This window comes from Schistocerca cancellata, chromosome 2, assembly GCF_023864275.1.
Source record: "Schistocerca cancellata isolate TAMUIC-IGC-003103 chromosome 2, iqSchCanc2.1, whole genome shotgun sequence".
Lineage (NCBI taxonomy): Eukaryota > Metazoa > Arthropoda > Insecta > Orthoptera > Acrididae > Schistocerca > Schistocerca cancellata.
Window position 1 is genome coordinate 361,552,689 of NC_064627.1, and position 144,179 is coordinate 361,696,867.

General features: G+C 42.2%; 1 protein-coding gene across 2 annotated transcripts; it reads right to left on the reverse strand.

Moving 5' to 3' along the window:
• Positions 1 to 1,174: 1,174 nt before the first annotated feature.
• On the reverse strand, positions 1,175 to 99,317 carry LOC126145734 (homeobox protein Mohawk). 2 transcript variants are annotated; one of them, XM_049915578.1, is made up of 6 exons: positions 99,053 to 99,317; positions 54,709 to 54,808; positions 36,867 to 37,032; positions 21,602 to 21,782; positions 8,958 to 9,443; positions 1,175 to 1,726 (listed from the first exon to the last, which is right to left on the reverse strand). In XM_049915578.1, the coding sequence occupies exons 2-6, from the start codon at positions 54,762 to 54,764 to the stop codon at positions 1,626 to 1,628; spliced, it is 990 nt and encodes a 329-aa protein (XP_049771535.1). In that variant the 5' UTR covers positions 54,765 to 54,808; positions 99,053 to 99,317; the 3' UTR covers positions 1,175 to 1,625. The 2 variants fall into 2 exon arrangements, with proteins under 2 accessions (XP_049771535.1, XP_049771534.1); XM_049915577.1 differs by having other exon boundaries at positions 1,176 to 1,726; positions 99,048 to 99,317.
• Positions 99,318 to 144,179: the final 44,862 nt, after the last annotated feature.

Sequence of the window (144,179 nt, forward strand, 5' to 3'; positions counted from 1 at the left end):
GCCAACATATGTACACAGTCTTTTTCTCTTTATGTTTCTCTCCTCTGCCTTTGCCCCACCCTCCCAACAACGCAACCTCTGGATGCTGTACCTAGCAACCCTATCCTGTCCCCACTATATCTGTGTGCACGCTCCCATGGGCAGCAGTAACATTTTCTCCCATCATTACCCTGCCATTCTGCCCCCTCCTCACCCAGTACCTTTTTGTTACCACCACTACCTACCCCATCTAGATAGCTGTTGCTTGTCAGATGCAGTTTGCAGCTGGGCCTTACGGCTTGGAGATGTGTGTGTGTGAGTTGTGCTTGTGTGAATGTTTGTGAGTTTTCAATTTCTGAAGAAGGACTTTGACCAAAATGCAAAATGTTTCTAACACCGTTTTTCATTATGCCTGTTTGTGGCTCATCATTTCCTCTGTGTGGTGAGTAGCAATCTATCCTTTCCATGTTATTGTTATCTGATAAACTTGTAAAGGACATAAACCTATTCTAGCTCTCAGAACCATTAGCTCTTTCGTCAGGGAGGGCAGAGAGATACATTGGAGAAAGTTAAAGAGGGAGGGTTGGTCACACAGAACACAGGGTGAGAGGGGCCCACGAGCTGTGAGGACAATAGTTTGTAGGGCAGGGGTGTGGAATATGTTTAATATTTTGGAAGATGAATGGCAGCTAATAAGTAGCCATAAGAAAGTTTCATTTCCAACTCCATTAAAAACCTCTGTAATATCAATGTTCAAATCATTTTCTTGAAAGAAAAACATCTGACTACACTCTTTTTTTTTTCTTTTCCCTGAGAGCTGGGGGGGTCACTTACCCTTGCCACTGGGCTTGGATGCCCTTGGTGAGGACAGAAGGGAAATAAAGATCTTAATCTATTCCTCTGTCCTTTATATGTGTCTGTTGGCAACACGAAAAATTTCACCTCATTTAGGTAAATGTTCTCTCTTGTATTTTTATAAATAATCTGGTACCATATAGTAGATGTATCCAATGTATGCTAATCACTCAGGCTGCTCTATGTGTATTTCCCAAAAACAAAAAAAAAGATATTAAGTCAGACAGTACACTTTAATGATCATTTGTCAAAAGTATTATTTGTTATTGTATGCCTGGTGTTGTTATCATAATGTCAAGAACAAGGAACTGAGTAAATAATATATAATTCAGTAACTTCAGTCTTTTTTTCTGGTAAGAAAGAAAATACATATTTTACATGAAATGCTGTCAAGTGTTAGTAGACTAATAAACTTATTTGTAAGTGATATTAGAAGTAGATACTGACAACTAATTTGTGTAACAATTATTATTAACAAATTGTGGCAAAAAAAGACTCAACAGAAAAATAAACATCTGTCTACAACAGGAACTGTTTGTGTATTTTGCTTTTTACTATATAGTTTCAAGTAACAAGAAAAAAATCTTGAAATGTGCATACAATTTTTGTTTATGTATGGAACTTATTGGTTATCAATGCAAGCCCAAATGTATGATGAGTGATTCAATCTTTTCTCTCCAGATAAAGATGTTTATGTTAGAGTGTAGCAAATATCACAGTAGGCAATCTGAACATCAGACTACAACTGTTAAGAGATCATATATTAAGCAGCTGAAGCAGGATCAGAGACTTCAATGGTGTGTTTGAGAGAGGCAGGTAAGTGCAAAAGCAGCATCGAGCTCCTCTCGATGGTGTCCAGCTGTTGATAACACAGGCTCTTCTGCTTGTAGTGCTGTTGAGAATGGAACCATTTAAGTATTCAAATACAGCCAACACTTGACAGGCAATAAAACTTAAAGCAACACATTTTATCATATAAGTTCGAATGCATAAGTGTGTGACACTTACACACAGATATGGAAATTCCAGAATGGAAACCACAAATTAATAGAAGAAAAGGCAACTACTCACCTGTGTGCAGTTCATGGGTCATGTATAGAAATGTAACAGATCAGGGGAACTTTTCTATTTCACAATTTATGAATATAACAGGGATTTAAAAAAGGACTTCAGAATGAGTCAAGCCAAAAGTAATTTCATGCTGAGGCACCTGAATGAGATACTGCAGTACCAGTATCAAAGCTTCTAAGTTATTTCAGATTTATTAAAATCAAACAACCCTTCTGTTTTTAACTCTTAGATGGTAAATATCTGAATTGTTTTCTCTTCACAAAATAAATCTTTTGGTTACTCTCCTGATACAACTTTGCAGTTTATCCCTCCACTGGATTCAGTGCACCATTTCTGTGCATAAATATTACAAATGAAAAGCAGTTCCATATCAGAAATATATTCACCTGCAACTCAAGTCTTTGTGACTGATATATTTACCTAGGGGTATAATACCTTATATACAACTCTAAAGAAAATATACAACATGAATTAAACTCTTATTTCTGAGAATGTATAAAGCTAACTAAGTGATTTTGAAATGACAGATTTGTAGAACTGCGTATATAGCATTAATGGTGGCACAAACCTCTTGGTTTGCCTTACTGTCACCATCAGAGATTAATGTTTTGATTCTCTCATACTGGTAGTGCTGATGTGCATCGCTGCCCCACTGATATAAATGCCCACTGTAGTGCCTGTATCTATAATGGTGTCGACATTAGAAGGTGGGTCAATGCGCAGCAGCAGTGGGCAATAGACAGCATGCTCCAACCAACAACATAGTTCTGTTGTTTCTCTCTGTAGGGCACACTTCAGGGTGAGCATAGAATATTTAGTGTTGATTGTTAATTTAGGTATAATAAAAAATAAAAATACTTAGTTACTGTGGTGTTAATTACGGTTTGCATAAAGCATACATATGAAGTATTACATTAACAAGCAATGCCAATAGTTGTCTAGGTGTATGAATTTTTGCAGGGAGAATCAGAATCAGAAGCAGTGGGCCAGCAGGGCACTCACCCCAGCATTATCAGTGATCAGGGTAGGCTAAATATAAAGTGTGTGATCTAATACGGAGACAGAGAGCACATTGCTGATGCTGGAAAGTATTTTTTGTCTCTCTCTGTGTATTGTGCACCACGCAGATGCCTTCTTACACACACATGCACACACACACCACTCTAGTGTCAACTGCTGAGGTATTGAAGTTTACATCAGGAAATGGCTGGAAGCTACAAGAACATCACATATAGACAAATAGTCTAATATGGCTACAATTATTACCAAAAAGTGGTTAGGTTTTGATGTCATCCTGAACTGCATCAAGACCTTCTTCACATTACAGTATCAAATCAGTTAGCATTAGGTGTGTTTCTGTTGTTTTGGATTACAGGTTAAACAGAGGGAATAGCTCTGATACCTGTAAGTTTTTATACTTAGAAATTACTGTTTGAAACACTTATCATTTTCATTGCATTTGACATGTTCTTTGACATCCATCTACATCTACATACAAACTTTGCAAACCACAGTCAAAAGTGTGAAAGAAGGTGTTTCCCATTACACTACACATTTGGATTACTTCCTGTTCCATTTGTATATGCTTATTGGAAAGAATGACTACTTAAATGTCTGTGTGCACCACACTGTAATTAGTCTAATCTTGTTTTTGTAAACCCATTCAGAACTTCACATAAGGGCATTTTGTATATTCCTACATTCCTGATTTAATATGCTCTCTTACTCTCCCCTGTTTCAGACGAAACTATGACCATGTATGCTGCCCTCTTTTGTATATCCTCAACATTCTGCATTAGTCATATGTGGCATGGCTCCCACACACTTGAGCAGTATTCTAATAGAGGTCACATCAGTGTCTTGTAAACAATCTCCTATGCAGATTGAGTGCATTTTCACAGTTTACTACTAATGAACTGTAGTCTACAACCTACCTTATCTATAACTGAGCCCATGTGATTATTTTACTTCACATAACCAATATCCAAAGCTGTATCCATCCTGGTATTAATTAGATAAACACTGAAACAGAAACACAACTGATGGTTGTTAACTGATGCTTGTGTAGCCATTGCTGTTAGCACAAGTAAGTAGACCTGTTCGACAAATCTTTTTACATATTTATAGAGCCGTTCACCATACTTAAATTGCATCATTTGTAATTTGAGGTAATGTTTCAATGCACATTTTGAAGCCTTGTACTGAAAGAGTAATGGGCTTGGCATTAGTATAATTGATTACCATCAATTATAACAACTCCTGTCAAGAGCAATTTCTTTGCACTACTTTACAGATAGTATGTAAGTTTTCCAGTCATATTGTCATCATAGGAGGAGACTTTAACCATTCAACAATCAATTGGGAAAATTACAGTTTTGTCAGTGGTGGGTGTAGCAAGACATTCTGCAAAACATTACTAAATGCATTCTCTGAGAACTACCTAGAACAGATTGTCAGAAAGTCTATTGACACTGGAAATATACTGGATCTAATAGCAGCAAACAGACCTGATGCCTTTGGGGATATCTACATACACTGAGCAGTCAGAACATTGTGACCACTGACCTACTATTGATATAAACCCATCCAGCCAAAAGCAGCATCACCTGGCGAGGAATGACTGCTAGTCAGACAAATGCACAGTGCATTAGTATCAGTGAATGTGCTGTCCATATGTAGAATGGGAAAGGTGTGTGATCTATCTGAATTTGACTGAGGACAAATTTTGATGGCTTAGAGGCCATGCTGGGCAGAGTTCAAGTGTGTCTGAATACACTGTGCACTCCGAACAATGGACCTCTGCAGCCGGTGACCCATGCATTTACCAATGTTAGTTAACACCACATTGTCAGTTATGACTGAAATGAGCACATGACCATTGGCACCAGACATTGGTGCAGTCACAGAGCATTGCATAGTCATAGTCTGATGAATACTGATACCTTCTTCAATATGCCAATGGGAGAGCACAAATTCATCATTTTCCAGGGGAGAGCTCCATGTTGCATGCACTGCAGGATGGAGACAAACTGGTGGCCGCTCCATTATGCTCTGAGGAACATTTTCATGGGCATCCATGGATCCAATGGAGCTTGTGCAAGGCACCATGATGGCCAAGGAGTATTGTATGTTGGTTGCAGACCACATACACCCCTTTATGACGATCGTGTTTCCAAGCGGCAGTGGCATTTTTCAGTGAGATAATGCACCACATCACAAGGCCAGGAGAGTGTTGGAGTGGTTTGAGGAACACAGTGGCAAGTTCCAATTGATGTGCTGGCCCTGTAGCTCACCAGATCTGAGCCCGATTGAACACATGTGAGATGTGATTAAAAATGGTATGGGAATTCATTGCCTCCCTTCCCAGAATTTGTGGTAATTAGGTGACTTGTGTGTGTAGCTGCGGTGCCACCTCCCTCCAATGACCTACCAAGGCCTCATTGTTTCCATGCCACAATGTGTCACCACTGTTATCCTTGTCAAAAGTGGACACACTGGCTATTAGATAAATGGTCGTAATGTTCTGGATGATCAATGTAGAAAGGGTATCAGTGGCTATTAAGCAGTTGTAGCAGCAATGATTACCAAACTACAAGTGGTAACTGAAACAAATGGAAGGGTTCATATGTCCAGCAAACTGGATAAAGAGGCAGTAGTATCATATCTCAATAAGGAATAGGGAACATTGAGCTATGGATACAGAGCACGTAGAACTGTGGCTCAGGTTTATCAAAGTGGACCATACGATTGCTAAATATATACCTAGTAGAACAGTTCATGATAAGAGGGACCCTCCATGGTACACAGTCACTGTAAAGTAACTTCTAAAGAAACAGAGACTACTGCACTACTGTGTAATAGATGTAAAACAAAGCATGGGGCTGTACATAGGGACATACAGAATGAAACACATTTGGTTGTGAAGAGGACAGTACAGGAAGTCTTTAACAATTGCCATAGCAAAATATTATTGAAAGATCTCTCACAAAAGAAATTCTGGGCATATGTAAAGACTATTATGGGTACCAAAGTTATTGTCCAGACAGTCATAGACAAGACAGGTACTGAAATTGAGGGTAGCAAAGCAAAAGTAAAAACAATGAACTCTAATTTCAAATATTCCTCTACAGATAAAAAATTCAGGACTATTGCTCTAATTTAATTTTCATACTACTGTGAAGATGAATGATATAGCTAACAGTGTCAGTGGTGTTGAGAAACAGCTGGAACTGCTAAAATTGAACAAAGCTCCAGGGCCTGATCAAATTCATATTAGGTTCTATACCCAATTTGTGGCTGAGTTAGCCCCTCTTTTAATCATGATCTACCATAGATCCCTTGAAGAAAAAACCATGCAGTAGTTGGAGGAAAGCACAGGTCACACTCATCTACAAAAAGGGTAGCAGAAGTTTTGTAAAAAACTGCTGTCCAATATACATGACATCCATTTGTTGTAGAGTCTTAGAACATATTCTTATTTCAAATGTAATGAAGTATCTCAAACAGAATGACCTCCTCTGTGCCATCCAGCATGGTTGCTGAGAACATTGATCATGTGAAACCCAAATTGCACTTTTCTCACACGGTCTCCTGAAAGTGATGGATTAAAGTAGTCAGGGAGATTAAGCACTTCTCAGTTTCTAAAAAGCCTTTTAATCTGTACCATACCTACACTTACTGTCAAAAGTGCAGTTATATGGTGTATCATGCAAAATTTGTGAGTGGATTGAGGATTTCTTGACAGGGTAGCTGCAGATGTTATCTTGGATGGAGAGTAATTGACAGATGTAGATGTAGCTTCAGGTGTACCCCAGTTAAGTGTGTTGGGTACCACATTAATAACAGTCTCAAGACATTTTGCAGATGTTGCAGTTGTCTATAATGAATTACTGTTTGAAAAAGCTGCACAGATGTCCATTCAGAAGCTTGATAAGATTTAAAAGTGGTGCAAAGATTGGCAACTTGGTTTAAAATTTCATAAATGTAAAATTGTGCACTTCACAAAATGAAAAAACATATTATCTTACGAGAGTGGAATTAACAAATCACAACTGGAATTGGTCAACTCATACAAATACCTGGGTGTAACCCTTTTTAGGGATATGAAATGGAGTTATCACATAGGCTCAGTTATAGGTAACACAAGTGGTAGACAGGTTCATTGGTTGAATACTAGGGAAATGAAATTAGTCCACAAAGGAGACAGCTTACAAATCACTCATGTGACCCATCATAGAATGTTCTTCAGCTATGTGGAACCTGTACCAAATAGTACTTAACAGGGAATATTGAACTTATACAAGAGAAGGACAGTATGAATGGTCACACATTTTTTTTATCCAAGGGAAAATGTCACAGAGATGTTGAAGAAACTGAATTGGCAGACATTTGACAATAGATGGAAACTACACCACAAAAGTCTGTTTACAGAGTTTGGAGAACCAGCTTTAAACAATGATTTTAGTGTTATATTATAGCTCCTACTGTATCACTTCCATAGGGATTGTGAGAACAAGATTAGATTACTTACAATACACACACACACACACACACACACACACACACACACACACACACACACACACACACACACACACACACAAAGGCATTTAAACAGTCATTCCTTCCACGCTACACATATGAATGGAAGGGGAAGAAGCCCTAATAACTGGTACAATAGGAAGTACCATCTGCCATGCACTTCACAGTGGTTTGTACAGTGTGAAGGAAGATGTAGATGATGTCCACCCAATAACAGTGGGAAATGACCATTCTTAGGCTATCCATTTGTCATGCTGCACATGTACAGCTTTGGTCACTCAGCAACTGACATACAAGTTTTTGCATACAGTCAGTGCCAGATGTGGACCTGAAGGGAAGCAGACTGTTAATCACAACCTGAGAAATAAATTTAGTGTTATGACAGAAAAAAAGCTTTGATCAGTGTATCATAATTTCAGGTATTATCAACAGTTAAATACTTAGTGTTTTGATTGTATTAATCAACAATTTTAAACTATTGCTTAGACTACAAATAGTAATTTTCTGGCATCATTATCATTTTTACCACTGTATTTAAGTCATCACTGTCACAGGTAATGAAACTGATTCATCCACTGTGCAAAATGGGATCACTATTGGCTTTTGCAAAAAAATGAATGCTGTTAATCTATGGGCATTGCTTTGCTTATTTCTGTCATTTTACTCATCTGACTGTTTTACCATGCTTTACAGTGAGTTTGATGGGAGGAGAGAATGGAAGGAGCAGGTGTTAGCTGCTTTTGTCTGGCTCACCTCTCTCACCACACACATCTTTCACCATAAGACTCTGTTTTAATCATTTTGTTGTCCATGATGAATGCTCTAAAGGAACCATTTGACCAACTATCTTGTCCTTCTTAGAGGAATCTTTCTCATTTGATTCCCACAGGATCAAGTGAATGATGACCTCATAGTTGGATCCCTCTCATGGTGGTAATCCCTTTGTTTATGAACACTATGAGTTAGGTGCAGCATCATTGTGTTTTGAATGTTTTTGTTGCTGCCTTTAGGACCATTATCTCTCCTTGAGGCACACTTGAACAATTTTTTTCTTGCAACCTGTCCTTGAATACTACATTCACTGTAAAACTAACTCCCTGTGAGAGGGCTGGAACTATTGGCAAAATAGTATGCCTTTCCATATGGTAACGGCACCTGCAAGCAGCTGAAAGAATGCAATACAGACCTCAGTGTATTTCCCTCCCTCAAAATTTACAATTTCAACATCTGTGGTAATACTTCAACTATCAAATTCACTGTGTGATTCCCCACTATGCTTTATCAACAACTGTGGAACACTGGCCCTAAATACTATGTACATTCGATAACTTCCTGGTAATCTAGCTCCTAGCTGATGCAACAGTTTCTCTGTGTACTATCAGGTGCTCAGAACCATATGATTCAACAATCTACCTTGCGTAGTGAGGCTACAGATTTTGATAAATAACACAAATGGCAAGAAATCTAGTCAAATAATTATGGGAATATAAGAATCACTTTCTTCTTATTACCTGGGACATTAAGCCTGTGAGCCTTCCTGTAGTCTTGATTCGCCACTGCTTTCCATGTTATGTTTCTGGCTGACCATGTCACAAAACTATTACTAGGTTGGAATTTTTGAGCACTTTCAAGCCATTTATCTCTGAGGCACGTGTCCGCTTTTGGAGGCAATCCTGTTTCCATGTCAATGATTTGGACAAGTTGATCACTGTTTTCACTCCGCCTGCTGTCATTGAGGAATTTGTGCATCATATGACTTTTGTACTTGTTCCTTGGTGGTAATGTTCTGAGATCAGACATGTGAGAATCGGTAGGAGGTGAGGTGACGTTGCATGACTGGTGGTGTACACTGGAGGCATCCATGACATATGGCATTTCGGCTGCAGGGAGCTGGTGGTCACGATGCAGTGCTGAGTAACTGTGATCCATTGCTGTTGCATTAGCAACATAAGATAGCGCAGGTAATCCATCTGAGACCTCTACTTCACCATCTTGCTCTGAAACCAAAACCACGAAATCAAAAATTCTACTCAAAATGATGTTGTTAGTTGTACATTAGATAAAAACTGTTAGTACTTCATGGTGAATTAGTCTGCTGAAAAAAGACATTTGAATCTCTGAAGGTATCATAGCATATACATAATATGTACACTACATGTGACTAACAGTGATATGGAAATGGAAATGAAGTCCCTTGCTTCTTGACAGAGTGTAGGGGAACGATGCGGGAGATCTGCACCACCATACTAGGCAAGGTCCTATTGGAGGTGGTTTGCTGTTGCCTTCCTCTGACTGTAATGGGGATGAATGATGATGAAGACAACACAACAACACTCAGTCATCTTGGGACAGGTGACCTAGCGGGGAATTGAACCCAGGACCCTGTGCTCAGGAAACAAGAACGCTACCACCAGACCACGAGCTGTGGACTATAGTGATAAAGGATATGTAATTGAGGGTGGAGGGAGGGTGGGGAGAGAAAGGAAAGGAAAGGGAAGGAACTAATGTTATCAACATTGAGACTTTGTGTGGAATCAGAGACAATGGTGAAAATGTGTGCCGGATTGGGATTCGAATCTGGTATCTACTGCTTAGTAGGCAGTTGTGTTAACCAGTCTGCCATCTGGACATAGTGTTATCCCAGATATGTGGACTATCTGGAAATTCTCCCCAGCTGACTCACATTCCCACCTAGTGCCACTATCCGCTGTCCCACTAGATAGGAATGTGAGTCTATTAGGGCACACGTCAAGAGAGTCTGTGCGTTTGTGATAAACATTGCGCCTGGATGGTGCAGTGATTAACGCAAATACCTAGTAAGCAGGAGATCCTGGGTTCAAATCTTGGTCTGGTATAAATTTTCACATGCCACTGCTGATTTCACACAAAGCCCTAGGGCAGCTGATGTCTTTAGTTTATTCCCTTTACTTTTTTTTCTCCCCCCCCCCCCCCTCCTCTCCTTACCCCCATTCAATTACATAACATATATCACAACTGCAGATTCTGTGAGGTCTCTGTTCTTTTGGACACATTCAAAAGTACAGAAACCACACATTCATATAGTGTTATAAGTCTCTGCCAGGTCATCAGTTCAAACCAAAAGATACCATTTTCATGATTGGTTGCCATATATAAAGAAATACTGACATAGAGTATGTGTCTCTCTTAGCACATTGTTTAAGGACATATTTTTGCCATATGACTGACTGTAAAGGGTGCTTGTACAATATACAGGGTGTTACCAAAAGGTACGGCCAAACTTCCAGGAAACATTCCTCACACAAATAAAGAAAAGATGTTATGTGGACATGTGCCCGGAAACGCTTAATTTCCATGTTAGAGCTCATTTTAGTTTCATTAGTATGTACTGTACTTCCTCCATTCACCGCCAGTTGGCCCAATTGAAGGAAGGTAATGATGACTTCGGTGCTTGTGTTGACATGTGACTCATTGCTCTACAGTACTAGCATCAAGCATATCAGTACGTAGCATTAACAGGTTAGTGTTCATCACGAACATGGTTTTGCAGTCAGTGCAATGTTTACAAATGTGGAGTTGGCAGATGCCCATTTGATGTATGGATTAGCACGGGGCAATAGCCGTGGCGTGGTACGTTTGGATCGAGACAGATTTCCAGGACGAAGGTGTCCCGACAGGAAGACTTTCAAAGCAATTGATCGGCGTCTTAAGGAGCACGCAACATTCCAGCCTATGACTCGCGACTGGAGAAGACCTAGAACGATGAGGACACCTGCAATGGATGAGGCAATTCTTCGTGCAGTTGACGATAACTCTAATGTCAGCATCAGAGAAGTTGCTGCTGTACAAGGTAACGTTGACCACGTCACTGTATGGAGAGTGCTACGGGAGAACCAGTTGTTTCCATCCCATGTACAGTGTGTGCAGGCGCTATCAGCAGCTGATTGGCCTCCACGGGTATACTTCTGCGAATGATTCATCCAACACTGTGTCAATTCTCATTTCAGTGCAAATGTTCTCTTTACGAATGAGGCTTCATTCCAACGTGATCAAATTGTAAATTTTCACAATCAACATGTGTGGGCTGACGAGAATCTGCACGCAATTGTGCAATCACGCCATCAACACAAATTTTCTGTGAACGTTTGGGCAGGCATTGTTGGTTATGTGTTGATTGGGCCCCAAGTTCTTCCACCTATGTTCAATGGAGCACGTTATCATGATTTCATACGGGATACTCTACCTGTGCTGCTAGAACATGTGCCTTTACAAGTACGACACAACATGTGGTTCATGCATGATGGAGCTCCTGCACATTTCAGTCGAAGTGTACGTACGCTTCTCAACAACAGATTCGGTGACCGATGGATTGGTAGAGGCGGACCAATTCCATGGCCTCCACACTCTCCTGACCTCAACCCTCTTGACTTTCATTTATGGGGGCATTTGAAAGCTCTTGTCTACGCAACCACGGTACCAAATGTAGAGACTCTTCGTGCTCGTATTGTGGACGGCTGTGATACAATACGCCATTCTCCAGGGCTGCATCAGCGCATCAGGGATTCCATGCAACAAAGGATGGATCCATGTATCCTCACTAACAGAGGACATTTTGAACATTTCCTGTAACAGTGTTTGAAGTCACGCTGGTACGTTCTGTTGCTGTGTGTTTCCATTCCATGATTAATGTGATTTGAAGAGAAGTAATAAAATGAGCTCTAACATGGAAAGTAAGCATTTCCGGACACATGTCCACATAACATATTTTCTTTCTTTGTGTGTGAGGAATGTTTCCTGAAAGTTTGGCCGTACCTTTTAGTAACACCCTGTAGTCTTGTTTCGGTAGATGATCACAGAGAGGAATAAAGAGGGAGTTGTTGAAATGTGAAATTGGTACAAGGTCTATTCCTCTTGAGTATCAGTAAACTCCACTGACTTCTTTGTCCTCCATCAACAAAAAAATTACCCTTAACAGTGTTACATGCCCACGCTTCATGAGGTGGTCACTAGAGATATGGAATTTGGCCCACCGTATTGATGCATGTTTTAATGGGTAGGGAGCATTTGCTAGCTCCTGCCCAAACACTGTGAATTACACTTCAAAATGGAGAATAGTGACACAAGCTGTCCCTCAGAGCTCTGTTCTCAGTCCTATTCTCTTTTTGTTCTATCTTAATGATTTGCCCATCATTGTCAGCACTCCATCAGTTCTGTTTCCAGATGATAGGTCTGTTTTCGCTGAAAATTGTAAAGTGGGAAATATCCATGATTGTGTCATGAATACTCTTGATAGTTAAGAAACACATTTCCAGTGAAACGGGTTGCCTCTGATTATCTCAGAATTGTATATCGTACAATTCAAAACCCAAAGAGGCAAAGTTCCAGGAAATTAAAATAAGTTATAAAAATAAGGACAGAGCAGAAATGTAATCTGCCAAATTTCTAGGACTAAATCTGGATAAAAATTTAAATTGGAATACACACATTGAGTACCTCTTGAGTGAGTTATGTATTTTCACACAAAATTTCATGCTGATGTCAATCAATGGTGGGTGGTAATCATAATTTGTATTTATCTCATTAATGGCACGTGTGTGGATTCATGTTTACTGGAACATTTCTCCTTCTATTGCCATGTACCTTCAGCTGTGTCAGTTTTCACTATTCATTACACTGTGAATGAAATGAAATGAAGTCCCATGCTTCTTTACAGAGCGTAGGGGAACGATGCGGGAGACCCGCACCGCCTTACTAGGCAAGGTATTCATTACTGGCCATTAAAATTGCTACACCACAAAGATGACGTGCTACAGATGAAAAATTTAACCGACAGGAAGAAGATGCTGCGATATGCAAATGATTAGCTTTTCAGAGCATTCACACAAGGTTGGTGCCAGTGGTGACATGAGGAAAGTTTCCAACCGATTTCTCATACACAAACAGCAGTTGACTGGCATTGCCTGGTGAAACATTGTTGTGATGCCTTGTGGAAGGAGGAGAAATGCGTACCATCACGTTTCCGACTTTGATAAAGATTGGATTGTAACCTATCGCAATTGCGGTTTATTGTATCGCAACACTGCTGCTTGCGTGGGTTGAGATCCAATGACTGTTAGCAGAATATGGAATCGGTGGGTTCAGGAGGGTAATACGGAATGCCGTGCTGCGTCCCAATGGCCTCGTATTACTAGCAGTCGAGATGACAGGCTTCTTATCCGCATGGCTGTAACGGATCGTGCAGCCACGTCTCGTTCCCTGAGTCAGCAGATGGGGACGTTTGCAAGACAACAATCATCTGCACGAGCAGTTCGATGACGTTTGCAGCAGCATGGACTATCAGCTCAGAGACCATGGCTGCGGTTACCCTTGACGCTGCATCACAGACAGGAACCCCTGCAATGGTGTTCTCAACAACGAACCTGGGTGCACGAATGGCAACACGTCATTTTTTTGGATGAATCCAGGTTCTGTTTACAGCATCTTGATGCTCACATCCATGTTTGGTGACATCGCGGTGAACGCACATTGGAAGCGTGTATTCATCATCGCCATACTGGCGTATCGCCGGACGTGATGGTATGGGTTGCCATTGGTTACATGTCTCAGTCACCTCTTGTTTGCATTGACAGCACTTTGAACAGTGGATGTCACATTTCAGATGTGTTATGACCCGTGGCTCTACCCTTCATTCGATCCCTGCGAAAGCCTACATTTCAGCAGGATAATGCACGACCGTATGTTGCAGGTCCTGTACGGGCCTTTCTGGGTACAGAAAATGTTTGACTGCTGCTCTGGCCAGCACATTCTCGAGATCTCTCACCAATGGAAAACGTCTGGTCAATGTTGGCCAAGCAACTGGCTTGTCACAATACGCCAGTCATTACTTTTGACGAACTGTGGTATCGTGTTGAAGCTGCATGGGCAGCTGTACCTGTACATGCCATCCAAGCTCTCTTTGACTCAATGCCCAGGCATATCAAGGCCATTATTATGGCCAGAGGTGGTTGTTATGGGTACTGATTTCTCAGGATCTATGCACCCAAATCGTGTGAAAATGTAATCACGTCATTTCTAGTATAATATATCGTCCAATGAATACCCGTTTATCATCTGCATTTCTTCTTGGTGTAGCAATTTTAATGGCCAGTAGTGTAAGATGGGCCCTGCAGAACATATTGGCACATCCTGATCTTGTTCAGTATTATTCTGCAGCCACTCAAGGTCATTGGTCATCTTATCATGTCACCATCAACACAAAAAGTATTCTCCAGTAATCCAGTGCATTCAAACATCCATTTTGATGTCTGGTGATAAATGGTGCTAAAGCTTTACTTGGATGTTCATCTGCTGCGAAGTAAGAGAAGCAGTCATCTCAATCACACTGAGATATGGATCCTTCCCACCAAAGCCAGCTTTTCTGAATTGCACAGGTGGGAACTTTCCCTGCAATACATCCTATGCTCCCATAACCCTCCTGGGCTCAACCTTCGTTAGTCCCTGCCCTCACCCATCCAGCTCCCTCCCTGTTCCCATTCCAGCACTACATAGCTGTCATTTCATTGCCACACCCAGTCTTTCAATTTCTTTTTATTTCTCTCCTTTCCGCTACTTAGCCCCCCACCCCCTCCCCAGCTTCTCTCCTGCCCTCTGTCTAAACTACAGCACTTCACTGTCCGCCACTCCCGCCATACTATCCCTCCCCCTCACCACCCCAGCCTCCTCCTTACCCCCACCCAGTCACTACTCTCATCATACACTGGTGCTACTGCTTGCAGTGTGGTTTCAGTTGTCTGAGACTGCAGATGTGTGAGTAAGTTGTGTGTGTGTGTGTGTGTGTGTGTGTGTGTTGCGCGTGTGTGTATGTGTGTCTGTTGCTGACAAAGGCCTTAATGGCCGAAAGCTATAATGGTGTGAATCTTTTTGTTGTGCCTATAGCGACTCAGTATCTCCACTATATGGTAAGTAGCAACTTTCCTTCTCTAATATTGTTATAGTTGATGTAGATAGATTGAGTTGTTACACAGTAAATCATGTGTGCTACATGCTGTGGACTTTATAACTAAACACATGGCAACCCACATGAGACATAACAAGACGAGTTCTACTGACTAAAGCGAAAGCATATAGCTTTATCTGGACAGCAGAAGTTGTTAACTGTTAAAGTGGTTGCCATGACTCCATTTCTACCAAACCAGAATAGATCCAGTGTACAACAAAGTTTATGTTAGAATAAATGTTTGGAACTCATGAAAGAAAGTACAGGATGTCCCAGTGGGAACAGTCAGTATTCAGAGATATGACAGGAATGTTTACATGAAGCAAAAAATTTCATATGGACATATGCCCTTTTCCAAATGGTTTCTGAGATAGAAAAAATTTAATGTACACTTGCTTTAAGGCTAGTGATGCCCAATGTATGTGTATTACTCAAGTAACCTCTTTGATGTTTTATTCAAGCCCAGTCTATGTCAATGTTGTCAGACTCTTTGCTCATGATGTGTTTCTCCCATTCCTCCTGGGGTGCCCTGTATACATCATAATTATGGAATAATTAATTGTTGTATCCTATCGTATATTTTTTTCTCAAAAACATTAATCTTTTTCTCTTTACCTATACTAATATGATACAAACTGGAAAATATCATAACATAATGCTATATACACTTAGGTGTATAGTGTCCCCTTTGCTTTTCAATGTGGCCCTCAATTACTTCATGACAATCTGGCAAAAAGAAAATCCATGTAAAATCAAAATTGGAGGAAAACCAGCAATAAGAGCAAACTGTCTTGGGTTTGTTGATGATTTAGCTCTCTTAGTCTTTGACATGGAAGAACTTCATGCTCAGATCACAAGTCTCCAGAAAAGTGTTTCAAAAATAGGATTAGAAATATCCTTTGAAGAAACTGAAATTATGCCCATGAAACCTCTTTGCATGGATAAAATCTTCATAAATAATCAAGCAATTAACATAGTTCTACAATTTAAATATCATGGAGAAATTATTTTGCACAACTTGGGTGAGAAAGCAACATTGATAAATAGAACCAACAAAATGAAAAAAAAGCACAATTTCTAACCTGGTCAACATATAATAAGAAATGCCTGTTAATAGACACTAAGACCAAACATTATACAACTGTAACTCTCCCGGAAGCAACTTATGCTTATGAAATTCTGTTCCAACTTAAAAATGAAAGAAGGACCGATCACATCAATAAAAAATACTAGGTTGATGGAGTCTGGAGAATCCTCCCTAATGAAACTGTCTATTGTGAGATTGACCCAATCACCAGCACAGTGAAGAAGAAAAGAATCTCATATTTCTTTCATGTCTTATGACTGTCTGATAACAGGATTTTAAAGCAACTAGTGATGAGGAGTCTCTGGAAGAAGACAGGAGGACAGTGGGTCAAAGAAATTCAGAAAGATCTTGAAGCAGTTGGACTTACTATTACTGATGCAGAGAATAAAAACAAAATTAACACTCTCCTTAAGAATCATAAATTTCCAGTAGAAATGACGCAAAGAAGACCGGTAGTGATTTCAGACGAGCTAAGAAAATTGCATATGGAATGAATGAAAAAGCACTGGGCTGAGCGCAAGAAGCAAATAGCCCGATCTTCAAAGAGAAAGTGAACAAGGAATGACTCAAGTGGTCCAATGTAGCCAATCAAGTTAATAATAACAATAATAATAATAATAATATACACTCAGGTAATGGAAGTCATGGGATAACAGTACATATACAGGGTGTTTCAAAAATGACCGGTATATTTGAAACGGCAATAAAAACTAAACGAGCAGCAATAGAAATACACCGTTTGTTGCAATATGCTTGGGACAACAGTACGTTTTCAGGCAGACAAACTTTCAAAATTACAGTAGTTACAATTTTCAACAACAGATGGTGCTGCGGTCTGGGAAACTCTATAGTACGATATTTTCCAAATATCCACCATGCGTAGCAATAATATGGCGTAGTCTCTGAATGAAATTACCCGAAACCTTTGACAACGTGTCTGGCGGAATGGCTTCACATGCAAATGAGATGTACTGCTTCAGCTGTTCAATTGTTTCTGGATTCTGGTGGTACACCTGGTCTTTCACGTGTCCCCACAGAAAGAAGTCACAGGGGTTCATGTCTGGCGAATAGGGAGGCCAATCCATGCCGCCTCCTGTATGTTTCGGATAGCCCAAAGCAATCACACGATCATCGAAATATTCATTCAGGAAATTAAAGATGTCGGCCGTGCGATGTGGCCGGGCACCATCTTGCATAAACCACGAGGTGTTCGCAGTGTCGTCTAAGGCAGTTTGTACCGGCACAAATTCACAAAGAATGTCCAGATAGCGTGATGCAGTAATCGTTTCGGATCTGAAAAATGGGCCAATGATTCCTTTGGAAGAAATGGCGGCCCAGACTAGTACTTTTTGAGGATGCAGGGGCTTTTCGGTTCCCCATATGCGCCAGTTCTGTTTATTGACGAAGCCGTCCAGGTAAAAATAAGCTTCGTCAGTAAACCAAATGCTGCCCATATGCATATTGCCGTCATCAATCCTGTGCACTATATCGTTAGCGAATGTCTCTCGTGCAGCAATGGTAGCGGCGCTGAGGGGTTGCCGCGTTTGAATTTTGTATGGATAGAGGTGTAAACTCTGGCGCATGAGACGATACGTGGACGTTGGCGTCATTTGGACCGCAGCTGCAACACGGCGAATGGAAACCCGAGGCCGCCTTTGGATCACCTGCTGCACTAGCTGCGCGTTGCCCTCTGTGGTTGCCGTACGCGGTCGCCCTACCTTTCCAGCACGTTCATCCGTCACGTTCCCAGTCCGTTGAAATTTTTCAAACAGATCCTTTATTGTATCGCTTTTCGGTCCTTTGGTTACATTAAACCTCCATTGAAAACTTTGTCTTGTTGCAACAACACTGTGTTCTAGGCGGTGGAATTCCAACACCAGAAAAATCCTCTGTTCTAAGGAATAAACCATGTTGTCTACAGCACACTTGCACGTTGTGAACAGCACACGCTTACAGCAGAAAGACAACGTACAGAATGGCGCACCCACAGACTGCGTTGTCTTCTATATCTTTCACATCACTTGCAGCGCCATCTGTTGTTGAAAATTGTAACTACTGTAATTTCGAAAGTTTGTCCGCCTGAAAATGTACTGTTGTCCCAAGCATATTGCAACAAACCGTGTATTTCTATCGCTGCTTGTTTAGTTTTTATTGCCGTTTCAAATATACCGGTCATTTTTGAAACACCCTGTACATACAGATAGCAGTAGTGTTACAGACAAAAGGTATTAAAAGGGAAGAGCAGTGGCAAAGCTTTTGTTTGTACTCAGGTGTTTGATATGAAAATGTTTTCAATGTTATTATGGCAACATGGCAAGAATAACAGACTCTGATTAGAGAATGGTAGTTGGAGCTAGATGCATGGGACATTGTATTTCAGAAATTGTTAGGGAATTCCATATTCCAAAATCCACAATGTCATGAGTGTGCCGAGAATACTAAATCCAGTCATTACTTCTCAACATGGACAATGCACTGTCCAATGGCCTTTACTTAAAGGCTTAGAATAGCAGTGTTTGCTTAGAGTTGTTAGTGCTAACAGGCAAGCAACAATGCATGAAATAATCACAGAAATCAATGTGGGACATACATCAAACATATCCTTTAGGATAACACAGTAGAATTTGGTACTAATGGGCTATGGCAGCAGATGATCAGTGCAGAGGCCTTTGCTAACAGCAAGACATCACCTGAAGTATCAATCATGGATTTGTGACCATATCAGTTTGATTCTAGATGACTGGAAAACCATGGCCTGGTCAGATGAGTCCCGATTTCAATTGGTAAAAGCTGATGGTAAGGTTTGAGTGTGGTGCAGACCCCACAAAGCCATGGACCCAAGTTGTCAATAAGGTGCACTGCAAGATGGTGGTGGCTCCATAATGGTGTTGGCTGTGTTTACAGGGAATGGAACCAATCGTTGGATACAAATGAATATGTTTGGCTACTTGAAGACCATTTGCAGCCATTTGTAGACTTCATGTTCCCAAACAACAATGGAATTTTTACAGATGACAGTACACCATTTCACTGGGCCAGAGTTGTTTGTGACTGGTTCGAAGAATATTCTGGAAAATTCAGGTGAGGGATTTGTCACCCAGATTGCCTGACATAAATCCCATTGAACATTTATGAGGTGTAATGAAGACATCAGTTCGTGCAGAAAATCCTGCACCAGCAACACTGTCACAGCTATGGAGTGCTACAGAGACAGCATGCCTGAATATTTCTACAGGGAACTTCCAACAACTATTTGAGTTCATGCCATCTTGAATGGCTGCAGTGTGCCTTGCAAAAGGATGTCTGAGACAATATTAGAAGGTATCCCATGAATTTTCTCACCTCCTTGTACGTTTTGTAGAGCAGCAACTGGATGTGGCATGGACTTGACAAGTCATTGGAAGTCCCTTGCAGAAATACTCAGCTGCCTCTATAGCTGTCCATAATTGCAAAAGAGTTTGTGGTGCAGGAATTTATGTATGAACTGATCTCATAATTATATTCCATAAATTTTTGATGGGATTCATGTCAGGTAGTCTGGGTGGCCAAATCATTAGCTTGAATGATCCAGAATGTTCTTTAAACAAGCCACGAACGATTGTGACTCAGTGACTGTGCATTGTCACCCTAAAAATGCCATTCTCCAAGCAGCCAAGCATAATCATTTTCATTTAATGATCAGTTGAATTCCATGTAAACACAGCCCACACCATTACAGAGCCAGGGTTCATGGCTTCATGGGGTCTGCACCACACTCGAACCTTACCACCAGCTCTTACCAACTGAAACTGGGACTCATCTGACCAGGCCACAGTTTTCCAGTTTTCTATTGTCCAACTGATATGGTCACATGCCTTGGAGAGGTGCTGCAGGCGATGTAGTGCTGGTAGCAAAGGCACTCACATTGGTCATCTGATGCTGTAGTCCATTAATGACAAATTTCACAACAGTGTCCAAACGGGTACATTCATTGTACATCCCACATTGATTTCTGTAGTTATTTCATGCAGTTTTTGCTTGTCTGTTAGCACTCTCTACAACTCTACGCAAACGCCACTGCTCTTGACATTAAGTGAATGTCATCAGCCAATACGTTGTCAGTGGTGAGAGGTAATGCCTGAAATTTGATATTCTCAGCAGACTCTTGAGGCTTTGGATCTCAGAATACTGATATCCCTAACGGTTTCCAAAATTGAATGCCCTATCTGTCTAGCTCCAACTACCATTCCACTTTCAAAGTCCATTAATTCCTGTTGTACGGCCATAATCATATTTTCACATGAATCACCTGAGCACAAATGATGGCTCCACCAATGTATTGCCCTTTTATATCTTGTGTATGTGACACTAGCACCATCTCTATATATGCATATTGCTATACCATGACTTCTGTCACCTCAGTGTTTATTTACTTAATAGCACTAAAACATTTGTTTAGAAGACCTTTCACAGGCAACTAGGGAACATGTCAGTAAATTGATAGCCCAATAAAAGAAATGAATTGTAAATATATTGGTAGATATTTGGCTTGCTGCCAATAAGGCCATTTCCTGGCCCATTGTATGTGATGTGGCTGCATGATCCTTTGTGGCTGAGAGTCAACTCCATATCTACATGGCATTCATGGGATCCTGATGTAATATTACATAACATTAAACTGCAGTCTCTATAGGCCAAAATCTTGATGCTACCAAATTCTGACATGTGGTGGTAGATGTTTTTCTTTCTTATAGGGAGCATGACACAATCTTCTCAAAAACAACCCAATATTCAAACGTGATTTCTGAATGAGCAACCCTCTGCATAAAAATTTCTTAGGTACTGAATGTAGATGGGATTACTCCTAACTACTTTGTGTGGTATCACTTAAATGGCAATCTGCTGCATTGCCAATCATGCACACCAAATTTGTGTTTCTTGCATTACAACTTCAAGGTTTTACAATTTTAACTGCCAGTTGTACCATATGAACACTTGTCAAATGGGCTATCACATCATAAGCAGTAAGTACCAAAGATATATGAGTTGATATTTAAACATCTAGTTGATTACTCACTTACAGCATCCTGGTTGCGAGATGCTCACTGACTTACCAGTATCAACAGTGTCGCATTCATCCCAGATACTGTCATCTGAGGCGATGCTGAATCTCTCGATGTTGCCTTGTGTCTTCCTGCTGTAATTTTTGATGAGCGATGTCCATGTGCAGTGGTGTTCTGTTCCACAGCCTGCGTTCTTCAACTTCCTTCTCCAGTTGGCAAACCAATTGCAGATCTGGAAAGGAAAGAAGTATGTTACTTAACAGTGAAAAAGGGTAACAAGAAAATAGAATAGTGAAATAAAATGCTGACTTGAATGTTACCAGAAAACACATTATCTCATTCTAGTGTTTTGGATAGAATATTTAACAAGGCTCATTTTAGATGATTTTTGTCCCTCTTTTTTGGTTCGGAAGACCTTTTCATAAGCTAAAAAACTAAACTCGTCCTAAAAGGCCATGAATGCCCAATGGTACCACTAGCTGCCATGTCATCCTCAACCAGTAAGCATCACTGGATGCGGATATGGAGAGCCACGTGGTCAGCACACCACTGTCCCAGCCATATGTCAGATTACGAGGCAGGAGCTGCTAGTTCTCAGTCAAGTAGCTCCTCAGTTTGCCTCACAAGGGCTGAGTGCAGCCCACTTGCCGACAGCATTCAGCAGACCAGATGGTCACCCATACAAGTGCTATCCCAGCCTGACAATGCTTAACTTTAGTGATCTGAGAGGAACCAGTAGTACCGTTGTGGCAAGCCTGTTGGTCTAGACCTTTTCATACGTATGATAAATTGAATTCTTGATAGTATAATGTCGTTGGAGCTACATTATCTCTTTTCTCTTAATCAAAATAGGCAAATAAAGTGAACATCATGTTTAAGAACCCGTGCAGTATCACTCCTAGTGTTAGTGAAGATTGCATCAAGAAGTATGTTCTCATTTTAAATGAAGCTATGTGGGAGCTTAGCAAACATACATGGAAAATAATATTTTTTTACTCTTAAGTCTTATAGCATGACTTGAAACAACTTTGTTCTTAAAACTGCTTATAAAGTATTTCCTGTCATCAAGGTTGTTATTCAGTCACTGATACAGCCACAAACATGATGCCAGTTGGTTCATGTTACTCAAGGCAACTGGGCAGAAATAGCAATAAAACTTTTTCCTAGTCCATGAGCTACAATCTGCATACACTCCTGGAAATGGAAAAAAGAACACATTGACACCGGTGTGTCAGACCCACCATACTTGCTCCGGACACTGCGAGAGGGCTGTACAAGCAATGATCACACGCACGGCACAGCGGACATACCAGGAACCGCAGTGTTGGCTGTCGAATGGCGCTAGCTGCGCAGCATTTGTGCACCGCCGCCGTCAGTGTCAGCCAGTTTGCCGTGGCATACGGAGCTCCATCGCAGTCTTTAACACTGGTAGCATGCCGCGACAGCATGGACGTGAACCGTATGTGCAGTTGACGGACTTTGAGCGAGGGCGTATAGTGGGCATGCAGGAGGCCGGGTGGACGTACCGCCGAATTGCTCAACATGTGGGGCGTGAGGTCTCCACAGTACATCGATGTTGTCGCCAGTGGTCGGCGGAAGGTGCACGTGCCCGTCGACCTGGGACCGGACCGCAGCGACGCACGGATGCACGCCAAGACCGTAGGATCCTACGCAGTGCCGTAGGGGACCGCACCGCCACTTCCCAGCAAATTAGGGACACTGTTGCTCCTGGGGTATCGGCGAGGACCATTCGCAACCGTCTCCATGAAGCTGGGCTACGGTCCCGCACACCGTTAGGCCGTCTTCCGCTCACACCCCAACATCGTGCAGCCCGCCTCCAGTGGTGTCGCGACAGGCGTGAATGGAGGGACGAATGGAGACGTGTCGTCTTCAGCGATGAGAGTCGCTTCTGCCTTGGTGCCAATGATGGTCGTATGCGTGTTTGGCGCCGTGCAGGCGAGCGCCAGAATCAGGACTGCATACGACCGAGGCACACAGGGCCAACACCCGGCATCATGGTGTGGGGAGCGATCTCCTACACTGGCCGTACACCACTGGTGATCGTCGAGGGGACACTGAATAGTGCACGGTACATCCAAACCGTCATCGAACCCATCGTTCTACCATTCCTAGACCGGCAAGGGAACTTGCTGTTCCAACAGGACAATGCACGTCTGCATGTATTCCGTGCCACCCAACGTGCTCTAGAAGGTGTAAGTCAACTACCCTGGCCAGCAAGATCTCCGGATCTGTCCCCCATTGAGCATGTTTGGGACTGGATGAAGCGTCGTCTCACGCGGTCTGCACGTCCAGCACGAACGCTGGTCCAACTGAGGCGCCAGGTGGAAATGGCATGGCAAGCCGTTCCACAGGACTACATCCAGCATCTCTACGATCGTCTCCATGAGAGAATAGCAGCCTGCATTGCTGCGAAAGGTGGATATACACTGTACTAGTGCCGACATTGTGCATCCTCTGTTGCCTGTGTCTATGTGCCTGTGGTTCTGTCAGTGTGATCATGTGATGTATCTGACCCCAGGAATGTGTCAATAAAGTTTCCCCTTCCTGGGAGAATGAATTCACGATGTTCTTATTTCAGTTTCCAGGAGTGTATTTTGGATCCTTAACATACTTACAAGTTTTTGTTTCTTGTAGAGGAAGTGACTCAATGAAAACATCAATTGGAGGGTAGGGTGAGTGAATTTCTGTTTGCTAAAGTCCAGACTATCACCAGTATGCCGCTGCCTGGAGATATGTTAAATAATGCACACACTCATTGGGCAGATTAAAACTGTGTGCCAGATTGAGACTCAAATTTGCAACTTTTGCCTTTTGCAGACAAGTACTCACCGACTGAGGTACCCAGGCAAGCTTCACATCCAGCCTTCACAGCTTTACTTTCTGCAATACCTTATCTCCGTTTTTTCCAAATTTCGCAGAACTTCTCCCGCACATCTTGTGGGGCTAGAGAGACTAGCACTCCCTTTATTTCCAGTGTGTCAATTCAGTAAAATATGCTGAAGAACTTCTGTGAAATTTGGGAAAAAAGGAGGTAAGGCATTGGAGAAAATAAAGCTGTGAGGGCAGGTTGCGAGTCATTCTTGGATAGCTCAGTCAGTGAGCACTTGCCTGCAGAAGACAAAATGGCTCTGAGCACTATGGGACTTAACATCTATGGTCATCAGTCCCCTAGAACTTAGAACTACTTAAACCTAACTAACCTAAGGACATCACACAACACCTAGTCATCACGAGGCAGAGAAAATCCCTGACCCCGCCGGGAAGAAGACAAAAGTCCCACATTCGAGTCCCTATACGGCATTCTGTTTTAATGTGCCAGAATATTTCAAATCATTGCACACTCCACTGCAGAGTGAAACTTCATTACGGAAACAGAAACATTTGATAGTTACTCCAAATTATCTTTATAAAATCCTGGACTCCTCCTATCAGTGCTACAACCATCTGGTTCCTAGATTCATACTGATGAATGCTCTTAGAAAAACGTACATCAAACTTCTGTATGAATCATTGATAGCCAAAGCTGGAGAATAATTAATGGTCTAGTTGTAATTGGTACACGGTCTTTCATTTTGGTACTGTTGTTACCAGTTCTCGACCAGTTGCTTTTACAATATATTGAAAACAGTGTTTCATCATTTCGGAAAAGGTATGTATCCAGCATCAGTTCACGAGTTAAAGTTTCGGAAGCTGTTCACTCACTACTCAATCAATCACTCACAACATTTGCAAAGCTTCCTGCTTCATCTGGTTGCAGATTAAGCAGCGTTTGCTGTTACTGCTTCTGCCTTGGGTTGAGTGTTGTACGGCCTCTCGACGTTGACCTCTTTCTCTCATTGTCACATGTTGTTTTCCCATCCTCTTGTTGCACGGCATGACTATGACGCACCACGTCTGGACACCTCATAGTTGACCGCCACTGTAGTTAGCTGCCCAGCCCGATGACGAGTCGGTTGTTCGATTTCTCATGCTGCCACCTAGAATTTTCTTGCAGAATGCCAGAATCGGTCTTGGAGCGTCCGAATTCCTGCAATCTGATGTAATTCCCTCGTTGGGAAATCTGTAGGAAGATGTATCACCAGGAGAAGAGCTTTGTTCTGTACCATTTGCAACATCTTGAATGATGTATTAGTGGCGTTTCGCCACAACTTGGTGGCGTACTCGAGCAGTGCCCTGATAACTCCTAGGTATAGGTTGATGCCGCAGTGTGAGGGCAGCAGCATCGTATGATTTGGCAGGGTGGAAAGTAAGTGCAGCCTTCCCAGCGCTTTACTCTTGCCTACCATATATGCGCCTTGCACATCAGGCACCAGTCCAGGGTGATGTCGAGATACTGACTATTGAGTGGCCAAGGGATAGGACCACTCACAATTCACACTGGCTGTAGATTAGCTGGCAACTTCTGCTTGGTGATGACCACTGCTTGGTTTTTGGCTACATTGAACTTGAGCTGCCATTTGGTGGCTTAGGCCCCAAGCTCATTGCAGGTCATCTGTAAGTGACAGTGCGCTGAGGCTCTGTACAAATAATGCAGTATCATCGACATATAAAGCCATTTGAATTCCCGGGTCTTTGGGACTGATAAGAGGGAGTACAAAAGGGGCCCGAGCAGAGAACCCTGTGGTGGTCCCATTGTGATGTGGCTTACTCTTGATGTGGCGCCGTTGGCACACACATGGAATGTGTGTCCACTCAGACAGATTTGCAGCAGGCAGGCATGCGACACAGGTACCCCCTGCACAAGCAGCTTGCATAGAAGACCTTCATGACACATGCTGTAGAAGGCTCTCGAGACGTCAAGGGCAGCGCCTCTAGGTGCTTGCGGTACTCCATTGTCCCCATCGTCTGCTCCACCAGCCGTAGGAGTTCATGTTGCGTGGAATAGCCCTCTGGGAAGTCAGATTATTTGTTACGAAGCAGCCCTTTCTCCCTGCCACTGAGCCTCAGTCACTTGATGTAGAGCTTGTGAAAGACCGTGGAGAACGAGGGCAGCAAGCTGAAAATTCTGCACTAGGCTGGCGTTCTCTCCCGCCTTTGGAATGGCTACTACTTCTGTGTGTTTCTCTGTGGAAGGGTAGCGGCAGGTTCGGAGGATGTTGTTGAAGGTCGCCATCAGGATATGCATAGCATCTGCTAATAGCTGCTTCAGTAGGTTGTTGTCCATTTGGTCGCGCCCTCCTGCTTTCCTGGGTTTCATGTGAGCGAGCTGTTATCGACGACGCCTCTGTTTGCCAGGAACACCTGCAACATTCGCTTCCAGGCGGATGTGGTCTGTCGAGTTAGCGTGAAACTAGCCGCGAATACGTCGGCTAGGACTTGGCTTTGGAGTCTGGTTCTGGGATAACATCGCGCCCCACTTGCACCGGCGGTATGCGCTGGCTCCATCTCAGGAACTGATTCGTCATAGTCCAGGCGCTCTTGCCGTCGATCCTGAGCGTGGCAGTCTTGCCAGCCCACTCTCGATTCCAATGGTTGGCGACTGCAGCTGTAATGTCACGACGGAGTCGATTTAGCAGCCGTTTGATGGCGGGATTCCTCGTGATCTGCCACTCACGAAAGATCCGCTTCATCTCGTTTATGACCTGGCGGATGTCCGGTGGAAGTTGTCGAGATTTGTCCTTTAGCTTCCAAGGTCGGCCAGGAGCGGCCGCATCAGCTGCGCCCAGGACATGGCGCGAGAATGCAGCGAGTACTGCGTCTGCATGGCGGCGACTGTCTTGGCCAAGTGCACTCGGAAGTGCTCCCAGTGGACGTCTTACTGTTCGCTTACTTAAAATAGTGCGCTCCCGGAGAGCCTGATTTCTCTTTTTATTGTCGAGTTATTTCCAGAAATATAAGCACTTCTGGTCCGGAAATGTACTGCCACAAACATTACTGGGAAACAGTGTCTAGCAATGTTGCTGAACATGGCCAGCAATGTTGACAGTCAACAGTGCCAGGTCATATTGGTGGCAAGGTGCAATTTACTGACCCATCAAAATGCTCTTTGGGCGGTGATCTGATGGCGTCAAGACTCGAGACTTGCACGGTTACATATAAACTGTTCGGATTGTTGAGCTTGTCTGAATTTGAAAATATACTGTTGTGGAGAACTTAAGAACGAATAACTTTCGTATGATGTGTCACTACCTAGTACCATAGCTCGTTAGAATTTGGACCAGACATAGAAAGATGTGCCTTAGTATAGTACAAAAATAACTGAAAGATATATGCAATGAGACGAACAGAAATGATGCTTTTAGTCATTGCTTCATAGATGAACAGATGAAACAGTTCGAGCGAATCACAACTTCCCTGTTTCACACCATTTTTAATCCAAGCACTGTGTTCTTGGTCTTCCACTCTTATTGTTCCCCCTTGGCTCTTGTACAATTTGTACATTAGCCGTCTTTCCTTATAGCTAGCCCCTATTTTACTCACTATTTCGTACATCTTGCACCATTTGACGTTGTTGAACGCTTTTTCCAGGTAGACGATTCCTGTGAACGTGTCTTTATTTTCCTTCAGTCTTGCTTCCACTACCAACTGCAACATCATAATTCTCTGTGGTACTTTTACCTTTCCTGAAGCCAAAGTGATTGTCGCCTAACACAACATCAGTTTTCTTTTCCATTCTTCTGTATATTATTCTTGTCAGCAACTTGGGTAAGTGAGCTGTTAAGCTGATTGTGCTATAATTCTCGCACTTGTCGGCGCTTGCAATCTTCGGAATTGCGTGGATGATGTTTATCTGAAATGGTATCGCCAGACCCATACGCTCTACACATCAACGTCTACAGTCGTTTTGTTGCCACTTCTCCCAATGACTTTAGGAATTCTGATGGAATGTTATCTATCCTTCTGTCTTATTTGATCTTCAGCCTTCGAAAGCTCTTTTAAATTCTGATTCTAGTACTATTTCCCCTCTCTTCTATACTGAGTTATTTTTCTTCTTCTATTACATCATCAGACAAGTCTTCTTGCTCACAGAGACCTTCAATGTACTCTTTTCACCTACCCTCTGCGTTTAACAGTGGAATGCCCATTGTACTCTTAATGTTACCATCCTTGCTCTTAATTTCACCGAACGCTATTTTGACTTTCCTGTGTGCTGAGTCAATCCTACCGACAACCATTAATTTTTCAGTTTCTTCACATTTTTCATGCAGCTATTTCGCCTTAGCTTCCCTGCACTTCCTATTTATTTCACTCCTGAGTGACTAGTATTTCTGTGTTCCTGAATTTCCCTGCTCGTTTCTGTACTTCCTTCTTTCGCCGACCAACTAAAGTATTTCTTCTCTTACCCATGGTTTCTTTGCAGTACCTAAGCTTTTCTTTCCAACTTCAGTGATTGCCTTTTTTAAATAAGGGAAAGTCGGGAAAGAGAACGCACTTAGTATTTAACCGCTTATATCTAGCAGATGAGAAGGTTAAAACAAACTTTTCTTGTAACAAATTATTGCTGGTTTATTTAGGAATAACATATATCACTTACAGCTGCCTAACTTTTAACACAAACCTTAAATGTCAACATATGTAAGATACTGCACATTCGTACTCTTTCCGCATGGTCTGGTTTTAGATTAGATTAGATTTACTTTCATTCCAATTGATCCGTAGTGAGGAGGTCCTCCAGGATGTGGAACATGTCAGAAAAACAACAATACATGACAAATATTTACAACTAAAACAAATAAGCTAATGTACCATTCCACAGGTCCCAAGTGGAATTATCGTCATTTTTTAATGAACACTAAGAGTCATTTTACAAATACTAATGCACTGAATTTAAAATAAAAAAGTTTTTTATTTATTTATAAGGTAATAAACATGTAATACAACTACTGTAAAACTTATTTACAATGAACACATTACTGCACTGAAATGGTGCAGAAGTTAGATTATACTTACACACACACACACACACACACACACACACACACACACACACACAAATTTTCAGTGAACACATTACTGCACTGAAATTGTGCAGAAGTTATGTTGTACTTATATACAAATCAGTTGGTTTTACTAAGAAATTCATCAATGGAGTAGAAGGAGTTGGCCACCAATAAATCCTTTAGGCTTCTCTTAAACTGAATTTCATTGGTTGTTAAGCTTTTTATGGCTGCTGGCAAGTTATTGAAAATGTGTGTTCCTGAATAATGAACACCTTTTTGTACAAGACTAAGTGACTTTAAATCCTTGTGAAGATTATTCTTATTTCTAGTATTGATTCCATGAATTGAGCTGTTGGTTTGAAAAAGTGATATATTTTTAATGACAAATTTCATTAAGGAATAAATACACTCCTGGAAATTGAAATAAGAACACCGTGAATTCATTGTCCCAGGAAGGGGAAACTTTATTGACACATTCCTGGGGTCAGATACATCACATGATCACACTGACAGAACCACAGGCAACATAGCATGCACAATGTCGGCACTAGTACAGTGTACATCCACCTTTCGCAGCAATGCAGGCTGCTATTCTCCCATGGAGACGATCGTAGAGATGCTGGATGTAGTCCTGTGGAACGGCTTGCCATGCCATTTCCACCTGGCGCCTCAGTTGGATCAGCGTTCGTGCTGGACGTGCAGACTGCGTGAGACGACGCTTCATCCAGTCCAAAACATGCTCAATGAGGGACAGATCCGGAGATCTTGCTGGCCAGGGTAGTTGACTTACACCTTCTAGAGCACGTTGGGTGGCACGGGATACATGCGGACGTGCATTGTCCTGTTGGAACAACAAGTTCCCTTGCCGGTCTAGGAATGGTAGAACGATGGGTTCGATGACGGTTTGGATGTACCGTGCACTATTCAGTGTCCCCTCGACGATCACCAGTGGTGTACGGCCAGTGTAGGAGATCGCTCCCCACACCATGATGCCGGGTGTTGGCCCTGTGTGCCTCGGTCGTATGCAGTCCTGATTGTGGCGCTCACCTGCATGGCACCAAACACGCATACGACCATCATTGGCACCAAGGCAGAAGCGACTCTCATCGCTGAAGACGACACGTCTCCATTCGTCCCTCCATTCACGCCTGTCGCGACACCACTGGAGGCGGGCTGCACGATGTTGGGGCGTGAGCGGAAGACGGCCTAACGGTGTGCGGGACCGTAGCCCAGCTTCATGGAGACGGTTGCGAATGGTCCTCGCCGATACCCCAGGAGCAACAGTGTCCCTAATTTGCTGGGCAGTGGCGGTGCGGTCCCCTACGCCACTGCGTAGGATCCTACGGTCTTGGCGTGCATCCGTGCGTCGCTGCGGTCCGGTCCCAGGTCGACGGGCACGTGCACCTTCCGCCGACCACTGGCGACAACATCGATGTACTGTGGAGACCTCACGCCCCACGTGTTGAGCAATTCGGCGGTACGTCCACCCGGCCTCCCGCATGCCCACTATACGCCCTCGCTCAAACTCCGTCAACTGCACATACGGTTCACGTCCACGCTGTCGCGGCATGCTACCAGTGTTAAAGACTGCGATGGAGCTCTGTATGCCACGGCAAACTGGCTGACACTGACGGCGGCGGTGCACAAATGCTGCGCAGCTAGCGCCATTCGACGGCCAACACCGCGGTTCCTGGTGTGTCCGCTGTGCCGTGCGTGTGATCATTGCATGTACAGCCCTCTCGCAGTGTCCGGAGCAAGTATGGTGGGTCTGACACACCGGTGTCAATGTGTTCTTTTTTCCATTTCCAGGAGTGTATATTGGGAAGCTGTAGTTAGTATCCCTAGTTCCCTAAACAGGCTTCTGCAGGATGTTCTTGAGTTCACACCACATATAATTCTTACTGCACGTTTTTGTGCCCGGAAAACTTTAGTTTGGCTTGATGAATTACCCCAAAAAATAATCCCATATGACATTATGGAATGAAAGTAAGCATAGTATGCCAGCTTTTTCATTTTTATATCCCCTATGTCTGACAAAATTCGCATTGCAAACAGAGATTTGTTAAGACGCTTCAGCAGTTCTGTGGTGTGCTCCTCCCAGTTGAATTTATTGTCAAGCTGTAATCCCAAGAATTTAACACTGTCCACTTCTTCTATCTTCTTGTCATTGTATGTTAGACATATACTCTTGGGACACCCCTTACAAGTTCTGAACTGCATGTAGTGTGTTTTTTCAAAGTTTAGTGACAAAGAATTGGCTAGGAACCAGTGATTAATGTCCACAAATATTTTATTGGCTGATCTTTCTAAGACTACACTTGATTTGCTATTTATTGCAATGTTTGTATCATCGGCAAACAAAACAAACTTGACATCTGGTAATGTTACTGATGAAAGGTCATTGATATACACAAGGAAAAGTAAGGGCCCCAAAATGGAACCTTGTGGGACCCCACATGTAATTAGTTCCCAGTTGGATGATGCCTGATAGCTTGATACATGTCTCTTTCCTAATAACACCCTTTGTTTCCTGCCAGAGATATAAGATTTGAACCATTTTGCAGCATTTCCTGTTACACTATAATATTCTAGTTTACTTAAAAGGATATTGTGATTTACACAGTCAAATGCCTTTGACAGATCACAAAATATACCGGTTGCCTGCAATTTTTTGTCTAATGAATTAAGCACATTTTCACTGTAAGTGAAGATAGCCTTCTCAATATCAGAACCATTTCATCATACCCACTAGATGTTTTTGATTTTAAAGATTTTATGATGGACATTATTTCTGTTGGGGTAGTGAGGGTCAAATTCATATTATGGAAGTTACTTGAAATGTCTGGTCTAAGGTAATCCATAGCAGCATCTACCGAACCTGACAACCCCATCTTTTCAGTAACAGTTATAAAATGTTTGTTAAAAAGTTCTGCAACACTATACACATCTGTCACCAATGTATCATTTACTCTTAATGCTATTTGTTCCTCTTCATGTCTGGTTCTACCGGTCTCCTCCTTCACTATATCCCATATTGTCTTTATTTTGTTATCTGATATGACTATCTTTTCCTTGTAATATATTTGCTTTGACATCCGTATTACAGTCTTTAATATTTTGCAGTATTTCTTATAATGTGCTATAGCATCAACATTGGAAATGTTGCGGATTGACAGATACAGTTTTCCTTTTTGTTTTACAAGATACCCCTATTCCTCGAGTAATCCATGGCTTCTTTGTAGACTTTGCTCTAACCTTGGTAAGTTTTGGGGGAAAGCAGTGTTCAAATAAGGTAAGCACTTTATTAGCAAAAATGTTATATTTTTCATTCATGCCATGGTAAGAGTATGCAACATATAGTCAAAGAGTACTCACTAACATAAAACACAAAAAAATTCACAATGTCCTTCACAACCTATCCATTCTTCGTGCCACCCTTGGGAGCAATTACCATACTTAGTCCAGTCTTCCGTGATAGACTCCTTCTTGGATTTGCACACGGGTGTTCCTGAAAATGATGACGCTGTTAAGTCCAGATTATCCCCAGATATTCTGCGTTGTTCGTTACTGGCACTTTGTCTAGTCTTGTTTTTTTTTTCCTGGTTTAGCTTGTTTTTCTAACAATGCGTTATTGTATGGAGACCCAGACAAAATGTCGGATTTTTTTGCCATTTTCTTCTTTGTTGTGGTCGGTCATATTTTGACAGTGGATAAATAGTGAATAGGTCTACACCTGTTCGTACATCAGCACTCTGAACTTCAGTTGTGTCACGTTCTTGGTTTTTTCCTAGTGACTGAAGAGGCATATCTGTCACTGAGGAGCAACATTTGTCCGTGGGTCCCTGTTCAACTCATCTGCCTTCTTCAGTTGTTGGAAATTCGGCGCTCTCAGTGATTTCTAATGCACCAGAGTCTTCTGCTGTGAAGACATCCGGACTGAACGGGAATATTCCCGATTACTCGAAAGACTTCTCAGCTGTTTGGATTGTGGCTACTCTGGGATATGCAGCTCGAAACGAAGGACTTAGTAACCATTAGAAACAAAGAGGGAGGGGGGGAGGGGTGGATTAACAGTGCGCGCATAGTCTTTCCCGCTATATTACAGCTTACTCTTAACTGATGTCCCAAAGAGTTCAGAAAATATCATAAATGGCAGTCAGTGCTTGGTTCCATTGTTCGTCGTTAGTTCCTCAAAGAACGGTGATTCTTTTCCCAATTAATTTTATTTTCTAGTGCAAACTTAGATAGCGGTTATTTCTTACAATATACAACTAAAAGATTACATAATTTGAACAAAAACTTATATTTACCTGCTATAATCAATAAACATGGCGGAGCTCTTCAAGATTACATGTGATGGAGTCGCTATAGAAGCAGCAGCTGAATATGCGAGGGTAGCCCAGAAAGTAATGCACCGCATTTTTTTTCTCAGCCGAAAGGAATGCTACGAATGCGAAACGTTACGTATGTATTATTTGGAGTCTCCTAAGTGAGCGCGCCAAGTTTCCATCGCTTCTGACAGATAGCATAGCTGCAAGACAGTTTCAAAATGGCGTTTGTAGGTGATGTACGTTACAAGCAACGTGCAATCATGAAATTTCTCATTGCAGAGAAAGAAACTGTTGGGAGTATTCTGTGCAAAATCTGTGGAGCATCTGCTGTCGGCAGAAGTAGGGTCCGTCGTGGACTCGGAGGGTGAGGCCATTAGAATGCGGTCGGACGAGCTCCACGATTTGCAGCGGTCGGGGAGACCATCCACGGCTGTCACACCTGACCTAGCCCCCTTGGACCATTTGTTTGGGCTATTAAAGGATGCCGTTCGTGGAAAACATTTTTAGGACGATGAGGAGGTGAGTCTCAGAGTGAAGTATTGGCTTCGCTACCAGGACAAGGATTGGTACCGACAGGGCGTACACGCCCTTGTTTCGCGCTGGAGGAAGGCCGTAGAACGGGATGGAGATTACGTGGAAAATAGGGTATGCAGATAAAACACCATTCTTTCGTGTGTGGAGCTCTCATTATGTTCAATAAAGAATTGTTAAAGGAAAAAAATGCGGTGCATTACTTTCTAGGCAACTCTCGTAGGTTTTTGTTGTCGGTCACCCTTGCCAGTGTAGAGAAAATGCCAATGCGAACTCTTACCAGACAAGTACTCTAACCCAGCCTTACCCTATGTTCATACATCGTCAACTGAACTGCCTTTTGAACTCTTCCCTACCACAGTATCTATAGCCTCAGAGAACTTCAAGCATGTCTCTTTATTCGTCAGTACTTCGATATCCCTCTTCTTTGCATGTTATTCCTGACTAGTCTCCTGAACTTCAGCCTCCTCTTCAACACTATTAAACTGTGATCTGAGTCTATATCTTCCCCTGAATACACCTTACAATCCAGTACATGATTTCGGAATCTCTGCTTGACTACGATGAACTAACTGAAATCTTCCCAGTATCTCCCGGCCTTTCCCAAATGTACCTCCTCCTCTTGTGATTGTTGAACAGCGTATTCACTATTATTAGCTGAAATTTTTTGCAGAACTCAATTACTCTTTCTCCTCTCTCATTTCGAGTTCCCCGGAACCCTTCCTTCCACTCCTTCCTGTACAACGGCGTTCCTGTCCCTCAACACTTAGAATTTCATCGTCCTGTGAGTACTGAATTACCCGTTCAGTAACCCCGTGTACTTTCTCTATCTCTTCATCTTCAGCTTGCGACGTCGGCATGTACAACTGAACTATCGTTGCCTTTAAACATGCTACAATCACCGATCATGAGAAAAAGACTAAATGAACAACAAAAGGAAAACGTTCTACGAGTCGGAGTGTCAGAGTTTGAACACGATACGGAATAATATCTCATCAAATCCCGTTTAGTTCATATTTTTTCCACAAGCGGCGCCGTATCTGCCACTACATGAAACTAGTACGTACACTACTGGCCATCAAAATTGCTACACCACGAAGACGACGTGCTACAGACGCGAAATTTAACCGACAGGAAGAAGATGCTGTGATATGCAAATGATTAGCTTTTCAGAGCATTCACACAAGGTTGGCACCGGTGACGACACCTACAATGTACTGACATGAGGAAAGTTTCCAACCGATTTCTCATACACAAACAGCAGTTGACCGGCATTGCCTGGTGAAACCTAGTTGTGATGCATCGTGTAAGGAGGAGAAATGCGTACCATCACGTTTCCGACTTTGATAAAGGTCGGATTGTAGCCTATCGCGATTGCGGTTTATCGTGTCGCGACATTGCTGCTCGCGTTGATCGAGATCCAATGACTGTTAGCAGAATATGGAATCGGTGGGTTCAGGAGGGTAATACGGAATGCCGTGCTCCGTCCCAACGGCCTCTTATCACTAACAGTCGAGATGACAGGCATCTTATCCGCATGGCTGTAACGGTTCGTGCAGCCACGTCTCGATCCCTGAGTCAACAGATGGGGACGTTTGCAAGACAACAGCCATCTGCACGAACAGTTCGACGACGTTTGCAGCAGCATGGACTATCAGCTCGGAGACCGTGGCTGCGGTTACCCTTGACGCTGCATCACAGACAGGAGCGCCAGCGATGGTGTACTCAACGACGAACCTGGGCGCACGATTGGCAAAACGTCATTTTTTCGAATGAACCAAGGTTCTGTTTACAGCATCATGATGGGCGCATCCGTGTTTGGCGACATCGATGCCAACGCACATTGGAAGCGTGTATTCGTCATCGCCAGTATGGCGTGATGGTATGCGGTGCCATCGGTTACACGTCTCGGTCACCTTTTGTTCGCATTGACGGGACTTTGAACAGTGGACGTTACATTTCAGATGTGTTACGACCCGTGGCTCTACCCTCATTAGATCCCTCCGAAACCCTACATTTCAGCAGGATAATGCACGATCGCATGTTGCAGGTCCTGTACGGACCTTTCTGGATACAGAAACTGTTCGACTGCTGACCTGGGCCAGCACATTCTCCAGATCTCTCAGCAACTGAAAACGTCTGTTCAATGGTGGCCGAGCAATACGCCAGTCACTACTCTTGATGAACTGTGGTATCGTGTTGAAGCTGCATGGGCAGCTGTACCTGTACACGCCATCCAAGCTCTGTTTGGCTCAATACCCAGGCGTATCAAGGCCGTTGTTACGGTCGGAGGTGGTTGTTCTGGGTACTGATTTCTCAGGATCTATGCACTCAAATTGCGTGAAAATGTAATTACATATCAGTTCTAGTACAATATATTTGTCCAATGAATACCCGTTTATCGTCGGCATTTCTTCTTGGTGTAGCAATTTTAATGGCCAGTAGTGTAGATTATCCGGCAGAGGCGCTACCACAGCGGAAAAATACTGGAGTTTAACATTTTCTCCCTACCGACAAGAGCCTCGGAAGCTTGTACCGCACAGCTCGACACACCTGTGTGTAGGTGAGTCCCGTCTGCAGGGCGAGCGCCCGCTTCTCCTCACGGCTGGGGTACGGGTTGTCTCGGCGGCGCAGAAGCCAACGCTTCAGCTGCTGCTTGATGTCCGCCGTGAACAGCCGCTTCGCCAGTCGCTGCTCAGCGCCCGAAGTGCACGCCCTCCTGCAACAAGCGGGAGGTGTGCACCAGAGTACACTCTCACACACAACACAACACAACACAAAACTGTTATCTTGGTCTGGGTCAGTGGGCAACACTGTTCCAGATACGAATTAATAATGAAAAGTATGTTGTGTGAAAATTAAAATTAGAGAACATTTGACGCGCCTTTGAATTAGGCTCAAAATCATATACAGCAGCTGGCATGTGCATTTTCAACTTCCCGCGGCGTAATTAATAGTCCATTAAATTTCGGGCATGCAGCCGCGCAAACAAAATTTCCTCCACTGATATTTCTGTCCCGTATCGTCCGGCCATTCTCAGAGTGAGTCACGGACAAAGTATGGAATCCGACTCTTGGGGTAATTAAACTGCAGAGAAGTCGTCATGGTATCACCGCCGCCGATCACACATTGATAAGCGAATCGAATGTCTATACTCCTTCGCCACAGGTGGCGCATGTGTAAGCGTATTTCTTTGCCGCCGACCAGCATCTGTGACCCGCACGCGCATTACCGCCGCGGTGGAGCATATAACGCCGCGCTTGGTATCTTGTCGTCAGTCGTTGTGACTCACTCTGAGGATGGCCGGACGATATGCGGCCGAAATATCAAAGGAGGGAATTTTAATTCCGCAGCTGCATGCCCGAAATTTAATGGACTACGCAGCTGGGATGTTCATAGTACCCTTTTATACTTCTAAAATTCTAAGTTGATCATTGAACTTCAGATTCTCAGTCGGCACTTCATATATGGTACATGTTTTTGAGCATTATTTCAAAGGCACATTCGATGTTTCTCTAACACTTTTATTTCTTACTTTTAGGAAGCTATCCAAGCACCACTCACGCCCACTCCTCACGGCTTAACTTTCGCCAGTACCTCGTTTCCTACCTTCCAAACTTCACATAAGGAGAGCTTCTGTGAAGTTTGGAAGGTAGGAGACGAGGTACTGGCGGAAGTAAAGATGTGAGGACGGGGCGTGAGTCGTGCTTGGGTAGCTCCTTTGGTAGAGCACTTTCCCGCGAAAGGCAAAGATCCCAAGTTCAAGTCTCGGTCAGGCACACAGTTTTAATCTGCTAGGAAGTTTCAGGTCCTGTATGGTTTTCAAGGGACCTTTATACCATTCCTCCCGCAAAATACAAGTTGACTTAAACCATAACGGAGATGCACAACAACCACACACACTTCTTCCCAAAGTAGACCACAAAGGCTCAATAAAATGGAGATCTAGTGACTGTTGTGGCCAGGAGAGATGCGACAACTCGTCCTCGAGCTCACATATCCAGTCCTGGGCTATGCAAACTGTGTGAACTTGGGCCCTGTTATCTCGGAACACAGTAATACCATTAGGGAACATAGTACCACAGGATGGACCTGATCAGCCAAAATGGTCATATAATCCTTGGTAGTAATGTGACTTGCAGAAGAATAATTGGGCCCAGAGAATACCTCGATATGGCTGCTCAAATCATCGCCTAGCCCTCGCCATGTTTCACTCTTTGGTCGTAGACTCTACCAGATGTTGGGAACAGTTTGAAAGTAGATTCATCCTACTAAACGACTTTCTTCCATTGCTCCACACCTCAGGTTTTATGGCTTCGCTGCCACGTTTTGCCGTTGCAGACATTTGCATCACTGGTGAGTGGCTTTGAAATTGCAGTTCGCCAGCAACTTCCAGCTTATGGAGTCTCTTCGTGTTGTTTTGGTGCCGACAGGGTTCGCGAGTGCGACAGTCAGTTCTGCAGCTGCCATTCTCTTATTTTTCGTAACAATCCTCTTCAATGGCCATCTGTCACTATCACTCAACACACATTTTCAGCCGCGTTGTGACTTAGCGGATGACGTTTTTCAGCTTTCCCTGTGTGAGACATAAATCTTCGACATGGCGCCTTTTGAAACACCAGACACTTCGGCTAACTTGGTTGCGAAAGCACCCACCATACCAGCACCACCAACAATTTTCCAACGTTCGAATTCACTTACCTCCAAGATAATGCACTGACAACATTGTTCTGGCCTCGACTGACACTTGCGACGTATTGAGGACAATGGACAGGTGCCGTTCGTGGTACATACAACAGCGTCACCTGAGGTTCGGCTAGCATCTGCACTTATGTTCAAGCATCCACTTCTCGTGGTTCAAAATGGTTCAGATAGCTCTGAGCACTATGGGACTTAACATCTGAGGTCATGAGTCCCCTAAAACTTAGAACTACTTAAACCTAACTAACCTAAGGACATCACACACATCCATGCACGAGGCAGGATTCGAACCTGCGACCGTAGCGGTCGCGCGGTTCCAGACTGAAGCGCCTAGAACCGCTTGGCCACTCCTGCCGGCCTTCTCGTGGTGTTTCCGTATTTTTGTCCAACCCCTGTAAATTAAGAGAAACCGTAGACATTTCAGTTTATGCGGTGATTTGATATCTTTTGACACTACATTTACATAGCACCTGTTCGTGAAATATTTCAATTTTCCATCAACACTGATCACTAATTAAATCTTTCTTAATTACACGGATTACTTTCAAGAAATTAATTAATTAATTTTTTCGAAACTAGACTTTAAGGTGGTCAGTTTGATACCCTATTTTCCGATGTCGTACTTCCCGTTTGGCTGCAAAAATTCAGTCAAAAAGCTATCCTCAATTCACTATTTTTTCTTAATTACCCTGACTACATTCGAGCAATTAATCCTTCTTTTTGAAAAACTCACCCTCGTCAATCTGGTACGCCTTTTTTGTCCGTTTCCCAACCTTCGTTTGGCTCTGAAATTACGGTCCAAAATCAATTGCGTTATTTCTAGGGAGTCTTGATTTCGCTCCAGTCAAACATTTGACTGACAATGGGTCCAATCCCCCGGTTCCGATCAAGGTTTTTGGGACTTAGATCCTATGTAGGTAATGTGCAAAGTTGATCTGCTCTATTATCACACTCAGTGAGCGAGATTTCGCTCTGAGCCGAGACGCGAGAGGTGGAGGCGTGGTTAACAACGACAAAACAAGCCGCCACCATTCGTCAGGCATTCCACTGGACGAGTGCCAGAGGAGTACCGTGCCAGAGACGCGCTTGCTGTGTTTCTGTGTTGCACGTGCTTATACGTGCCGTTCAAGCAACCCTAATTACCTCGGTGCGAGGCAAACCTTAAAATACCGTTGAATTTGTACTGTTTCTCCTCTTGACTCAACGAACTGAATTTGTGCAATCAACGACTGGCCAGGAAGCTCCTTCCCTGTTCTACACTCTCTTTACACAGTACCAGTAAACCCCTGATTCGTGCATAAAACGGCTTCAAATAATTTACGTACCTGTGAATGGTGCATACGTGTACGAAGTTATATTGACAGCCGATCACGCCTTCTCGGTGCTTCACTATCTTTTTCAAGCTGAGTAATTGCTAGTTCGCTTTTCGGTGACATTATTCTGTGCCCCGTGTTCATGTTTACATCTGTTCAAAGGCAAGCACTGAAAAACATATGACAAACACAAAAACCTACTAACTTTACCAACAAATCTGGATATTGCTCAGTTCGATTAGCTGGCCAAATGGACATCCACAATGAGGCACCTTTCAAATTCTGTCAAGTGCTCATGACATTCCTGTGCCGTTCACATTGATTACTCAACATCTGACGCTGTTCAGCTTCTTCATACGCTACCACGCCTAGTTACAACACTATACACCAACAGCACTAATCGCCGGCCGTTGTGCCGAGCGGTCCTAGGCGCTTCAGTCTGGAACCGAATCCTGCCTCGGGCATGGATGTGTGTGATGTCCTTAGGTTAGCTAGGTTCAAGTAGTTCTAAGTTCTAGGGGACAGATGACCTCAGATGTTAAGTCCCATAGTGCTCAGAGCCATTTGAACCATTTGAACAGCTCTAATCACTCTGGTGGCTGTTCTACATTTCACAGAGAATCGCAAATCTATATCATTTAAATACCTAATGATGGTGTGTATGCGTACGAAGTTACACTCACATCCGACCGTTTCTTCTAGATGCTTTAGCTTCTTTGTCAGGCAATGTGTCGGTAAACCATCTGGAAACGTCATGGAAGTGGCAGATCTCAGTACAAATTATAGAACAGGAAATAATAAACATGCTTCTCTTTGATCGCTGCTTCTCCAACGTTAAGATGCTGAGCTACATCATTTACAGTTTTTTTCTGGACCGTTTCAAGAAGTGTGATCCGCAGCTACCAACCACAACGAACATAACACAATCACAGTACGGTGAAATTTTCCAACATGTGACTATTGAAAACTATGAGGCGTGATGCCCTACAGCAATTTAACGTTGTTGTTTGGTTCTCATCTACTATTTCCCCCCACCCCCTACCCCTCTCCGTCCCCAAGACTATGTACACCCATCATGCCTACCTGCTCTGCGAGTCGGATCGAATGGTGTGGTGTCCTACCGGATCAGCTTTTCGCTTCCATGGCGGTGCTCGCCTTACGTGAGTCTCATGTTTCTAGTACTTCTGCCTGCTGCAAGGACTAATCAGTCGTCCAAGAAGTGCAGTTTGCTTCATGTTTGCGTACATTCATTCATTAAGTTTTGTATGCGCTTTAGTTGTAAGCGTAGTAGTCGACTTGCAGTGTGCTTGTGCATAGCTGCTAGCCTATTGAGCTATCAATGATTAGGAAGCAGAAGGCGCCCTTACTATTGCAGAGGAGGAAGTAAAAGTGAAAACTATTTGCATCCGCAGCTTTGGTCGCTAAAGCAAGTGACATGTCACTTGCCACCACAATCAGCGACGACAACTTGCAACAAATGGGATAAAGATTCGGTAAATAACTCGCTACTATCACGTTTAGTGATTGCATTGGCTACGACATTCACAGCAGAGAGACCAGATAACTACTGAACGCTCTTTTTCAATGAACACACCGCCATTTGACTGTATTGTTGTTTATTTAATTACGACCCAGGTTTCGACATTTTACGCCATTTTCAAGTGATTGAGTTTCTGTGATGAACATATATTGCAGGACATCAAGCTCAAAATTGCTCATAAATTATAAAAAATATTGGATCCCCACGAAACGTCGGATGCAAAATCATCCTCTTGTAAAAAGATCAGTAAGTAATAGTGGGAGCACGTCATATGTAGTAAAAACATGTGTACTTTGGTATATAAAAGATGATCACATGTCCTTGAGTCGTAATGATAGTAACTACCCCTTTCTCCCTCCCCTGGAGATACAATATGTACCACAACTGTTTAGGTGCTGTGGTATTCATGCGAAAATGGGTGAAAGTTTGCGAATCGAGCAGCTGAGGTGGGACTTGCGTATAAGCCCCATATTCACTTAGTGAGATGTGGTAAACTACCTAAAAAGCATATCCAAGCCGGCCGACACAACGGCACTCGTCGTGAATCCGCAGGCCGGACTCGATTTGGTGCATGCGCATCTTCCCATCCCGTAAGCGCACGACTATCAGTGCAGGGGGAATTTTTACTGACCATAACATGAAAAACATATTCAGAGAAACAGTTAACCTTTTACCAAGTTTTTCTGTTATCATAATAGATATTTCGTTTCGGCTGTAAAACGCTTCAGTTCTAAAATTGTACTGTTGATGCTTGTAGCATATCAGACCATAAACTAAAAGAGAATCGTCAGGCTTAGTTTAAAGTCAATTGCTTAGTGTTCTGTAAAATGTTGCTCCATGAGCAATGCAGCGCGACAGTGTTTGCTGTTCTCAGGCGAGGAATGAGTTACTTGCTGTTCATAAGCAGCTGGAAATCGCCCCAACTACTCGCAAGCGATTGGAAGCTGCTGCGAATGGATGTGTAGGGAGGGCTACTGAGAGTCATGTACCATATATACCAATGGTACCTCATATCATGTCCTATCTTGCGGATACTCTCTACTGTGTAGGAAATACGGGATCCGTCATTACTTTCCACTTGACTGTGAGTGGCGCATCAATAGTGGATCTAGGGGTCCTGTACAACGGAGACAGGGGCCAGGGACAGTTTAGGATGTTACACCCATCCTCTAAATAACAAGCTGCAGGTGCTGTCGTACATCGAAATCAGAACGAGGTGTTGGTAAACGTGATGTGTCTTGTCTGAAGGGGAGACAAACCCAAGGCGTGAGGGTATATAAGTCGCCGGCAGTTCAAACATACGGTGAATACTGGTATCCCTTAGAGAAATGGCAGCCAGGGATGGGATGGAACACTATACGCACTCATTGTGTGTGCCTGCGGACTTCATTCAACATGTTGAAGAGGCTATACCAGCAGCAATTGAGGGAACAAACTGTAAGCAGCGGTAGATTGTGGCACAAGTTAGGACAAACGATGCCAATTGTCTGGGCTCTAACAGTCATACTTCGATCATTCCAGAAGGCTGAGAATACCATCGTGGCCTCCTGAGTCTGAGTTGAGTGGAAGACTTGAACTAGAGACTGCGAAGGTTCTAGGCTGTGATTTCCTAGACTTTTATTGTTGTGGCGTAGCAAGACAGCCACGCCACTCGGAAGTAGCCGAAATGCACGCGTTAAATTCACGCATATGGACGTGAGGTCTGAAACAGGATACGTAATGGATGCTATAAAGAAAAGTACGTAGCTGCTGTAATACTTAACTTTAATCCATCATTGTGGTACATCGCTCTTGATGATACAAATGAGACTCTTTAAATACAAGCACTGTAAGGCTAATGGCGCCTTGCTAGGTCGTAGCCATGGACTTAGCTGAAGGCTATTCTAACTGTCTCTCGGCAAATGAGAGAAAGGCTTCGTCAGTGTAGTCGCTAGCAAAGTCGTCGTACAACTGGTCCGAGTCCTAGTACGTCTCTCTAGACCTGCCGTGTGGTGGCGCTCGGTCTGCAATTACTGACAGTGGCGACACGCGGGTCCGACATGTACTAATGGACCGCGGCCGATTTAAAGCTACCACCTAGCAAGTGTGGTGTCTGGCGGTGACACCACATTTATCGTAGTGTTGACATTTCTAGGGTCCCCCTAAACGGGTCAGGTATGCATTACACATCAGAGGCTACTACCCAGGTAGCTCACTGTGTATTGGGTGCACACCAGAAGAGCCTTTTAGATGTGGCGACTCCCGATGCAGTGCAGATAACTACAGCTGTAGGAGACCCGGAAGTATCGGAGCAATTTCCCTGGATATTAGCTGCTGAGGAATTCGCAACAAAACTGTAATTGTAACTGGATCCTTCTCTCGATCACCAGACTCACCTCCTTATACAACAGAAACTTTAGAGAAAACCTTAGTTTGATTTACGTAAGTTCCCAGATCATACTGTAGTCATCGGAGGAGTCTTTAATCGTCCAACAGTGAATTGGTATAGTTACAGTTTTGATAATGATGGGCGTAACAAGATACCTACCTAGAACAGATGTTTCGGAACCTGACGCTTGACGGAAGTATGCTAGATCTAAATAGAAGAAAATATAGGTAAAGGCAAGTTTGGATTTAGAAAAGGAAGAGGGACCAGAGATGCAACTGAGTGTCTGAGGATGATGGCAGAAAAATATTTAGAAATGAATGGAGAAATGTATGTTTGCTTTGTCGACTGGGAAAAAGCATTTGACAGAACTGATGGGCGTATGATGTTGAAAATTCTGAAAGATAAGGTGTAGAGTGTAGACCGGAAGGACAGAAGGTTGGTTAAGCAACTCTCTACGGAATTATGGTACTTCAAGTAGAAAAAGATGAAACTGAAGAGATGGGTATTGAAAAAGGTGTGAGACAGGTTGTTGTATGTCACCAGCACTTTTCAGTATATTATATATGCCGAGAAGCTAATCAATAAGGCCTTGGAAAAATGTGAAGGACTTATAGTGGGTGGATAAAGAATAAAAACCATAAAGTACACTATATGATTGTGCCAGCAGAAATGGAGGAAGAGCTCCAGGTAATTTTGGACAATATTATGAGTGTGGGTAAAGAATTTGGAATGAAACTGAACAGTGGCAATATCGAAGTGATGATAATCGAAAAAGAAGACGACACGATTAATAAATCACTAAATGGAATGGTATTACAACAGGTTCAGTCACCCCAGTATCTGGGAAGCTTGGTAACTTCTAGCGTAATTTGTGCAGAGGAAGTGAGACGCAGAATCTGTATGGGAAAGAGAGCTTTCGGGAGAGTGAAGGAAAGACGAGGAGAGGAAGAAGAAGGTTTGAAATGCTAATAAATGTGAAGAGAGGAAGAAGCAACATTCAAAGGACAAGCAGGACAGAGAAATACGGAGGGCATCCAGCTGACATGTCTGGGAACAGAAAAACGGCAACAAACAGACCTGACCTCTCGGAGGACGTCCACATAAAAAGTGGTGTCAGTGACCATGAGGCAATTTTAGCAGCTAAGATGGCCGTAGTACAAAAGCCAACTAAAACAAGTACAAAGATTTATATGATTAGTAAACAAGATAAAGAAACAGCAGTGTCGTATGTCAATGAGGAACTCGAAACTCTTAGCTGAGAATAGGAGGATGGAGGGGAAGTATGGCTCAAGTTTAAGACAATAGTTGACCATGTACTTTATAGATATACACTCAGTAGTGCACTTCTTGATGGGATGGACCCTCCGTGGTATCTATGTCCTATAAAGAAACTTCTGAATAAATAGAGACTACTAGTTGTAAAACTAAGCATGGGACTACTGATGGACAAGCTCTGAATGGAACGCATTTCGCTGTCAAGAGACAATACACGAAGCGTTCAATGACTACCGAAGCAAGATATTACCGAAGGAGAATATCATCTTTCAAAAAACTCACTCAAATTCTGGTCGTATGTGAAGGTGTGTCAGTGACTTCGAGATACAACTGAAATAGTTAAAGTAGACCAAATCTCAGGGGTCCGATAGATTCCCTATCAGACTTTATATTCAGAGATTTTATATTGACATCGATTTGCTGTAGAATCTTAGAACATATTTTGAGTTCAAACTTACATCGGTATCACTGTAGTTAACATATTTGTCACGAGAGAAATCAGCAACTATATTGATATTTAACACAATTTTAAAATGTCGTTTCGGCTGGTCCCGGCGGAGGTTCGAGTCCTCCCTCGGGCATGGGTGTGTGTGTTTGTTCTTAGGATAATTTAGGTTAAGTAGTGTGTAAGCTTAGGCACTGATGACCTTAGCAGTTAAGTCCCATAAGATTTCACACACATTTGAACATTTTTTTAAATGTTTATTTTCAGCCCAGATACACATTCTTACTTTGTATACAAATGTGCAACTGGTACTGAAAATAAACTGTATTTTAAAATTGTATTAAATAATTATGTATGTTGAAGAGAATGACCTCCTCCAGCCAACTAGCATGAATTCCGAAAACAACGATCATGCAAAACCAAACTCGCGCTTTTCTCACATTACTTACTGAAAGCCTTGGTTCAAGGCTGTCAAGTAAATTTTTCCATTTCGAAAAGCATTTGACTCGGTACCATATCTGCGCTTTTTATCAAAAGTACGATCGCATAGGGTATCAAGCGAAATTTCCGACTCGAATGAGAAGTTTTTGGTAGGGAGGACGCAGTAAGTTATCTTGGATGGAGAGTCATAGACATATGTAGAAATAACATCGTATGTGCCGCAGGAAAGTGTCTTGGAACCCTTGCAATTCACGCTGAATATTAATGACCTATGCGGAGAATACTAAGAGTAACCTCCGACTTCTCGCTGATGATGCGAAGTACTGTGTGAAAAAAGCTGCACAAATATTGAGTCAGATTCCGGTAAGTTTTTGAAGTGGTTCAAAGATCAGCAACTTACTTGCGAACTGTACAATTACGCATTTCAAAAAAGAAAGAAACTTTGTACCCTATGACTTAAATCGATCAACTCATATAAATACCCGTGTGGAACACTTTGTAGGGATAGGAAGTGGAATGATAACAAAGGATCAGTTGTAGGTTTATTGGTAGCATACAAGTGAAGTGCAATCAATCTGCAAAAGAGACTGCTTACAAAATGTCCGTGCGACGCATCCTAGAATACTGCTCAAGTGTGTGGTACCCGTACCAAATACGACTAACGGGGGATATTGAATGTATGCAAAGAAGAGCAGGATGAAAGGTCACAGGTTTGTTTCACCCATGGGACGGTGTCACAGAAATGCTGAAGAAATTGGACTGGCAGACTCTGGGACACCTACAGCTACATCTGCATCTATATACATACTCCGCGTGCTACCGTACGGTGCGTGGCAGAAGATACCCTGTACCATTACACTAGTCAACAATCATTTTGCATCTGGGATGGTGTGAAGACTCCGAATATACCTTTCAAAATGTTCTAGCAAGTACCCTTTTTAAGTTTTTAAAGGTTTTTTATTTTTCGTATTCAGCGTTTCGCTTTTTGCTGTTCTTCTGTTTAGCTGTTTAATTGTTTGTTTTTGATTTGCAGAGGAGAGCTAGAAGGTCTACAAATCGTCAGTAAATGGTTGGTGTGATAATCCAGTGATGTGAAAGAGATCCTTGACAACTTTTGTTATGTGTGTGGAAAATTCACTCCAAAAGCCCAAAGAAAATCAATCACTGATTTGGTTATAAAGCCATATAAATTGTATTTTGCACCTCATATTGCCTGCATGACCTGTACTACAACCTTAACCGAGTGGTTGAAAGGAAGACGCCGAGCCATGCCATTCGCTGTTCCGGTGGTGCGGTGTGAGCCTAAAACCATTACTCAGACTGTTACTTCTGTCTTACAAATATTTCGGGACATTCAAGCAAAACTAGACATAAAGTAAAGTATCCAAATGTATCATCAGTGCATTTGCCTGTGCCCAATGATGAGGGGTTGCCTGTTCCTATCTGTAACTTGAAAGCCACGGAACCAGACACCGTGTCAAGTGAATCAGAAAATATTGAACATATAGAAGAGTACTGCCCTCAATATCATGACACTTTGCCTCAGCTCTTTAATCAAAACGAATTGAACGATTTGGTTCGTGATTTAAAACTTTCGAAACAGCAATCTGAACTCTTGGGACCGAGACTGCAACAACGGAACCTTCTAGCTCCAGGGACAAAAATTTCCTGTTTCAGATCAAGAGGTGCTTCCTTTGCTCGATATTTCGATATGCAGAATTCAATTTGTGAATGTAGAGATGTCAATGGCCTGATGATGCAGCTAGGTGTACAACAAAATCCACAGGAGTGGTGACTATTTATTGACTCCAGTAAAACCAGCTTGAAAGCAGTACTATTGCATAATGGCAATTAATTTCCACCGGTACCTTTGGATCACGCAGTAGACACGAAAGAAACTTATGAAATCATGGCTATGCTGCTAGAGGCAATCACATATAAGGATCATGAATGGCAGCTTTGCTGTGATTTAAAAGTTGTTGCACTTCTTACAGGTTTACAGGGTGGATTCACGAAATACTGCTGCTTTTTGTGCCTCTGGGACAGCCGTGACACCAAGAACCACTATATAGTCAAGGAATGGCCTATAAGGAAGTCATATTTGCTGGAAACGTAAATGTGAAAAATATCCCATTGGTTGAGCCCGATAAAATCATTTTACCTCCCCTTCATATCAAGTTGGGCCTTATCAAGAACTTTGTAAAAGCTCTGGATAAAGAGGGTGAGGCCTTCAATCACTTAAAAGTTTCCCAAATTAAGTGAGGCAAAGCTGAAAGAGGGTATATTTGTTGGACCACAAATAAGAAAATTGCTGAAAGATCCAACCTTTGATGCCAAAATCGCAGAAATCCAATTAGCTGCTTGGTCTTCTTTTAAAGCAATTGTGAATGGCTTTTTGGGTAACAGAAAAGACAAAAACTATGTTACCATCGTTAATGATCTGTTGGACAACTATAAGAACATGGGGTGTAGGATGTCGCTTAAAATTCACTTTTTACATTCTCATCTTGATTTCTTCCCGGAAAATTTGGGAGCCGTAAGCAATGAGCATGGTGAACGCTTTCACTAAGACATTCTTACCATGGAACACCGTTACCAAGCCTCTGGTCCATATACACCAGTCAGGTTCATCCCAGAAATTGGGGATACAATGGCTCCATACTTAGCAATCGTATAAAATAGCTCACCCGTCGAAAGATCCGTTTATAAAGACTGGGAAGATACATTATTTAAAGACTGAGAAATTTCACAATAGCCAAGAAAGGAAATAGGAGTAATGCGCTGAATTACAGACGCATACCGCTAAAGTCGATTTGCAGTATGATTTTGGAAATATACTGTGTTCGAACATTATGGGCTACCTCGAAGAAAAAGATTTACTGACAAACAGACAAAAAGGATTCAGAAAATATCGTTCTTGTGAAACACAGCTAGCTCTTTATGGTCACAAAGTAATGAGTGCTATCTACAGGGGAGTCGAACTTATTCCATATTTTTAGATTTACAGAAGGCTTTTGACACCGTTCCTCACAAGCGACTTCTAATTAAATTGCGTGCCTATGGAGTATCATCTCAGTTGTGCGACTGTATTCAAGATTTCCTGTCAGGAAGGTCACAGTTCGTAGTTACTGACAGAAAGTCATTGAGCAAAACAGAAGAAATATCTGGCGTATCCCAAGGAAGTGTTATAGCACATCTGCTGTTCCTGATCTACGTAAACCATTTAGGAGACAATCTGAGCACCCCTCTTAGATTGTTTGCAGATGATGCTGTCATTTATTGTCCTACAAAGTAACCAAATGATCGAAAAAATTGCAAAACTACTTAGACAAGTTATTTGTATGGTGCGAAAAGTGGGAATTGACTCTAAATAATGGGAAGTGTGCAGTCATCCACATGAGTACTAAAAGGAATCCGTTACGGTTACAGTATAGAATACACAAATCAAAAGGCTGTAAATTCAACTAAATACTTAGGGATTACTGTTATGAATAACATAAATTGGAACGATCACATAAATAATGTTGCAGGGAAAGCAAACCGAAGTCAGCGATTTATTGCCAGAACGCTTGGAAAAACAGTTCTACTATGGGGTATTACTGTGCGGTGTGGGATCCACATCATATAAGATTGACGGAAGATATCTAAAAAGTTCAAAGAAGAGCAGCTCGTTTTTAATTATCGCGTAATAGGGGATATGAGACGCGAATTGGAGTGTCAAACATTAAAGCAGAAGTGATTTTCGTAGTGACAGGATGTTCTCATAGAATTTCAATTACTAACTTTCTCCTCAGAACGCGAAAATATTTTGTTGTCACCCACCTACATAGGGAGGAACGATAAAATACTAGAAATCTGAGCTCACACGGATAGATTTAAGGGTTCATTTTTCCTGCGCGCTGTTTGATGGTGGAACGGTAGAGAAATACCTTGAAGGTGGTTCGATGAACCCTCCGGGAGGCACTTAATTGTGAGTCGCAGATCAATTGTGTAGTTGTAGATTGTAGATGTAGACTCGGCTTACACCCTCGAACGGTGTCCAATGGTCGAGATATACGACGTACGGAGCTTCACGTGGGGCGTGCAGACACGAATATACACGATGTTTACAGATGTGGACACATCATGCCTCGCGTCATGGAAACCAGATACAGGCTTTCCTAAACACACTACAGACAAGAAAAATAGACAACTTCCCCGTCGTGCAGTAGCGGTCAGAGAGATACTGGAACTATTGGAAAGAGCGTTGGACTTATCAGTCTGTATTGATTTCAGTGCAGGAAGGTTAGAAGAAAAAGGAAGTCTAATGTTTCGTCGATGTGGATGCGATCAGACACAGAAGTTCAATTGTAGCATAGCTGAAGAAAGAAAAATATAACATAATAACAATAATAATGATTCTTATTATTATTAACCATGTGACGCACGAGAAAGGACTTTTTCAGAGTTCTGATTTATCTTTTCTTTATACCCCAATTATTTTTGGTCTCTCAGAATGGGCTTTTTCCTGGCGTCGTACCATGCTGTTCCGGTGTTCGTGGATCTTTCAGAGAGGTCAGCTATCCAATCCTGAATTTGCCGCCTAACATTTTTTCTGTCTGACGTATAAAGTTGTTACTTATGCTTTGGTTCTTCTTTTTCTGCACCTATGCATTTTATTGTTTCAGTTTTTTCTACAATTTCACAACCTTCTAGTTTATTTCGTTAGTTTCATTCGGTTAGTATGCCCACAGAATTTTAGCCTGTGTTTTTTCATACCCAAATAAATGCTGCTACGCTTCTCAGTTTCAATGCGGTGATAATAGTTAACTATAATAATAATAATAATACATACTTTTCATCGATCGAGCGTTGTATATGACTGCTAAGTACCGAGCTTCTATATCAGCATACTCTGAAAGGAACATAGTTGCCATACAATTTGGGCCGGGAGACTTCCCTTTATTAAGTAATTTCAGTTGCTTTGCTACATTGAAGATATCTGCTAAGTTACTCATGTTAGCAGCAGTTCTTGATTCGGATTCTTGGAATATGTATTTACTCTTCTCTGAGAGGAATTTTGGAAAATCATATTTAGTAACTAATTTCATAAAGAAAATAAGGTGAACATATAATCCATTACAAAGCTTTGGTAGAAGGTTTTACTGAAAAGAAAAACAAGTGGCAAAAAGTGTGGCGTGAAATGACATATATATTATTATTATTATTATTATTATTATTGCCACTCTGTTGTGTAATCATCCGAAAAGTGACACTTTCTCTTTCAATCCTTAGGCATCTTCGTAAGCTATGATAAGATAAGTTTATTAGACGGTAAACAGTCGACAATAACTCTTTAGTCATCAAAGTACACATCACTAAACACTTCACGCCCTGTATACCCGCAGTAAAGACTTCAAACATTACTAACTTGCACTCGTTGTTCGTATCACGTTTAGGAAGAATAGTCTTATCAGATCGCTATTCAAATGGGGACTGCCCAATTCTTCAGTGGGGCGCTGCTGCTGGAGAAGTCTGGTATTTTCTCCAATGATGGAGCTAGATCTAAAAGGATATGCAACACGCAACGCTATCTGTGAGATGACCTTGTCAACATAAGCTTGTTGACATAAATAAAACTAACTGAGGCTGCATTTACATTTTGTGCTAATAGGTGGCGTTACTTTAGTAGTTGAGCCAAGCTCATAACAGAATTTTGCAAAAACGGGACAACATCTGTCGCGATTTCGTGACAAGGAGGTCCATAATAGTGATGGTCCCCACATACCGGCAATATATAAGGCAACCTTATTCATTTGCAACAATTCACGAGGAACAACTTGCGCTGTTAGCACGTCCAATGTAGTGACATTTCACCTGCAGGAACATTCCGTACCTCACTCTAATTAATTAATTAATTCATAATGAATGGAAATAAAATGAACCGCAAGACGGCTTTAATGGGTGATTTCTTTATTGTTACAACCGGTTTCGCTGCATTAAACCAGCATTCTCAGGTGAACTACACCAGAAGGAAAGGATCCTTTTTAATACATATGATCAAAATACTATAAAAATCCTTTAATCAAAAAAAATTAAAAATTTTTTAATTTTTTGTTTTTGATATTTATTTTTATTATTTAACAGACAAAAAATCAAAATTAAAACGTACTTACAACAGTATCGCAACAGCCCACTAAAACTAGCCCCAAAGTTCGTAGTCAAAAATTAAACTTCTGGAGAGGGGAATTCGTCAAAATAAATAAAACAGGACATCGGGGCGAATAGTGTGGTGGCATACTAGAAGAAACAAGAGATACACAAGTACAATGAGCGAAAACGAAAGACATAAACAAGGAAAGATCAAAATTGGGTCCTCCAGAGAGCTAAAAAATCAACCCCCCCTCCCCGACGTTTTCTCGCACCCTAACCCCTTCACTCAGAATTATGAACAGACCGAAAGGCTGATTGAGCAACTAGACAGTAAGGGTATCCGTGTCGAATCCATCAACTGGAGGACACTAAATTAACACCACAACATATTGACATGATTACTGACATGTTAAAATTTTGTATCAGCAAGGTTGCATCAAGTGAAAGGACTCCTAACCATGAGAGAAATTTAAAATAATAAGATAGTAAGGACTAAGATAACTTGGAGTAACGTGAAAGGAGAATCTATATATACCCTGTGGTGGTTGCTGTGATTAGTTAGAAAGGCGGTAGGTACCGCTATAGTAGTGATTCCCAACCTGGGAGTAATTACCATCTGAGGGGTAAAATGAAATTTTCTGAGGGGTAAAAACTAAACGATTCGATTCTGTTTCAATCACGAAACTAAATTATTTTCAAAAGATCATTACTATTATTACAATAAGACTCTAATACTTATTGAATAAGTTATCAATAATTGCTTTTCTTAATTAGTAGCTCTAATGTGGTGTAGATTACGGGTTCCTCACATAGTCCACCCACTACACACATATGATGTTCTTTGTTCCGTACATCGCTGACGATAAAAGTGAGACATACACGTAACAAATGCTAAATATTTAAAGAAAATATCTTCTTCAGGTTTTAGATAGTAATTGTAGCAGTTCAGAAATTGCTTCATTACTCGTTTCGAGAGAGATAAATGAATTAATTGACAGCACGACACAGAATTAACTACAAAAGGGCTACTACAGTGCTGTACACAATTTTATTATTATTATTATTACTAGAGTGGTTAGACACAAAGCATTAAGAGTCCAAAGTCGCCAAATTTCTGCAAGTAAGGAGTGCAGCAATCAACTGATTTACAAACAGTAAATATAGCACACACATCTGAACCTGTTTGATTTTAAATACAGTTGTAGCGTGCATGTCAAGCAAGTGCTGCAATGAATAGGAGTAATTCAGGGGAAGTATGTTTCGTAACAAGTGTCTACCCTCTTTGTGGATAATTAGCTTTCTTATCTGAGAAGGTGTTGTAGGTAGCCCTTGCGATGCACAACGAATACCTTCGCCATTCATCCTAACACACATACACACACACAAACACACACACACACAGACAGCAGCAGCAGCAACAACAACAACACGAAAACCAAATATCAATTATCTTTCATCATTTTAAAAATAAGTTGTTCCAAGAAAAGTCTTTCATTCTACAGTTTAGGTAGGTGCTAAATTGTTGATAATGTGGAGGAAAGGAAGAGGCAACAGTCGACAGGGAGGTGGGTGGCGACACTGGCTAATGTTTGACTGCACGCAGGGGTAATGGTCTAAGAAAGGCTGGAAACCACAGAGCTATAGCATGAGCCCCACGCTCTCGAGATGTCACGCCAATAGGTTCTTTTTGTGGAGCGTGTACATAATGCCCGTCAATGACACTGCTACCCTTCGTGCTCGAGGCAGTGAAGCACTCAGAACTGTAGATGCTGCAATGCCGATCTGTTCACAGGCAGTACTCGAATATTGCCTTGATGTTTCATGAGCGCCCAGATCACGATTTTTTGAAAGGATAATGGCTATTTTTGTCCGAAACCTTTTCGTTGCTAAATCAGTCTCCACCGGACTGAATTATCGGAAGCTAAGGTACGTGACCCGTCCATAGCTGATTGCCCTGCAGAGAACCTGTGGTCAGTTACTAGCATTGCCAGGACTTCTCCTTGGTGGAAGGACTTAAGTGGGGTGCTGACCACATGCCCCTTTATACCGCATCAAAATGACGTCATATATCAGATGGTGACGTGGGCGTGGTTCTCTGGCCTGATCGCAGTTAAAAAAAGAAAAATATTGTTGACGTCGCCGGCTTGTAAGGGTTTAGCAGTTGGCAGCCTTGTCCTTACCTGTTCCTGCGGGAGCGCAGCACGCGCCTGCCCACCTGCGGCGACGCGGCTTCCATGGCCGGCGTCGGGGGCGACCCTCACTGCGACTCCCTCATACCTCCTGCAACACAAACGGCACCGCCTGCTGTCACACACGAGTCTCTCCCTGGAACAGCTACGCGGCCTTCCAGAAGTCAAGGCAGATTGACAAAAATAACAGAAAATTTTAATTCTAATCTTGAATTCATTTTGCAGCTAGTTGAGCTGACTTCCTAATTTATAAACTCATTCAATACAAATTCGACACACTCTATCACAGGCCGTTAAGTCTTTCGCCCCCACAATATTCACTCTCAATCACTATTTCACTTCGACTTACATATAGTTTTCAGCAAAAATCTACTTGGAAAACACCACTGATTTGGAGATTTGGTTTTTAGCAAAGATAAAGACACCAGAATATATTTCTGATGTTGCATTTGATTTAGGAAGCCAAACTTCAGAAAAATCAAAACACATTCGTGAAATTTCTCGACCCATAATAAGAATTCAGCAAGGTAAAATTCTGCATGAACTCTGATATACTCTTTATATAGGGAAAACAGGCAATATACAATACTAACGAATCTGGCAATGCTTCGCAGTTCCTGGATATGTACGTGAATTGTATATACATCCTCATCTTCTTCTCCCCCCCTCCTCTCCGTGCCCAGTTCCTCTTCGTTCTCTCTTTGTCCATCTCCCCCTTTTCGCCCTCTCTTTGCCTATCTTCTCCTCCTGCTCCCTTTCACTGACCATCTCCTCTTCATTCCTCTCTCTGTCCATCTCCCCTTCTCCCTCTCTGGCCGTTTCTCCTCTTTCTCTGACCTTGAGCCTTCCTTATCGTTATTCCAAACATAACATCGACTGAGAAGTGAAGTCACTTAAAATGAATGGGCAAATCGGTTGGGATCATTAATATAAGGCATGTAGGAGACACCTCTCTAGCTGCTGAATCTGTGAGGATAGTAGCTTCACTGACAGTATTTCTCATAGTTTTAATCTGCGAACAGGTAACATTCCAATGTAGTATTCTAATCATAAGTCGATAAGTTGTAAATACAACATTCGTTTTTCCTCTTAAGACTGACTACGACGGAGGAAACAAAACAGCACATTGTTGTGTATACAGTTTTTGTTTAAAAGTATGTGTAAAGAGATAGAATATACTCGGAAGAAAAAAATTGTCTAATGGTTTAAATGCCCTGTTATCTAAGTTAAAACTCATTGTGAGAAAGAAAACGAAACCGCACATTTTCACAGCACAGTAATTTCTTTCTCGCAGTTGATTTTAACACAAATCTGCACATCGTTGTTTAAAAAAAATATACAGCCAGTATTTGTATGAATTTTAGTGAAGCAAAGTGTAACAAACTAAAACTGTCAACAACTCTTCGAGATTTTTGCTAACACCGTTTCGCTTTATGTACTACGCACGTATTATTGCTATACCCATGTCTGTCCAAACATTTATTGTAGTATAGTGTAAAAATTGGAATAAAATCGATCAACGGCTTTTCGAGATATCTACTAGCTACATTTCCCCTTTATGTATTACATATATATATTTATGTACCATACATGTAAAAAAATATGTAGTCTATGTCCATCCGAACGTTTAATAGAGTACCATGTAAAGATTTGAAATAAACCAGTCAGGAACATTTAGAGTTTTTCGCTAATTACATTTCCCCTTTATGTAGTGCATATTTATATACCATATATATTAATAATATACCATAAAAACTTTGAGGTTCGCCGATGACATTGTAATTCTGTCAGAGACAGCAAAGGACTTGGAAGAGCAGTTGAATGGAATGGACAGTGTCTTGAAAGGAGCGTATAAGATGAACATCAACAAGGGCAAAACGAGGATAATGGAGTGTAGGCGAATTAAGTCGGGTGATGCTGAGGGAATTAGATTAGGAAATGAGACACTTAAAGTAGTAAAGGAGTTTTGCTATTTGGGGAGCAAAATAACTGATGATGGTCGAAGTAGAGAGGATATAAAATGTAGACTGGCAATGGCAAGGAAAGCGTTTCTGAAGAAGAGAAATTTGTTAACATCGAGTATAGATTTAAGTGTCAGGAAGTCGTTCCTGAAAGTATTTGTATGGAGTGTAGCCTTGTATGGAAGTGAAACATGGACGATAAATAGTTTGGACAAGAAGAGAGTGGAAGCTTTCGAAATGTGGTGCTACAGAAGAATGCTGAAGATTAGATGGGTAGATCACATAACTAATGAGGAAGTATTGAATAGGATTGGGGAGAAGAGAAGTTTGTGGCACAACTTGACCAGAAGAAGGGATCGGTTGGTAGGACATGTTCTGAGGCATCAAGGGATCACCAATTTAGTATTGGAGGGCAGCGTGGAGGGTAAAAATCGCAGAGGGACACCAAGAGATGAATACACTAAGCAGATTCAGAAGGATGTAGGTTGCAGTAGGTACTGGGAGTTGAAGCAGCTTGCACAGGATAGAGTAGCATGGTGAGCTGCGTCAAACCAGTCTCAGGACTGAAGACAACAACAACAACAACAACCATAAATATTAAAAAATGCTTCGCAGGGGACATCGCTTTAATGTAGCACTGTCGCAGCGGGCTACGAGGTTTGCGTGCTCTGGGTCTGAAGGGCTATGCCAGCGGTAGCTTAGCTACCAGAAGGATCACACAAGCCGGATAGACCGAAGGGGAGGAACCATATTAGTGTGTTCCACAACGGTTTATTAGTCTCTTTCTCCTATACTAAGATTGTCCTTCCTATGTCCCTTTTCCTGTCATCTCCAGTTATAAGTAAAGGGTAGGGAGGACTCTCAGGTGTAGGGAAGCCTGCCTTCCTAGGGGAGTAAACCCTTAAAAGAAAATCCTGCGGGTTGGAAGGCTGCAAAGTGGCAGCCCTACTGTCCAACCATACTTGAGCAGCCCTCGTAAAGCGGCCATTACTACTAGTATCCAAAACAGCCTCGGAACAAGGTCGGATAAACCGATGACGAAGCCGGCCAAAGTAGCAATATGGAATGTCAGAGGTTTAGCAAACATTTACTAAATGAACAAAGCATAAGAGACCTGTACCAGAAGAGACTTAGTCAAGAGCTAGAGAAGAAAGAAGAAGCCTAAGAAATAGAGAAGGAATGGAATAATATAGAAACTGCAATTAAAAAAGCTATTCAAGAAGCCTTAGGAAAAAAGAAAAAGATAAGAAGGAAGAAAGGGTTAAAAATTAGGACACCAGAATTGTTATAAGAAAAAACAAGACGCATATCTTAGTATCTCAAGAACCAACAGAGAAGAGTCATCGAATTCCCGCTGGAACTGTCTTTGATACACAGAACAGAGAGAAATGCAGCAAATCGAGCAGTGAAACGAGCATGTCAAGAATCTTGGGACAGGTTTATAAGCGTAAGAGAAGGCGATATTCACGGGAGGTAAGTGATAGCTTATAAAACAACGAAAATGCTAAATAAAACAGAAAAAAGAAGTCGTTCAAATAAATAACACCCGACAAGCAAAACGGATAGGACATTACAAGAACTTGTGGTATGAAGAAAATTTCTCTACAGAGAACATAGAGGATGACCTTGAAATATGATGTGTAGACAAATGTATGTGAATGAATTAAGACTCCACAAAAAAACGGATAAGCGACTGGTATGAGCTAAAATATTGGAGGCGCCTTACTACAAAAGAGATTACTACATTTACTTCATATGTGCTGGAGAATGGGAGCTATTCCAAAAGCATGGTGATACCACTACTCAAAAATGAGTTGGCAATAGCTGCGATAACTATAGAGGAATCAGCTTTCCTGACACCTCGTAAGAAGTTAATGCAAGAATACTGAACGATAGGTTAAAGGTTATAGGCGGAGAACAAATAGGATTTCGAAGGGGCAGTTCGACGACAGATGCAGTATTGCATCTGTAAATCAAATAATTGAAAAACAGAGAGAGAGTAATAGAGAAGCCCATTTAGCGTTCATTGATTTTATCAAGGCATTCGTTAATGTTGATGGAGAGAAACTGTGGAGAATTATGAGGAAAAAGAATATTCACAACACCTAACAAACATTTTAAAAGGTCTGCACAAAGACACGACTGTAATTTTAGATACGAATGGCACTCTAACACAGCCTATAGTCACAAACAAAAGAGTAAAACAAAGGTGCAGCATTTCACTCGAAATTTTTAACATTTATTTACATGACGCAGTTCGGAAATGGAAGGATATTTTTAACTGGGAATTAAGATTAACAGTAATTCCCACTGGAACTTGTCTTTGATACGCAGGCGACATCATACTTCTGGCGGATAATGTAGATGACCTGCAAAGGGGACTATATTTATTAGGTAAGATTTATGAAGAGTACCATCTGAAGATTTTAGAAATGAAGAACAAATCAATGGCTTTCGAAGGGAAATATCCTGTAAGGACGAAAATTGTGGTCAACAACAGAACAGATCAAACAGCGTAATTATTTAGGTTGTGACGTCATATATGAGCATGACGAAGACAAAGAAAGAAATTAGCAGAGTTTGGGAATATACGTGGAACAATAAACAATGTCTAAAAAATTAAACGAGATTGAAATTTTATAAGATAATGGCAGTTCGAAGGTTTGTTTACGGTAGTCAATCGTGGGCTATAAGAAAATGTCAAGAAAGTCGCATACAAACAATGGAGATGAAGTTTCTACGAGCTGAAAAGTGATGCGAAAGAGCCGACAGAGTTAGAAATTCGGAAATTGGGGCAAAGCTGAATATATTTAACATTCGCAAAAAATAGAAGGAACTGGTATGAACATCTCGAAAGAATGAGTGGAGAAAGACACCTCCCTAAATAAGAAGAGTTAAGTCAGTTGGGAGAAGAAGTCAAGGTAGACAGAGGAAGCGTACCGTAACAGGCGAAACAAAAACAAGTCCTAATGCTTGACTTGAAGAAGATGATGGTGATGTTAACAAATATGTAGCCTTTGTCTGTCTGAAAGTTTATTAGAGTGTCGTGTAAAAATTTTAAGTAATCGGTCAAGAGATTTAGGAGATTTTGTCTACAAAATTTCTCTTATCTATAGCTTGTGTGGCGTCGGCTGCCAGAGACTGCCTCATGTGTGTGTGAATTGTGTTTGCGGGTGCGTATGTGTGTGTGACCGGAAGCTCACTTTCCGACAGTCTTTTTTGTTGTGACTATCTGTGACTCAGCGTCTCTGCTATATGGTGAGTAGCAACTATCTTTTTCATAATACTGGAATAATATACTATTTTAAATAGCTGAAAATATTAAACTTGCTTCATAGCGTCTTGGCGTAGATTAGAATTACGTTGCATCATATTCTGTAACTGGTGCAATATTTAAAAAATTATAACTCTTAAAATATTCTTGCAATTTTCATATCAAGTTAAAAATTTGTTGTAGTAGTCTACTGTCCGAATACTGGTTTGACGTCAGCATGTCATATGGAAGCCACTTCATTTCCGCATAACTAGTATAGCCTATTTTCATCGCAATCTGTTTACCGTAATCATCAACAAATTCTACCTCTTATACTTCCCCTCCGTTACCGGTTTCATTAATCCTTGACGCCTCTTGATATATCTTGTCAACCTACCTGTGTCTGTACTCAGGTTGTGCCTTAAAGCTCTTTTCTCTACAATTCTATTTAGTTTCTTGACTGGTTATTCGAGCTACAATCCAATCATCAGCATTCTTCAGTAACATTAATTTTTGGTGAATCCACCCTTAAGTAGTCCCAGCCCAGAGATCCAAAAGGGGACTATTTTACTTCCGACCCAAAAGATTGCCACCATTTAATCACGCAGTACAACTGCATTTGAGGGGAAATACAACGGCTGTAGTTTTCTGCTAGTTTCAGTCCTGCCACAATATCAACATAGCTTGGCTGATGTAACAAGATAAGAGCAGTCATCCATCCAGACTTACAGCTGGAGCTACTGAAAAGGCTACCGGTGCCCTTCAGGGACCAAGTGTTAGTCTGATCTCTTCACAGATACCCTCTTCTACATGGCTCTATTTCAAAGGCACACAAGCCCCACCATGTGTCTGTGTGTATGTGGGGCGGGGTGGGGGGTAAGGGTGATGATAGCTAAAATCTTGGTAAAAATCCCTTATAGCAACTCTGAAATGCCTCTCCTTATCGAAAGCAGGAGAGAATTTCAGTTGGCTTCCATCACTGGGGCAGAGGTGCTTTGGGTTAGCGAGATACATTTTGGCTGTGGTTCCAGAATGCAGCAGTTTCTCTCGCTTGTGGTAGAGGACAGATCACACATGGCAGTCAGCAGTTTGCTGATATTTTGGTAGATAGGCAGTCGACTAACTGTAAAAGTGTTCAATTTTTGTTTTGCTTAGGATGACAAGTAAAACAATACATAATTTGTTTCATTATTAAATCTTGTTGCTGTTGGAGGTAGCAGGGCAGATGCAACAGAGAGAATAACAAATTAACTTCTGCTTGTTTGATGATTCCGTCGAAAATTGCAAGTATTATTGTAACATTTACGGACTATTCCGTAGGTGGTTAAAGGAACATAGACATACACTATGTGATCAAAAGTATCTGCACACCCCCAAAAACATACGTTTTTCGTATTAGTTGAATTGTGCTTCCACCTCCTGCAAGGTACTCCATATCAGCGAGATCAGTAGTCATTAGACATCGTGAGAGGGGAGAATGGGACGTTCTGCGCAACTCACGGACTTTGAACGTGGTCAGGTGATTGGGTGTCACTTGTGTCACACGTCTGTAAGCGAGATTTCGACACTCCTAAACATCCCAGGTCCACTGTTTTCGATGTGATAGTCAACTGGAAACGTGAAGGGACACGTACAGCACAGAAGCATACAGGCCGACCTCGTCTGACATACCGCCGACAGTTGAAGAGGGTCGTATTGTGTAATAGGCAGACATCTATCCAGACCATCACACAGGAATTCTAAACTGCATCAGGACCCACTGCAAGTACTGTGACCGTTAGGCGGGAGGTGAGAAAACTTGGATTTCATGGTCGAGCGGCTGCTCATAAGCCACACATCACACCGGTAAATGCCAAACGACGCCTCGCTTGGCGTAACGAGCGTAAACATTGGAGGATTGAACAGTGGAAAAACACTCTGTGGAGTCACGAATCACGGTGTACAATGTGACGATTCGATGGTAGGGTGTGGGTATGGCGAATGCCCGGTGAACATCTGCCAGCGTGCGCCAACAGTAAAATTCGGAGGCGATGGTGTTATGGTGTGGTCGTGTTTTTCATGGAGGGGGCTTGCACACCTTGTTTTTTTTTTTTGCGTGGCACTATCACAGCATAGGCCTACGTTGATGTTTTAAGCACCTTACTGCTTCCCACTGTTGAAGAGCAATTCGGGGACGGCGATTGCATCTTTCAAAACGATCGAGCACCTGTTCGTAATGCACGGTCTGTGGCGGAGTGGTTACACGACAATAACGTCCCTGTAATGGACTGGCCTGGCAGAGTCCTGACCTGATTCCTGCAGAACACCTTTGGGATGTTTTGGAACGCCGACTTCGTGCCAGGCCTCACCGAGCGACATCGATACCTCTCCTCAATGCAGCACTCGGTGAAGAATGGGCTGCCATTCCCCAAGAAATCTTTCAGCATCTGATTGAACGTATGCCTGCGAGAGTGGAAGCTGTCATCAAGGCTAAGGGTGAGCCAACACCATTTTGAATTCCAGCGTCACCGATGGATGGCGCCACGAAGTTGTAAGTCATTTTGAGCCATATGTCTGGATACTTTTGATCTTATAGTGTATTAAAAAATGTAGTACACAGTGTTAATGTTGGACAATTATTAGAAATGGGTGAAACATCTTTGAAACTACCGAACCATATGTAAAATGTGGTGAAACTTAGCCAAAGTGTAAAACACGGGAAAAAACGTAAATAATGAGATGAAAATGTAGTTCTAAAGAATGTAAGCCGGACATAGTATATGTTGTAAATATATAGAGTGCACGTATTTCTTTGGCGTAGCGCAGCTAACGATAATGCAGAGTGCGATTCCCCTAGTAGAAAATACGGCTCATATAACGGCGCGCCCCATTCAGGCCATCGGTGGATAAGGGACATCATAGTAGACAGAAAATCTGCGTGAACTTGAAACAACAATAGAGTCTCTTTTCATTACAGAATTTTATCAAAACTTCCACAAGTGGTTTGTGTGCAGACATTCTTTGGAGAATCTCACAAACTTTAAAAACTTGGATTTATCGATAGCCATTTTGCATACATGTACGATCTATTTGGATGGTGTCAAGGGTTTCTGATGACTAATTTTTCCTTTTGGAGGAATGCGTAAGAACTGGATTTTCTTCTCCACCGTGATGAGCGTTACGGAAATTGTAAATTCAATATCTGGTGACAATAAGTATTACATTGGTAGATTATACACTGTTTACAAGTTCTGCAAAATAAAACTGGCCTGCAAAATGCTTGCAACAAGACTGACGCGGGTTTGACGTTTGTTTATGAACATCACAGCAGGTGCTGGAATTGGTCACTGTTGGCGTCGATTAGGCGCTGTGCTCATTTTGAGGTGTCTCGGGAAGAGAGTGCCGTGACAAAAATCTCACGAGACGGCACTGTTTTCAGGTTTCTGTTCTTGCCCGAATCCTTTACGTATCTTCCGTATCGGCAAGTCAATGTCAAACAACACAACGAATTTGATAAAGATAACCTCTAGAAAGAAACTGAACTTTTCTACGGAAAACTGTGATGAAGAGACAGACGATAGTTCTCGCTCGGAATATTTACCTGTTCTGAGGACGAATTAACGTCAGGAAGTGAAATTCAGGAATGTGTTGCTTGGCATTATACTGTTCTCATAGTTCATCATGTGTATTTGCTGGTTGGACAAAGTGTTGATTTCTGTTTACAAGACACGTTTCTGACACTCATTTACTTGTCTTTATGAAATGATTACAGCATACATTACGTTACACCATTTAGGTTCTTTAATTTTGTGTATACGTATTAATATGTCAAAAGTAAAATTGTTGCTTGGCACTTTCTTGACATAAAGATTCGAAATTTATATTCATGAAAAATTTAACAGGTATTCTGAATAGTATAAATATCTGAAGTAATAGATTGTTATTATGAGGTGTTTACAACAATATGCCTTTAATCTATATACATATATTCCCTTTCGTTAGGATGGCAGTAACTCTATTTCACGAAGAAAATCGGCATCACATGAGAGACTGCCACTCTGTAGTCCTCCAAAACAACAAAGATCAAGAAAGAAGGTGCAACTCACGAAGAAGGCTGAACACTTTCATGCCAATGTGCTCTTTAACCATTTATTACTGTATATATACTTGCTTTTATCTTTATGTAAATTTATATGTACACGATGTATGAATTAATTTGTTTATTTTGCTGTATAATCAATTATGTATATTATGTAACTATCGCTGAGTAATCGCTGAGGAAATGTTGGGGAAACGTTAGGTTTTTGTCAACGAATAAATATCGTTGGAGTAGCGGCGTCTCTGGAGGCGGGAGGATGTTACGTCACAGCGCGCGCTACACAGAGAGAAAACTCTGGTGTGAGACTTGGTGAAGAGCGGACGCATGGATGGCGTGCACTGTACTGGAGGAGTGATTGTTTAGCGGCACGTGGCAAGTGATGAACGTGGGCGGTGGAAATACTGGCTGCAGCAACATCAAGAACCCGCCACGCCAATATCATTGCCAATAACTCCCGTGCTCGCTAATTATCATGGAAAGAAGCCAGCAGCAGTATCGTCGTCAGCAACTTCGTCACGGCGAGAATGGACTGAAGTAAGATTGCTGCACCACAGCTTATTGTCAACTAGTTTTGTAAAGGCGTTACTTAGCTTTGTGGTGTTTTGCGAGTGAATAATTACCATAGTTTAATCAAAACTGTTTACCCGTCATTCTCCTAAAATCATTCACCGAGTAGGTTCCTGTCCTGTCCTATTGTTACAATAATCCGAGTACCGTTTATGAAAAATGAAAATTGCAGTGCCAGTTAATTTTGCTTATGAACTAAATGATTCAGTTAGATTAAAGATTTGAACTTAAATCATTCAGTAATTTCAGTCTCACTAACTTTAAATTTGAACTTTAATCTGAGGCGATCTAATTGTTGCGAATAGTAAATCAACTAATCAAATTAAAATGATTCCTGGCACTATGAACAAAAGCACTAACTAGAATTAATGAGTGAGTGCAAATATCAGTGATAATTGTAATTTGTTGTTAGTAAAGTTTGGTTCACATTTTGACTTACAGTCGTGCTAAACTATAATAATTACCTTTTGATGCAGTAATTATCAATTTCTACTTCCCTGTTCAGAAGTCAATAGAGTTTCTTTTAACTATTTTTTGCCATTTTCCAAAATTCATATGAAAACAGTAGCGTTATTGTGAGGTAGCGCCATTGTCACAACAGTAAGTAACCATTAATGTAAGTGTTATCTTGTATGTTTTCAAAATTTCAGCTCTATTAGTTAATGATATTTCGAGTGCAAACTATTTTCTTTCTCGCTTTATTACATAAATGTTTCAATTGTTTTTGCTAACGTGCGTGCAGCCCTCTGTTGCCGTGCGTGTTCGAGTAATTCTCGGCATTGATTGTTCGGCTCATTAATTCACCTACTGAACAGAAATTTTGCCCAATTAGGCTGGCGACTGTATTTCTTTTAGCTATATTTTTTTCAGTAACTCTTATTATTCTGTTCCGATCCACGTGGTACCCCTCCTCGTTGGCACAGTACGTGAACCTTTCGGACAACCAAACTAAATTTTACAGTAATTAAGTAGGCGGAATAAGTTGTCTTAGAAGGCATTTTGTTGTTAACCTGCCCCTCATTTACCGACTTTATATTGAATCTTCGGAACGATAGTCTTTTCAAAATTTTATTCCAATTGTTTGGGCACATGCTTACACGGTCATATATTTCTAACATTGTCGATAGAAGGGAAAGGAGCGTTACAGGTTCATAGGAATAAAAAAAGAAGAAACGAATGCCGTGAATATACATCTACTGCAGGTAATCCTGTTCCAGCAACAACAATAGGAGAAATGTGTAAGTGTCCGTTAAAATACTTACAGTTGGATAAAGAACGAATAAAAAGTGTGTTCACTGGATTTTGGGACTTGGGAGATTTTGATAAGCAAAATGCCTACTTCTTTGGCAGTATAGAAGCAAGTTGTGTAAAACAGAGATACAAAAAAATTCTCCAAAAATTGTTACGAAAGCAATACTTTCATTCTTAGAGTGAAGTTTAATGGAAAGCCAGTGAGAGTTTGTAACAAATCATTTATCAGCATTCAAGGCGTACAAAATCACAGAGGCCGACTCAACAATGTATAATGTGCAGAACAAAAATTAAAGATGGAACACCTTCTGATAAGCGAGGTAGACATGTCAACAGGCCTAATGCTTATACTAGTGATGCAGTGAATGGTGTCCATGCTCACATTCATTCCGAAGTACTGCTCTCATTGCAGTAGGTTACAAAATCCTGAAAGAGTCTACTTTGGCAGTGATATGAATTTCACACGGCAGCATGAAAATTACTGTCAATACTGCAAGCATGCTAACATACAAGCAGTATCTCAAAGTAAGTACAGAAAAATATTCTGTGAAGAATATAATATAAGCTTTAAATTCCCAGCAGTAGATACATGTAAAACACGTGACTACCTTCAGATAAAGATCGAAAATGGGACAGAAGAAGAGAAGTCTGCTACACGCGTAAAAAAGGAATAGCACTTGCGTTATGCTGAATATTTGCAGTTCAAACTAAGTGAATTTTCAGAGTTGTCCAGGCCTGATCCTAATATACATCTCATATCCACAGAGTTGAAGCAAACATTGTCCACTCCCAAGCCCAGTTCCTCTGTCGCCTTCTACTCCAGAAAACTGTGGACATATAATGTTGGAATACATGATTGTGGCCAGAATATTGGACGTACGCTTGTATGGGATGAAAGTATTGCAGGCTGAGGTAGTGATGGGATTGGTAGCTGTATCCTCAAATATTTGAAAACAATACCCATCTCCACAAAAAAAACTTACTGTATTTTCTGACAGCTTTGGGGGCCAGACTAAAAACTGGAATATAATGGCAGTTTGAAGATATCCGACCCACAGAAAGCGGTTTGAAGAACTTGAACATTATTTCCATATTCCTGGAGACGCTTACTTGCCCTCAGATACAGACTTTGCTAAAACAGAGAAATATCAGAGGGTACAACCCAATGTATACTCTCCATCACATTGGAGAGAAGTAATTGCTTCTTATGGCCGTAAGCACAAGTTCAGTGTCGTAAATATATAAAGAGGTGATTTCTTTGACATAACAGGACTGAAAAATGGGCTGCTTAATACTAATAAGAAATGGAAATGATCGTATGGAGTCAGTGGCCGGGAGTTCCCAGGCGGGAAGTTCGGCGGCCAAGTGCAAGTCTTATTGAGTACGACGCCACACTGGACGACGTGCGTGTCGACAATGGGGATGAAATGACGAGGAGGACAACACAATACCCAGTCCTTGAGAGGAGAAAATCTCCCACCCCAGCCGGGAATCGAACTCGGGGGGCCCCCGTGCGTGGCATTCCAACGCTCTGACCGTTCAGCTATTGGGGCGGACGTGCTGATAGGAAACAATGTGTTAGTGGTGTTCAGCTTAAATTCTCAGAGGCTGTGTGCTTCAGATTTGAACAAACCAACCCATGAGTTACGAAACTGAAAAGCAGAATGAACATGGAATTTGAAGAGGTATCTACAAGAAATAAAGGAAACACAATTACCATGGCTCTAAGACCGAAATACGATGGACCTGTTGAAATTAGGAAAATCAAACTGAATGATGCAATGAAGTTAATGGATTATGTTCCACCAATCTACAACGACTTTTATCGCAACTTGCTGCCTGCTGCTGTTAGTGATGAAGATAATGGAGAAGATGTAAAAGAAGTATTTCAGGTCATTGTTAATCTACTTTTGTAATGCAACATTGTCTCTTAAGAAAGAAAGTAAATAAACATTTGTTCGTAGGCACTTATTATGTTAATAAAAATTTTGTCTAATACAGGTTACGTTTTTTGGTCAACATAGTGCCAAGCAACATACCACATTTTTTAAAATATTAATTTTTGTATAATGTAGTTTAAAATATGTCTCATAAAACAAAATAAAGTATACTAGAGATGTATATTACATGTGTTCAACTAAAATTTAATAATTCAGGGATTTGAGGATTTGTTCAAACAATAATATGGCATTATCTCGAAAGCATAAAAACGTGGCTTGGCACTTTCTTTCCAGGATCCCCTCATTTATCAAACTGCGAGACACACGTGGCAGCTCTGCCTGAGGGACAGCAGAAATGGCGATTTCAGTGTTATGCTGCAGTTCTTCCAGTGTGGAAGAATTATTTAAGAATACTTGGCTCTTCAGTTTGTTTCTGAGGTAAAAATCGCAGATCGAGAGATAAGGCCATGCGGCGGCTAGAAGACTGCACAGCCTTCATGATCGTGCTCTCCTCACCGAACATCTCATTCATTCGTCGCAATATTGTTAAGGCGGTGTGTACTGTTGCACCGCCTTGCAAATATATCCATACAATTGTTGATTTTCTGTGATTTGATCCGTATATGTATTAAATGTTTGGATTTCCAAAGAATTATAATGTGGACTCTACCTAAATTTTGAAAAAATACGCAACATTCAGTTCTGTACAAAAACAGATTCATACCAACAACTGATATAGCACGTGAGCAGGTGTCAGTGATAGGGTGTACATACTGATAAAAACCTGAATTGGAAGAAGGATATTACTGAGCTTCTCAAACAAAAAAGCTCAGCTACTTCTGCTCTTCGTATAAAATCTTGGAAACAAAAGAATTAATCCCCTGACATATTTTGCATATTTCCACTCAACAACGTTTTAAGGAATAATTTTATGGTGTAACTCATCACTTATAAAAAAAAAGAACTGAATGCACAAAAGTGAGCAGTAAGAATAATACGCGGTGTTCGCTGTGTTACGCATTTTAATTGCACCGTGCAGTGTATTCGCCAATGAAATTCGTAATAAATAATCCATCACTCTGAGAACAGTGAGGTCAATTTCTACAAGACTAGAGGGACAAATTACCTCTATTACCAATTATTAAAGCTGCCAGTGGCTCACAAATGAGTTCCATACGTGGCAACGAAAATTTTTGATCATTTGCTCAATACTATAAAATGTGTGACAGGTAGCAAAGCAAGTTTAATATCTAACTTAAAATCCTTTTCTCTTCGTCAGCTTCTTCTGTTCAATTGACGCATTTCTATTTAAAAACGGGTAGTAAATAAAAATGAAACCTTGTTGTAAGTGTAGTTGCATGAGTAGGACTAAAAAATAACGTGTTCATTAATATTAACACTAATCTAGTATACATATCCTGTAATCTGACTCGTTCCACATTATTTCGATAAAAGAATCCTTCAAATGAAGTATGGAACTTGTAACAAACTAGTTAACTACGCGGCTGCGTCGGTTAACGTTAACAGTCTGGTAAAAGAATCGTGTTACGGTGCAGACACCAGACACCGCGCACCACGCACAGATTACGCAACGGCTCTTCAAAGGACTGGTGGGAAGGTTCTGATGTATAACGCAGATCTGCTGCTCTCACTCACTCAAACGTCATGACATAGCAAAGCACTCGGGGCAGAGATGGCGGTAGGTGCGCAGTCGCAAACAGGAGACAGTGACCAATCGGTGCACTGAAATCATAGTTTCCAGCGTTTTCTGAGATGGGCAGTTCTGCTGTTCATTAAGAAGAATCAACTGCTCGACAGTCATGTCCATGTTTTCAGGCCAGATTTGTTTTGGCCGTCCTTTGTACTTCGGGCGGACATTTACAGAATTCACAAAGGGAGAAGAAACACGTAATTAGTTGGCGCTTGCACCAGCTGCATATTGTAGGCTGTGATACACGACTACCGCATTTTCAGTATACCATTCATAGGCGCTCTTTTCAATTTCTTGATCACGCCAGAGCTTGGAAACAAACGATAACTTGGAAGAGAATCAAATTGAATCAGTTTTGTTCAATCTGATGTCTCCAGTCACTGGTAACAAGGTCCTTTAAATTAAGCACACAGCGTATGTTAAGCAACGATATACAGGGTGATTCAAAAAGAATACCACAACTTTAAAAATGTGTATTTAATGAAAGAAACATAATATAACCTTCTGTTATACATCATTACAAAGAGTATTTAAAAAAGTTTTTTTTCACTCAAAAACAAGTTCAGAGATGTTAAATATGGCCCCCTCCAGACACTCGAGCAATATCAACCCGATACTCCAACTCGTTCCACACTCTCTGTAGCATATCAGGCGTAACAGTTTGGATAGCTGCTGTTATTTCTCGTTTCAAATCATCAATGGTGGCTGGGAGAGGTGGCCGAAACACCATATCCTTAACATACCCCCATAAGAAAAAATCGCAGGAGGTAAGATCAGGGCTTCTTGGAGGCCAGTGATGAAGTGCTCTGTCATGGGCTGCCTGGCGGCCGATCCATCGCCTCGGGTAGTTGACGTTCAGGTAGTTACGGACAGATAAGTGCCAATGTGGTGGCGCTCCATCCTGCTGAAATATGAATTGTTGTGCTTCTTGTTCGAGCTGAGGGAACAGCCAATTCTCTAACATCTCCAGATACTGTAGTCCAGTTGCAGTAGCACCTTCGAAGAAAAAGGGACCAAAAACTTTATTGGCTGAAATGGCACATAAAACGTTCACCTTAGGCGAGTCACGTTCATACTGAGTTGTTTCCCGCGGATTCTCGTCGATTCACTTCTGCCGTACTCAATAACACAAAAAGCTTTCTGTTGAGCGGTCGCCATCTTAGCATCAACTGACGCTGACGCCTAGTCAACAGCGTCTCAAGCGAACAAATGTACAACTAAATGAAACTTTATAGCTCCCTTAATTCGCCGACAGATAGTGCTTAGCTCTGCCTTTTGTCGTTGCAGAGTTTTAAATTCCTAAACTTGTGGTATTCTTTTTGAATCACCCTGTACTGTAAATCCAAGGGAAAGCCATTACAACAGTGACCAAACGCCGATAACACCTCTTTTGCACAATATGACGCGTGTCTACACCTAGAAAACTTGTACATTAACTGTTTCTGGCCGCAGAAGCGAACGAACTTAAATCACCGCATGTATACTATATCGCCGGTGCGCTCAAACCATTTGAACAAACCAGAACTACTATTATTTCGACGTAGCGGGACGACGAATGAACGACAGCAGTGGCGTAATGAAAAATGACGCGAAAGGTGCACACGAGGCAGCGTCCGAAGCAAATTACATTTCCTGGAACCAGTAGGGAAGGAAAAAAAAAAAAAAACATGGATAGATTTCTGTTGTACCTTGCATCAGGTCACCACTAGAGCGATAAGGTAGGGTAAAATACAAAGACTGCCTCGAATGTATGACAGTACCTGCACTCTGTGTACATATGTCAACCTCCTGAGCTGTCTGCTGTAACAGTTAGGTCCCCGGTCAGTTGAACTGCGCGCAAATGAGACGGAGACTGGTCACTAACGTTTTGCAAACGAACACTTTGCAGCAGAAGAGCTGATTCGAGTACTACTGCGGGGTAACGGCAAGGCACAGGCCTGGAAGGCACACATCGCGTCTTGTTATCACACTAGACAATGTAAGCACTGAACTCCCATGCAGCATTTTTAATAAAACGTACGGTATTAGAAATTACATTCCGGAATGGAAGATGGCACGAGCCGTTCCTACTAAGAAAGAGGAAACCTCCAACAGTACCTACAAGGGTGCTAAATTCCACCCAAAAGATCGCGGAATGGATAGTGCAGCACAGATTAGAGTTTTATGAATTCCAGGACTTGGTTCTCAAGACGACTTTTAGTGTTTCGGAAAGGCTACGATACAAATCGTATTACTAATTAACTGTTACTAATAGTGTACCTCTATTCAATGCAAAAGGCTACATTGTTGAAGTGTTTACCATACCGGTTAATGGGTGTGATGAGATATACTTACTCTCGCAGATTACAAAATACGTAACGACATTTCAGTCACTTGTGTTAATGAGCTGCCTCAAGCCCACTTTGAAAGATAACAGATCGTCAAATTGCAAAATCATCAAGAAATCGCTTGGAAGAAAAGTAGAGCTCTTCCAAACAGCTCAGTCTTGTCACCACTGATGATGGACTTACGCAGCATCTTAAATCGAGATGTAAATTTGCTACAACGTATGGATGATCTTTGTATTTATGCAAAGAGTGAAACGCTAGCAAAATTGTCCAGTCAATGCATAATTAATTTTCTCATATTTTGTGACAGATAAAATAAGCATACTGGACAGTAGATAGTCATATTTATCAGAAATTCGAACCTTTAAATTATAAATGTATGACTTTCAGGTTCAGAGAGTGATCAAATATCTCGCTCTTTTCGTCTATATATTCATGTATGTATGTATACACATATGTATGTATCACCGTCGGACGTTCGAGTCCTCCCTCGGAACTGTGTAAGTCTAGGGACCGAAGACCTCGACAGTTTGGTCACTTAGTAATTCACACACACGCACACACCCACACACACACGCACACACACACACACACACACACACACACACACACACACACACACACACGGCATGTCCCTTAAGAAGGTCAAGCATTAGCTCCTTCAAGTTGTATGAATATCATTTATGGGCCATTCAGGTTATTATAGATGCACTGAGCTCAAACAGGTGTCGACGACTACTGGCAACCTCGCCGTTGGACACATGGTGATAGGAACATTTTGTACTCTTTTGAACCAGTAAATTCATATTCTCCCTCCCCCCCCCCCCCTCTTCAGTACTTGTTATGGATGTGTAGATACATCTTATACACTAAGCTAATTATTAATCATGTATTTTCAGGTAATTGGAATCCATATTAGCACTGACAGTAATAAACGTCCTAAAACAACTGGTGAGTGCAAATAGGAGAACACGCTAAATCAATGACACTAAATGTCAGTGTGAAAGAGACAACAGTAATCATCATCTCACAGAAACTCATTTTGTTTCCAAATTATAACATAACGTTTAATTTGCAGAAGGAATCAAAAACAAACAAACAAACATCGTCCGAACAGGCCCTGAAGGACCGATGGTACCGACCGGCCGCCTTGTCATCCTCAGCCTGTAGGCGTCACCGGATGCGGAGGGGTTGTGGACAACACATCGCTCATCCGGCCGTTGTCAGTTTTCGTGACCGGTACCGTTACTTCTGACGTCAGTCAAGTAGCTCCTCAATTGGCCTCACAGGTGCTAAGTGCTTCCCGCTTGCCAACAGCACTCAGCAGACGCAAACGGTGACCCAGCAGCCTGCTAGCCAAGCTCCACAGCACTTAACTTCGGTGAGCTGGTGGGAACCGTGTTACCACTGCAGCAAGGCTGTTGGCTGTAGAGGGAATCGGTGGGTTAAATATCTGGGCACATGGCTTTTAGAAGAACTCACATCTGATTGTGAAGTAAAATGCCGCATTGGACAAGCTTGGTAGAAATTCTTATATTTTTTAAAGTGACTATATGTTGAAATTTTGACGTGGGTTTGAGGCTAAGGTTGGTCAGTACTTACGTATGGCGTAGAAAACTTCAGATTAAAATTGTACGCCATCAACAAAATAAAAGCTTTAGAGATATGGTTACACTGCAGTGCTTGATGTATCATAGACTGCGAGAATGACAAACGAGGGAGACAAGTTTAATGTGTTAGCATAGACCGAGAAGTAACACGTAATTGAGAAGAGAAAGGCGGCGTATTTGGGATCCATGAAGTGAAACGATAAATGTGGATATTCGCAGCTAATAATTGAAGATAAAGATAAAGATGAAGGAAGAAGAAGAGTCGGAAGAAAGAGGATATTTTCACTACGATGCTTTAAACAACGGAAGCGGCTACATCGTATTGAATGATTGATATGCAGTCTGGTCAGAAACAATCTGAAAAGCTTGTAAGGATATTGCAGGGCATATTGTGCTGAGGAACAATCCCGAGTTATTTAGAATTGAAATTTGCCAATCAGACCGTTGCGCGCGCAAACTGAGGCACTTGTATGCGCTGAAATGCACAGACATCTGTGAGTCCGTGAGACACAACTTCTTCAATTGCTCATTGTCGGTTAAAATGTGCCTTTGTTGAAAGTGATAAATTTAAGTTACGTGGGTAAAAACTATATTTGTTCAGTTTGAGGAAACCAAGCGAAGAACATGATTGGCTATACTGTGGCACGCTGCTTGAATTTGCGCGCGCGACGACCTGATCGGCTAACTTCAATGTTAAATAACTCGGAAACGGCGTAACGTATCGATTTTTTTCTTAACAACTGTTTCTCCACACTACTTCCCCTGCAACACCCTTGCAAGCCTTTTAGACTGTTACTGATCACCCTGTACGTCGAAGGAAACCGTGAGCTATGGAAAATTTGATCGCAAACATTCGTTATTGGATATCCATAGAAGGAGTAATAGTGGTAAATTAGGTATAATACACTACTGGCCATTAAAATTGCTGCACCACGAAGATTACGCGCTACAGACGCGAAATTTAACCGACAGGAAGAAGATCCTGTGATATGCAAATGATTAGCTGGTCAGAGCATTCACACAAGGTTGGCGCCGGTGGCGACACCTACAACGTATTGACATTAGGAAAGTTTCCAACCGATTGCTCACACACAAACAGCAGTTGACAGGCGTTGCCTGGTGAAACGTTGTTGTGATGTCTCGTGTAAGGAGGACAAATCCGTACCATCACGTTTCCGACTTTGATAAAGGTCGGATTGTAGCATATCGCGATTGCGGTTTATCGCATCGCAACATTGCGGCTCGCGTTGGTCGAGAGATCCTTCATCTGCGGTTCACATTTTCTCAGGTTCGTTGGAAAGCAGCTTATTTGCCTACACTTACGTTCCTTGGCATTCAATGAGAACCCTGTCGGTGAACTTCAAATAAATAGGTGATGAAGAAGAAAAGCAAAGTTTCTGGTGTTTGCCTTAACTTGTGGCTCATGGTCTGCACGTATACGAGAGTTCACTTTGTTTGATCCACCACACTTTTATTGACACACTTTTTGCTACAAAAGCCACTGAGAATGAAAAAAAAAAACGAAAATGACTGTGCTAAGAAGTAGAAAACTTTGCACTTTCTGAGATTCGTTTTGACTTCTGATTCAGGGCGCACCTTATTTTAATCATTTGTTGCGCTTCTTTCTTTTTCTGGTTGAACATGTGGTACCGTTTCCGGTACTGGGTGTTGTATTGTCCTTATTCTAGTATCGTCATACCTGAGACGAAATTCGCCTGCACGGCGTCACATTTTAAGCCTAGGCCTAAGTAACTTCTTGGCGAGGTACGGCATGGCCCTAGTGAGTGTTCTGAATTGTCGAAACACACTATCGTATCGTCTTTCCACCGCTGAAACAACTATATGTGTGCACATATCGATAGCCAATAAATTTAAAAAATAAATAAATACCCCCTCTGTTACTGTTTCTGTAGGAGAGAGGTTATCAAGAAGTCCGCAGTTAATAGCGCCATAGAGACAACAGTTGTTGCGTCTGGCGTCGAGCACACAAATTGAGTGAGTCGGCTCTCAGAACACCGGAGAAGCGCCTACTTGCGTGCGGCTGAGCGGCCGTACGTGCAGCAGAGTGCACTTGCTCACGCCTGGCGTGCCGCCAGCTTAACTTCAGAGGCGTGCATCCAGGGAGCATCGCGTGACGCATCTTGTCATCACTGCTGCCGACTGCCACTGCTAAGCGGAACCGCATTCGCCACGGCGCCATTGTAATTACATAGTGCTAAACCTGTGGTTGCGAGTGTCAGCAACTAGACAGACAGAATTACACTGACGGAGAGTGTTACATCCTGAACACCTTGACCGGGCGCTATCGAACTGATACAGCAGAATTTACATCCCTTTGGAATACGTTGATTAAAATTTCATCATTAGGCAAGATTGTTTTCAGCACAGAAATAAGTCGTGCCTACAGATGTAGAATGGGGTGAGTACACGATGGCTGGCGAGTGCGTTGAACGTTACGGGAACTTTCCCGGTGCGAGATCGCAACGCATCATGCCCAGAAGGCGTGAAATCGCAACTTGTCAATTACGATATTGCAGTGGCTGTGTTGTTCAGAATTACCATGCAATATTCCTTCGGAGAGGCACTCGTGTTCGAGGGAACAGGTACTGCAGCGGGTACAGTCATTATGGAACACATGAAATGTATTCGCAGTTGCGAACGTGGACGACTATCAGCTGTATAATGGAGTCACGACAATGAAAACTTGTGTCGCATCAGGACTCGAACCGGATTTCTCGCTTATCGCGAACGTTCGCATTAGCATTAGGCTATCCGAGCACGCTGCACCGCCAGACCCAAACTCCCATTTGTTGTCAATCATGTGTCTGCAACCTGAAGTCGTACATTCATTATATATATTCCTGCACAAGGGAGAGTCCCCGCAGAGTATTTTCCTTCGGACAGTTCTGAATAACAAAGACACTGCAATATCGGATTTATTCGCCGACACCGGACAAACGACTCTCAGTTAAAATGTCTCCCCTGCACGGGAACACATATCACGAACGTACGAGTGCAAGTTGTTGACACATGGTTGGCGACATAAGAAAGTTTGGGTCTGGCCGTGAAATGTGCTCGGATATCCTAATGGTAAGGCGGCCGCTCGCGATAAGCGGCAAATCCGGTTTCAAGTCCCCAACAGGCACAAATTTTCATTGTCATCCCATTATACAGCTGATGGTTATCCATATTCGCAACTGTGAATACATTGCGTGTATTATCGTCATTTTCTGCAATTTAAGAAACGTCGGAACATTGGAGTGATAAACATTGGAGCATCATAACCGACAAATTGCACAGACAATTGGTAGTAGAGAAATGCCTACAGAACGAGCGGTAGCCAGAGGGACTAACGATAACAGTATAGCTAAAAGAGTAGGCACGGATCCTACACCCGAGATGATCATGCGATTGTTCGATTGGTTTTAACGAAAAGACTGACGGCGGCAGCTCAGATCCGGGCAGAGGTTACTGGAAGCTAGGTTGACTCCTCGAATTGCCATGCATCGTTTGCCGCTTACATATACCACATAACAACAGATTTACGTGGTGCACGGCCAGAGCCGACTGGGACATTAAATGGCATTTTAGTTGTTCAGCCAAGAGTATCTCTTCTGTTTGTGGAGGTAATATTGACTCCACTGTGCCCGAAGATGACGTGGTGCAAGCAGTGGTTCCTTGAGACCCATATATCTCCTTTTCCTGGAATTACGACGTGGGGAGCAATTGGATGTGGCAGTAGGACTGATTCGGTAATTTCTGAAGTACACCCCCCCCCTCCCCCATTTCATACCCTTTATAACGAGGGTATCAAATGGCATATTCTAGAAGGATAATACTAGACCTCTATGCTCCAGTTCACACGTCAAACGCCTTTAGGTATATATGGATCCCTGACCGGCCTGCCCAAGCCCCCCACTTGCCGCAATGTGTTTGACGCATAGCAGTAAAGTCCTCAAGATTACATTCGGAGGCTGTGGGCTGCCATGCCAGAACGAATGCAACAAGGTATTCAATCACAAGAAGGCCACACCTCATACTGGTGTTGATGGTGGGCAACAGAATGGCGTAAAAATTTAATCATTTAATACCCGTTATGTGGTGAACATCTCCACAGTGTTTGATAAATGTCGGACTTGTACTTCACGGTGTAACGCTTCCCATTTCCGTTATTATATTCAGCATCGGAAGTCGCTACCCTACCTACAGTATATGCGTTTTAGCAAACGCGAATTCTGTGAAAAAAAAACAAAATAAGATATTTCATCTCCAAATTATTTTGAGCACAGTTTGTGTCGTTTTTTACGGATATGGTAGAGTATTATGTTTCAAGGGTCATCATGAAACGTTGCACTATCAGAAGGAAAGCTAAGTTAGCTCAGTGTTTGGCCTTTTTTAGTTTTGAACATGTTGGAGTCGATGGGATATTATAAACAAATACACTGATGAAAGCATTTTCAGCTTACAAGTAGTAAATAAGACAGTAATTGTCCACAAGAAAATATGGATAAGCAAAGGAAACAAAATTATGAAAACTTAGAAAATTGACAAGAACTTGAAAAGGCAATGAAACCGAAGCGAATTATATCTGTTTTAATTTTTTAAACGATATGTTCTAAAGCTTAGTCCTCAATCTCATGAAAGCATCTATAAGGGTGAGCCAAATAAAAACGAGATAGAAGATAATAAGTAAGGAAACTGTTTATTATTTGAGAAGTACTCGCCACAGCTGTTAATACATTTATCCCACTGTCAGCCAAGACAGCGAAAGCCATCATGGAAAAATGTTTGCACTTGCCTACGGAAATATGATTACACCCAGACGTACACCTCTTCGTCAGAAGCAAATTGACGGCTACGAATGTGTTTCTCCAGAACTCTAAAAATATGGAAATTAGTTAGCACATCTGAACATATAAACAAATAAGTAATCAGTGCCGTTTGTTGCATTGTCAAATGTTAATTACATTCGGAGATATTGTAACCTAAAGTTGACGCTTGAGTACCACTCCTCCGCTGTTCGATCGTGTGTATCGGAGAGCACCGAATTACGTAGGGATCCAAAGGGAACGGTGATGGACCTTAGGTACAGAAGAGACTGGAACAGCACATTACGTCCACATGCTAACACCTTTTTATTGGTCTTTTTCACTGACGCACATGTACATTACCATGAGGGGTGAGGTACACGTACACACGTGGTTTCCGTTTTCAATTACGGAGTGGAATAGAGTGTGTCCCGACATGTCAGGCCAATAGATGTTCAATGTGGTGGCCATCATTTGCTGCACACAATTGCAATCTCTGGTGTAATGAATGTCGTACACGCTACACGCCGCAGTACATCTGGTGTAATGTCGCCGCAGGCTGCCACAATACGTTGTTTCATATCCTCTGGGGTTGTAGGCACATCACGGTACACATTCTCCTTTAACGTACCCCACAGAAAGAAGTCCAGAGGTGTAAGATCAGGAGAACGGGCTGGCCAATTTATGCGTCCTCCACGTCCTATGAAACGCCCGTCGAACATCCTGTCAAGGGTCAGCCTAGTGTTAATTGCGGAATGTGCAGGTGCACCATCATGCTGATACCACATACGTCGACGCGTTTCCAGTGGGACATTTTTGAGCAACGTTGGCAGATCATTCTGTAGAAACGCGATGTATGTTGCAGCTGTTTGGGCCCCTGCAATGAAGTAAGGACCAATGAGGTGGTCGCCAATGGTTCCGCACCATGCATTTACAGTCCACGGTCGCTGTCGCTCTACCTGTCTGAGCCAGCGAGGATTGTCCACGGACCAGTAATGCATGTTCCGTAGATTCACTGCCCCGAGGTTTGTGAAACCCGCTTCATCGGTAAACAGGTAGAACTGCAACGCATTCTCTGTTAATGCCCATTGACAGAATTGCACTCGATGATTAAAGTCATCACCATGTAATTGCTGATGTAGCGACACATGAAACGGGTGAAAGCGGTGACGATGCAGTATGCGCTTGACACTACTTTGACTCAGTCCACCGACTCTCGCATTGTCCCGTGTACTCATGTGTGGGTTCATGGCGCAGATGCTGCTCGCCGACCGTGGCCCGTGTTTGTTACAACACGCAACTTAACGTCGGAGGTTTCAAGCGTCAACTTTAGGTTACAATATCTCCGGATGTAATCAACATTTGACAATGCAACAAACGGCACTGATTACGTATTTGTTTATATGTTCAGATGTGCTAACAAAACTAACGTGGTTCCATTTAAAAAAATGTAGGTTTGTGTTAAAAAACATACTTCCGTGCATTTTTTTATGGTTTGTATTAAACAATTACACTAGCCCCTCTCCTCACGTTCGGTCTGTGGAATCTGTTCGTCAGTATTTGATGTGGTTTACGAAATATATCCAGCGGTAACGTTAGGTGACTGACCCTGTATATATGGCTTTCACGTGTAATCCATTCAGTCACTCTCGTTCATAAATATGAAGATGTATCTCATTCTAAAAATATAACATACTGAGAAGACAATTATTGTTCAATTAATAAACACCATTATATTACTCTAAAAGCAGTTCTTAAAACCTATATTTCCTTACACCCTGCGCTATTAAAACCTCATACAGATGTCTAAACACAGTACAACTGATTCAGTGAGTCGTCACATGTGCCGGGTAAGGACCAACAAAGCAGTAAGCAGTACTTGTACCTAAGGATGACTGAGACTATGAGTTGCACAGTTTAGTTAGTTTTGAGATATTCTGAAATTATGAATTCTCCCTCTTAAGGCTTCCATAAATTATCAAAGAATTTCTCAAACTTTACTGTTTGTTAAATATTTGACCATGTACGGAGCAGTTTGACGTCTTCAACAAACAGCGTTTTGACATGTTTGTCAAACATATAGCGAATTTGACGTGTTTGGGAGAAATTTTTACTTATTAAAAAGATAGCAAGCTGGCAGTCGTTGTTTGTGTTGATGTATGTTTAGTGAAAAAGAGTTTAAATACAATTTACCTCTTGGTATCGTGAGTTTCTACAACTATGAAAATTCCGATCAAGATAAAAACAAAATAGTACTGACAAATACCGAGCTGTCACGTTTTTCCCAGCGGCATGTCACGCATGAAAAGGTTAAGGAGAAAATCAGTATTCTGCACACAACATACAAGTGGGATTCCAAAAAATAAATAAAATCTCCGTTTCTTCGATGGTCGATGTAGGCTGTATATTTCCAGGCAGTGGTATTTTAATGGACTGTTGTTGGATGACCAAGTAGAAGAGAATAAATTATCGCATACTTGTGCCTTCTTTTTTCGTGTGAGGGTGTAGTAACTCAAAACCAGTTATTAAAAGCTTCACTGCCCATTCGGAGAAAGTTGATGTAATCATCAGGTTCCGAGTGTAACATTTCCTTTAAGAGATTTTCACGTGTATATTTCTCTCTTATTTAAACTATTTCATGGAGCAGTGTCTTGTTTTCTTCTTCTTCTTCTTCTTCTTTTAACGGAGTGCCAAGATCAGTGCTAGAAACGTTTTGTCTGAATTTGCAGCTATTCCCACTAGGGTCAACATACAGCATACACGAGCAGCGTCTACTTCAAAAGTGAGATTAAATTGACAAACTTTTCTGCTGGTACGTGTGCGGGCTTCCTCGACAAATCCGTGGCTAGATAAGAGCGAATTTTACAAACAAATTCAATCGCTTACGAGGACCTTTATGGAACTCGGGATGCAGGGGGAAAGCGAATAAGATACCAGAGAAATGAGCTCTCCAAGATTTCTAATTTGTTGCCAACAATATGTTACCAGTACTAACGAATGTATACAAACAGGCAAATATTTAGGAAAGGACAGAATTTTAGTCGTACTGGGGTCGCCAGTGATTGTTCGAATGCTTATTTAGAAAATAATTTATTTTCCAGTACAAACACAACTACTTCGGTGCGAAATTACCTGTCTCAGGCGTCACCGGCCATCTTCAGATCATAATACAGACGCAGTTCACTATGACCACTGAGAAAACCAAGTTGCCATTGTGGTTCCTCAGAAGCTGGGGTGAAATTCAGCATCTGTCTTATGATCTGATGATGGCCGGCGACGCCTGAGATAGGTAATTTCGTATTGAAATTTTTATTTTATTTTATTTTTCACGTTTATTTCTATAGGATCAAATTGAGGCGCAAATCTCCATGATCATGGAACGAGTAAATACATGAAATTAAAGATGACAAGCTGCGAGTATATGTTACCATAATCTACAATATAAGACAGAAATTAGGTTATTTTTTTCCCAAGAACTCTCCGGCAGAAGAGAAGGAGTGAACCATAAGGAAATTCCTCAGCTTATAACTGGATGTGTGAGGATTACTGGTAACGCCTCTTAATTCATGTGGTAGCTTACTGAAAACGGTTGCAGCAAAATACTGTACGCCTTCCTGCACATGAGACAAGGAAATGCGATCCAAATGCAGTTTGGACTCCTTCCTAGTATTAATGGACTGAAAGCTTGTAATTCTTAGGAATAACCGATATTGTTAACAACAAACGACATTGAAGTGTTTATATATTGAGAGGCCGAAGCCGGAATTTCGGACTTCAGGACAGGGTTCGAGAAGACGTTCGCGAACATATACCTGATATTGCTCGAACTGCCCTTTTCTGTGCCAAAACTACGTTTTGTGAGTATGAACAGTTACCCCAGAATATAATAACGTACGTCATAAACGAATGAAAGTAAGCAAAGTAGACTAATTTTAGTGTTGTACCCTAACTTATTGCAGATACTGTTCAAGTGGTAAATACAACAGCACTCAGTATTTGAACAATATCCTGAACATGGGCTTTCTATGACACTTTTCTGTCAATCTGGACACCTACAAATTTGAACTGTTTAGAGTTACTAATCAAATGCCCGTTCTGTGTAATCAAAATGTGAGTTGTTTTGACTGTGCAGAAAAATAAATTATTTTCGTAACAAGCAAATCTTAACTTGCTTGATTCAGACACGACACTAGTCATTATTTCTCTGTAGTTATTTTTTCCGAAATTCACTCACCAGAGAAGATGAAACAAATGCTTCTGAATTCGAATCAAGAACAACTGCCAATATGAGTAACATAGAAGTAGATATCTCGATGTAGCAAAGCAGCTTAAATCACTTAATAAAGGCCTGCGGTCCATTGTGTATATCATTCAGGTTCCTTTCAAAATACGGTGATGCAATAGGTCCATACTTAGCGATCAAATATAACAGCTCACTTGTCGTCGAAAGATCCGTACCCAAAGACTGGAAAGCTGCACAAGTAACACCAGTACCCAAGAAAGGAAAAGGAGTAATTCACTGAATTACGTACCCACATCGCTAACGTCCATTTGCAGTAGAATTTTGGAACATATACTATGTTCGAACATTATGACTTACCTCGAAGAAAAAGATTTATTGACAAACAGGCGACAAGAATTCAAAGAATATCTATGACTTACTTCTCATAAAGTAATGAGTACTATCGACAGGGGATGTCAAATTGTTTCTGAAGGATTTTTGACATCGTTCCTCACAAGCGTCTTCTAGACAAATTGCCTGCCAATGGAGTATCGCCTCAGCTGTGCAACAGGATTCGAGATTTCCTGTCAGAAATGTCACAGTTCGTAGTTACTGAAGGAAAGCCGTCGAGTAAAACAGAAGTAATATCTGGCGTTTCCCAAAAAAAGTCTTGTAGGCCCTCTGCTGTTCCTAATCTTCAGAAACGAGTTAGGAGAGTATCAGATCTGTCAGATTGATTGCAGATGCTGTCATTTACCGTTATCAAATGATAATGTTGTGGGAGAACCAAACTAGAGATTGCGATTTACTGGCTGAACACTTAGAAAATGCTACAGGTCTGTTCAAGAGACAGCTTACACTACGCTTGTCTGCCCTCTTGACGTGCGATGTGGGATCCGCATCAGAGGGAACTGACGGAGGACATCGAAAAAGTTCAAGGAAATCAGTTCGTTTTGTATTATCGAGAAAAGGGTAGAGAGTGCCACGGATATGATACGCTACTCTGGATAGCAATCATTAAAGCATAGGTGATTTTCGTTGCGGCAGGATCTTCTCATAAAGTTCGAATCACCATTTTTGTCCTCAGAGTGCGAAAATATTTTGTTGGCGCCCACATACATAGGGAGGGATGCTCATCATAATAAAATAAGAGAAATTAGAGACCGCACGGAAAGATTTAAGTGTTGGTTTTCCCCATACGGTGTTCGAGAGTGGAAGGGTAGATAACTAGCTTGAATTGATTCGAGGAACGTGCAGAGTAATCATGGTTCAAATGGCTCTGAGTACTATGGGACTTAACATCTGAGGTCATCAGTCCCCTAGAACTTAGAACTGTTGTTGTTGGCTTCAGTCCTGAGACTGGTTTGATGCAGATCTCCATGCTACTCTGTCCTGTGCAAGCTTCTTCATCTCCCGGCACCTACTGCAGCCTACATCCTTCTGAATCTGCTTAGTGTATTCATCTCTTGGTCTCCCTCTTCGATTTTTACCCTCCACACTGCCCTCCAATACTAAATTGGTGATCCCTGGATGTCTCAGAACATGTCCTACCAACCGGTCCCTTCTTCTAGTCAAGTTGTGCCACAAGCTCCTCTTCTCCCCAATCCTATTCAATACCTCCTCATTAGTTATGTGATCTACCCATCTAACCTTCAGCATTCTTCTGCAGCACCACATTTCGAAAGCTTCTATTCTCTTCTTGTCTAAATTATTTATCGTCCACGTTTCACTTCCATACATGGCTACACTCCATACAAATACTTTCAGAAACGACTTCCTGACTTTTAAATCTATTCTACTTAAACCTAACTAACTTAAGGACATCACACACATCCATGCCCAAGGCAGTATTCGAATCTGCGACCGCAGCGGTCGCGTGAATCTAGAATAATCATGTAGACATGGATGTAGACGTAGATGACGAAGTCCAGGACTCACACATGAGCCATGTTTTAAGCAGCTGATATTACGTCAGTAATGAGTTTGTCACGAGAACTTCATTTTAAAAGCATTTATTTTCTATTAAGTATTCTCACGTACTTACCGCTAATACCTTGAGTGATGTAGGTGCCGTTGGTACTGACAGTTGTCAGTGTACAGAAGCGACCACGGCTAGGAGTTAAATGTCGTTGCGTGCAAACTGAACCGCCGTGCGGAGCGCTCTTCCTTGCTTGGGTGCGGATACAGACGGGCGGCAGTACGGCAGGTCGCTGCCGGCAAGTTCGCGCCTCGCTTGCTCCACGCCCACCAGGCAGCGCAAGCGGCACCTCGCGCCAGTCACCGGCCGAAGCGTCAGCTTCAGGGAATCGAGAACGCTGCTCTAGGGAACCAAAGCGAGTCGAATACACAGCGGGGAACAGACAACTTCCACCGGTACACTCTAACTGCGTGGGACAACGTACAATTCAGCCAGGCAGTTATACTGAGTTAATCGCAATAATAAACCTGATGTAAACATTACACCATGTGTTCTTCCGCGTTTGCTAGAATCTCATTGAATTTCGCTTCACGTGGAGCGGAAGCCAAGCTGCCTCGAGTGCAGTCACGTACGAAAATGAGGTTGCGTTTTATGCTGTGTGTTACACGCACATCGACTCATCGATAATATGGGACAACAGCTTTACCGGCGCTTTCAACTTGGACAGCACTTGCCAGCCAGCTGGTCCTAATAACCAGCGGAGATGTGAGCAGCCGCAGAAAAAGGGACGATCAGAGAAACAATACAGCTTCGAACGCCAATCAATTTTTAAAGAGTATGAAATAATATTCGGTAAACCCCACCATTATCGCATGCTTCGCAGGGGACCAGACGGAAAACATGACATGCTCTCGTTCTTAGCTAACAAGGTACTGGTTCAAATGGTTCTGAGGGCTATGGGACTTAACATCGGAGGTCATCACTCCCCTAGAACTTAGAACTACTTAAACTTAACTAACCTAAGGATGTCACAGACATCCATGCTCAAGGCAGGATTCGAACCAGCGACCGTAGCGGTCGCGCGGTTCCGGGCTGAAGCGCCTAGAACAGCTCGGCCACACTAACAAGGTACTGTACTTAAAAAAACTGATGAAAATTCCTAACTTAACCACAGGGTAATTTTTCTGAACGAGCTATGTGTGACGCGAAAGCGTACTGCAGGGATTTCACCGTATTTCACATATTGAAGCCACTGCAGGTATTACTTACAGTCGGGCGTCTGGTAATCTCTAAAGTCCCTCCATATCAGTTCTGTTCGGTTCACATTGCAGTGGTACGATGGGAACTATACAAATGCGGCTTTTGTGTCGTGTGTTCGATGCTATAGAAATTCTTTTCCATGTTTATACGACGCTCATCATCATGGTTCGTCTGAGACCACATATTTGGTAAAATATGGACATAGTTTAAATAAACAATACTTGATTTTTCATTTTTAACCTAAAAATTTAATTTCTTATTATGTTTTCTTAATTTAAGCAACCTTTATTAAAAATCTTTTATAAAATATGGACGATTAAGAATTTATATTTGCAATGAAAATTGGAATTTTACGTGTAGCATGTAATTAAAAACGAGAAGACGCGCATTTTTCATAAAATATATGGTTGTATATGTATTAATTAGCATAAATTTGATGAACTTTACATTTAACAAATACAGGTATTCCTAACTGAAAGAAAAAAATAAAGACCGGAGCGAGTTTTGAACTAGCAGTCTGTGAACTGAGTGATTACCATTCTACAGCGCTACCGATTTTTTTCCAGCGTGTGAACAAAACAATCAGTTTATGAACTGTTGTGCACATTGTAGAATATCAGACTTGAATCTCAAGCATTGACAGTTATGGGTATATGCTTTCTGTTTGTTTTATCGGGGTATACCCGTGTAAAATGTTATCTTTTAATGTATATCCGTTGGCGATGAAATGTAAGATTGGTGGATATCTGTTGAAACTTTCAAGGTTAACTTTTATTCAGTTTTCTTTTTTCTAGTCGATTTCAGCAAGCTACTTTTCTTAACCATAAGTTTTAAGAAATTGGCAACATTTTTGTTAATTTTTTTGGTTTTCCTCATATTGAATTTATTTTCTTTTGTCAAAGTATAATGTGTAGTACGTCCCTTGATCCAGTTCACACCATTGCGTTTTTTTATTGGATACCTATACTCATACAATGATACTCTTCTCAGAGTAACAATCCTCGGAAATAACCCAGCCCGCGTTTCCCGAGGTAAGGCGTCCTCGTTCCTCTCTGCTGCGTCCAAGATTTTCAGAGTTTCTGAAGTATTACAATAGCGGCCGGCCGCCTCTCTATTGTGCTTCCGCGCTCAGGTGCCCAGACCGTCCGTCTTGGCACTTCCTATGTGAAGCAGGACCAACACAGCTGTGCGGGCTTTTTCACCCAGGGCTCGAGTTACGCCTGCCGTTTCATTTTGATTGGCGTTCCAACCTCTACTAATATAGGCAATCATTCAGTACACCGTTTTGATAATAAAGACACTCCGTCACCTCTAATGCAATACGCGTTAACAGTTATTTATAAGGTGTACGTGACAATGCCACTCTTCTTTAAATACTCATATATACGATGTACAACCAACCAATTCCGGTTGTAAATCACGGCAAAGTATGTAGATGAGTGCTTGTAAGGTGCGAAATTATAGCAACCTTACATCATCTTCATCATAGTATCATCGCTATCATCATCATTGTAATTATGTTGATCGCCTGCATTCCATCTTCCTCCACCTCCTTCTGAACCATTTGCCACTCGCAGTTTTTAATGGTCATTCGCATACCAAGGAATCTGAAATTCATTTCTGCTGCTGAGTGAACTTCAAACAACATCATATTTTTCAGTGTTCTGTGGAAAGCCGTACTATATGTCATTTGACTTTGAATGGAGTAAATCTTGTCCTATTCGTTTTCATATTTTAATTGATTCTGTGGCTCAAGCGGAAACGTCCTCCATAAACGGCTGGGGGACTACTAGGCCAGGTGAACCTAACAATAAAATTTGAAACACTGTTCACTATACGAGACGCTGCATGTCTTATCACTAGATACCAGACTTTCATGCGCTAATGATTTGTCAAATATACAGGCAAAATCCAAACAAACTGATAAACAAGAAAATTTCACTTCTTCACCGGGTGCGTTCATCGAACACCGTCAGATTATAAGTACATAAGACCTTATAGTTTCAGCACGTACCACAACAGTTTCAGCAGCATATTTGTTATTGAAGCTGTTTTGATATACGCCGAAACATTCCAAAAGATTCCCGGCACTTACCACCTAATGATATTCGCTGAACGCTGCTGGTAAAGAATGTTCATTCGAACTGTCTGTCCTTGGCACAATTTTTACACTTGGTCAACAAAACCAAACTTTTATGTGTCACACTGGAATTGTTTGGCAATCACAAGGAAAAGACGCAGGGTATGGATCGAAAACGAACAGACTCGTGAGAAACTAGTCAGTCAGGAGAATGCTCTCGTCAGTCAGGAGAACTTGGACACTGGATTGATAATGAATAGAGAAAAGTCAAGATGATGGTTTTAATTCTTCAATTGTTCTACATAGTCGACCCATACTTGGGTACGAAGCATAGAACGTTCATAGAACCACGTGAGTCTTTCTTTGTGATGTTGTTCTACTCACACGTCACACTGACTTGAATATCGGTTATGTCGTCGAAAAGTTGACCCTTCAAGTGAATCTCCGTATTGTGTCGTAGCTTCATATTGCTGAGACCAAGTCTCGTCACCCGAGGCAACGGCCTTGCCGCAGTGGTTGCACCGGTTCCCGTGAGATCATCGATGGGTGACCATCCAGGCCGCCATGCGCTGTTGCCAATTTTCGGGGTGCACTCAGCCTCGTGATGCCAATTGAGAAGCTACTCGACCGTATAGTAGAGGCTTCGGTCAAGAATACCATCATAACGGCCGGGAGAGCGGTGTGCTGACCCCACGCCCCTCCTATCCTCATCCTCCACGGAGGATGACACGGCGGTTGGATGGTCCTGGTAGGCCACTCGTGGCCTGAAGACGGAGTGCTTAAGTCTCGTCACCCGTGTCGGCTTTTACCCAAAAAAGATTTGTCCGCGTTTTCTATTTCACTCAAGTCGCGGCAGGCGTCCATGCATCATTGTTTCTGTTCGAGAGTCAAGGTGCACGGCACAAACTTTTCATACAACTTTTCTCTTCCTCCAAAAATTCTGAGGAATGTTGTGAACTCTTGGTTTAGAGATGTTACTGCAACATGATTCGTGACACAACAACGCTGACGCACTTGCCGGAGAACGTCCACTGCTCACGACTGTCTGCTTTCAACTAAGTGGTCGAATGCATGTTTGTTGTTTACAGTTGTTATTTCGACTGCCACCGTAGTTACTGCGCTGATGTTGCTTGTACGTCAGGAATACAAACAGTCTCGGAACTTTTTGGACGGACAGTGCTTGTATGTAAATGTGACAGGAAGCTACATAAAAAATGTTCTAATGTGGGTGAAATCTTATGGGACTTAACTGCTAAGGTCATCAGTCCCTAAGCTTACACACTACTTAACTTAAATTATCCTAAGGACAAACACACACACCCATGCCCGAGGGAGGACTCGAACCTCCTCCGGGACCAGCCGCACAGTACATGACTGCAGCGCCAAGTCCGCTCGGTTAATCCCGCGCGGCACTACATAAATAATACAACCACTTTGATTAGAGGAGCAGAATATGTTCAGGAACTCGCACGTTAAGGACGCATGCACGCTGGATACACGTCGGGAAACCGAGAAGTTTTACGAGTACAACTATAGTTTGTTTGTCATAAGAATAAACCTGATGTAATGAAACACAAACGTGGTAATTGGTCAGCAACCGAAGCGTACGTACACTGGCGTTGTTACCGTCTTGGAAGTAAGTCTTACTTACATATTAGATATCTTACTACTAAGTTACGGTGAATGAAACTTTCAGTTATTTCAATGTATTAAAAGCCGTCAGTGTTTCTCGTAATCATGCTTTAGCTACGCAGTTTTTATTTCAAAAATCGTGTACAGTCGCAGTCTCTGTTTTGTTGTGGTGTGACTGTCGCGCTGTCAACACGCAGTGTGAAAATTGGTAACGCTTCTTCCCGCTCCGTAGTGAAACACGCGCGTCGAGCACCGTTAGAAAGGTTGTCCTTAGTGTTTTTTTTTTTTTTTTCAAGTCTACAGAAAAAAAATCGGCTTTGAAATTTTCGGAGGAACTTTATTTACTACAGTGAAGGCATTATTTTTAAACGCTATGCGTAGCTGATACTAGCGGGTTTTATAAAACCCAGATGTTGTCTCGTTGGACGACAAAAAGACTAAAAGATGGTTGGTTAGCGTTCGGAAGAATCTGTAGAGAGGGAGAATATTCCGTGGTTTAGAGAATATGATTCGCCTTCTGAGTTATGAGGGAGGGGACCCGAGTTTTGCTGGGAAACCGGCGGTGGAGAGAAGTGGTCTTTCGCTTTGAGCGCCCGTGTTTGACGGTCGCTCAGTATCAGCGTTTGTTGGTGCAGACGGACTTGCTGTCTTTGCTCTCAGGAGATTTTATAGTTAGAAGAGTTAGGCACTGTACTGTTGCGAACTTATACGTTTCTGGATTTCGCCTCCGGGTAGGGAGTCGTCGTTGAGTATGCAGCGTTCAGTGGTTGAGAGCATTTCTTCTGTCTATACTTACGTAGAGACGTTATCTGAATTCCGTCCTTGTGGCTGAGACTTCACGTTTCTTGTCTGTAGAACACAGAGAGGAGAAGACAGTATTAGATTATAATAGTCAGAGGACCGCCTTCTGCCGTCCTAGTGTTTGAAAGAGTTTATTTGTGGCTGGAGTTCTTCCATCGTCGCAGACGTAACCATCACTCCAATGCACCGGATGCAGTACATATGCTGATGTTGCTAATTGCTTCGATTTATTAGGGCTATAAAGCTAAACAACTGTAATCAGGTAAATTTTATTTCCATTGAGGTTGCACACCACTGTAGATGATCTTTGAAAGTAGTGTCTTCTAATGTTTGGTACGTAAATGATGTCAGTCATCTCCCGTTATTTATATTAGATCGCGTAACCATAAAAAGGGGCATATTTGGGCAATTGATAAATGGTATTAGTTAGGAGATTCACTTTTATCTCTTTATGTCCATTGGCCATTGATGTATAAACATTTGTGATATAAAGGAATTTTAATCTACAATAAATGGAAAAGCGGAAACAGCACTTATCATTTGGTAGTTACTAGTTTCCTTAATCATTTTTGTTTATGTTGTAATTTATATGTTAAAGAGCAACAGACCCTTAATCTGCTTCAGGGGGTACTCAAACAGGGCCAAATATTCATTTTCGCGTTCAGTATTTCCGTTGCGCACATTCATTTTACACCCACCTGGAGTAGCATCTTGGAATGATGATGATTATTGTGATAATGATGATGACGACAATGATAATGACGACGATGAAGGGCACGATTAGAAAGAAACGTGGTAAGGAAAGTTGTTTCTGATCTCACAAAGCAACACTTCCTCAGAGAAGAAAGAAGGGAGTGAAATTCAGAATTTAATGATTCATGGTCGACGAGATCATGCTGCCAAGACAAATAAATTTATAGCGAGTTCATCAGAGATGGAGCGCTACATATGATCGGACCTAACCGGGAAAGAAACCAGTTGTATGCTGAGGTAACAAAACCGGCATTCTCTTAAAGTGATTTATAGACATCACGTGTCACGTATTATTGGCTAGAAATTTCAATCAAAATAAAAGATTATATTACCTGAAGAAATATTTCCTATCACTACTGCCACGCAACGTAACTTTAAATGTAGTAATAAGTCCCACAAGAGGTAAAACGTAGCACAAGCTGTCACAAATAACCGAAGCTAGTCTCAGTAGGTTACACGATTTAAGCAACACATGCAAACCGCGCGAAAATAAAAGTTCAAACACAGAGATTTTATGTGGAAGCTTCTTTCTACTTGTACATATCGAAGCTTTACAGAATACCGTAAAATGTTACAAATTTTGACATAAATATTCCTGTTAACTTCAGAAACTGAATATAGTTGCACATCTGCCCCTTGCTGCACTTCTGCTGAATTCTTAACTATATTTGACAATGAGGAGCATTATGGTTAATATGTGCACGTCTTTAGGCTATGCAATTAATAGTAACGAAAAACCCGAAATTGGTAACATTACAGCTTCGTTTGTCAGTTGTAATCATTTGAATACACAACGACGGAAAAAAATCACACCACCACAAAATAATTAATGTAGAGTAATGAACTTTTGGGAATACATTTATCTATGTAACATGATTAAGTGATTAAGATTGCAAGATCACAGGTTCATATGTTGAAAACATATGTTGAAAACAATAGACTGGCTGGGTGAGATTAAGATATGTGAACACAAAATAAGCAGTCTTGCATATGCGGATGACTTAGTTGTGATGGCAGATTCGATTGAAAGTTTGCAAAGTAATATTTCAGAGCTAGATCAGAAATGTAAGGACTATGGTATGAAGATTAGCATCTCCAAAACGAAAGTAATGTCAGTGGGAAAGAAATATAAACGGATTGAGTGCCAAATAGGAGGAACAAAGAACAGGTGGACGGTTTCAAGTACTTAGGATGCATATTCTCACAGGTTGGCAACATAGTGAAAGAACTGGAAGCGAGGTGTAGCAAAGCTAATGCAGTGAGCGCTCAGCTACGATCTACTCTCTTCTGCAAGAAGGAAGTCAGTACCAAGACTAAGTTATCTGTGCACCGTTCAATCTTTCGACCAACTTTGTTGTATGGGAGCGAAAGCTGGGTGGATTCAGGTTACCTTATCAACAAGGTTGAGGTTACGGATATGAAAGTAGATAGAATGATTGCAGGTACTAGTAGATGGAAACAATTGCAGGAGGGTGTCCACAATGAGGAAATCAAAGAAAAACTGGGAATGAACTCTATAGATGTAGCAGTCAGGGCGAACAGGCTTAGATGGTTCAAATGGTTCAAATGGCTCTGAGCACTATGGGACTCAACTGCTGAGGTCATTAGTCCCCTAGAACTTAGAACTAGTTAAACCTAACTAACCTAAGGACATCACTCACATCCATGCCCGAGGCAGGATTCGAACCTGCGACCGTAGCGGTCTCGCGGTTCCAGACTGCAGCGCCTTTAACCGCACGGCCGCTTCGGCCGGCAGGCTTAGATGGTGGGGTCATGTTACACGCATGGGAGAAGCAAGGTTACCCAAGAGACTCATGGATTCAGCAGTAGAGGGTAGGAGGAGTCGGGGCAGACCGAGGAGCAGGTACCTGGATTCGGTTAAGAATGATTTTGAAGTAATAGGTTTAACATCAGAAGAGGCACCAATGTTAGCACTGAATAGGGGATCATGGAGGAACTGTATAAGGGGGGCTATGCTCCAGACTGAACGCTGAAAGGCATAATCAGTCTTAAATGATGATGATGATGATGATGATGATGATGATGATCGCAGGTTGAAGTTAGAGCGAGATAAGCAATTGCAAAAGTGAAATGCTGGTACATTAACAACCGGTGTAAACGCCAGAAAGTTGAATGCAAGGATGCAAATCTGCTTGCACTGTGTTGTACAGGTGCCGGATATCAGTTTGTGGAATGGAGTTCCACGTCTGTTGCACTTGGTTGGTCAATGCAGGGACGATTACTGGTGTTGGTGGATGACGCTCGAGTTGTCGTCTGATGATGTCCCATATGCACTCGACTGGTCTGATGATCTGATGATCGAGCAGTCCAAGGCAAGATGTCGACACTCTGTAGAGCAAGTTGGGTTACGACAGCAGTATGTTGGCGACTGTTATCCTGTTGGAAAACGCCCCCTGGAATGCTGTTCATGAATGGCAGCACAACAGGTCGAATCACCAGATTGTCGTACAAATTTGCTGTCAGGGTGTGTCCTATAACCACTAGAGTGTCCATGCTCTTATATTAAATCGAACCCCAAACCATAACTCAACGTGTAAGTGCAGTCTGTCTAGCCAGTCTGTCTATCCCAGACAGGTTGGTCGCAGGCCTCAGTAGGCCTCCTTCTAACCAACAACAAGCTATCACAAGCACCGAGGCAGGATCACCTTTCAACAGGAAACACAATAGGCCACTACCCTCCAATGAGCTCTCGTTTGACAGCGCTGAAGTCGTAAATGGCGGTGGTCTGGGGCAGTGGATCACGCGCTACAGGGCGTCTGGCTCAAAAATGTTCAAATGTGTGTGAAATCTTATGGGACTTAACTGCTAAGGCCATCAATCCCTAAGCTTACACACTACTTATCCTAAATTATCCTAAGCACAAACACACACACCCATGCCCAAGGGAGGACTCGAACCTCCGCCGGGAGCAGCCGCACAGTCCACGACTGCAGCGCCCCAGACCGCTCGACTAACCTCGCGCGGCCGTCTGGCTCGGAACTGTTTTGAAATAACAGATTTGTAACAGTTCCTTGTGTCACTGTAGTGCCAACTGGTGCTCAAATTGCTGCTGCAGATACAGTACGGTGTGCCAGAGCCAAACATCGAATACTATGGTCTTCCCTCTAGGTAGTGCCACGTGCCCTTCCGGAATCCGGTCTTGTGAGGGTACGTTCTCATGACCACCCCCGCCAGCAATCATGTACAGTGGCTACAGTCCTGCCAAGTCTTTATGCAGTATCAAAGAAGGAACTTCCAGCTTCTCTTAGCCCTATTACATGACCCGAATCAAAGTCAATGCGATATTGATAATGCCATCTTTGTCACCTTAAACGCAATCTTGACTAACATCAGCTCACTACGTCCAATCTCTAAGTTAACTAACGCTGACGAGCGTTACAGCATGTATTTAAAGCAACCCCGATTCGCATCTTCATAGTGGCATGCGACTTACGCGAAATTTCAGTGGAGATTATCTTTCAGATCTAGAAACACACTTACAAATTTTTGTTCACTCAACTCCTTCTTGGTGTTGCAATTTTTTTTTCCCGTCAGTGTAGTAAATGCCAACGGCCTTGCCGCATTGGTAAAACACCGGTTCCCCTCAGATCACCGAAGTTAAGCGCTTTAAGGCTTGGATGGGTTGCCGTCCGGGTCTGCCGGTGCTGTTGACAAGAATGGTGCACTCAGCCCTTGTGAGATCAAATGAGGAGCTGCTTAACTGAGAAGTAAAGACACCAGTCAGGAAAGTTGACAATGGTGTGCTGGTGCTGACCACATGCCCTTCCGTATCCACCTCCTGTGACGCCTAAGGTCTGAGGATAATACGGCGGCCGGTCGGTACCGTTGGCCCTTCAGGGCCTATTCGGACGGTGTTTGTTATTGTCAGTGTAGTGACTAGCTTCGTAATAACATCTTTGTAGATGGCCATCTGTCTATGTGTTTGTTTACTTGGGGCTCCCAAAACCGGATTTCGTAAACCGATTTCCCAGTACCCCTTCTGGTTGGGCATGTAAACACGCCAAAATCTGTTCTGGTAATTTGGTTACAGCTGCTGGTTTTCCAATTCCATAATCGATTTTCGCTCCCATGTAAACGCGCAAACGATTTTGAGATAGCGCTTGGGTTGTCAGGTTACATCTCGTTTTCAAAAATTTTCAGATAATATGGGCGGAATGAAGGAAAAGTAGAAATATTGGACTGAGCATGAAGCTGTCTACACATCTAATATTTAACTGAAGAGAAATAGCGATTGTGCTGATTAAATCAGAATCTAGAACAGCCGTTTCCCAGACGCCATATTTAACGGGACTAGCAAATCCTTTTGAGGCCTTAGCTTGTCAACAGGACAACGAGAAACGGTTTCGGAAATTCCGCTTTCATGTGCCGGAAGATGTGTCACATGTAAACGTAGTTTACGAGAGATGTACATGTAAGGTTTGCAGCGTGTGCCATCCTTAGTTTAAGTTCTACGATTCGTACCAATCTATGGCGCTTTTGACTAACTGACTGCATCCAGAGATATAATTCTTTGCCCACTGGCAAAGAATGGTTCTTTTGTCAACAGTCATCTGTCTCGACGGGTATGTCCAGACACATTCGTAAAGACACTGTTTTGTACGCGGTTAAGTGGATCTATACAACATGAAAACGGAAACGTATTCAGTGTCAGTGAAAGTTCAGTATACTAAAATCGAATGCCGATGCGTGGAAGAAGATTAGAAATGAAGTACAAAAAAATTAGTGAGTAATGATTTTAAATTAATACTGTTTAATAGTAGTAATTTAAAACTTCAGAACTGTTTATAATATTGGCAGAAAGATTTGTAAGGAAATCCACACTGTTATAGTGGCCACGGAAGATGCACGGAATTAAAGCGAAAGGCGTTTGGTCTAAATACGACTTTCATTACAGCTGTAAAATAGGGTACATCACACATATTAGTTGTACAACCACGACTGCGAAAACGATACCTAATAACAAAAAGGACAGCGTTTAGAGTCTTTTTTGTGTCTTCCCCCCCCCCCTCTCTCTCTCTCTCTCTCACTCAGTACCTCGAGGTAAACTTATTCAACAAATACTTAAATAACTGCTATGTATTAGACTTATCTACTGTCTGCCCCCTTCTTCTCATCCTTATCTCTCTCTCTCTCTCTCTCTCTCTCTCTCTCTCTCTCTCTCTCTTTATCTCCCTAGCCTTCCCCTCCCTCATCATATATCTTTACTTTCCCCCTTCACCCCCTTCTCGCTCTTTTGCTCACTCTCTCTCACTCACTCTTGATCGTTGCCTCGCACCCTTCCTAGCCACGCTGAGCTTACCAGGAACTGTTAGCGATCTTCCCTCTAGCCTATTTGGTATGACGGTATTCGTCTGTCGCGTATGTCTGTGTAGCTCATTCATTAAACTCCAGGAATGACCCACACAGTTAATAACACAATTTTCCAAACGCTCGCGGGCGTTTTGCTCCAGTCGATCTCTACGGATCTTAGATACTCAGCGTACGTTCGGGTACTGTACAGTACAAGGTGGAGCAAAAGTTAGTGTATTGCAGTTCTTTCCCATGTTTCCATGCAAATCCATATTACGATAGACCTTTATAACAATCATACCTTCACAGCCAAAATCTCTATGTGTATGTTGACTTACAGTTTTGTTTCATATATCACATACATGAGGTACACACACAGTATTGCTATAAATATAGTTCACAGCCTCTATCTCTGATTGCCGCTTCAGAGCAACTTTTCTCGGTTGAAAAGCAACTAAAGAAAATTGGCTGAATTTTGTTTGCCATCGCGGAGGAGGCTATACCAAAACCAACTTGAGAACTGCCTCAAAACAATAGCGTGCCTTCCTAACAAAGAAAGTAATAAATATCTAACATAAATTTAAAAAACCGGAACCTTCTAGTTAAACACATGCTCAGTTTGAAGAAATAGAGGGAAGTCCTTCAATCAATTTTCTTTCACAGCATGAGTATTAGACATTCACCACTCTACAAATCAGTTAATATCCTCAATTTTCACGTAATATGGAAATGAAGTAGTTATCACATTAAGCGCTCTTATGCTGTCATCCATGAATTATTGAAGGTGCATGTACTCCGAGAACTTAATAGCTGTCTGCTGTGTATTGTGCTTTTATATTTACTGATCCCGGAAATTCGATGCTAATAAATGAGTGGAGAAATATATTTGTGCTAAGGAAAATGAAAAATTACTTCTCACTTTTGTTATAGGCAAGAGATGTGAACGTGAAAAAATAATCCATATTTGGTTATACTGAACAGTTGCACAAAGACAAAATAATTATGAAAAATGTACAAAAGAGTTCGTTTTTCTTATTTTACAATGATATATGTGACTGGCAGGAGCTCCATGAAGTGATTTATTTTGCGAGTGCACGGAATAGGCCAGAGAGAAAGAGCGCTGATTATTCAACAAATCCTCAACGTGGGTATGACCAGCAAACATCTCAAGTCTCACAAAAAAATTAAGTTTTCCTTTGGTGTTTCTGAAGGCAGAAGCTGTAGATGGTTAGTTATTGTTCAGACAGTTATTTTAATTTTTATTTTCAAGGAACTTACTAAATTGTGACAGTCACAGATATGATATTGAAAAAGAATAATATAAGGGTTAAATGCAAAAGTTACCGGCGATACATTTCGTTAATGGCTCCAGTTCGTTAACAAGTAGGGAGTGAAAGCATGTGATATAAATGGGTTCACAATATGTGCGTACGCACAGTAAAGAAAAACAGTGCCAGCTGTTCTGTGTACTGGTGATGATAATTTAACCCTTGTACGGGCAATTCTTTCTTTGATAGAAACGTAAATTCAGGCTATAATGTGAATTAATTTCTATTAAAGTTCATTATAAGAAGATTCATTAATTATAGCAGCAATAAACGGTAATGTTTACGAAGTATCATTCTCAGAGAGAATAACATTACAAGCTCCCCTGGATCCGACAATGTTATAGAGGTTACTTCTTTGAAAGGAAGTGTAGCTAGAGGTCGAGAGAAAACGTATCGCAATACTGACTTTATAAGTAACCTGAGTTCATAAGTAAAACAGATCAAAGTGTTCTTAAATAGAAAATTTGATACCAATAAGACTTTATTGACTGCACAGTTGACACCATCAGCAACTAGTGTGACTTTCTCGGGATAGGATATGTATCAAACAGAGAGAAAAAGAAAGAAACATGCTATGTGATACGTCACGTGAGTTTAAAATTAGACCCTTTTTTCAGTATGTACCAACTTCCAGAGATTTCTGTCTTAATTAGTTATAGGGTACAACTCGTAGTTGTTGGACGGAACGTGTACGTAAAAACATTTCAGCTTTCGTAAACTAAGGCAAGAACTAAATACTTGTTGCAAAAAATTCTCTGTTTTACGTAAAGTGTATGTAAAATGTTTGTGAAAAAGAGGACTTAAAAGTTATATCCAAGTAAACGAAAGCTGTTTATAGTAATTAGCGGCGAAGTATTTCGTTCATAGCAGAAGTTCACAAACACAAACTATTAACAACATATGTTGTAGGCGAAATTATATTAAAACAGTTTTCCAAGATGGCAGTCCGCCACAGAACGAGCAACATGTAAGCTATCTTAACGGCCGTATTTTGTGTTTCTAAAACAATATTGCTTGTAATTTCGTGATGCCTTATCTGTACACGTTTTTTTATTGGTATCTGAGATAGGAACAACCGTTTAATAGTGGAAAAAAACTATTCTTAAAACTTCTTTACATCGGCGTTCAGCCGACGTCACGTTCGCAAACATGGCCGCCGGCCGTTTTTTTGGCCCCGTGTGAAGAAATCGTGTAACACCAATCAGAGCCCGTCACACAGCTCTCAGCGAGGCGATCTGCACGCGAATACACATGGCGGACGTGATTCTACAAACGGAACATCTCGTCAGCCGCGTCGAGACAGATGCGTTGCCGTAAAGTGAGAAAACATCGGTCGTAACAGATGTAGCACCTCTCGTTTCCAGCAGTTCGGCAGGATTGTGCAGTGGTGACTGCCGTTTTTGTGGCACGATTAGTTACCTAGCAGTCGGTGGATGCTTGTGCAACTGCACTTTCGCGGAATGCGTTGGTGAATAATTCGCGAAGGAAGGTTTGGAGACAGATATGTGGCTGTGTCTTACCTGACCTTTAGTCCCTCGCCGCAGTTCTTGTAGTCGTAGTGGTATGTAAGGCGCTGTTTTTTCCTCAGGTGCGTAGCTAAAATGATTTAGGGCTCGTCACCGAGTGCGGGCGAGTGCAAAAATCCGGCCCGCGAGAGCGGCGGTGGGGGTCGGCCAGCACGAGCGGAGTACAGAGCAGAGGGTGCTGGTGACGGTGACGGAGACTTGTGTCCTGGTGACGGGTGCGCGGCTGCAGGTGCAGACGGCACTCGGCTCACGCCTGCGCCTCGGCCAGAGTCTGACTGCTGTTATTTCGGTCCGCGGCGCCCGCGGCCAGCCGCTCACACACCGTTGGCGACATCTCCCGCTGAGATACCGCCGACGCGGTGCCGACCTGCCCCAACAGCCATCTCGCGCCTTCCTCCGCCCCCGTCGCGCACGTCTCCATCCGGGGCAGCTAACTCTCAGTGGGCCTTAATAACCACTCCTTGTGCTGTATAGCAGGGCGGCATCGTCATAAGGGAAAGTAGCGCTAGCCTACCGCAAGGTACTGTGATCGACTCACTACTGTTGTTGTCGAGAACAGTTGTGCCTTGCCTGCGGGCCTACGGGGTATCGTCTCAGTTGTGCGACTGGATTCGTGATTTCCTGTCAGGAAGGTCGCAGTTCATAGTAATAGACGGCAAATCATTGAGTAAAACTGAAGTGATAGCAGGTGTTCCCCAGGGAAGCGTCCTGGGACCTCTGCTGTTCCTGATCTATATAAATGACCTGGGTAACAATCTGAGCAGTTCTCTTAGGTTGTTCGCAGATGATGCTGTAATTTACCGTCTAGTAAGGTCATCCGAAGACCGGTATCAGTTGCAAAGCGATTTAGAAAAGATTGCTGTATGGTGTGGCAGGTGGCAGTTGACGCTAAATAACGAAACGTGTGAGGTGATCGACATGAGTTCCAAAAGAAATCCGTTGCAATTCGATTACTCGATAAATAGTACAATTCTCAAGGCTGTCAATTCAACTAAGTACCTGGGTGTTAAAATTACGAACAACTTCAGTTGGAAAGACCACATAGACAATATTGTGGGGAAGGCGAGCCAAAGGTTGCGTTTCATTGGCAGGACACTTAGAAGATGCAACAAGTCCACTAAAGAGACAGCTTACACTACACTTGTTCGTCCCCTGTTAGAATATTGCTGCGCGGTGTGGGATCCTTACCAGGTGGGATTGGCGGATGACATCGAAAGGGTGCAAAAAAGGGCAGCTCGCGTTGTATTCTCACGTAATAAGGGAGAGAGTGTGGCAGATATGATACGCGAGTTGGGATGGAAGTCATTAAACCAAAGACGTTTTTCGTTGCGGCGGGATCTATTTACGAAATTTCAGTCACCAACCCCCTCTTCCGAATGCGATAATATATTTTGTTGAGCCCAACCTACATAGGTAGGAATGATCATCAAAATAAAATAAGAGAAATCAGAGCTCGAACAGAAAGGTTTAGGTGTTCGTTTTTCCCGCGCGCTGTTCGGGAGTGGAATGGTAGAGAGATAGTATGATTGTGGTTCGATGAACCCTCTGCCAAGCACTTAAATGTGAATTGCAGAGTAATCACGTAGATGTAGATGTTTCACGTTAGTAGCGTAGGTCAACAGCCTTGCTGCGGTGGTAACATCGCCGAAGTTAAGCGCCGTTGCCGTGTGATGGGTTACCGTGCTGTCTGCCGAGCGCTGTTGGCAAGCTGGATGCACTCAGCCCTTGTGAGGCTAAGTGAGCAGCTATTTGACTGAGAAGTAGCGGCTCCTGTCATGAAAACTGGCAGCGGCCGGGAGAGCAGTGTGCTGACCACAGACCGCTCAATATCCGCCTCCCGTGACGCCGGTGGGCTCAGGATGACACGGTTGTCGGTCGGTACCGATGGGTCTTCAAGGCCTGTTCGGACGCGGAGAGCTACTAGCGTAGGCTGATGTTCTTGCTGGCGCGAGGGTCCCATCAGGCAATGTCTATACGGCAAAAGCCAGCCCGGCCGCCTTTCCTTATCACATTTCTCGGATATTTTTGTAAAAGTTTCAATTCCAACATTAACTGGAGTTGTATAACTGTACTCGTCTTTTCAGGCACTCTGCCGGCCTCGGTGCCGAGCGGTTCTAGGCGCTTCAGTCCGGAACCGCGCTGCTGCTACTGTCGCAGGTTCGAATCCCGCCTCGGCAATGGCTGTGTGTGATGTCCTTAGGTTAGTTAGGTTTAATTAGTTCTAAGTTCTAGGGGACTGATGACCTCAGATCTTAAGTCCCATAATCCTCAGGGCCATTTGAACCATATTCAGGCACTCTCAAATGCCACTAAAAGATAGTTATGCCTTCAGTTAAAAAAAAAAAAAAAAAGAAAAGAAACACTCACACACACACACACACACGTAGGCGCTGCAGTCATGGACTGTGCGGCTGGTCCCGGTGGAGGTTCGAGTCCTCCTTCGGGCTTGGATGTGTGTGTTTGTCCTTAGGATAATTTAGGTTAAGTAGTGTGTAATCTTAGGGACTGCTGACCTTAGCAGTTAAGTCCCATAATATTTCACACGCATTTGAACGTTTTTGGACACACAGTTGTTTCAATATATTTGTTTACCTCGCTGTTGCAAGACTTAAGTGCATTAAACTGCACAACAAAATTGCATGCCCCTGTGCGTACCATTACTTACGAAGTCCTCGTTTCGAAAAATTGACCATATATAACAACAATATAACTGGAATGGATGTATCTCTGTATGTTTCTCCTCCTAAACCACTGGATAGATTTCAGCCAAACTTGGTACCCATATCAGTTACCATCTGGCAAGAACCACTGTTGTGGTAAGTACCGTCTACCTGTCAAATAGGGTAACAAAGAAGCGCAGCTTACGACAGGCAAATTGTCAGACTATATTCATCCAATATTTGAGGATGAAAACCTTAATGACCTGCAATGAATTTTACAAATAATTTCAAATATTTTCGCTGTTCATGCAGTAAAGCTTCCGCAGCCAGCATGATGTTACAATTTAGTTCTTCTTTACTACTAACTCTAATAGCAACACATTTCGCCTACAGTATCTACACTACTGGCCATTAAAATTGCTACACCAAGAAGAAATGCAGATGGTAAACGGGTATTCATTGGACAAATATATTATACTAGAACTGACATGTGATTACATTTTCACGCAATTTGGGTGCATAGATCCTGAGAAATCAGTACCCAGAACAACCACCACTGGCCGTAATAACGGCCTTGATACGCATGGGCATTGAGTCAAACAGAGCTTGGATGGCGTGTACAGGTACAGCTGCCTATGCAGCTTCAACACGATACCACAGTTCGTCAAGAGTAGTGACTGGCGTATTGTGACGAGCCAGTTGCTCGGACACCATTGACTAGACGTTTTCAATCGGTGAGAGATCTGGAGAATGTGCTGGCCAGGGCAGCAGTCGATCATTTTCTGTATCCAGAAAGGCCCTTACAGGACCTGCAACATGCGGTCGTGCATTGTCCTGCTGAAATGTAGGGTTTCGCAGGGATCGAATGAAGGGTAGAGTCACGGGTCTTAACATATCTGAAATGTAAAGTCCACTGTTCAAAGTGCCGTCAGTGCGAACAGGAGGTGACCGAGACATGTAACCAATGGCACCCCATACCATCACGCCTGGTGATACCCCAGTATGGCGAAGACGAATACACTCTTCCATTGTGCGTTCACCACGGTGTCGCCAAACACGGATGCGACCATCATGATGCTGTAAACAGAACCTGGATTCATCCGAAAATATGACGTTTTGCCATTCGTGCACCCAGGTTCGTCTGTGATGCGTCAAGGGTAACCGCAACCATGGCCTCCGAGCTGATAGTCCATGCTGCTGCAAACGTCGTCGAACTGTTCGTGCAGATGGTTGTTGTCTTGCAAACGTCCCCATCTTTTTACCCAGGGATCGAGACGTGGCTGCACGATCCGTTACAGCCATGCGGATAAGATGCTTGTCATCTCGACTGCTAGTGATACGAGGCCGTTGGGATCCAGCACGGCGTTCCGTATTACCCTCCTGAACCCACCGATTCCATATTCTGCTAACAGTCATTGGATCTCGACCAACGCGAGCAGCCATGTCGCTATACGATAAACCGCAATCGCGATAGGCTACAATCCGACCTTTATCAAAGTCGGAAACGTGATGGTACGCATTTCTCCTCCTTACACGAGGCGTCACAACAACATTTCACCAGGCAACGCCGGTCAACTGCTGTTTGTGTATGAGAAATCGGTTGGAAACTTTCCTCATGTCAGCACGTTGTAAGTGTCGCCACCGGCATATCACAGCATCTTCTTCCTGTCGGTTAAATTTCGCGTCTGTAGCACGTCATCTTCGTTGTGTAGCAATTTTAATGGCCAGTAGTGTACATACATCACTGCATGTATCTGCAAAATTATATTGTTGTACGACACATAGTTCAGGCGCCTTAAACTTTGAGCTGCATGTAAACGAAACAGCAGGGCGAAATTCGCTAGAGATACTGGTGAAATATCTCTGCAGATATGTGCGAAATATGTTAAAGATGGATGAAATATATGTGCGAACCTGGGCAAAGTCACAGGTTAAATAGGCCTCGTAAAATCTAGGATCGATTTTAAACAAGCTTGGTACACTTGTTACTTACTGTCTGGAAAGAACTACTGTGGGACTGAGAACCGCCGTCATCCTGTTGGGCTAGGAATGATAAGATGGTGATGGGGAGAGAAGGGCGAAGAGGAGATAGATAGCGAGGCGGAAGGTGGAGATAGATATGGAGGAGGAGTAGATCGACAGAGAGAGAGGGGGGGGGGGTGGAGAAATGTACAGAGAAAGTGAAGAGGAGGAGATGAACAGAGAGAGGGGAGAGGAGGACATGGACAGAGAGAAGGGTAGGAGAAGATGCACAGAGAAAGGGGAAGGAAGACATGGGCAGGGAGAGGGGGCGGAGATGGACAGAAAGGATGGGAAGGAAGAGATAGAAGGAGGTAAAGGAAATGGAGCCAGAGGGAAGGGAGGAAGAGATGGACAAATATATTGGGGAGGAGCTGTTAGAAAGGAGGGAGATCAGATGGAAAGAGAGAGGTGGGAGAAGGTGATGGAAGAGAGAGGGGGAGGAGGAGGGGGAGGAGGAGGAGGAGGAGATGAACAGAGAGAGGAGAGGAGCAGGTGGACCTAGAAGGACAGGAACTCCACCGCCACCGACAAACTTTCAGAGGTGATAGCGTGGATCAAAACAGAAAAAAATGTTCAGTAAACTTGGGCTTAAAACGCATACCTAAACTGTTATGAGCACTTAGTCAGTAGATTCTGTTGGATTTTAGAACATATACTATGTTCAACGTTATGAACTACCACGGAGAAGACGATCTATTGACAAACAGCCAACAAGCATTCAAAAAATATCGTTCCTGTGAAACACAATACCTCTTTATTCACACGAAGTAATGTGTGCTATCGTCAAGGGATCTCAAATTGATTCCATATCTCTATATTTCCAGTTGGCTTTTGACACTGTTCCTCACAAAAAAGTTCCAATCAATTTGCGTACTTACGGAATATCATCACAGTTGTGCAACCAGATTCATCATTTCCTGTCAGAAAGATCGCAATTCGTAGTAATTGACGGAAAGTTAGCGAGTGATATCTGGCATTCCTCAATGAAGTGTTATGGGCCTCTGCTGTTTCTAATCTCTAAAAATAATTTAGAAGACAATATGAACAACCCTCTTATACTATTTGCAGATGATGCTGTCATGTGCTGCCTCTTAGAGTCATCAGAATATCAAAACCAATTACAGAACGATGTGGACAAGATATCTGGGTGGTGCGAATATTGGCAGTCGATTCTAAATTATGAGTAGTGTGAAGTCATCCAATTGAGAATTGAAAGGAATCCGCTAAATTTCGGTTACACGATGAATCACACAAATCTAAACGCTGGGAATTCAGCTAAATACTTAGGGATTACAGTTACCAATAACTTTAACTGGATCGATCACAAAGGTAGGGTCGAGGGAAAAGCGAACCAAAGACAGCATTTTATTGGCAAACTCTTAAGAGATGCAACAAATCCGCCACAGAGACTGCATACACTACGTTTGTCCGTTCTCTTCTGGAGTACTGCTGAGCGGTTTGAGATTCTTACCAGGTAGGATTGACGGAGGACATCGAAGAAGTTCAAAAAAGGCCAGCTCGTTTTGCATTATTCCGAAGTAGGGCAGAAAGTGTCACAGTTATGACAGGCAAGTTGCGGTTCCCATCATTAAAACAAAGGCGATTTTCATTGCGGCGAAACCTTTTCAATAAATTTCAATCACTGGCTTCCTCCTCCGAATGAGAAAATGTTTTTTGACGCCCCACTATACAGAGTGGTCCATTGATAGTGGCCGGGCCAAATATCTCACAAAATAAGCATCAAACGAAAAAACTACAGAGAACGAAACTCGTCTAGCTTAAGGGGGGAAACCAGAAGGCGCTGTGGTTGGCCCACTAGATGGCACTGCCATAGGTCAAACGGATATCAACTGCGTTTTTTTGAAAGGAACTCCCATTTTTTATTAAATATTCGTGTAGTACGTAAAGAAATATGAATGTATTAGTTGGACCACTTTTTTCGCTTTGTGTTAGATGGCGCTCTTATAGTCACAAACGTATAAGTACGTGCTATCACGTAACATTCCGCCAGTGCGGGCGGTATTTGCTTCGTGATACATTACCCGTGTTAAAATGGACCGTTTACCAATTGCGGAAAAGGTCGATATCGTGCTGATGTATGGCTATTGTGATCAAAATGCCCAACGGACGTGTGCTATGTATGCTGCTCGGTATCCTGGACTACATCATCCAAATGTCCGGACCGTTCGCCGGATAGTTAGGTTATTTAAGGAAACAGGAATTGTTCAGCCACATGTGAAACGTCAACCACGACTTGCAAAAAATGATGATGCCCAAGTAGATTGGGAATCTCAAAAACGTCGGTGTTGAGAATGCTACATCAACATCGATTGCACCCGTACCATATTTCCATGCACCAGGAATTGCATGGCGACGACTTTGAACGTCGTGCACAATTCTGCCACTAGGTACAAGAGAAATTACGGGACGATGACAGATTTTTTTGCACGCGTTCTATTTAGCGACGAAGCGTCATTCACCAACAGCGGTAACGTAAATCGGCATAATATGCACTACTGGGCAACGGAAAATCCACGATGGCTGCGACAAGTGGAACATCAGCGACCTTGGCGGATTAGTGTATGGTGCAGCAGTATGGGAGGAAGGATAATTGGCCCCCATTTTATCGATGGCATTTTAAATGGTGCAGTGTATGTTGATTTCCTACGTAATGTTCTACCGATGTTACATGATGTTTCACTGCATGACAGAATGGCGATGTACTTCCAACATGATGGATGTCCGGCACATAGCTAGCGTGTGGCTGAAGCAGTATTGAATAGCATATTTTATGACAGGTGGATTGGTCGTCGAAGCACCATACCATGGCCCACACGTTCACCGGATCTGACGTCCCCGGATTTCTTTCTGTGGGGAAAGTTGAAGGATATTTGCTATCGTGATCCACCGACAACGCCTGACAACATGCGTCAGCGCATTGTCAATGCATGTGCGAACATTACGGAAGGCGAACTACTCGTTGTTGAGAGGAATGTCGTTACACGTATTGCCAAATGCATTGAGGTTGACGGACATCATTTTGAGCATTTATTGCATTAATGTGGTATTTACAAGTAATCACGCTGTAACAACATGCGTTCTCAGAAATGATAAGTTCACACAGGTACATGTATCACATTGGAACAACCGAAATAAAATGTTCAAACGTACCTACTTTCTGTATTTTAATTTAAAAAACCTTCCTGTTACCAACTGTTCGTCTAAAATTGTGAGCCATATGATTTTGACTGTTACAGCGCCATCTATCACAAAGGAAAAAAGTGGTCCAACTAAAACAGTCATATTTCTTTACGTACTACAAGAATATGTAATAAAAAATGGGGGTTCCTATTTAAAGAAACGCAATTGATATCAGTTTGACCTACGGCAGCGCCATCTAGCGGGCCAACCATAGCGCCATCTGGTTTCTCCCTTCAAGCTAGACAAGTTTCGTTCTTTGCAGTTTTTTCGTTTGACGCTTATTTCGTGAGATATTTGGCCCGGTCACTATCAATGGACCACCCTGTATAGGGAGAAATGATCATCGTAATAAAATAATCAGAGTTCTCAATGAAGTATTTGGGTGTTTGTTCTTCCCGCGCGCTGTTCGAGACTGGAACAGTAGAGAAATACCGTAGCTTGAAGGTGGTTCACTGTCCTTTGCCTGCCACTAAGCTGTGAATTGCAGAGTACCCATGGAGATGTTATTGTAGAGGAAATGTTTCTCACGGTAGAAAAGATGAACAAGTGCTCATGACTCTTAAGGTATGCACTTTCGAGACCACTTTCAGTGAAATTTTTCCTTGTTTTGGTCCATAGAACCATATCTGAAAGTTCGTCGGTGTTCTTTTTCACCCTGCACATAAATATTATATACAGGATGTTAAAAAAGTTTCACATGTTTCTACGTGAAACAGTATTGGTCAAACCTGAAACAAAAGTACTTGTAAATATCCATGGACTGGACAAAACTATGGATACACTGTGACAAATGCATGCTTGAGCAAAAATGCAGATTCTACCCCAGCCTATAGGTTGCGCTGTTGTACCACCAAGGACACCTGTGCAAGGTCCACAATACATTACAAGTCTCAGCCGTGGTCAGAACAGTGTTAAACGTAGCTGTGAGTGCATTATATTGGAGCTAAGTGAATACAAACATGGGCATGCTGTTGGTGCTCGTATGGTCGGTGCTTCCGTAACCAAGGTAGCCGAAGTGTTTGTTGTTTCAAGAGGCACCGTATCGAAGATTTATATCACACCCAGGGAAAACGAAAAATATCATCCGCCGAGTCACAACTCGGACGAAAGTGTTTGTTAAGTGATCATGACAGACGGTCATTGAAGACTGTGACGAAAAGTAAGAGTCACTGCAGAACTGAACGTCGCACTCACGAACCCTGTATAAGGTGAGTTAATTGTTAATGTAGCAACACCCTACATATTTTATTTTTGTGCTCTAATAGTATTCCACAGGTCTATTAACATAATGAATGGGTAACTGGGATGTTCTTTTCGTAATTTGTATTTTAAAAAAACGTCCGAACAGGCCTTGAAGTCCCAACGGTACCTACCGGCCGCGGTGTCACCCTCAGACCTTAGGCGTCACCGGATGCGGATACGGAGGGGCATGTGGTCAAAACACTGCTGTCCCGTCCGCCCCAATAGCTGAACGGTCAGCGCGTTGAATTGTCACGCACGGGAGACCGAATTCGATTCCCGTTTGGGGTGGGAGATTTTCTCCCCTCAGGGACTGGGTGCTGTGCTGTCCTCATCATCATTTCATCCCCACTGTCGAGACATACACTTGGCAGCCGATCCTCCCGCCTGGGAGCTCCCGGCCACTGACGCCATACGCTCAATCTCTGCATTCTGCGCTGCGCGGGATTAGCCGAGCGGTCAGGGGCGCTGCAGTCATGGACTGTGCGGCTGGTCCCGGCGGAGGTTCGAGTCCTCCCTCGGGCATGGGTGTGTGTGTTTGTCCTTAGGATAATTTAGGTTAAGTAGTGTGTAAGCTTAGGGACTGATGACCTTAGCAGTTAAGTCCCATAAGATTTCACATACATTTTTTTCTGCATTCTGCTACCACGAACAACGGTCTTGCTGCAGCATCGTGACCCGCACGCGCGAAGGTGGAGCCAGTACGCTATTAACTGCGACTGACAGCCGGCACGCATGCTATTGAGTACCGTAAGTTTATGTGCTGAGATTCGGTCACTAATGCTTTTCCATGGAATAGTTGACTGGGTGGGGGGCGGTATTTGCTAGCTTTACGGAGTTACTCGTTTCAGTAATTGATGACCGCACTTAGCTGTTTGATTTGCAGGTTGCATTTTGCATCTGTGAACGGTATTTGTTCTCCTGAGTTCACTTTCATTATCACTTTCTGATATGCTCTTCACTTGACCATTGGCAATATTCATGACGCAATTCTAAAATTGGTACCAAAATCGGAATTAAACATAACTGTTCTCTACTTTTGCATTCACTTTATCTTGATGAAGTTTTCCCACTTGAATGCTCGTTTAGGGAAATAAATAAAATATTTTATAAGCGTACATTTTCGTTTAATATGTAGATCCTATCTTAACTAAAATGTGGTGGTTGACCTGCGTATTTCATGCATCACTATTAACTATTTAAGGTTAGCCTATCCCTATTAAATGTAGACTTAATAAGACGTTATCTGTTGCGCGACTGTTTCATTACTTTTTAAAAATAATTTCTTATGATTGCATAGGGAGCGTCACTCCATTTTCCGATCATGGTGACTTTTAGGGGGGTAGGACGTCAAACATTTTTTTAAAAATCGACCTTTCAAACCATCCCTTTTTTGTAGCGCACATCTTCCTCTATATAAGGCATGTTATTTGGTCTTAAGTGTACCAAGATACAGTACGACACCCCTTTGCACAGCATTCTTCTGTCATATGTAAGTGTATTTCGCTCTGTAGAATTCGAATGTTTATGTTTTCTCCAGAGATTGTCATACGTGAAACAAAGGACTACTGGTATCGTTTCTATCTCTGCTGCCATCGACGTTAATTGTTGTGATCGCTGATTGTGTTTCTCTGTCTTGAAAGGCATGCAGTGTTGTATTGTGAATTTCGAAACGATTTTCATTTGGCTGTGTTGTTTTGTGTTCGTTTGTGGCATATTATCACACAAGATGCGTAGAATTCGTTGCTTCAACCGTAAAAAACGTCACCAGGGCAACAGATACACAATAAAGAGTGCTACAACAAACGTTACACCAGTAGCTCAAGACTGCAACGTCTCAGAGCCGGTAAACAAACCACCGCCGAGTTCTCCAAGAAGGGAACTTGTTTTTGGTGCTAATGAAAATGTAGTCTTTGAATATGAATGTTAGTGTAATATTATTGTTGATGTTAACATACTGTCACAGTTAAAATTGTACAATGTTATGTGCAAGCATTGCTTTGGTGTGAAATGTGTTCCTGTGGTAGAAGATGAGAGTGCCAGGAAAGGCCTTGCTACGAACTTATCTGTGATATGCAACAAATGCAACGTTGTTGCGTCTTGCATGACATTTAAAATCGTAAACAAAGGTTATGATGTGAATTTGAGGGTAGCATATGACATGCGCTGTATTGGTTGGGAACAGAAGGCAGCAAGAACACACAGTGCTGTGATGAATCTTCCACCTCCTCCAGCGAAATCTGAGAGGTATGGCTTACTGCTTGGGGCTGTAAAAGAAGTTGCAAAATCACCAATAAGAAGTGTTGCAGAAGAATCTATTATCGGAAATGATGGTGACAGGGACATAGTGGTTGCTTTTGATGGTACCTGGCAAAAAATAGGACGCATTTCATCGAATGATGTAGTTACAACAACGTCTATTGACACTGGCGAAGTACTAGATATTGAAGTGTTGGGCAAATTTTGTCATAGTTGTGTGAAAGGGATTCCGCATCATGGATGTAATATGAACTATGAAGGCTCAAGTGGAGGTACGGAAGTGCAGAGAGTTGTCAGCTTGTTTAACAGATCTGTTGCCCCCCGTGGCCTGCGATATGTGAAGTACATTGGTGATGGTGATTGTTAAGCTTTCCTTAAGGTTCAAAAATGTGCTCCATATGGAGCTGAGACTATTGTGCAGGAGTTAGAATGTGTGAGACATATACAGGAAAGACTTGTCACTAGACTTAGAAGACTGAGACAACATTCGTCAGGAAAAAAATTTTCTGATGGGAAGAGAAATAAGGGAGAGGACGACGGATGTAGAAAGTGACAAGCTACAGACATATTATAGCTTGGCAATAAGAAGCCACACAGGGGACTGGAAAAGTATGAAGCAAGCAGTTTGGGCCTTAAACTTCCACAAAATATCTACAGACAATAAACCTATCTACAACTTGTGCCGAAAAGAAAGTGAATCATGGCATGGCTACCAAAGGCCAGTTGCTGGTGATGAAGGCTATAATCACAGGAATTCTCTAGCAACTGCTGTAATGGAAGCCATCAAACCTATATTCAGGGACCTTACAAATGAAAACTCATTGAAGAAAAGTCTTCATGGCGGTACCCAAAACCCAAATGAAAGTTTTAACGAATGTGAAGGGGAAGATTGCCAAAAACAATTCTTCTGGGAAGAAATGCACTTACTATTGGTCTTTATGATGCCATTTCATGTTTTAATGATGGTGTGCAAAGCAGAAAATATGTTTTAGAGAAAATGGGAGTTAAGCCCAGAGTGTACTGCATCAACGCTTTGTATGCGATGGACAGAGAGCGTGTAGTGAAAGCACAGAAATTATTTTTGGTGGTGATAAAATCAAGAAGAGTGCGTCATAGGAATGTGAAAAGAAAGAAAACTGATTTAGAAAATGAAAAATAACCTGCTTATGGCGCTGGACAATTCTAAAAGAATGCCAAATACAAGCAGCAACTTTAACGGCAATTTCCGCAAAATACAAATTTCTATACTTAGGTACATGTAACATCGAAAATAAATCTCCTGTTACTTTCAAACCTGGAATGCTTATTAAACACAAACTCCTTATTGCAAAACTCTAGAATTTTCCAAATCTATTAAAAACTGTGGTAAAATTGAGATAATTAACTATAAAATTTGAGTTTTTTCTAAACATGAAGTTTAAAATGTAACAGCTCATTCATTTTTTCATAAATTAAATAAATTCTAGAGTTTCATACACCTGTAATGAAGAAAGGTGTACCTGTAGCAACAAATGCAGCCAATAGTAAGTGAAAAAATGATGAAATTTCACATGTAAAAAAATTTGTTTTGTTATGTTTTTAAACTTCCACAGCTATGAGTATGAATTCTGAATCCTTCCTGGTCGTTCCGACAAAGTTTTATGAATTTATTTGTAAAAGTATAGACAGTGGAAACTAAAATTTTCTGTGGTGCCTCTCCTGCTCCCAAGCCGGCCCTTAGTTTTGCACCTCAGGAGTACGCACGCTACAACCGCAATCACCCCACCTCGTACCTGTTAGCACTAAAACAAGGGAGCTCCATAAGCGGGGAATTGCAAGACGAGCTGCAATTCCAAAACATCAGTGGACGGCAATGCTCCTAACAGGAAAATGCAGTACCGAAGTCATAAAACCTAGACTATGGATCAATGGAAGAAGGTCATTTGCTCGGATGAGTCTTGTTTCTCACAGTTTCTAACTTCTGGCCGAGTTTACGTCCCAAAAGTGAGTCATGGCGGTGGTTCAGTGATGATTTGGGCAGCCATACCGTACTATTCCATGGACCGCATGGTTACTCTGCAAGGCTACATTACTGCCAAGTATTACGTGACCATTTTGGCTGGTCAGGTCCATCCCACAGTACAATGTTTGTTTCCCAATGTGGGGCTATATTCCAAGACGACAGGACCCCTGTTCACACATCTCGCATCGTCCAGGAATGGGTTTGTGAGCACGAGGATGTGTTGTCGGATATCTCCTGGCCACCGCAGTCAGCTGATCTCAGTATTACTGAGTTTCTGCAGCCTGTTTCGCAGAGAAAGGTGCTTGGCTACTATTCACTTCCATTTCCTAGTCCGCCCCCGGTAGCTGAGCGGTCAGCGTCACAGATTGTCAATCCTATGGTGCCCGGGTTCGATTCCCGGCTGGGTCGGAGATTTTCTCCACTCAGAGACTGGGTGTTGTGTTGTCCTAATTATCATCATTTTATCCCCATCGACGCGCAAGTCGCCGAAGTGGCGTCAAGTCGAAAGACTTGCACCCGGCGAACTGTCTACTCGACGGGAGGTCCTAGTCACACGACATTTACATCTTTTACCATTACCTGAACTCGACACTAATTTTCAGGAAAAATTGTATAGTATTCCCTTGAAAACTTATATTATCCACCCCGCCGCAACTGGAAGCTGTTTTGAACACCAACGGTTTTTTTACCCCATATTAGGAATGGTAATGCGTTAGGTATTTCACGTTTCCACTTTTGGCCATCCCTTGTATCCCCATAAACCAGTACCTATTGAGATATGAGCCAATCTGTCCACTGATTCCAATCTGTCTGTCACATAGAATTACCCAGTACAGGCAGTGCTGCATGTGGTTACCACGCATCCTGACATTTTCTTCAGCTCTTGTTCTCAGTGAATCACACGCATGCATTGGTCACAATCTCCTACATGTCTGCACATTGCCGCTGGTTTGGGCATACACCAATGCCTTTAAATTCCCCCACAGCCAGAAATACAATTAAACCAGCAGGAAGAAAAGGAAGGAAGATTACAGTTTAATGTCTCGTTGACGGCAAGGCCATGAAACACGGAGCACGAGCTTTGATTACGAAAGGATGGGGAAGGAAGCCGGCTGTGACCTTTTCAAGAGAAGCCATCCGTCATTTGGCTGGAGCGATTTTGCGAAATCATGAAAACCTAAATCAGGGCGGCCGGACGCGGATCTGAACCGTCATCCTCCCGAATGTGAGTCCAGTATGCTAAGCACTGTTCCAGCTTGCTCGGTAACGGATTCAGGTCTGGACAACGAGGAGGTCGTGCTACCTGACCTCCGTCCAGTCCATCGCCCGACACGTTGCGGTGAGGTACAGTTGCACGATCGATAAAAAAAAAAAACGACTGACTGATGTAACAGATCGTTACACTGCCGTGTTTGGTATCAGCACCACCATCTGTGTTTTGCAAATTGCAACAATTCAGATATGTGCAATGAACTGCAACAGTAAGACGGTCTACACCACCGAATCCTATAATTTACTCATCACAGGTAAATCGACTCATATCTCAACAGGTATTGGTTTCTAGAAAAATAATAATAGGGACTTTCTTTCTAGCTGTGACCAATTCTGTCTCCTGTGAGAACATGTGATTCGCATTGACCTATCGCTGATTTTATTGCGTGAGCGGGACAAGATACACAGGGTGATACCATGATGATGCTGTAAACTTTCAGGGATGATCGTAAAAGGTAAATGCAGCAGTTTGAGGTAAGGGAATCTGGTCTAAAAACGATCGAGTCGAAAATTATAAGTAGAAATCGTTCTGATGTCTCTGACTATGGGTTACTTGTACCGATAGTGTTGTTGCTAAGACTATAGGTTAGGCAGTCCCGACGAGCACTGACGTGTACATGTTGGGGCACTTATTAATTCAATGTAGATGGCGTACTGTGTACTTACAGGAGTAGTCCTGGTTTACAGTATCTGTATTGTAGTAGACTGCAGTATGCTTTTACAGGCTGAAGTAGGCTACTGCCGGCGATCAGCGCTAAAAAATGGAATTGCACCCTGTGACGGAACTTGCAGATATAATTTTCGCGCAAGGGAAGCATACGGAAGCAGCAGAGAAGAGGAAAGGTCGTACAGGACCAAATACCCGCATATAAGACATCCCGCTCACATCATGCATCCAAGACTGTTACAGCTATTAAGTGAAACGTGGCAATTTGTACCATAGTACAAAGGCCGAGGAGGGCAATTACACGGACTCCTGACTTAGAACATGCAGTACTTGCTCGAGTGGATGAAGCACCTGCACTCAGCACTCGAGGAGTTGCTCGTGAAATGAATGTTCCGCAGAGTACTGTGTCGCGAGTAACGGGAAATGCAGCTACACCCCCCCCCCCCCCCCCCCCCGTCCACAGAGGTGAAATCTTCAACTCCCGCTCACTTCGGATTTCGTTTGGTGTTCAACCAATGGTTCTTGCAGCCTCACTTTCCTGGGTATGTACTCTTCACGGATGAAACCTATTTCACCGGAGACGGAATACTGAATAACCGCAATAGTCATGTTCGGGCCAAGGAGAATCAACACACTACAGCCTCAGACGTGTGGACAGGCAGACTTAATGATAACGTGCAAGGCCTGTTTCTTCTTCAACGCTGTTTAAATGCACCAGTGTATATAGTGTTTAAGAGAGACACACTAAGCAGGTTTCTGGAACATGCTCGTAACCCACTTGTTATTCCTCAACGGATGTGGTTCCAACATGATGGAGCCTATGTCGCTTTGGACTGAGGAACACTTGGATCAAACATTCCCTGCAAAGTGAATACGCAGAGGCAGCACGTTCACCTGATCTGGCCCCACTTGATTTCTTCTTGCCGGGCCACACGAAAAATCTTGCGTACGAGATGCCTGCCGAGACTGAAGAGGCTCTCCTGGCAAGAATTCTCGCTGCCTGCGACACTGTTCAGATGACACCAGGGTATTAGAACGGCTACGACAGATTTTTATGCGACGATGCCAAGCCTGCACTGACGCTGGGGGACGCCATTTTAAACAACTGTTGTAAATGTAACCGTTTGTGAAACTTGTGCATACAAGAGGGATTCGTTATTGTTGTACAGTAGATTTTCGGTCTCCATGACATCAAGTTACGTGCGACGTTACTAGTCCATCAACAGGGGAAATTATCTGAGGATATTGGGGAGTATTCTGTACGTCATGATCAGTGTTCATAAGTTGGGGGTCCTTAATTTGAGTGCTGCGCTAGGCTAAGGAGGAACTCCAGTAGACTTTCACTTATATTTTTTTACTCGGTCTTTTTAGTAGTAAGGTCTCAAACCTCAGATTCATAGATTTATTCTTCTCCATCACCCCTGAAAATGACGGAATTACCATGTATGTGATTCTGCTATGTTGTTCGCCTCAGAAATGAACCGTTTAACATATCATAATTCTTTTTTCACCCAAATGAGTCGTAAACATGTCCTCACTAAATATATAGACTTTTGTCATAGCTATATTAATTACATAGATCTCGGCATCAACTTCACTTTTTCAACTGGACTTAAGTATTTCTGCTGCAGGTATCTTAGTTCTAAAAGAGACTATTTCAACAGCATTTCACTCTTCAATATCCGATCAGTAGTTTCCAAGAAATTACAATATTTAGAACTCAATATTTATTTGTTTTGAACATTAAACCTGTTGCTGTCTTATGCGAAAGTCCGTTTTGTGATATGGAACTGTCGCTTTAGGCTGATGGAATACTTCAGCTTGACGCAGCTAAGAACAGCAATCGTGGAAAGAAGTTTTGTTTAAAACTGGTACTAAACGTATTTGACTATATTTGACTGGACTGACATACCAACTGGAAGGAAAAGTATGTAGCATCTGAAGATGATCCACCAGTTAACTATGTAACATTTCTGCTCTTGTTTCTACCAGAGCCTTGAAAGAAAAGTGAACGTCCAAATTGAATGGATTTGTAAAACAGGGCATTGAGGTACAGTGAAAACTTTTTAAGTGAGCAACTTGAATTTTTGTGAGAAAATGATCGTCTGGAGGAGAGATCCTCTTAAAGGGTGATCAAGGTCAAGTGTGATGCAGAATATAATCATTTAAACACAATTAATGACAACAATTGCTACAATGCAAAACAAGCTCTCATAACGTATTAATAACCAAAACTATAATAATAACAATAATAAAACAGTACGCACCTAATGGTTTCGTAGTAAAATACGAGTAAATTGGCCTCTGCACACCCTTTTTCGTACGTTTGTTTCTACAATCATATTCTCATATTCCTTTTCCACATTAGATAATAAGTACATCAATTTCTGATTGGAAAGCTCAGAACAAGGGGAGGTGTATTCAAGGTCACCTAGGGAAAACCAGGTCCTTTCCATGTGATAGTTGCTTGAATTTTTTACGTCACTGGTGTCTGTTTAAAAGCTCTACAAGTTAAAGAATATAGCAGTAACGTTCTATCACAACGTTGCACAATAGTAGTTTTCATTTCATTATTTCAGCAGAAATTAAAGCATTTCACAGATACATCACGTAAATAAGCGGTCCAAGTTTTACACCGCTGTTTCCGAGGCTGAGGTTTTACTTTACTGACGTCACAGCGTCAGTCAATAGCGGCGGTGAACACTTACTGTCCAACCTTACCTTGAGGCGGAAGTCTGATGCTACAGCACTTGCTCCGTCCTTTTAAAACTGCGGACCGCGTCACTGCGCATGCAACCGCAAATACACAAGCGCCAGAGGCGTACATCTTGACAAGTTCTTTAAAAAAGCGCCGGACTTCATATCTTGTACAAGCTGAAACCTCTGTCTCTAATTAATTAAATTCTTCGGCAAACGAATTTCAACTGCTTGCTTCGTCACGGAGATGATTACACCTTGGGACACGCAGTTCACTGGAAGACTACGCATACGAATTTATATTTACTTACAAAAAGATGCCAGCATCCTTGTCAGACGATGAATGTTGTCAGAACCTTGGTTCATTTTTCACACATTATTGCTGACAAGAGCAATCTGCATCACGAGCCTCTACATTTAAAGATAGTTTTTTTTAAGCAAATGGGTATTCTCCGGAGAAGATACTTAAGGCGCTACGAATAAAACCTACGGTAGGCAACAGAAGCGTGGAAGAAGACAGAGATAACATTAAATTCATGGCTTTCCTGCAAAATGTAGGATAGTTGTCGACAAAAATGGGACTTATGCTCAGGAAGCACTAAGAGAAACTGATTTTTCACCGTTTACAGAAGACAACAGCAGTCTTGGGTTCCGCTAAAGGATTTGGCATTCCGGAGTGCTGGAGTTTATATGATCCCCTGGGAGTAAGGCCTTTCATACGTGGCGCAGACAACTCGCACGGTCCATGAAAGACGCACAGAACATCGTGACAGCTCTTTCAACCCAATAAATAGGCGCAACAAAGCGCCATATCGGCACAGTTCACTATATGCTGTACGAAAATGTCGAAATTCTAACGTTGACGACATTCTTCTGAGACACGGTGGAAAGAAGCACTTGAATTTCGTTTGGAGAACAATTTGATTAATAGAGACAGCGGTTTCAGCTTGGACAAGTCATTGAATCTGGCGCTTTCTTTAATAAACTTGCAAAGACTTCCCCACAGTGCCACTCACAACGATTTATCGAATCCCCAGCGTGGCCCATTCTATGTCGTCGCAGATTCAGTTGATGTATACTTCTTTGCTGCCGATCAGGGTCTCTGGCGCTTGTTTATCTTTGGCCGCATGAGCAGTGGCGCTGTCCGTGGACTTAAAGGACGAAACGAATAATATGGCAAACTTATACATTTACCCTTTCGCTCCCCGCCAATTCTAACATTTCTGCTTATAGATTTCTATACAGGGAACAGCATCATTCCAATTTACAATATGAAATTGCACAATGTCCATAATACACTCCTGGAAATGGAAAAAAGAACACATTGCCACCGGTGTGTCAGACCCACCATACTTGCTCCGGACACTGCGAGACGGCTGTACAAGCAATGATCACACGCACGGCACAGAGGACACACCAGGAACCGCGGTGTTGGCCGTCGAATGGCGCTAGCTGCGCAGCATTTGTGCACCGCCGCCGTCAGTGTCAGCCAGTTTGCCGTGGCATACGGAGCTCCATCGCAGTCTTTAACACTGGTAGCATGCCGCGACAGCGTGGACGTGAACCGTATGTGCAGTTGACGGACTTTGAGCGAGGGCGTATAGTGAGCATGCGGGAGGCCGGGTGGACGTACCGCCGAATTGCTCAACAAGTGGGGCGTGAGGTCTCCACAGTACATCGATGTTGTCGCCAATGGTCGGCGGAAGGTGCACGTGCCCGTCGACCTGGGACCGGACCGCAGCGACGCACGGATGCACGCCAAGACCGTAGGATCCTACACAGTGCCGTAGGGGACCGCACCGCCACTTCCCAGCAAATTAGGGACACTGTTGCTCCTGGGGTATCGGCGAGGACCATTCGCAACCGTCTCCATGAAGCTGGGCTACGGTCCCGCACACCGTTAGGCCGTCTTCCGCTCACGCCCCAACATCGTGCAGCCCGCCTCCAGTGGTGTCGCGACAGGCGTGAATGGAGGGACGAATGGAGACGTGTCGTCTTCAGCGATGAGAGTCGCTTCTGCCTTGGTGCCAATGATGGTCGTATGCGTGTTTGGCGCCGTGCAGTTGAGCGCCACAATCAGGACTGCATACGACCGAGGCACACAGGGCCAACACCCAGCATCATGGTGTGGGGAGCGATCTCCTACACTGGCCGTACACCACTGGTGATCGTCGAGGGGACACTGAATAGTGCACGGTACATCCAAACCGTTATCGAACCCATCGTTCTACCATTCCTAGACCGGCAAGGGAACTTGCTGTTCCAACAGGACAATGCACGTCCGCATGTATCCCGTGCCACCCAACGTGCTCTAGAAGGTGTAAGTCAACTACCCTGGCCAGCAAGATCTCCGGATCTGTCCCCCATTGAGCATGTTTGGGACTGGATGAAGCGTCGTCTCACGCGGTCTGCACGTCCAGCACGAACGCTGGTCCAACTGAGGCGCCAGGTGGAAATGGCATGGCAAGCCGTTCCACAGGACTACATCCAGCATCTCTACGATCGTCTCCATGGGAGAATAGCAGCCTGCATTGCTGCGAAAGGTGGATATACACTGTACTAGTGCCGACATTGTGCATGCTCTGTTGCCTGTGTCTATGTGCCTGTGGTTCTGTCAGTGTGATCATGTGATGTATCTGACCCCAGGAATGTGTCAATAAAGTTTCCCCTTCCTGGGACAATGAATTCACGGTGTTCTTATTTCAATTTCCAGGAGTGTATAAGTCGAAGAACATTCAAAACACCACAATTCAATTACATCCATAAACCTTCCAAAAATTTATCTATCTACACTGTGAGATCAAAAGTATCCGGACACCTGGCTGAAAATGACTCTCGCAGGCATACATTCAATCAGGGGCTGGAAGTTTTCTTGAGGAATGTCAGCCAATTCTGCACGGAGTGCTGCACTGAGGAGAGATATCGAGGTCGGTCGGTGAGACCTGGCACGAAGTCGGCGCTCCAAAACATCCCAAAGGTGTTCTATAGGATTCAGGTCAGGACTCTGTGCAGGTCAGTCCATTACAGGAATGTTATTGTCGTGTAACCACTCCGCCACAGACCGTGCATTATGAACAGGTGCTCGATCGCGTTGAAAGATCCAATCGCCATCCCCGATTTGCTCTTCAACGGTGGGAAGCAATAAGGTGCTTAAAACATCAATGTAGGACTTTGCTGTGACAGTGCTACGCAAAACAAGGGGTGCAAGCCACCTCCACGAAAAACACGACCACACCGTAGCACCACCGCCTCCGAAATTTACTGTTGGCACTACACATGCTGGCAGATGACGTTCACCGGTCACTCGCCATACCCACACCCTACCATTGGATCGCCACATTGTGTACCGTGATTCGTTATCTCCACACAACGTTTTTCCACTGTTCAATCGTCCAATGTTTACGCTCCTTACACCAAGGGAGGCGTCGTTTGGCATTTACCGGCGTCATGTGTGGCTTATGAGCAGCCGCTTGACCATGAAATCCAACTTTTCTCATCTCCCGCCTAACTGTCATAGTACTTGCAGTGGATCCTGATGCAGTTTGGAATTCCTGTGCGATGGTCTGGATAGATGTCTGTCTATTATACATCACGACCCTCTTCAACTGTCGACGTTCTCTGTCAGTCAACAGACGAAGTCGGCCTGTATGCTTTTGTGCTGTACGTGTCCTTTCAAGTTTCCACTTCACTATCACATCGGAAACAGTGGACCTAGGAGTCTGGAAATCTCGTGTACGGACGTATGACACAAATGACATCCAGTCACCTGACCATGTTCGAAGTCCGTGAGGTCCGCGTGGCGCCCCATTCTGCTGTCTCACGATGTCTAATGACTACTGAGGTCGCTGATATGCAGTACCTGGCAGCAGGTGTCAGCACAATGCACCTAATATGAAAAAGTATGGTTTTGAGGGTGTCCGGATACTTTTGATCACACAGTATATGTATGTATGTTCCACGTCTTCTCCAAAATCACTGTGCCGATTTCAACATGTTACCAGGAAGAACAATAGTCACAAAGTTAATTTTATCGCACGATTTCCACTACCGACCATCAGTAAGTGACTAAATTTTTTAGGTGATAATACTTTTAAGTATGTATGTACTGGATGTTACAGATAACTAAAATAGAGAGTAACTTGCGCCAAAGCAGACGCGAGAAAGGCACAGCCAAGCGGAAAATCCTTGGATGGCTGTTATTACCGGAAGCCAAGAAGCGGGCCACAAGGATGAGCTGCGATAGTGAACGCAAAAGCCAAAACTGTTGCTACACAGGGAGTAAAAAGCGCATGTCTATGGTTGTTTGAAAATGGTCCCGTAATTATCTCTGGATTTTCGGACTTGGTATGGACGATAATTATTGATAATGAAAGGGAACATATATGCATTTTTAATAGTGAGACTGATCTGAAAGAAGATTCTGATACCTAATGGGTGAGTATCTGTTATATAGTTCTTTTGGTCAGACAAAATCAGAGATGAAATTTCTGGTCTGGTTGAGACTTTTAGTTTCCTGCTTAACGTAGTCTCAATCTGGCGAAATTAAAGTATAATTCTAGAAGAGCTTCAGTAACTGCTGGTATTAATTAGTTGACTCGATGAGTAAATTCTCTCCATCCATATGACTTTATGTGTTCAAAATATCTAACTTCCTGATGATCCAGAATCAATGAACACTCGGTAGTAGCGATTTTAGTCCTTTTCTTGTTGTGGTCTTCAGTTCAAAGGCTGGTAAGATGCAGATTTACGTGGTACTCTATCCTGTGCAAGCCTCTTCATCCCCGAATAACTACTGCAAGCTACATCCTTCAGAATCTACTTACTGCATTCATCCCTTGGTCTCCTTCTACAATTTTTACCCCTCACCCTCCCCTCCAGTATTAAATTTATGATCCCTTGATGTCTCAGAATGTGTCCTATCAACAGACCTCTTCTTGTAGTTAAATTGTGCCAGAAATTTCTTGTCTTATCAATTCTATTCGGTACCTCCTTATTAGTTACGTGATCTACTCATTTACTCTTCAGCATTCTTATGTAGCACCGCATTTCAAAAACTTCTGTTCTCTTCTTGCCTAAACTATTTATCGTCCAAGTTTCACTTCCATACTTGGCAACACTACATGAAAATACTTCCAGAATATACTTCCTAACACTTAAGTCTATATTCGATGTTAACAAAATTCTCTTCTTTAGAATCGCTTTTCTTGCCATTGCCAGTCCACATTTTATATCCTCAGTAGTTCGACCATCATCAGTTGGTTTGCTGCCCACATAGAAAAGCTCTTCCACTACTTTGTATCATTTTCTAATCTAATTCCCTCACCAACACTTGATTTAATTCGACCACGTTCCGTTACCATTCTTTTGCTTTAATTGATGTTCATCTTATCTCCTCCTTTCAAGACAATGTCAATTCCATTCAACTACTCTTCCAAATGTTTTCCTGTATCTGACAGAATTACATTGTCATTAGCAAACCTAAATTATTTTTATTCTTGCCCCTACACTTTAATTCCTACAGCAAATTTTTCTTTGGTTTCCTTTACTGCTTGCTAAATGTACAGATTGAATAACATCGGCGATAGGCTACGACCCTGTCTCACTCCCTTCTCAACCACTGCTTCCCCTTCGTGGCCCTCGACTCTGGTTTCTATGCAAGTTGTAAATAGCCTTTCGCTCCCTGTATTTTAACCCTGCTGGAATTTCAAAGAGAGTATTCCAGTCAAACTGTCAAAAACTACAAATTATATAAACGTAGATCTGCCTTTCCTTAACCCATTTTATAAGGTGAAACGTCCCCTTTGAACAATTATAAATGACTGTGCTTAAACTGACACACAATATTTTTAGCGCAACGCAATCTGACTTTCAAAAATCCCTACAAAAGAATGGCCCTGACTAACATTAACCTATACCTTTCACAAATCACTTACCTCACCAAAAATCTTCGTTACTCGAACTACTGCAAAACAGCGAGCGCCACTACTGCCAGCTAAATAAAAGATTCAAACTACGGAAGGCACTAACTACTGATAGGCATAGTTAGCAAATGAAGGATTTTAATAGAGAACAAACAATGTATTTACCTTAATAGTCATCAAAAGACATCATATATATAGTAGTTCATAACATCCAGTCTTACAAATTTCAAAACTCCGCCATCTCTCTCCCCACATCCACCACTGCTGGCGGCTCACCTCCAACTGCGCAACGCTACGCGCTGTTCACATCCAGCTGCCCAACACTACAATGACAGACAACAATGCAAACTAGCCACAGACTGCACACAGCACAGCCAGTCATTTTCGTACAGAGCGCTACGTAACGTTGCCAATAAGAAAACATAAACAGCCTACTTACAAAGGTAAGTGGTAGGATCGTAAGTGCCTCGCGTGTTCCTGTATTTCTCCGGAATCCAAACTGACCTTCCCCGAGGTCTGTTTTTACCAATTTTTTTCACTATTCTGTAGAGAATTTGTGTTGTATTTTGCAGCCATGACTTATTAAACTGACAGTTCGGTAATTTTCACACTTGTCAGCAACAGCTTTGTTTGGAATTGGAATTATCACATTCTTCTTGACATCTGAGATTATGTCGCCTGTCTCATATATCTTGAGTACCGTGGAAGAGATAGTCATTGCTAGCTCTTCCAAGGCTATCAGTAGTTCTGACGGAATGCTACTCCAGTGGCCTTGTTTCGACTTAGGTCTTTCAGTGCTTTGTCAAACTTTTCTCGCAGTATCATAGCTCCCACCTCATATTCATCTGCGTCCTTTTTCCTTTCTATAATATTGACTTCAAATACATCTTCCTTGTGTAGACCTTGTATAGTCCTTCCAACTTTTAGCTTTTTCTTCTTTGCTTAGTATTGGTTTTCCATCTAAGCTCTTGATATTTATACAGCCGCTTCTCTTTTCACCGAAAATCTCTTTAATTTTCGTGTAGGAAGTATCTGATTTGCCCTAGTGAGAAATGCTCCCAAATGCTTACATTTTTCCTCTAGCCATTCCTCCTTAGCCATTTTGCACTTCCTGTCAATCTCAATTTTGACGTTTGTATTCCCTTAAGCCTGTTGCATCTGCTGCAGTTCTATATTTTCTCCTTTCATGAAATAAATTCAGTATCTCCTGTGTTATCCAAGGATTGCTACTAGCCCTCGTCTTTTTACCTATTTGATCCTCTGCTGCTTTCGCTATTTCATCTCTCAAAGCTGCCCATTCATCTTCTATAGTATTGCTTTCTCCTGTTCTAGTCAACCGTTGTCTGCTGCTCCCTCTGAAACTCTCAGCAGCCTCTGGTTCTTTCAATTTATCCGCGTCCCATCTCTTTAATTTCCTGTCTTTTTGCCGGTTCTTCAATTTTAACCTACAGTTCATAACCAATAAATTGTCGTCAAAGTCCAAGTCTGCCACTGGAAACGTCTTACAATTTACAATCGGGTTCCAAAATCTCTTTCCTGCCATTAAATAATCAATTTGAAACATTCCGGTGTCACCAGGTGTCGTCCACAGCCTTCTTTCATGAGTCTTAAACCAAATGTTAGCGATGTTCTACCAGGTGTTTCCTCTTTCATTCCTTTCCTCCGTGCACTACTTTTCCTTCTCTTCCTGCCAACAAATTCCAGTCCCCATCACAATTAAATTATCCTCTCCTTTAAATATTTGTATAATCTCTTTTATCTCATCATACATTTCTTCAATCTCTTCATCGTCTACCGTGCTAGCTGGCATATAAACTAGTACTACTGTGTTTGGTGTGGACTTCTTGCGTATCTTGGCTACACTAATGCTTTCACTATGTTGTTCATAGTACCTTACCCGCATTCCAATTTCCTTACTCATTATTGAACCCAATCCTGCATTATCCCTCTGTGTCTCTGTATTTATGAACCTGTGTTCACCTGACCAGAAGTCTTGTTCCTGCTGCCACTGAACTTCATTAATTCACACTATATCTAACTTCATCTTATCTATTTCCTTGAATTTTCTAACCTACCTGCCCGATGAAGGGATCTAACATTCCACGCTCCGATCCGTAGAACGCCAGTTTTGTTTCTCCTGATGACACAATTCTCCTGAGTAGTCCCCGCCCGCATATCCGAATGGGGGACTATTTTCCCTCCGGAACATTTTACCCAGGAGGATGCCATCATTATTTAACCATATAGTAGAGTTGCATGGCCTCGGGAAAAATTACGACTTTAGTTTCCCTTTGCTTTTAACTGTTCTCAGTACCGGCGTATCAGCACAGCAGGGTGGTTGATGTTTTTAGGCCAGATCAGTCAGTCATCCACACTGTTGCCCCTGTAACTACTGAAAAGGTTGTTGCCCCTCTTCAGGAACGACACTTTTGTCTGGCCTCTCAAAAGATACCCCTCCGTTTTGATTGCATCTGCGGTAAGGCTATCTGTATCGCTGAGGCACGCAAGCCACCCTACCGACGGCAAGGTACATGGTTCATGGGAGGTGGGGATGGCGGCTGATTTTACTCCTTTGTGATATAAACTGAAATCGAGTTCCCAACCCAAAATATCTGCATCTGAATGCTAGTGGGAGAATTTATATTTGTAGGAGCCAAGGCCTGAAGAGGTACTTTTTGCATAAATAAATTTATCGGAAAGGAAGAAATCGACGTTGCGAAGTTGGGGGATATAATTAGAAACAGAATCTGCTGGGCTGGGAACAAACTGGCTTTAAGGAACAAAGTGGTCATAGGGGTCATCTCTCTAACTGTTGAGCGGTGTATTCTAGCCTTTCTTATTTAACAAATGAACGAACAATACTGAAATCTGTCAAGATGTTCTACGTAAATATACTGATAAAACAGTAAGAGAAGTCTTGATAGATGCTGTTGTGAGGCAATTTTTAAGCATTTCATCACAAAGGGAAAGGTGGGAGAATTCCTGTGATCGTCGACATGAATGTTTTGAAGTGAGAAACGTCACAGAACGCTCATGCAGTCAGACATTACATCTGTTGAAATGTAATCGAGCCTTGAGCTCATACCTAAACTGTCGAAACATTGAACACTCTTAAATATTAAAATGTATCACTAAAATAAAACAACTGTAGGCTAGCAAGTTAGTAACTATACTTGAGTGTACGGCTAGGGTAATTTTGTAACCGATCCCTCTAATACTCAAAATTAAGCGCGCAGGAATTATACGTAGAAGTGTGTTACAGAATGCACTAGATAGCTGACTATCTACAAAATGTTTATGTTAACATAGCGTACTGAATCCAAAAAAACACATTTAAGGAGTGATCCTTGCCTTATACTGTAGTAGGTCTGTACATGTCCTGGAGGCGATGAAGTGAGGAGATGGTTCGTCACCATCGTTTGCCGTATGCTGCGCATAGTTAAGCAGCTCACACATGGGGCTTCTCAATATTTGCATTACGCTACAGAACTTACGCTACTTCTTCCATCTTCCAAGACATGGAACCACTCATTATCCGAGGCCTTCCCTACATCTTTTAGCACCTATGGTGCCTTACTCTGACGTGAGGTGCTCACTGCTTGGCTCCCTGTCTGTCCTAACATTTCTGCTTATCGATTTCTATGCATTGTAAGTAGGCTGTTATGCTTTCTTTAATGTAAGTAGGCAGTTTATGTTTCTTATTGGCAACGTTACGTAGCGCTCTGTACGAAAATCACTGGCTGTGCTGTGTGCAGTCTGTGGCTAGTTTGCATTGTTGTCTGCCATTGTAGAGGGGCAGCTGGATGTGAACAGCGCGTAGCGTTGCGCAGTTGGAGGTGAGCCGCCAGCAGTGGTGGATGTGGGGAGAGAGATGGCGGAGTTTTGAAAAATGTCATGAACTGCTGTATATATTATGAATCTTGAGGCAAATACATTGTTTGTTCTCTATTAGAATCTTTCATTTGCTAAGACTATCAGTAGTTAGTGCCTTCCGTAGTTTGTATATTTTATTTAGCTGGCAGTAGTGGCACTCACTGTATTGCAGTAGTTCGAGCAACGAAGATTTTTGTGAGGTAAGTGATTTCTGAAAGGTATAGTTTAATGTTACTCAGGGCCATTCTTTTGCAGGGATTTTTTGATAGTCAGATTGCGTTGCGCTAAAATTATTGTGTGCCAGGTTAAGCACAGTCTTGTATAAATTGTTCTAAGGGGACGTTTCATAAGTCAGTAGCACTCAACTCTCGGAGAAAGAGACTTGTCATAATCAGGTGTGCAGATGTACGAATATTTCCCATCAATTCATAAGCATTTCAGTAATTAGAACAAAGTGTGAGTAATCATATGTTTTCAAGTAACGAGGGTGTCGCATTAGCGATGAAAGGCACACCCTAATGGCTTGTTCTCCAGGTGTTTGACACAGCTGTGTGCCCACAATGCATTACAAAAATCATATGTTTTCAAGTAACGAGCGTGTCGCATTAGCGATGAAAGGCACACCCTAATGGCTTGTTCTCCAGGTGTTTGACACAGCTGTGTGCCGACGACGCACGTGCAGGTGGTCACTTAACTTTCTTACGGAAATATTTACGACAGCAGTTTCCGCTACAGTGATAGTCTCATATAAAAATTTCACAGGTCGAGAATTTACGTTGCAAATGTGTAGAAACAAAATCCTATGAATATAACATTGTCCAAAAAAATTTTCGCCGCCATTGTGATACATTCACGCATTTACACGCACATTTCATAACTCTTAAAGTACGAATCTCGGTTTCCAACATCCTTTTTCACAAGTCAAGAGTCCTTAACTTCTTTCATTATTCATATACATATAAACACGTAATCACATTCCTCATATATGGTAGCATCATCTTATTGACATAAACATACCTCAACAGCATAATACACATCGTCGTCGTAAAAATAACATCATAACACCTCAGTCAAATCTCAAAATCGTCGTAGCTTTCTGCAATAATTTCAAAACCTAAAGAAAATTCTCTGCTCATGTCAATAGTGTCATCTACCTCAAACGTACTTTAAAATCATGCTCCCTTACCAAATACATCATTCAAAGCTCTCATAGTATCACAATGGTACCAAAAAAATATGAACAGTTCACACAGTACAGACAAAATACAATTTCGTAAGTGTGAAGTTATCCAACTCTGTAACTGCGTAAACATGTGTCACTGACGTAATAAAGAAGTTTGTTTCTCTGTTAAATGATCAGATAGCTGTGTAATTTATGTGTTAGAGAAATATGGTACCGATGTGTTAAATTGTATAAGCAAATACCATATTAGCTAGGGCTCCTTGTGCTTGCCAAACACATGGTACACAAAGTAGGCGTGTACCTCCCTGAGGTTTAATGTAATTATACCCTCAGGTGTTACAGATTACAGCAATGGAATGAAATGTATCACGCAAAACCTTTGTATCATTGTACTTCAAATATCTTTAAAAAGTAAATGTTTTAAGTACAAAATTAATCACTCAAATACGTGTCCTGTAGCGCTAAATGTGCGTCTTGTTGTAAGATAATATCTGTGGAAGTGTCGTAGTTATCGTCCTCCGAAAGCTAAGTTCTGCAGAAGTCAATGTACTTACCTCATGATACACAAAAGTGAAATGCTTTGCGTATAAATTTCTTAGTTATTACGCTTATTGTCGTGGTGAAGAACGTACTGTGCTGTAACGTATTGTTGTGCTACGGAAAAGGCTGTCTCATTGTAGCTATACCACAAAAGTTACTAATAAAACATGTTTTGCTTTCCAGAAGAATTCAGAAAAAACTGTGCAGATATAAAACAGATACACCGCAAAAGCAACATTGTAAATTGTCACGCATTAGCGCGTCGTGATAAAATCGTGTAGCTGTCACATAAACTAACTACTGTGTCATCTGGCATTTCACAGAAAGCACCTCAAATCCAGAATCCACTCTCAAGCAAACCAAAATGTTGCATGAAAATTTCATTAGCAGTGCTGGTATATGTTCTAAGTATGTAAGCCGTATATTCGTTACGTAATCGTGCAACTAACAAGGAGGAATGTATAAATAACAACACTGTGTCGTCTGTTCGCAATAACAATGCATTCGCAATAACTTGTCTAAGTTACCTATGTTCTTGACTGGATGGTTAGTTAGCTTTAAAACATAGTTGCATGTTAACAGTTTCTCAGTGTGACAAATTGTACAAGTGGTGTGAAGTGAAAATTGCAAAGACTAAGTTAAAAAGCAGATTATCTGTCAATAAATGGTTTTACATGAGAAATGTGGTGTAAACCTTTTGCTCTTCTCAGTACGCAGAGTTTCAACTTGAATGCAATTATCATGCGGTATTCGTCCGTAAAGAATACGGGAATTTTGCTCAAGGTTAGCGTCAATGTCATTTTTCTCGGAGCCAACCGGCGCACGCAGCTGCCTGCGGTGCGAGTCATTGTCTGTTTCTTTGTTGGCGCGCGCCGTTACTGGGATTAGGAGGCCTAACTTCCACAAATTCGCCTTGCCGAGAGGGCCCAGCTCTGTTTAAAACTCGCCAGTTCTGATGCAGTTCAGGTCTGTCGTTACGATCATATCGTCTGTCGTCATGTCGGTAGATTCGATAGTTTCTTTCTTGTCGGTCATGTGGTGGAGAATTTCTCCCTGAATCGTAACTGCGCTCTGGACCGTTGCGTCTAAAGTTATTCTGTCTCCCTTGATAATAGTTATTTTGGTTCCCATATTGTCTGTTTCTCTGATTGTCTCTGTGATAGTCATTACTGCGGAAAGGTGATCTTTCCCTGTAACTATTACTCTGCCAGTGGTTGTCATATGGGTGGTGTCTGTTTTGGTCACGATTTGCGTTGTAAGAATAGGTTTGTCGTGGCCATTTATTGTTTCTGTCGTCACGGAATTGTGACGGATGTGACCTGTAGTGATTGTTTTCCTGTTTTCGCATCCCGCGACTGTCTGTGTCAATTTCCAGTTCTTGTAACAGTCCCTGAAAAGCTTCAATGTCGTCTTTGCAACGTCCTGCCAAAATAATATGCCGTAAGTGTTCAGGTAATTTGATTAAGCAAATGCGGATGAGTTCTGAGGGGCTGTATGGGTTTGACAGGTATTGATTCTTGTGCAACATGTCTTCAAAATATTTCACAAGACTGGAAAATTCAGATTGTTCGAAGTGTTTCATCATCATGATGCTATGTTTTACTCGGTCCTGTGTGGCTTGAGACCAATATGCTGAGAGGAAGGCATGGTAAAATTCTCCTTCACTGTGGCAATCGTGAATGACCGATCGCATTCTTACAGCTGGTTCATTCTCTAAGTAGCCACACATAAATTCTAACCTGTGCTCCAATGACCAGTTGGGAGGGAAACAATGAGAGAATTGATGGAGCCACGCTTGTGGATGAATGTCGTTGGCAGAATTCTTAAACGTGTTGAATTTACGTGTAGTAATGAACAGCTTATAATCAAAATCATCGTGTCGGCGAGTAGCATATCGGTCATTGTTACGTCGTGTCGGCAGTTCCATCTCAAAATTCGGTGTACCTTGCCAATTTCTTTCATAATTACCGAAATGCCCTGTGTTATTATTTTGTGGCTTTTCCGTATTTCTATGTCCCTCTTCCCGTATTGGGGCGCGAGTGTCCTCTGAAATACGTAATTCTTGTATTACCTGTGTCAGCTGTTGTTGTACTTCCCGGATTTCTCTTTGGTGTTGCGTATTAATTTGATTCAGATTTTGTTTCAGTTTCCTAATTTGTTCGCACTCTTCTGTGTCATTAAAGACTACCGGTTTTGTGTCATTCAGATTATCATCTACCTTCGTAGATAAGTTAGTGACCTGATCCGAAAGTTCGGCTACTTTCTCTGATAATGAACTAATTTCCTCCATGTGTCTTTCTGAACCAATTTTCAGAGTATCTACTGTGTCCTTTAAGTTTTCCTGAGTTTTTGCAAGTTGCGTAACCGATTCGGTAGATGCAACTGAGTCCATTTTAGCTTGCAAGGTCTCATGATTTTCATGAACAATAGTTTGCAGTTCTTTTATGGCTGCATCGTGATTCTGTAATGCATTTTCATGCCGCGAAAAAATAGGCTGAAAATGCTCACAAATTTGTGTTTTTACGTCATTACAGACTTTTTGACATTTCGATTCAATGTTATGTAACTCAGTAGTTAGATCTTCACGTGTTTGTTCAAGTGTGGTGTCTAACTTTCGAAGATTTTGTTCAATTGTGTCTAACTGTTGCTGTGTTTGTCTCTGGTGTTGTTCCATTGTGTCTAACTTTTGAAGATTTTGTTCCATTGTGTCTTAACTTTTGAAGATTTTGTCCCATTTGTTGCATTAATTGTAATAACATTGCATTAGTGTCTGTAATCTGTTCCTCTACGCTTTTCGGCAGTGCATTTGCACTAGCAACATTCACATTTTGACAAGCAGAAAATGTATCTTGACTTATTTGAGAAAACGGTGAGGACGCAAAACCTGAATCTACAGTATTTGCAATATTGTGTCCTATCATTTCGGATTCCTGAGGCGAGCTGTTGCCGACCGATCGATCGATAATGCTTCCCTGTTCGTTACCTGTTTGACTGTCTACACCATTATTTGCCGCCCGCTCCATATCCCTATGCACAGTTACCAAGTTACTACTTCGAATGTCTGTTAATTCACTACCCAGTGGTGCTGATAAGCTACGCTCGTCGTCACTATTATTTCTCAATTTAGTTTGGAGCCTAGTGTTACGTTTTTCACACGCCATTATTGTCACAATATTTCACACGATAACACAGAAAAGAACAATTTGAATAGCAAAAATAAGAGAACACATTAACATAGCACTGAAAATAATATCTAGTTAATTGCAAGCGTAGCTGCGAAATACTTGGTGCAAATCTATATGCATGCCACAACTGTTTTACTGTACAACAATGAAAGACTGCAACTACCAAGGAGATTCTCTCTACAATTACGCGCTAAAGCTACACTAAATACACAAACTACAAGAAAAAATCAGAAGATTCCAGTGAGGTATCCTAGACTAAGGGTCGACATATGAAACGTCCCCTTAGAACAATTTATACAAGACTGTGCTTAACCTGGCACACAATAATTTTAGCGCAACGCAATCTGACTATCAAAAAATCCCTGCAAAAGAATGGCCCTGAGTAACATTAAACTATACCTTTCAGAAATCACTTACCTCACAAAAATCTTCGTTGCTCGAACTACTGCAATACAGCGAGTGCCACTACTGCCAGCTAAATAAAAGATACAAACTACGGAAGGCACTAACTACTGATAGTCTTAGCAAATGAAAGATTCTAATAGAGAACAAACAATGTATTTACCTCAAGATTCATAATATATACAGTAGTTCATGACATTTTTCAAAACTCCGCCATCTCTCTCCCCACATCCACCACTGCTGGCGGCTCAATTACTATTGTGATGAACAATCTGGACTGTCTTTATGGACTGTGAGAAAATTTTAGCTTTTGACCAACATTGTATTAATCAGTGTGTGCATTTGATATCTTTGTGATTGTAATTATGAAAAATTTTTTCAAATCTGTATTGGCCAGTGCCCAACACCATTTGTAAAATTTTTTGTGGGAAGCATGGGGGCTATGTAAGTAGGCTTTTTATGCTTTCTTTAATGTAAGTAGGCAGTTTATGTTTCTTATTGGCAACGTTACGTAGCGCTCTGTACGAAAATCACTGGCTGTGCTGTGTGCAGTCTGTGGCTAGTTTGCATTGTTGTCTGCCATTGTAGAGGGGCAGCTGGATGTGAACAGCGCGTAGCGTTGCGCAGTTGGAGGTGAGCCGCCAGCAGTGGTGGATGTGGGGAGAGAGATGGCGGAGTTTTGAAAAATGTCATGAACTGCTGTATATATTATGAATCTTGAGGTAAATACATTGTTTGTTCTCTATTAGAATCTTTCATTTGCTAAGACTATCAGTAGTTAGTGCCTTCCGTAGTTTGTATATTTTATTTAGCTGGCAGTAGTGGCACTCGCTGTATTGCAGTAGTTCGAGCAACGAAGATTTTTGTGAGGTAAGTGATTTCTGAAAGGTATAGTTTAATGTTACTCAGGGCCATTCTTTTGCAGGGATTTTTTGATAGTCAGATTGCGTTGCGCTAAAATTATTGTGTGCCAGGTTAAGCACAGTCTTGTATAAATTGTTCTAAGGGGACGTTTCAGCATGAACCAGCATCATAGCGATTTACAACATGAAATTACATGATGTCCATAATATAAATTTAAGAAAATACTAAGCAACACAATTAAGTTACATCCATACATATTATAACGGAAAAAAAATAGTACACGTGGAAAAGACAACGTAGATTTTGATCCACTGACGGAATACGTCATCATGGGGACAGCGTCGTGGTATGGCTACCAAAGCGCCCTCTATGTCTACCCTTTAATGGAAAATGTTCACAGTCAGAAGGTTCAGTGGTGTGCAAACTTGTGAAGCAAGCAGGTAACTTCCTGCAGCTAACTGTAAGGGCAGCAATGGCAGATCGAACAGCTATCACAGCACGGGTAAGAGGACTTGTGAGCCCAGACGTATCAAAACAAACAGCTGCCAATCGGTTGTTAGCAGTGGGATTAAAGCAAATCCCGCCCGCACCCAAGTGACGGTCGTTTGCCCGTACGATTGAAAGTTTACCGTCTAACCTCCTTGCCTAGGGACGCCAGATGAAAGTTGATGTCGTCAAGCCCTGAATCAAAATTGCACAACGGATAACTGGGGAGGGGAGCTTGAGAGGGCTACGTAGAGAGCGTGCCCTTTCTGTACGATACTAGGTAAGGGGCTGGATGGCTCACACGCTGATGTGTGGGTCCCTGCATTGTATATCTTCTATTTTTAAATGAATTCCTTTAACTGGACTCCTATGTGATTTTTAAGTTATGTTAAAGATTGATGACAATTGATTACGTATTTATTTTAAACACTATCACTCGATTTTACAGCGATTGCAGCAATTGTAGCAGTTTACAGATATTACAATTTTACAACTTATAGCTCGGGTATATTATATACTAATCTGCACGCACATTTCTACAGGCAAGACGGAATTGCGTTGGCCAAATGTATACCACCAAAGTCTCCCAATATTTTACATAGGACCGAGCGAGGTGGCGCAGTCGTTAGCACACTGGACTCGCATTCGGGAGGGCGACGGTTCAATCCCGTCTCCAGCCATCCTGATTTAGGTTTTCCGTGATTTCCCTAAATCGTTTCAGGCAAATGCCGGGATGGTTCCTTTGAAAGGGCACGGCCGATTTCCTTCCCCATCCTTCCCTAACCCGAGCTTGCGCTCCGTCTCTAATGACCTCGTTGTCGACGGGACGTTAAACAACACTAACCTAAACCTTTTACATAGGACATCCACTATGTGAGGAGAATAATGGGCAAACTGGGGACCAGATACATTGACACAGGGGGTCAAATTTCCTAAATTAACGAGATCATTCATTTTCTTTCACAATCAGAAGCCGGAAATAAAAGAATTAGTACAAATATTCAAATACCTCTCTTTCATGCGTGAACATTGAGACCGACGCACTGAGGGCACGTCTGCTCACTTACCTGTCTTCTGTAACACCCTAGAATATGGCGGGCACCCGGAGGTCTTCGTGGGCCCCGGTGGAGGGGGTGGTCGAACCACTTGGCCGTGACCAACCTCTCCACCCCAAATCTTGTGACACTGGAAAGTCTTTGACTTTTACCTGCCCGTGCTGTCTCTCTGATCCCCTACCCAGGAGTAAGGTTGGCACTACTATACTACAGAACTACTTCCCAACAAAGATTTGGCCACACTTTACGGAAAGGTGTGCGGAGGATTAGGAAAGTTCATGTGCAGACTCACATTCTCGTACAAGAAATGCATAATACACGACACATATAAATACGTATTATGAAGCCTGACACATTTCTTTCCACCCGTCCACATGGGTTCTGTTGCACCCGCGGCCGGCCGCGTCGTGTAATGAAATTGGCTGTGGAGCCGCCTCTGTTTCTATTTCCCGGTGCGAGCGAGCAGCGAAACCTGCTGTTTATAGAGCGGAAACTACTGTACCGTTTCACGATGTAGGCATGTTGAGCGCTGTCTCGTACAGTGCATTAATCCAAGACACCGCCAGGCCTTTTGAATGGGTTACGATTAACTACAAATCTGTTTCACCTGTGGTGTTTCTGGAGGAGTCGCTAACCAGCGTCGGAACGTGCAGATTGTTAGACTCGTTCTTCTGTCGTTCTTGCAACAGGAAGGTGATCTGTTGTTCCAACAGGATAGTATTCCCCACACACTGCCCATGAAACTCGAAGTTCACTGCAAGACATGTAGCAGCTTCCCTGGCCAACACGATCTCCGGACTTGTCTCCAGTCGACACGTGTGGAATACGATGGGACGAGAATTGACTCTTATAGCTCGTCAATCAACAATGCTACAGAACTTCGTGAACAGTTCGAGCAGGCCAGGACTGGATTTTCCATGTGTACAATCGAGTGGATGCGTCTCCAATGTCACCCGTGGAGGCTACACCGCTTTCTATTATGGTCGTTTCAGCATGGGTCGATGCGTGGTACCGCAGAACCGCTTTTACTATTGATCTGTAAATGTTATTATTACATGTACTTCATATGCACTGTTGCAACAATAAATCTTGAGTGTATGTATGAAAAGGCCGCGCGCAGTATCGTAGTTTGGAGTTTTGGTGCTTGGTTCCTATTTGATCTAGGAACATGGGGTACAAAGTTTTCGATTTGTCTCGGACCAGCAGCCATTTCTATAGTCCGTCGAACATCTGTCTTACCGTAGCTACGTTGAGCATATTATGCAAAGATTGAACAACGAACCAGAGCCGGCGTCCAGGAAAACTGTGCGAGTCGATTGATTCCTTTTCCAAAAGATGTTAATGGGGCTGAAATTAATGCTCAGCTAATGACACCTTTTGTACGAATATGTGCACCGTTCGAATTTTACGTGCAAAGGCAGTCGCTCTTAACTAACTCCGAACTGGAGCGAGACTTATACTTCAAATTTGGTCCATCGGTGTATCGGACCTTGGTCTAAGGTAAGTTTTAAAACTTTGAAAGTATTTTGCTTCGTTTGGGCTTTACATGCATGAAACGCGTTTTTCTGGGAGACCTCTGAAACGCACCTCTTTTATATTTTAAACTTCTTCGAATAGATTCAGACTTTGCACGATGATAGGTATAGGTTCATAAAGAAGTTTTTTATTCAGTAATTTTTATCTGTTGTCGAGATACAATGGTTTGAAGTGAAGAGTATTGTGACGCGTAAAATTGGTTCTCACATGATGTGAAAGCGCGGAAACGATTTCAAATGAATCAAATAAAAGAATGCATTCTTGCGATGAAATTTAAAAGTCACTTTCAAACATCTAGCTTTATTCAGATTTTACGTGCAAGAAAACGTCTTTTTGTGAGGTTTTTAAGCGCACCACACGAATGTTTCAAACTTGTGCGAATCGTTCCAGATTTCGTAAGAAGGCAGACAAATACATGTAATTAATGATCGTCCTGTTGTTTTGCAAAAGTTTTGTCCATTTCCACGATATCACCAACATGGTTCGAAAGACAGTAGAAAACCTTTACCTGGTTAGTCGTCGCCGTAGTCAACAAAAAATCTACACTGGCTGCCAAGCTATAGCAGTCTAAGGTCAAAATTATGGTAGTGTAAAAATTGAGAACCAGAATGAAAAATGCTTCTATCATAGCACAAAAAAGGTGAATATGTCCAGGGCTGCTTCAAGGGATTTTTAATCGAAAGATCTTGACATATTCACACTTTTTTACGAGTTAAACCCGCTTCCCCAGCGCAGTGAACTCTCTTGGCTGCATGTTGTTGGCACATTTGCGTCTTTTGACTTACAGGCTATTGCCCCTAATCCTGTGCCCAAAATTCAGGAGATTCACCAGCCATAGTAAACAATATATATTACCATATGGCTGAAGAGCATACATGTAATAGCTAAAAAAAAGTTTCCTGGGGGATTAAATTTCTGAGAATGGATTAGTTCCTGGGGAAGGCTGGGGACGCTATAACACTTTTTTGATTTCTGGATGGGGAGAGGGGATGGATACATCCTAAACTTTAATGACAAGTTGTGTCATATTGCACAACGTGACAAAGGCCATGTTGAATGACAAGATGGCATGTGGCATGACATCATGTATCTTGTTACTTTACTTCACAGGTTGCATTATACGAGATAGGTACTAACACTAACAAGTGAAAAAGCAAGAATATGTAAAGACGTTGTTATTTAAATGTCTTTGAAGCTGACAGATAAGTCGAGAAGCTAGTTCCCTTCTTTTAAATTCCTAACGCCGCCCAAGACACTTTCGTCTTTATTGTATTATGATAGAAACATTTTTCATTCTGGTAAAAATGTACGTATGTATGTATGTTTATATGTACGTATATTCCGTATTTCCTAAACCACTGGACAGATATCAACCAAAATTGGTATACATATTATTTACTATCTGGAAAGAATCGCTGTGTGGTAAGAAGCACCTACCAATCAAAGGAATGGGGATGCAGGTGAAAAAGAGAGTTAGCCCATGACACGCGAATACATAAATTTTATTCATATAGTACTTGAGACTTAGAGCACTTAGTGACTTGTCACAAAATTTACACATAATTTCAAACCTTTACGGAACTTTTCTCGCTGACAACACCCACGAAATGATGAAAGTAAAAATGTTTATCGATTAGTCATTTTCGCTGTGCTGCAGTAAAACTGCCGCATAAGGCATGGCATTTTAATTCATTACTTCTTTACTAGCAATTGTATTCGCGACACAGAAAATATTCACATATACCACTGAATGTACCAGCAAAATAATATCATTGTACGACACATAGTTCAGGAAAGAAAACCTTATAAACACAAGTGCATGAAGAGCTTCTGCATCATGTGTGATATTTAAATTTACATTGAGGTGACAATCGTCACGGGATAGCTACATGCACATATACAAATGGCTGTAGTATCGCGTACATTAGGTTTAAAGGGCAGTGCATTGGCGGAGCTGTCATTTGTATCCAGGTGAGTCACTGAAAAGGTTTCCAGCGTGATTATGGTCACACGGACGGGGAATGGTAGTTGAAATTACACGCATGGGACATTCCAATTCTGAAATCGTTAGGTCATTCAATATTTCGAGGTCCACAGTGTCAAAAATTTATCGAGAATTCAAAATTTCAGGCATTACCTCTCACCACGGACAACGCAGTGGCTGATGGCCTTCACTTAACAACCGGGAGCAGCAGCGTTTGCATAGAGATGTTAGTGCTAACAGACAAGCGACACTGCGTGAAATAAGGGCAGAAATTAATGTGGGCCGTACGACAAATGTTTACGTTAGGACAGAGCGGCGAAATTGGGTGTTCATGGGCTATGGCAGCAGACGACTGATGCGAGTACCTATGCTAACAGCACACCATTGCCTACAGCTCCTCTACTGGGCTCGTGACCAAATCGGCTGGATTCTAGACGACTGGGAAACCGTGACCTGGTCAGAAGAACTGATAGTAGGGTTCGAGTGTGGTGAAGACCCAACGAAGCCATGGACCCGAACTGTCTACAAGCCACTGTGCAAGCTGGTAGTGGCTCCATGATGGTGTGGGATGTGTTTACATGGAATCAATTGGGTGCTGTGATCCAACTGAACCAATCATTAACTGGAAATGGTTATGTTCAGCTACTGGGAAGTCATTTTCAGCCATTCGCGGACTTTACGTTCCCAAACAACGATGTTATGTCATCGGGCCTCAGTTGTTCGTGATTGGTTTGAAGAACGTTCTGGAGAATTCGAGTGAAAGATTTTCCACCCAGAACACCCGACGTGAATCCAATTGAGCATTTATGGGACATAAGGAGAGGTCCGCTTGTGCAGAACATCCTGCACCAGCAACACTTTCGCAATTATGAACGGCTATAGAGGCAGCATGGTTCAATATTTCTGCGGCGGACTTCTAATGACATGTTGAATCCACGTCATGTCGAGTTGCTGCACTACGCCGGGCAATAGGTGGTCCGACATGATTTTTGGAAGGCATACCATGACTTTTTTCGCATCAGTGTATTAATTCTTTACTACTAACTCTGTTGGCAACACAACTCGCAGGCAGTAGCCACATATGCCGCCAAATGTACTTGCATAATTATATCATTGTACGATGCATGGTTCAGGAGATGTTATGTCATAAACACTGAGGTGCGTAAAGTGAAATCGAGGGCGAAATTCGCTAGAGATACAGATGAAGTACGTATGCAGATACATATGAAATTTCTGAAATATCCGTGACATACGTGTATGCGGACTAAGCCGTAGATAGAACGCTCCGCCTAAGTCGGTGTATCGATTTCAACCGAAGTTGGTATACATATTACTTACTACTTGGAAAGAAATACTGTGGATGTATGGACTTGCAATCTCCTACTGGGGTGTGGTGATAGTGTGGGGAGAGAAGGAGAAGGAGGAAGTAGACAGACACAGAGGAGGAAGGAGGAGACGTACACAAATTATGGGGAGGAAGAAATGGACAGAGATAGGGGAAGGGGAAATTGACAAAGAAAGTGAAGGAGATGAACTGATAGAGGGGAGAGGAGGAGATGGATAAAGAAAGGAGAGAGGAAGAGGTGGACAGAGAAAGAAAAGAGGAGGAGACAGACAGAGACAAAGGGAAGGAAGTGGCAGGCGGAGATATTGGAGAGGTGGAGATGGACAGAGAGGGGGAGGAGGACACGGACAGAGAGAGAAAATGGACAGAGAAAGGAAAGAGGATGAGATGGACAGAGAGAGGAGGGAGGGGAACATGAACAGCGAGAGGAGGAGGAGGATATGGACAGGGAGAGGGGGAGGAGGAAATGGACAGAGAGGGAAGGAACAAATGGATAGAAAGAGGGGCAGGAACAAGATGAACAGAGAAGGAGGAGGATCAGATAGACAGAAAGAAAGGCAGGAAGAGATGGACAGAGAGTGGGAGGGGTGGAGGAGGTTGGCGGAGAGAGGGATGTGAAGGAGATGGACAGAGAGGGTGGGGGGAATGAGGAGAAGAGGAGAAGGTGGTCAGGGAGAGGGGAAGGAGGAGATGATAGAAGGCAGAAATAAGTACACACCTGGGCTACACTGGATCCTCAGCAAGTAATCAGTGTAAAACACTAAGTAGGCGAAGATAACAATATTGCTTATGTACAGTTGAATGTAATATGTGACACTGTGTTAGTGTCACACAGTGTAGCGCCAGTTCTGATCTGATACAGTGACGGACTAGTAATGTGAAAAGCATTCATAAACTGAGATTTACTAAGCGAGTTATTGTGAAACGTGTGACGGGTACTATCAGGCGAGACAGAAAATAAATAATTGAATCGGGAATAAAACTGCAATGGTGTAAGTAACGATGGGTATAATGGAATCAGACTGAGTTGGCGGTGTATATAGGTGGGCAAATGGGTAGTAGATAGATCCAGGAAGTACTTTGCTGATTCACAAGAGGACAGAGCGAAAAGACAGTCTAATAGAGAGTGATTAGGAATCATGCAGGAGCGACATGGTGGATGTGCCTAGTTGAAGACCGCAGTCCAAGGAGAAGCCTAGAAAAGGTCTCGTTCATCAGGGAACGAAATGGCTCATGATGATTATTATTATTATAACGTTTCATGTGTACCTGAATTGCAAAAATACTGTATTCGCGTATACTCAGATATATGACATCACTTGAAAATTTATATTGCTATTATTTCTATTCCATTTGGGACCACACCACGTAACTTTCCGTCCAGCCCTGGGTCAATCGTGTGTGTGGAAGCTTCTCTTTGTTGTTTAAGTAGTTATGTTTATCAGTTGTTTTCTCTAGGAAGCTTCTAAAGTGGATTACGGAATCTCTGCAGATTTTTCTGTTTATAGATTTTTCTCGCCTTGCATCAGTCTCACACTGACCGGGAAAAATTCATGTTTGTTGTATCCCCGATGAAATATGTGCAATATCTGTTTAGGTAGTATTATCGAATTCAGCCTTTTTAGGTTTCCATGGAACAGTGCTCTTTTTCTTATACAGTGTGTACCTTTATTTCTTTATTTATCCTTAACTTTCGTTGACCTCACACACACACACACGCGCGCGCGCGCGCGCGCGCGCGAGAGAGAGAGAGAGAGAGAGAGAGAGAGAGAGAGAGAGAGGGGAGGTGGGATGGGGAGAAATCACATCAAAAACTGACTTTCGATAATTTTAATTGACAATAACTTAGAACAGTTCACAACAACATCCAGAATAGACCTATAACATAACTGTCTGAAAAGCTTGTAAGGGCGTTGCAGGATAGGGTGGGCTAGGAAATAATTGTTAAGAAAAAATTCGATACGTTGCACGGTTTCCGACTTAAGCCCTTTGGTTTATATAGCCGGCCTACGGCGGCCGCAGGTTTCAAGCTCGGTATTACATTGCCGGCTGTGAGTCGGGTTGAGCAGCTATAGTTTCTTCCTAGTGTTTCTTCTTCTGTGTTTATAGATGGTAAAACCTGTTATGTACCATTTGAAAGTTGAGAGATCGATCTATTTAGTGGTGTGTAACATTCGATTTCTTTCAATATTTTGCGAGTTAAGAGAAATCGTTTTCAGGTTTTATTATATTTACCCCCTCTCCCCCCCCCCCCCACCCCTGCAGTCTCATAAAGAAAAAAAGCCGCCACAAATTGTGTAGTGCGCAAAGCAAGGAAGAAGAGGTCATACACAGTATGAGTGTGAGAAATGTCTACTGGCATTGCACATGCCTGTATTTTTTCGTGTATACCAGACCAATAGAAACTTCTAAAACAGTATTATCTTCAGTTCTCATCACTTCAATAAATTGTGACGATAGATTTATTATGACTTCCTATCAAAAATTATATTATTTTAAGAAAAGTCTGTAAGATAAAATATGCTGATTTTCGTAAATTTAAATAGGAAATATAGGGTCGACTATGAGGTAAAGTATTAGTAAGTTGATGGGTTAATTAGTACGGATGTTATCCTGTATAAAGTGGAAAAGTTAGCAAAAATTTCGAAAAGTACTTACCCGAATTACTTCGAAATTTTACACTATACTCCAGTAAACTCTGGGACAGACATAGGCTATGAATTTAAACAAGAACGTACTGGTGTTCTTTTAGCACCAACTCCGGGAAAAAATGCTGTGCTGTGAAAATGTGAGGTTTCGTTTTCTTTCTCGCAACAGAGAATTTCAAACACTAGACAAATTGTCTCTCTTATTTTTAGTTTCTCCGCATATTTTAGTAATAAAAAATTTATATGCTGTTTTGCTTTCTTCCTCGCAGTCGATTTTACCAGAAAATCTGTATGCTAGGAAATTGATATTTATGGCTGATCGGCTTTGATTAGAGTCTACAATGCAATTTGAATCGTCCGAAGCTTTGTAATTCTAACCGTTCGCTGATTAAAACTACAGGAGTTGTAGAAGTATCTCTCATACTCGATACACCAATGATCCTGACCAATTTATTGAGAGTTCACCTTGAAGATGGTGATATTTAGTCACCATTACTGAGTGTTAGAAATGGAAGAATACCTCATGAGCATGGCTATGTAAATGTTGTTACACTATGCCAATAGCTGATTATTTAATTTATAATGTTCGTCTCAACGTCAACGATATTTACAGTATCCATGTCTTTGGTTTTGTGAAAGAGCAATGTTTTTGATTCTGAAATAAACAATATTATTTTGGAAAAAGTAATAGAAAAGCATAAGGAACACCAGTCAATCAATACTTTAGTTACCACTGAAGATGGAGCTCAACATACAAAGGAATTTCTAAATCCACTAAAGGCAGCTGGCTTTCCGTCAAACAGTTGGAGGCTTAAGGCTGACGTTCTTGTAACAGTACTAGGCAATCTCAATCTTCAGAAACTTTGTAATGGTACCCATTGGCAGATGACAACCGTGAGAAATAATGTCACTGAAGCTTCCATCTTCATAGTTTCACCAGCTGGAGAGGTCACTCTCATACACGTATAATTACCAGTAACAGCAACCGATTTATCGCTTCATTGCAAGCGACTTCAGTCACCTATCAAGGTTTCACTTGTAAACGTAGACATTAAAATGGGTTGGAATATGTGGCGTTTGACCGCCTATCAAAGTGTTTTTCACTCGGCCAATTGTATATTGTCCTTTCACGAACTGGTTGTGCAGAAAATCAGTACGGTACTCTTACCACATAATACCCAAAAACGAGTAGTGTTGTATATTATGAAGTTTTGTAACTGTGCAGTGTATAAAGAAATTAAAACCAATAAAAACAAAAAACCAGAACAAATGATTCTTTTTCATTCATATTCTGTATATTCTATATGCCTTATTATAATTTCGAACTCCATACCTTCAAAGTGGGCGAAGTTGCAACGAGGAGCCGAAACTTGCGCCCTGATGCAATTCCCACGGATACCGGAGACTAGGACATACATCCGAGTCCTACACGTATTTAACAATCGCGAAGTATTATCGGATTCACTAGTATTTCAGACCACTGATGAAGCCTTGGAAATTATAAAGGCGGTATGCATGTGGCACGAAAAAAAATCGTTTTATTCAGTTATAATCAAACGGATCAAATTCAAATGGTTTAAATGGCTCTGAGCACTATGGGACTTAACATCTGAGGTCATCAGTCCCCTAGAACTTAGAACTACTTAAACCTAACTAACCTATGGACATCACACTCATCCATGCCCGAGGTAGGATTCGAACCTGCGACTGCAGCAGTTGCGCGGTTCGGGACTGAAGCGCCTAGAACCGCTCGGTCACCGCGGATGGCATCAAACGGATCCAAAGTGATAATTGTCAACATAAAAATTTATTTATCTGCTTGTCACGCTTTTCTCGTTCACATAACGCATTCGGTGATCGTCGATTAAAAGTGTACAAAATAGCTGATGTCATAAGCATACAAGAAGAAATGCTACTGTACATATCAGTGACGACTAAACTATGAGCAAGTTCTGAGCAAAATGAGTGCCGCATTTGTTGGATACCGAAAGCAAATGCTAAAACTAATTTTATTTTATGAAAGATTTGACTGTTTTCGAAAGAATGAAGGCTAGTTTTGTGTGTTGACCAAATGTGTTGAGGAGA

Excerpts from the sequence above, each read along its gene's own strand:
- LOC126145734 (XM_049915578.1), bottom strand. The coding sequence starts at position 54,764 with ATGGAAGCCGCGTCGCCGCAGGTGGGCAGGCGCGTGCTGCGCTCCCGC. Across the intron at positions 21,783-36,866 it reads CGGGACTCACCTACACACAG|ATCTGCAATTGGTTTGCCAA; the intron begins GTGTGTCGAGCT and ends TTTCCTTTCCAG. Across the intron at positions 1,727-8,957 it reads TCACAGGCTTAATGTCCCAG|CACTACAAGCAGAAGAGCCT; the intron begins GTAATAAGAAGA and ends CATTCTCAACAG.